General features: G+C 42.0%; 7 protein-coding genes across 9 annotated transcripts in view; 4 read left to right on the forward strand and 3 right to left on the reverse strand.

Moving 5' to 3' along the window:
* Nucleotides 1-15,788: 15,788 nt before the first annotated feature.
* Nucleotides 15,789-23,530, reverse strand: gask1b (golgi associated kinase 1B). The gene is made up of 4 exons (XM_034542734.1): nucleotides 22,572-23,530; nucleotides 21,667-21,884; nucleotides 19,649-19,875; nucleotides 15,789-17,014 (listed from the first exon to the last, which is right to left on the reverse strand). Exons 1-4 carry the CDS (start codon nucleotides 23,449-23,451, stop codon nucleotides 16,807-16,809), a joined length of 1,533 nt encoding a protein of 510 aa, XP_034398625.1. The 5' UTR covers nucleotides 23,452-23,530; the 3' UTR covers nucleotides 15,789-16,806.
* A 1,501-nt stretch (nucleotides 23,531-25,031) lies between these two features.
* Nucleotides 25,032-30,485, forward strand: tmem144b (transmembrane protein 144b). Its single transcript, XM_034542735.1, has 12 exons — nucleotides 25,032-25,205; nucleotides 25,322-25,489; nucleotides 25,616-25,738; nucleotides 26,075-26,174; nucleotides 26,897-26,974; nucleotides 27,111-27,189; nucleotides 27,410-27,489; nucleotides 27,966-28,084; nucleotides 28,431-28,550; nucleotides 29,081-29,178; nucleotides 30,159-30,212; nucleotides 30,371-30,485. The coding sequence occupies exons 1-12, from the start codon at nucleotides 25,115-25,117 to the stop codon at nucleotides 30,452-30,454; spliced, it is 1,194 nt and encodes a 397-aa protein (XP_034398626.1). The 5' UTR covers nucleotides 25,032-25,114; the 3' UTR covers nucleotides 30,455-30,485.
* Nucleotides 30,486-49,983: 19,498 nt separating this feature from the next.
* rxfp1 (relaxin family peptide receptor 1) lies at nucleotides 49,984-90,642 on the forward strand. Its single transcript, XM_034543004.1, is given in 20 exon segments — nucleotides 49,984-50,026; nucleotides 54,475-54,615; nucleotides 71,697-71,780; nucleotides 73,598-73,703; nucleotides 75,550-75,621; nucleotides 76,377-76,419; nucleotides 76,421-76,449; nucleotides 77,931-78,002; nucleotides 78,113-78,184; nucleotides 78,352-78,420; nucleotides 78,555-78,626; nucleotides 78,831-78,902; nucleotides 79,801-79,872; nucleotides 81,301-81,372; nucleotides 82,181-82,252; nucleotides 83,300-83,529; nucleotides 87,507-87,917; nucleotides 88,149-88,367; nucleotides 90,070-90,428; nucleotides 90,634-90,642. Coding segments are annotated over 20 exon segments (2,319 nt in total).
* A 5,215-nt stretch (nucleotides 90,643-95,857) lies between these two features.
* etfdh (electron transfer flavoprotein dehydrogenase) lies at nucleotides 95,858-106,776 on the forward strand. The gene is made up of 13 exons (XM_034543027.1): nucleotides 95,858-96,104; nucleotides 97,491-97,649; nucleotides 98,077-98,306; nucleotides 98,481-98,562; nucleotides 98,901-99,019; nucleotides 99,513-99,590; nucleotides 99,966-100,112; nucleotides 100,426-100,566; nucleotides 101,795-101,938; nucleotides 102,780-102,948; nucleotides 103,620-103,802; nucleotides 104,670-104,891; nucleotides 106,153-106,776. Exons 1-13 carry the CDS (start codon nucleotides 96,074-96,076, stop codon nucleotides 106,314-106,316), a joined length of 1,869 nt encoding a protein of 622 aa, XP_034398918.1. The 5' UTR covers nucleotides 95,858-96,073; the 3' UTR covers nucleotides 106,317-106,776.
* Nucleotides 106,777-106,793: 17 nt separating this feature from the next.
* On the reverse strand, nucleotides 106,794-112,549 carry ppid (peptidylprolyl isomerase D). Its single transcript, XM_034543028.1, has 10 exons — nucleotides 112,353-112,549; nucleotides 111,505-111,645; nucleotides 110,777-110,883; nucleotides 109,784-109,972; nucleotides 109,387-109,509; nucleotides 108,973-109,079; nucleotides 108,374-108,515; nucleotides 108,036-108,122; nucleotides 107,707-107,749; nucleotides 106,794-107,337 (listed from the first exon to the last, which is right to left on the reverse strand). The coding sequence occupies exons 1-10, from the start codon at nucleotides 112,435-112,437 to the stop codon at nucleotides 107,249-107,251; spliced, it is 1,113 nt and encodes a 370-aa protein (XP_034398919.1). The 5' UTR covers nucleotides 112,438-112,549; the 3' UTR covers nucleotides 106,794-107,248.
* A 3,486-nt stretch (nucleotides 112,550-116,035) lies between these two features.
* On the reverse strand, nucleotides 116,036-118,101 carry LOC117737236 (uncharacterized protein C4orf45). Its single transcript, XM_034543005.1, has 5 exons — nucleotides 118,041-118,101; nucleotides 117,053-117,282; nucleotides 116,642-116,700; nucleotides 116,398-116,422; nucleotides 116,036-116,065 (listed from the first exon to the last, which is right to left on the reverse strand). Exons 1-5 carry the CDS (start codon nucleotides 118,099-118,101, stop codon nucleotides 116,036-116,038), a joined length of 405 nt encoding a protein of 134 aa, XP_034398896.1.
* A 1,977-nt stretch (nucleotides 118,102-120,078) lies between these two features.
* rapgef2 (Rap guanine nucleotide exchange factor (GEF) 2) overlaps nucleotides 120,079-144,179 on the forward strand; it is an 86,008-nt gene continuing 61,907 nt past the window's right edge. The window contains exon 1 of one of the 3 annotated variants that reach the window (XM_034543057.1): nucleotides 120,079-120,837. In XM_034543057.1, coding sequence (XP_034398948.1) covers nucleotides 120,769-120,837 — 69 coding nt within the window. In that variant the 5' untranslated portion in view covers nucleotides 120,079-120,768. The remainder of the gene's footprint in view (nucleotides 120,838-144,179) is intronic. The other 2 variants (XM_034543055.1, XM_034543056.1) reach the window with 2 other exon arrangements.

Below are 144,179 nucleotides of genomic sequence, written 5' to 3' on the forward strand. Positions count from 1 at the left end.
AAACTCGGCCGCACTCGGCAGCGCAAGACTCGAATACGCATGCGCAGTCGACCACTGAGGCGGAATGACGAAGCAGGAAGAAAGCGCCATTGTGTCAAGTTATCTTAAGGTGAGTTTCCGCTTGATAATAAAACGCTGCCGTTCATCTATTTACCAAACGTCGTCGTCTCTTCGCCATATTCTTCATATGTTAATTATTGGTTGGAGGTTAACTTTGCGTCTTCTATTTCGAAAGCTAACGTTAACTAGCGTTTAAGCTAGCTAGCCCGTCAAGTCCACCGTGTGTAACCCCTCTAGAAGAGCTTTAGTGTAAATATAACCACAACTTGCGTTTCAGCAAACTTAGCGTGCTTATTAGCGGGTGCAATGATAATTGTCAATCTTTCAGGGCCACTCTTGAATTCAGTAAGCATGTCTTTTTTTTAAAGTCAACTTATTACATTTTACAGTGTGTACAGTGTGTAGTTATTGAAAATGTGTTCTGATATATGTTCTTAACAGAAAATGAGCCAAGGTCAATGAGTCTAAAAAATTACAACTAATACTGTACACTACTGGAGGTGTTTTTCCCCTCATAGTGACCTGGTTGTAAGCCTAAGTTACCTTACGTGAACTTTGATATATGCGTTGCATCAGGTGCATCATCCACAAGCAAAAAAGCCGACAAATTAAACGCACCATTTGCAGAAACAGTAGCAACAACTGTTACAGCGAAGGCGGTCCAAGCCCTTTGCCCTCCAGGGGTCAAACACCTGACGACGACAGTGATTTAATTCTCTAAACGCCTGAGGCCAGAACATTAGTACAGAGCCGCGTACTCACAGAATAACATTTCCAGCACCATATTTGGCTCCTACAGTAAGTTTCAGACTACTGGGCAGCGCTCTGACCCTTTCTAGACCGACCGAGCCGCACCCCCCGAGGCCGGTCTCAGTCATTTCCTCTCTGTGGGCCAGGCGGTTCCTGTTTGGGTTCCTGTTTGGATTCCTGTTTGGATTCCTGCAGGAACGGGTAACATTCGCCGTGGAAGATTTGTAGTTGTTTTTTTCGGAGCGTCCCGGTGGTGACACATTCTTTCCTTCTTCACACAGGCTGAAGAGGGCGAAGCCCCCCGTCAGAAGAGGCATACGAGTGGAAGATTTGAATGAGAAGTCAAACATCATGGAGGCAATCATATTTTCTAAACTATTCCTCTTCTCTGTAAAGCAGAAATGTGCTTCCTGGAAAAAAAAGATTATGTTTTCGTGAGAGTCTTAAAGAAGACATTTGTATTGCCGGCTCCAGGTTATTAAATCCAGATCATTACTTTTTTTATTTTTCCGTTTCTAGTAGTTAGTAGGAAGGTCTCACAATGTGGCAGGAAGTTTGGAAGGAATAAACCTTTTGATACAAGTTGTATTTATATATAAAAAACATTTAAGCTTAACATATTTATCATTATCATTTCACTGGTGTTCCACCCACTGACTTTATATAACAGCTTGCTTTAGTCCGATAATAAGCAGTACAGTCACTTTTCTAGCAGAGAAACAGCTTTTATCCAGTCTCAAAGTCAGTGATCCAGAGAATTCAGAATGTTTAACGTCTTCCTCTCGATTCATTTCTTAGAAAACAGCCCAAAAGGTGAGAAATAAAGTCTGAACTCAGTCCCTTTTCGCTCCAATATACATATTGACACAACAAAAATATATATAGTAGTGAAAAGATTTTGCTGCAATTTTTCCATTAACACCTGCTGGGTATAATTGTATATACATTTAAATTTATAATTGGTCAATCTGGAAGCAGGATGGGCCGTCCCATGCCATGGGCGGCTGGATTCAACAGGTTTGTACTGAGAGGAGAAAGTCAGCCATGATGTTTCCTGCTGTGGTCTTGATTCCCTCTGCCTCTTAGTCTTTATTTCCCGTGCCATGGTGTAGAATAATATACTGTAAACGCCTCCTCTGTGACCTCAGATCTTTCTATAGCTCATGAGCGAGGCCCGGCTGGGACAGTTTTGACCTTGCATAGACGAGCCAGGAACGGGGTGGGGTGGGGGGTTAGGTGAGGAATGTTTGGCGTCGCTCTCTTTATAGGCCCGTCTGCACCTTCAGTCCGTGACTGCACATGCTCGCGTTGTTTAAATAAGAAGAGTCTCCTGTCGGTGTGACAAAGTGGCTTCTTGCGCTGGACCCCGTTTTACCCCGTGATGGTTGTTTCGTGCCTTTCTTTCCTCCCTCGCCTCTGGCTCCTCATTTGTTAGACGGGATGCTTTCCACCAGATATGAGTTACGGATGCTTGGTCATTGGGGAAAGGCATCAGCTGAGTCTGCACGCTCCAAAATGGGACTCTATTCAAAAGCTATAAACCGAACAGCACATGTCCACAAGCTCTTTGGCACCATAGGTTTTTATTCCAACCAGTGGCTCATATGCTCTGATACCGGATGCCCATATGCCCATAATCACTCGATACATGTCCGTTGATAACCTTTATAGTTCACTGTAATTCTGAAGTGTTAATTTGTTTTTGAGATGAAGGCGTCGCCCCGTCAGTTCCAGATAGTATCACGCGCTCGTGAAATGTCGCCAAGGAGCGCAAAAGCAAAGCTTTTTTCCCCGCAAGGGACAGTATTGCATGTATTATAATGTCAACCATCATTCTTTACATGCAGTGATTACGGTTCATTGTGTTTCTTTCCTAATCAGGTTGCCACTTTCCCGTCATTGGCAGTTGAGGGCTTGAATGGTCTCGTTCAGAGTGCGCCGCACGCCCCACATGCCACACCTCTCTCGCTCTCTTCACAAGATCTCTAAATATAGAATGTGACATATTCAGCCCACAACTGTTTGATTGCCCCATATATCTCCGGGAGCAGATGTTTGAGATGCCAGTCCACGGAGATGCCTCACCCCGCCTTCCGGCTTATGCTCGCATTCCTTTAATCGCGGCTTTCGATGACTCACTTTGGGTCGAGGAGGGTCGACCTGTAAAAACTCTCGACAGAGGCCACATAGAATGTGGTCTATTACCATATGTCATCAATATGAGTTTTAATGTTTTAATTTGTGTGGTTCTAATTATGCCATTTTTCCCCAGGTTAATTTTGTGTTTTTTTTCCTCTGTCAAAAAAATTCCTTAATTGTAGGTATCTGAAGTGGTCCTGGTTGTTTAATGAATATTTATCTTTCAGCTCCTGGAAACTCACAACACTTCCATCTTTATTAACTGTGCATATTGCTGTTATTCCATATGGAATCCATTGTTTAAACCTATGGGTGCCTCGGGATTTATTGGTTTTCAATCTACCCATAGCTTTCTCTATTTCTAATTTTGTAATGGGTAAAGTCAAGAGGTCATTCTGGTCTTTTCCAATTACTGGTAGGTCCAGTGTCTCTAAAAAATATCCAATTTGTTCCTTACCGGCCGGAGGTTGGCTATACACATTTAAATAATAGTTCCTGAAAAGGTTTTCAATGTCATTGGGTTCATAGGCTATTTTGATTAGTAGCTGTATCCCTTATCTTATGGATTGTCCTGTCAGCCTGTTGTTTTTGCAGTCTTTTTGCAGTAGTTTATTTGCTTTTGGTCCAACCTCATAGTAAGTTTGTTGAAGAAATCTAGTTTTCTTTTCTATCTGTGTATTTAGTAGTTTATCTATTGTTATGTCATGAGAGGAAGTGTCATCAATGGGAGATACATCCCCTTCCAGTGGTTGCAGAAGAGACTACAACTCATCATGGCAGCTGGGTAATGAACTACAATTCCCAGTCAGCTGGGCAGGCGGAGCCAAGGCTGCTGCCCAGCTGAAAGAGAGCGGGCTGATTACCCGGAAGGGGCTGACTTGAGGGAGAAAAAAGGAGAGATAAAAGAGTGGTTTTATGTTACGTTAAAGACAATGAACCAGAAGAAAACTGACTTTTCTAACTACGGTTTTTCTGCCGGAGTTAAGTTTATCCTTTTTCTAAATACATAATTTTGAGTTAGAAACCACTGCTTGTCGTCCTGTTTTGTGCACCCACGCCTCACGAGCCGATCCCGACCTCTCAAGACATCACACTATGTTGTCTCTAATTTCTTTAATTTTTGGTAACGGTGTCGAATCACGGGTATTTTTATGTTGTTGTTCGAGTTCAAGCAATTTTTCCTTTTCCTTCTTATATATTTCTTCTTTAGCTCTCTTAATAGCTGCTGTCTTAGGAATAAGTTTCCCTCTCATAACTGCTTTAAGAGCGTCCCACAAGATCGTCGTTTTATTTATGAAAGAATAATCAATTCTAGCATAACTTTTGTGAGGTACCGAGTAGTGTGTATAGTCCCTTTTGGTGGGATGTAGCTCTCTCCAAATATTAACTATACCAAATTCTTTGAATAAGGTATTAATTGATTTTCTTATGGTTTGTTGTGTCTAGACTACTATTCATAACAATGTTAAAGTCACCTCCACACATTAGTATTCCCTCTGTTTCAAGGAAAATTATATCAAATAGAGTTTTAAAGAAGGACTTTTCACTTTTAGGTGAGGCGTACACATTTACCAGTCACTATTTCGTTTTCCAACTTTACCGAAAGAACGAGATCTTGGATACAAGCGGCCGAAATGAGCTTCCTCCGTAGGGTGGCCGGGCTCAGCCTTAGAGATAGGGTAAGGAGCTCGGACATCAGGGGGGAGCTTGGAGTCGAGTCGCTGCTCCTTCGTGTCGAAAGGAGTCAGCTGAGGTGGTTCGGGCATCTAGTCAGGATGCCTCCTGGACGCCTCCCATTAGAGGTTTTCCGGGCACGTCCAACTGGTAGGAGGCCCCGGGGAAGACCGAGGACACGCTGGAGGGATTATATCTCCCGGCTGGCCTTGGAACACCTCGGGATCCCCCAGAATATGCTGGAAAGTGTTGCGGGTGAGAGGGAAGCCTGGGTCGGCCTGCTGAACCTGCTGCCACCGCGACCCGAACCCCGGATAAGTGGGTGATAATGGATGGATGCATGGAATGTAAACCGCAGCGACGAAAAAGCTCTCTGGTCAGATGATATAGTCGACATCTGAGCATAGAAACATTTTAACATTATAAAAGCATTGTCCACTAACTTTGTTTGACAGCCAATAATCAAAGTCCACCTCCTCTTGTCCCACCTGCACTCTGTTTTGTGGTCCAACCATAAAGTAATGCTTGATTTGGAAAAACAATGGACTCAATCTGTAAAGATGTGGGCCCAACAGTCAGAAAATGTTATCTCATACATTTCAATCAGGAGAGACAAGTGAGTGATTAGTAGTTAACGTTTATTATAATGCCAGATGATGTGTCCATGGGTTACGCTGAAACATTTGGCGCTTGAACTCTCGCTGTGTTTGCCCTGAGCGGCAGCAATAAATGAATCCCCCCCGAGGAGTCCAGACACTGGTGGTGGTGGCTGAAGGTTCTGCTGGAGTTGGCTGGAGATGCGATGGGCTGCTGAATCTGAGAAGGCGGATGGAGCTGGGGAGGCGGAGGGTCGCATGGAAACAGCAGAAGTCTCTAGAAGCAGGAATACAGCACATTTAGAGGGGACAGCAGCAGCTGATAGGCTAGCTCGGAGGGCGTGACTCTGTGCTATTGGCTCGCGCCCGGCTGTTGATCAGCTGGTAGTGGCGTGACTCCTCTGATGGTGACAGCCGGTATGGAATGTGAGCTGCTGGTGAGGGGGCCATACAGGTGGGGGCTACGCGCCTGGTGTGAGGGGATGGTCTTCCTGTCTGAACTTACGCTAGAGCTTCATATGTTGTGGCCATCTGAATTATTGTAAATAAATCTATGTACAGGTTATTTTCAGAAACAGTGACAGGGAAAATATTATGGCCTTCCATGTTTATGCCAAACATGACACTGCAGGGAATCGAACTCCATCCCAGTAAACCAGGAGTACCATTACCAGTGCCTTTTGCTTTTTGCTTTTTGAGGAGGTAAAGCAAAACCTGCCAGTACATCGCTGCTTGCAGCATTAAATATTATTAGTATTTATCACATTCACACACATTCACACACACTCATACACATTCACACACATTCACACACATTCAAACACATACATACACATTCACACACATTCATACACATTCACACACATTCACACACATTCATACACATTCACACACATTCATACACATTCACACACATTCACACACATTCATACACATTCACACACATTCATACACATTCACACACATTCACACACATTCATACACATTCACACACATTCATACACATTCATACACCGCAGCACAACTACGGGGGCAATTTGGAGTCAAGTGTCTTGCCCAAGGACACATGGACATTGGCTACCAGAGCCGGGGAGTCTTCCCATGGGTGATGGGATGGGAAGAACGGGGGATGGAGGGGTTCATTCATACACCGCAGCACAACTACGGGGGCAATTTGGAGTCAAGTGTCTTGCCCAAGGACACATGGACATTGGCTACCAGAGCCGGGGAGTCTTCCCATGGGTGATTGGATGGGAAGAACGGGGGATGGAGGGGTTCATTCATACACCGCAGCACAACTACGGGGGCAATTTGGAGTCAAGTGTCTTGCCCAAGGACACATGGACATTGGCTACCAGAGCCGGGGAGTCTTCCCATGGGTGATGGGATGGGAAGAACGGGGGATGGAGGGGTTCATTCATACACCGCAGCACAACTACGGGGGCAATTTGGAGTCAAGTGTCTTGCCCAAGGACACATGGACATTGGCTACCAGAGCCGGGGAGTCTTCCCATGGGTGATGGGATGGGAGGTTTGGGTGGAGGAAGAGGCGCTACTGACTTACCTCACCTGAAGAACGTCTGTCCTCCAACATTGTTTCACCGTCACACTTTTTTTGCGTGCATTCGGCCGAAATACCTGTCACTGCGTTTTTCTCCTCCTCCTCTTGATTTTTGACGTTCACTTTCCTCCCTTTTTTTTTGTTCTCCCTCGCCTGCATCTTTTCTTTCATATTTTCAATGGGTGATGGGATGGGAAGAACGGGGGATGGAGGGGTTCATTCATACACCGCAGCACAACTACGGGGGCAATTTGGAGTCAAGTGTCTTGCCCAAGGACACATGGACATTGGCTACCAGAGCCGGGGAGTCTTCCCATGGGTGATGGGATGGGAGGTTTGGGTGGAGGAAGAGGCGCTACTGACTTACCTCACCTGAAGAACGTCTGTCCTCCAACATTGTTTCACCGTCACACTTTTTTTGCGTGCATTCGGCCGAAATACCTGTCACTGCGTTTTTCTCCTCCTCCTCTTGATTTTTGACGTTCACTTTCCTCCCTTTTTTTTGTTCTCCCTCGCCTGCATCTTTTCTTTCATATTTTCAATGGGTGATGGGATGGGAAGAACGGGGGATGGAGGGGTTCATTCATACACCGCAGCACAACTACGGGGGCAATTTGGAGTCAAGTGTCTTGCCCAAGGACACATGGACATTGGCTACCAGAGCCGGGGAGTCTTCCCATCGGTGATGGGATGGGAGGTTTGGGTGGAGGAAGAGGCGCTACTGACTTACCTCACCTGAAGAACAACTGTCCTCCAACATTGTTTCACCGTCACACTTTTTTTGCGTGCATTCGGCTGAAATACCTGTCACTGCGTTTTTCTCCTCCTCCTCTTGATTTTTGACGTTCACTTTCCTCCCTTTTTTTTTGTTCTCCCTCGCCTGCATCTTTTCTTTCATATTTTCCACCTCGGTGGTTCTGTCCTCCATTTTCCTACCAAAGACGCCTAGATTCTTTCTCTTTAGTCTGAGACAGACGTTCTCCAGGATCTTGGTTTCATCTTTAAGATGCTGGACCTCTGACTCGTGGCTCTTTTGTTTGTGAGCCAGGACCAGCTCCAACCGTTCTGTGTCGGCGAGCTGCTCCTCCAACTTCTCCTCCACTGCTCTTCTTTCTCCAAGCAAATTCTTTAGGCTAGTCTCCCAGCATTTTGCTTTCAGGACGCTCTTCTGTTCGAGAGCGTCAAACTGATCTTGCCAGGCCTGGTTGTTCTGGCTAAGCAGCTGGGTTGTTTTATGTTGTTGACAACTGATTTTCTCCTCCAGTTGGCTCAATTGCAGCTGATGCAGTGTCTCTATGTTCTTTTTTTCCAGGTCTTCACTTGCCTGTTGCTCAAGAAGAGCTTGGTTGGTCTGTTTAAGCAGCATGTTTTGGGAGTCGACTATCTCATTGAGACCTCTGATTTTTTTCTCCAGTTGGCTCAATTGCAGCTGATGCTCAACTTTCAGTGTGTTCTTTTCTTGCAGGTCTTCTCTTGCCTGACCAATGAGGCTCTCAATCACAACCTCAAGAGCCATGTCGTTCTCTTTCTTTAGATCAATAATGGTCTTGTCCTTCTGCTGGAGACGAATGTTGAGATTATTGATCTTATCTTCATAACAAAAAACAATCCATTTCTGACGTGCTATATATGCGGGAGTTCCTGGAATGTCCTGTTGATCTCGCTGACCTTGATTTTGACCTTGAGGACGGCCCTGAGGACGGCCCTGAGGACGACCCTGAGGACGACCTTGAGGACGACCTTGAGGACGGCCAGCTCCGTAGTTTTGACTATTTCCGCGATCCATTTAGCAGAGTGTAGAGTTGCAGAGATAATATATATGTATATATATATATATATATATGTTATATATGTTATATATAATGTATATGTTATATATGTTGTATATATAATGTATATGTTATATATGGTATATATGGTATATATATATTTGTTATATAGATAATTACGTATATATGTATGTTGAAAATCTCTGCGGTGCGTCTTGAAAAAGACGTTTGTGGTGTATTAATGACTTCGTCGCGCAGTAAAAAACGTTGGTTGTCTTTGAAAGGCTAGTTATCAGTAATATGTTCCTGCTCTGTAATAGATGTACGTGGACTGTAAAAACTAATGAGAAGAAAGAGAAATCCCCATTTGGCAGTTGGCTATTTATAGGTTCCCGGAATGAGTTGCCAAAATTCTGTGACATCATGCTGTGACATCACGCTGTAACAACATTCTGTGGAATCAAAGGACAACTTTAAGTGGGCGGAGCAATACATCCCCATGGAAACAACAATGACTACAAACCAAGATGGCACCCAGAAAGTTGGCAGGGCTTTCAGAACAGGCTGCTGACCAGCTGATGAGCTGATTTATCAGTGTGTGTATAAATATAATATTATATATATAATATAATATATATAAATATATATATATACATATATTATAAATATTAATATTAATATAATATAAATATTATATAATATATATATTATAAATATTAATATAATATAAATATAATATTATATATATATAATATTATATATAATATTATATATATTATATAATATAATATATATATATATATTATATTATATATTATAATATATATACATACAGTACATACATACATACATACACACATGAATACATGCATACACACATACATACATACACACATAGATACAGTACATACATACATACACACATGAATACATGCATACACACATAGATACATACATACACACATAGATACAGTACATACATACATACATAACATCCCTCATTGTAAAACAGTTTTACCTCACATCATCATACCTAAAAGGTCTCAAAACCTTTTATGTACAATAGACACAAACAAACAAGCCCTACGGGAGCTCGGCAGTCCACTGTTTCGCTTGCCATGTGTTGGCAGTCCGTGAATTACACCACCGGAGGCCTCCTCAAGCACATCTTCAAATCGTGTCGTTCTTGTAAAAGGGGATTGTATGTTTATCTATTTATTTTTTGCTGCTTTTGTACCCAAAGCTATTTTTGGTGAATGCGTGTTATAGCTCTGACTTTACAGATTCAAATTGTGTGTGGGGGAGTTCCTTTGAGATCTGCAGATAAATTATTATTTAATATTTCCCAGATTCACGTCAGCTTAATTTACCTCTTTTTAAGCCTTAAGAAGCACCTTCTTACTGAGTAGTGATACATTGGTGATGGAATTATGTAATTGATTATGTTAAATTTAGAGATGCTTAAGTCAGAAAATAAAGAATATATTAATCTCTTTCGTCCGGAAATGATTTATGGTTCCTCATATAATTTGAAACTAATAAACATTTTAGTTCAACACAAATCATGCAGTATTCAATGCATGTCTTATAGCAACTCCAAACTATACATTTATTGACAACGTTTTCTTTCTGTACCTCAAGGCTAGATTGCCAACGACTATGCTTGTGGTAATTAAATTCATTCCAATTTGTCTTTTAATGTTGTTCCACTAAAGCACATTATAAGATATCATCTATTTGTTTCCAAATTAGGCCCTATATTGTAGTAAAAAACATGTGATTACATTAAGCATGTTAATAAACAAATGTGTAGTTTATCAAGCTTACACTCAGTGGCAACCACCGGTGATGAGTAATGAAGCCAATGCCAAAGTAGCATAAACTGCATCTCATCAAATGGCTTTTTGAGGCTGGCTCCAAAAAGTAAGACCCCATAGATGTTAAAATGCCAAATTTAATAGCAGAAAATAACGTTTGTTACAACCTGGTGCAAAAAGGTTGGTTTTTTTTGGCCACTGTTCATGACGACCAATCAAGGGCACGGCCGCTTTGAGTGACAGATGGTTTCTTCGTGTCATGTCGCCAGCTGCAAGCTGCCTCAGCCCCACCAACGAGGCCACCTGACCGACCTTTGGATTAGCCAGGCTGTGTCTTCATTGACGAGAGGGCGACGGCAGTGGGTGGCTGGCTCCTCCCACTTTTAGCTTCACGACAGCTCTTCAGAAGCCAATGGGTGAAGTCCCGGGGGCCACGTCCATTGTTTTATAAAGTCCACGGTTGCCACATACTACTTGTCGCTAGACGACAAGAGTGTTTCACCTGTTGCCGACACACACATTTGTTCCAGTTCAAGGCTTCACATGCAGTGCAGAGGGACCAAACAAAGAAGTACAAATCCCACTCTACATTGAGCATTCAGTTGATGTATGCAATCGGACCAATGCGTCACATACACACATACAACTGCTTCCATCTCAGCTGCAACTGAATGGAGTAAACTGACTGTATTGAGGGATTGGTGCAGGAAAAAAGGAGCTGGGAAGCGACTCCCTTGAACGTTCCCATTACAGTTGCTAAATACAAGCAGGGGGTCGAGGGACGATGGGATGAAGGGATGTAGGGATGGGGTCGAGGGGGAAGGGATGGAGGTCGAGGGGTAAGAGGTAAGGGAAGAAGAGGGGGCAGAGGGAAGAAAGAGAGGGAAGGTCCCCGTGGCTGGTGGGAATTGGTGAGTGGAGACTCGTGGATGGGGGTATAGCTTCGGAGAGCGGAGTCCCCCGTTGTTCCTGTGAGAGGGAGAGAACAAAATGTTAGAAACAAAGGGGTTGGGGGGGAGGGAAATGGAGACAGAGCCAAGGTGGGATGAACAGGTGTGCTGGACTTAAGTACTTAAGTGCACCGGAAGTGAGCTGCGTTCGAGGCGAACTAAGTTCTGTAAAACTCCATATACCGTTGATGCTTAAAACTTTTTATTCCCCTTTTAGATTTCCAACACACTGATGTTCGAACCAGCTGCCACTGACCTCACTCTTGAGGAGTTCTGACCTCCTCCAGAACGATTAAAAGTAATTACAGGTATGAAACTTTTGAGCTGGATGGAGCTTGTATGCGATCAAACGTGCAGCTCACTGCACTCTCGCCTTTATCTGGTGCCGTCACAGTTGGGCCTGAAGCTATGTCAACCTTCAACTCTACACAGATATCTAATTCCACAGACTGCATATACTTTCAATCTGTTTAAGAATCTGTGTGTGAAGTCTATTCCCGACCACACTGCTTTCAATAAATCGTGTTTTAAAGATTATGAAGAGTGTTTGCGTTGCCTCTGGTAAGAGTGCTCCATGTGGCTGCAACAGAGAGCCTTCTACTTCAACAGCCTTCGAGCTGCAGCTGTAGTTTTAAGCACTTTTTTTTTTTTGGTGGGATAATTCAGTTTTAAGTGCAGCGTATTTACTCTTGACATGTATTTCTAAAGAATCAGCTGACCAGAAAACACAAAAGCTGCCCCAGGAGGATTACGTTTCTCAATATCCAGAATTATATACACAGAAACAGTCAAGGCTGTGTGGTTTGGACTATTGGTGAAGCAAACCAGCCACTCTGTCATGAATTGGATATGTGCTTTAAGAATAGAGTAAAAACTCTTCTGGTTATGTTGCATTTAATAAAATAAGCTTAATTTTTTTAAAAGGGATGTTTTGGAAGAGGTAATAGAGCGAGAAGAGGAGGTGTTTCTTCAACTGACGGATGATTGAAACCCGAGGGGTACGGATTTTTTAAGTCAGGACAGCTGACAGTTAAATCCCCTCAAACTTTCTCTCCTTCACAAAGAGGGGATGAGATTACAAAATGCTGGTCGTGTGCCAGGCCTGCAAAAAAACAAATGTCTTTCCATAGTCGGTATAGTCGTAAAACAAAGTAACTCCGCACATCTTCAAACGAAGAATGACGTGTCTATTTAGTGAAACAAGCAAGCTTTGACATGACTTCACGTGGCGTGTTGACATTCTTTCAATATCTCCTCTATACAGTCCTTATAGCCGCGAAGAGAACGCGCTCCAGCAGCGTCAGAGGCAACGCGACGGGACAAAAGACAGTCATTTTGGCATGTAATCTCTTTCCAGAGTGTTCTGACAGCGACCACCCAGGTGCTGTAGAAACACTCCCAGAGACACTTAGCAGCGTAATGTTCCAGATGCTTCAAAGACAACATGGTCCAACGACCCCGGAAGCTTCTAATGGAAGTGAAAGCCGCTCGAGGTGAAATGTCCTATCGGAGCAAACGTTGTCTTAACAGAGTGTTCCAATGTTGGTGTGTGTGACACATTTGAAAGGAGTAGTTTGATATTTTGGAAGATGTTTCACTTTTCTTATCTTGCTCGACACCAGGTGGGGTCTGTAGCTCGTGGGGAGAGTGGCCATCCTGAAACCACAAGGTAGCCGGTTCGATCCCCTGTTCTTCCCGTAGCATGCCGGAGACCCTTGAGCAAGAGACACTGAACCAGTTCAGACAGCAACCCCACTGCTCCTTAATTACTAAGGATGGGTCAAATATAGAGCATAATTTCCCCCCTGTGGGATTAATAAAGGAGAAGGGAGATATATCAGTCTGTCGATAGTCAGCGACATGTTAGCTTAGCTTAGCTTAGCGAAAATAGCCAGGCACAACATTTTTAGTTTTTACACGATATAGTCTGTTAATTAGTGAGTTTTAGAGGTGCCTGGTAGGTATATGTTGTTACCTTTGGACGGTGCAGAGCTGTATAGATCTTTCCCCCTGTTTGCATGGTAAAATGAGCTCAAATATTTCCAAAACAGCAGCGACCCGCTACCTGAAAGTGTCCCGAACAAGCAGAAAATATAGAAAACAAAGTCAAAGAATAATTTAATGAATGTCATAATAAATATGTTTCTCTGACCAATATAGCCAGCAGGCACATAGTTTGCTTGTTTATTTTTTGTTTTCAGAGTTCACTGAAGGTCAGTGGTGAACTCTGAAGGGCAGGGAGTGTGGAAAGTGACATCGTGGTAAAGCAGAGTGATTATCAGCGCTCAGCTGAGGTTACAAGAACAAAGAGCTCTTCTGTCTGGTGGCTGACCCGGCAGCAGCCAGCTGGGCACAGCTGAGAAGAACTGCCTCAAATTATTCTCAAAAACTCCATTTATTGACTCCCTCGGAAACGAGAAGAAGAGGTCAAAATTAGAAACTTAACTTAAGAAGAAGAAAAGCGGACCCACTGAAAAAGCAAAATGCTCATTATCCGTGTAAACAAGAGTGGAAATGTTCACAAACTAAACCTCAAGCGAAACCATTTGAAGCTTCTTGAGAACCTTTGCAACAATATTCAAATTTCCCATCTTATTTCACAGTCATTTCTCAAGCCAAAAACCTGCTTCACCAAACGTGGAAAGTACAAAGCCCACCGGATTTAAAGGTATTTTAATTTAAATATCCAGCCTGAGGACATTTGATTTGCAAACACTGCAGAACATTTTTTAGAGGAATACATTTTATTTTATTTTATTCATGATATCAGCTGTTTAAACCAGCTGGTCTCCTCTATCCAATAGCAGCGAGATGACAGGCTAATGATGTAATAATTGTTTCGTTGTGCTGTCTCTTTTTAAATAGGACTGTCTCTCTACCTTCGGTCCGTTCATGCTGCCGTTACACAGCCCTCCACCTCCATCCATCAGGACCAATCAGCACCACCTGGCCTGGACTCCACGGGGGGGGGGGATTTATCTTGCTGCTGCTCAATTAGAAATCTCCCTGTAGAGTCTGAGCGCCAAAGACTCTGTCGAGACTTCTTTATCACCCATCACCTGTTTATAATAAACAATTGTTGTTTCTTCATCTGACTTCTCTCTCCTGATTGAAATGCAGTTTCTGTGTTTGGCTAAACGGGGCTTAACCTAATGGAATCAATGCACATTGTTATTACATATCACTTCATTGGACAGAGTAGGCGTAGTACAAAGGCCAGTTACTCCACCGGTTGCTTGACAACTGCTCCCGGAGAGGAAAGAGTCCGACACACAACCTCACAGCAAATGGGGAATTGTTACGTTCGCACATCTGTTTGTTTTTTTCGTACAGATAAAACCAAAGATATATATAACGGCGTTAAAGACAAAATTATGTACATTGTCGTGCGCTGTGCATAAACACGCGCAAGCATTCACAATTTGAGCAGCAGTGGTTGTGGTAGCACATCATTTTTTTGATTTTTCTGACACCTCGTCACGAATCTCGCGGGAAGGTGGCAAATTGTGAATGAATTTCCGGGCCGAGGCGCGCGTGTTATTGCTGTGGCTTGTCTGCTCTCTTGGAGCCTCAGTTAGACGTGGGAATTCATACGCGCTTCACACTCTGCTTATTGGCTCGGGGGTTGCACCCCCACGTCAGATCCAAACTGAGAAAAAGAAGAAGAAAATACAGCTTTAAAAAAAAACAAAAAACTGTTGTCCGTTCAAACCAGGGACATTGTAAAGAAGTAAATATTTGTTTTGTACATTGTACATGCCATGTTAATTTAGTGTGTATTTTCACCACTTTGGCAAATTATGCCAATTAAGCCTTGATCAGGACATTTTCATTCGGTTACCCAGATAGTGAAAACTAACACTAACACTCCAAGTTGAGCGACTAAGTAGCTGCTTTAAATAGCTTGTTTGTCAGTTTGGAGTGCAGCACTTAACCTGCAGAACATTACACACTTTACAGTGGTCTAATTTCACTGAGTGGGACTGACTAGGCTAGGGGGACATGACGGGGGTAGGGGGGGGTCTGTCAGGAAAAGGTCAAGGTCATAATGCTTGCCCATGTGTCTTTGGTGTGTGTGTGTCTTTAAATATATTGTTGCAAAACAGTCGAATAACAAAAGTCACCTTTCGTCAGAGCGTGTTCCTGTGTGAGAATATGGAAGCCCTCTAACACCCTCCTAACACAAAGACTCAGAGGCGAAGGACCACACCGACGCACTAATGCGGGTGCAGAGGGGTTAAAATAACAGCCGAGTGAATGCCCGTTAAGGACCCGCAAATAACCCACAAAGCCCCGTCGACTCCAACTCTGTGAGTCGAGAGCACTCTGTTTACGGCATGAAAAGTGGACCCCATGCTCTGGCTCAAATGTCGGAGACAGACACAGATTATTTCTGTACGTGCTTTTGACAGATACTGCATTTTCTATGATTGTATATACTTTAACTCGTTTTTTTTTTTGCTGGTGGATTTGTCATTTAGGACAATTTAAGTGCCAAACCGACAAATTACCTGAAATCAAGTGATGTCAAAAGAATATTGTGCTCCTTTTTCCTAAAATTAAGCAGAAATATTTGGCAAATGAGTTTATTGACCTTCCGATGCTCGAAACATCGTCAACAATTAAAGAAGAAAGTTAAAAAAAGTGCATATGAAACAAAATAACACCATCTGACTTTTCATCATAAAGTTCTTCAGTTTATAAAGTAAAGTACAGACACAATGCAAAGCTGTTCCCATAATAACATCTTTGAGATAATCATGTTGGAAACTTATTGAAGACTTCTTGGGAGTTTGGTTAAAAATAAAAAGTTTTAAGACTGTACACAAGATATCTGAGTTGTGGCTTGTTCGCTATGTTGAAAGCCTTTAATAAGATCTTACTGTAATTCCTGCCACACACACATTACAGCATCACTGAGGGCACACCAAACATACGCAAAGCAAATTACACGTCATGCCAGACCTCAGGAGGAGCAAAGTTATAACGGCAGCATATTCTGTAGAAAACGACGGCCTCGAAACATTTTAAATATTTAAAAAACGTTCATTTAAAGCATCTCTGGTTACCATGACTGCATTTGAAGCTTTCTATTTCGAAAGGATAGTGAGCGATTTATAATAAGACTGTTATTAGCAATGTGATTCTTTTTTTCTTTTTTTTACGAATATTTGAAGAAGGAAAAAAAATCTATCTTATTCTCTTCTTTCAATGTTTCACAGTGAAATGAGACGGTCCGGAAGATTAGGACCACTTTTACTTGACTCCATTATGCTCGCATGCTCTTGTATCGTTGATATTAAAGAACCGACATTGTAACACGAGCTGATGTGATATTGCTTTCCCCCCCCCCCCCGAGCCACTTAGAGAAAAATGTAAGTGGATGATGCTCCAGTGCTCTTGTTAAACGACATTCAGCGAAGATCAAGTGGTTAATCTACTTCATCTGTGTCACGTTATCGAGGTCACTTGTCCGCCCCGTGACTCTCGTCACACGTTCATCGCCATGACTCTGATCCCGTGAGCGTTGATGTAGGTGAGGAGCACCGTGGCCCGCCTCTCGATGACGTCGATGAGCTTGTCGATGCCCGGCCGGCCGCCCTGGCTCTCCCAGTACGTCTGGTCCAGGAACAGCGACTGGAGGAGCTTCTCCCTCAGCCTCTTGTTCTTCAGCACCGACACCGCCTGCTCTGGGAGCCTGGAGACAACAAACGGTGAGAGTCAGGAAGAACAAGTTTAGTTAAATTGTTTTAGTTTTTAACGCAGAGCTGCTCTTTGGCTGGGAGCAGAAATATTTTTGATGATTCTCGACGGGCGAAGCTACCCTGTTATTATGGATAAAGGTGGCGTACCAACATGCAAATAACAGAAACAGACGAACATGGGAGGCAACTGAACACCAAAGGCACACGTGCAGCAAAAAACACAAGAACAAGACAAGTTAAAAGAAACTAAAAGTTAAGAGACATAACAGAGTTAATTTGATTTTTTTGGGAACCTTCATTTTATATTTAAAACCAGCATGTGGAATCAGTTCTTTGATTTTCAAAGTATTCTGCAACATATTCCAGGTTGAGGGTGCAGAGTACACAAAAGCCCTTTTCCCCATTTCCGTTCTGGTTTTTGGGACAGTGAGCATCAGGAAGTCCTGAGAACGCAAGGAGTATTGTCCCAAAACGTGTCTTCATGATGAGGACACACAGGTAGCATTATGGTATGCATAAGGTGCACTGCTATGCAGCAACTTCCCCCCCAAAAAAAGTGTTTCGGGACCGGAGTTGGCCTTCGAAGTTTCCGGAAGCAATTGTGAAACTGTGAAATAAATCACGACCCCTCCAGTGATAGCAGTTACAATCTTTAATTATTATTACTAATAAATCGCTGTGAATCCATTCCAAAGTCACGTTAGGGTTTTTTTTTTTTTTTTGAGTCATCAGATGTCTGCCAGTACTTTTGAAAATCTGAGGATAAGCATCCCAGTTGCCACGGAAATATTGAACGCAGACGTTGTTGCATTCGGTCGAAGCGAGTGACGCAATACAACGAGCGACAGAATTGTGCTTTTTCGCAAGCTTGATACGACGCCGATATGAAACATATTAATGAAACGTGTGTTTTGGTTACCTACTACACAGTGATGCATCCCAACTTCAGAATAGTACATGGCTAAGTTAACACAAATGTACTGATCACAGGCAAATTAATGTAACTGTATAGCAGCTATGAATTAACAAAACATTTACTTGGTCGTGGATTTGACAAAACATAATATGTCAGTTAGCAAAAAACTGAAAATGGTGCGGAGTCTGTAGATTTACCAAATACCCGATCACATCAGCACGAGTTGACTTCCGTATGACTACATTTGAGCGACAGGCTAAAGATTAGTAGGCATGTGACATTGTTTAAGTGCTCCATTCATACGCATTAAATATCAGCAGAGATGGAACATTTAATCATATATAATGTGACTGCTGGCCTTATGCACTTAGAAGGCTGGAAGATGGTTGTCAAAGCACTAAAGTGCAGTTGCTGCTCGAGTCAGAGATAGCTTTTTTTTTTACCTTGCCTCACATAGTTATGAATGGATTGCGTCATACCCCGCAAGAGTCTGTTCTCCCTCAGAGTAATGTTTGTATATCTAAAAAAAAAAAAAAAAAGAAGTAAAACACAAGAGAGAAAAAGAGGGGGGACTTTGAAGATGAGTGCAGAATGGAGCAATGGAGAGATTGCCAAGTGGTTGCCGAGTATGTTTAGGTCTTCAAGCTGCTCAGGATTTCCAAACAAACTGCGATAGTGCGTGTTGTACGTGTCAATTTGGAATGTGCCTGGAATACAAAGTAAAATCAGTTTTTTTTTTTTTTTTTAGCTTTGATAATAGTCAAAGGGATAAAACCATCACAGATCTACAAAGGATTCCACATGAGATCAACCAAGATCAGGTATTAGATGATCAAATATCCTGTCATCTTTCAGCTTGAAGTCATCTTTCAGCTTGAAGTCATCTGACAGCGGCTACACTTAGGCTCATGTGGCCTTTACATCCCATCTGGCAGAATAGAAGCTACAGAATTGATGTGGAGCACATGGGTCCATGTTTGGGGAGAGACACAAACCAGACTCGCCCAACAACAGTCTCCCCATCGGTCCGACCGAGTGATTTATTGATCAAAAGATGGATGAAAAGAAAGCAACATGTTCTTCTTTTGGTTTCTTGGATGTTCCGCGTAGATCGGTGGGGGATAGTTTTCACATCGGGATGAAGAGCAAGAGCACATTATTACGCCCCCCGGAGATTCAAAAAGACACATTTACTTTGTTGAGCCAGATCTAAATATTTATCTGTAAGACTATGAAGGTTTTAAATGATCAAAACGTTTAAAAATGCCATTGCCATTGTTTGTGAAAAAACTGCTTTGTGCTTGTTTTTATAGAAACTTGAATTTCAAAGTTTGTCGAACAGTCTTGGAGAGATTTTTTAACCATGTTGTAAATAAAATAATGTATTAAAAGAACACCGCAAGAGAAACATCAATCACTTATATTGCCGTGGACAGTTTTAATCATTTAATAATTAGTCTTGTGGTGGTCCTGTTCATATCTACAATATTTTGTTATAAATAGGAAAACATTGATGAATCTGACAAAAGTTCCTATTTTTGATAAAATGTGTTTGTACAAACTGTCACGAATGAGGCCACTTGTTAATGGAAATATGCATTGCTTTTCCAGTTATTGATGTTTGAAGCACAACAAACCCAATCTGAGTGAAATGTAATCTATTTCATACAGTAATGTTAACATAACGGGTGTTCTTGTGGTCCAAACTCACTCTTTGATTCCTTCCAGGAGCCTGTAGTCCAGGTTGTCCTCATTGCGGTCGAAGAAGCCCTCGTTGTTGGTGAAGACCAGGCGTCTGGGGTCGTGACCCCTGTGGACGATGTGTGTCAGTTGTATGTGGCTCTGGTCCCCACATTCAGCGTTGTGGCCGAGCTCCACGCACACATCCTCCTGCCTGGGCCTGAATCCACAGCAGCTCTGATCCAGACGGTTGTGAATCTGAAGGAGAAGGTTCACATTTCGTCAGATAGCTTGACGTTGGTGTATTTAAAATCCAATCACACTTGTGATTGATTTATGAGTTTTCACATTGGTATTCGGGGAGTTTTTCTCTTCTTTTTTTTTAAAGTGTTGGATGAAAGGCTGTTTTTGCCCACGAGCGCAAGCTTATTTTGCAATATTCACTGGGATCCATTTTACATTATCTCACAGACGGCATACAAATATTATTATTAGATCACATAACTGCAATTATCTAGCAGAGAAAAAAACTCAACGCATCAAGCAGGCTGGTTTTTTTGTAGGGCCTCTGAGACATGGGCACTGTTTAATTGATGTCGATATCTTATCAAATAGCGTGACATAACAGCACATCTATAACCTCTGCTTCCTCCACAACGACCGGCAACCCATAATCCCAACGGCGGCTTCAACGTGTCCGTCAGTCTCTGCATTCTCAACCATTTAATTGGCAGAGGTTTCAGATGATGTCTCCCAAAGACTCAGTAAAAACAAAGAAAATATATATCACTCGTGGATTTCAGATTCCACTCACAGGCACAACTTTGATTGACAAGGATCCACAGAGGATGAAATACCTCCATGCCTGTCAATCAAGCCAAAAAGTCCCTAAACATACAGCCTTTAAGCCCATAATCTTCGAATGAAATTGTAACCCCTTTATAACGATTGCCTATTGTAATGGACTTCATTGGTCTCAGCTAATTATGTTGTTTATGAGTAACCAAGTCTTGGCGGACTTTTTGTCATTTACAAGTTGACATTATCGTGTTAGAAAATAAAAGGTTTGGTCTTTTTCGACCGTTAGTTTGTCATTTTGATGTATCATTCTATAACATACTTTCAGTGTATACATATGCAGAGGTTATTGATCTTCTTTGGGAGATGAGAAGAAACTTCTGGTTGGAATGTATTTCTTGAATCCAGACGAAAACTGTAATATCACAAGTTATGAAAAGGAGGATTTGATGATTTTTGCCTCATTTATGGTAGATTAACCTCTAAGGTCTAAAGGGATTAAAAGCATCGCCAAGATGATCATAAATAGAAGTTAAGTTGTCTATTGAGGCCAACTTAAAAAAAATATATACATTAATTTGTATTTGTGTAGAAGGGTTCACAGGAGTTCTACATTGGCTTCAGTATTCAGAGATGATTGTTGTCACCTGGGCAATATTCAGGAAAAAATGTCTCGGTGTGAATAGATGAGATTGGTTATTTTATTATTCATTATCAAAAATCCAATATAATAACTTCACGGGGCACTTGTTTCTCAGACAATATAGTTTGTGTGTCCAATAAGTTGGAAATATGATTCTCTGAACTGCTTAATTTATCTTTGGTTTTTCATGAATCTATTCATAAGGAACTTGAAATAAAGAAGAAAGATACGTAATGAAAGCTGTGGCACGGTGACCTCAATGGCTGATGTATTAGTTCTAAAAGAATCCAAACTAATGGAATAAAAGTTTGTACTTTCTACTTTCCTCACTCTGTTAAATGTGTTCTTTCTTGATTATGGGATGCATTTTAAAGAAGTCTCAATGCCAAAATCTGATCAGAGCCCTTCCACCTTCCACACAGGAAACAAGACATCTGTTTGGCCAAAAGGGGATGTTTACAAAAGTTATTTATGAGGCACTTTTTGGGGAATTTGAGAAAGAGAGACTCTAATTCCACAAAAGCAAACTGAAGGACAAGAGAATTCGCAATTGTGCTTTTTTGTTTGTTCACATTCAGAGGAACGTGGTTTTAAACAGCTTCTGTTACCTGTAACAGGAAGTCAAACAGAGCCAGTTTACTCCACTCATAGTGATGGACGGTGGAGCAGCCGGAGTCCGGCTTTGGGCTGATGTTTTTATGCCAACACCTCTGTTTCAGGGAGCTCTGGTACTCCCCCCACGTTAACCTCACGCTGGACCAGCCTGCAGCACGGCCTTCTGGGTAGAGAGAAGCATCCCATGACACCACTGGACAGGGCTGGCCATCTAAAGAGGGAGGGTAAAAAAAAACATTTTTAAAAACACGGCCAAGTTTTTATCCAGGAAAAGCTCACTGAGCAATGCATACCGCACACTTCATCAGTGGTTAACATGCACACACACACATGTGCAGATCAAAGCTGAACTACCGTTTATGGTGCTAGAAACATGTTTTTAAAAAAGGTATGTCGGAGACGGAGTACCGGTGGTGTGAAGGAGAAAAGAAATGTGACCCTAAACTTCTAAATGCCTGTTTATAGCATTGTCTGCCATGGAAAAATATGTGCGTATTGTTTATTGCTAAGTCTGGCCTTGAAATATTTCTGGACTGGCTCTGATCTCGAAATAGTCCTGACTCATGTGGCCATGACAACGGTCCCACTGACACAATGTGTAGAGTGTCAGATGCTCTCTCTCTCTCTCTCTCTCTCTCACACACACCATTAGACTCCAGAACAACGAGATATTAATGGATCCATTTAATTTGTGCAGGACATCCAGTGACTTTCAGAACGGTGTGTTTGAATGACTTTGCCTTCAAAAACACGCCCAGAAAGAAACCAACGTATCCCATCAAGTTAGAAAATTAAATTTAATGTTCTTCAGATATATTCATCCCACCCCCCTACTGATCTCTCTATCTCTACTCGGCTCAGCCAATAAGAGATGTTGTCCTGGTGTCTGTGAACGTACCGTGGAGGAAGCTGAACCTTCTGCTTACTGCTGGTAATGTCCTATTGAACCCCAGCACCCTGTCCAGATGGAAAGCAAAGACCTCCGTGGTGTCCACGGGTCTGCCCACGACTCCACACTGACCCCCGCACACACGGCTCCGTTGTGTGCGTGGTAGGTCGATCGCGGGGCTTGTCTCGCCCTCGAATACCAGAAGTGACGGAGAGTCTCCGCCGGAAAACACTTCTTTGACGCGCAAAACTTTGGCATCCGCCAGAAAGCGCATGACGTTCACGTCCCGTGGGCTGAGCCACGGCGGTGCCTTCTGGCTGTATATTCGTATGGAACTTATGTGAAAGTCTGCATGTGGGTCCGTGGGGATTATGTCTAAAGATTTGTAATAAACACCCCCGGTTCCTCCTGAACTAGTCGATGCAGAGCCGCGCTTCGTTTGGCCCGCGTGCCGCTCCATAGCGCCACGTTTGTTCTGCGTAAAAGCCGAACGAGCCTCGTTCTTTTTCCTCCTCACTTTCCTCCTCGCTTTCGGTCTGATCGTACCCCGGATGTGTGCCGGTTTCAGGCGCTTCGGCTTAAGCGTTATGTAGACCACGTTGGACCGCGTCGGGACCACGAAGCCCGCTCCGGTCTGCAAATCCACAGAGTCCGGGACATCCAAGTGATACAATCCACGGGTGTGCCGGTACTTGTCGTTCTCAATGCTCCTGGCCCGCTGCTGCTGCTGCTGCTGCTGCGAGTATCCGACTTGTGAAACGGCCACCAATAAATAAACCACGCACGCGCTCGCAAGGATCAAACTCCTGTTTGAAAGAGGGCACCTCCGAAAGCTGCTGGTCCGTTTCAGGCAAGGGAAGAACAGCCGGTGAAAGCGAGACTTCCCCATTAGAACTTATGTGCTCATCATGGGGTGACTGTCCCCGGTTTGGAGCCCGACTACCAACCGGGGAGGACGGCACAACTCCAGAAACTTTATTTTGGAAGGGAGGATTTGTGGCCACTAGTGCGCGTGCTTAGGGGGATGGACGGGCTGGGAAACCACCCTCCAACCCAACGTGAGACTGACTACTCGTTTGTTCTTCCGTTATAATATAATCCTCTGTGGTGACATATGCAGACTCATAAGCACAGAGGGGCTTTTGCATAAGTTTACAATCGGCATCAAAAGTACTCAATTAAAGAGAAGTATAGCACATAAAGTTGCCATGTACACGAATATTGTGGATGTCCTCGGACTCAGCGCTTATGGGAATATTTGGAAAATCAGAGCAGTTTTGTCAAATTATTATTATTTTTTAAACAATTGCTAACATTTCTAAAAGTTATTGGTTGACGTGCATTCCTTTTTATGAAGCACATCGTATAGACTTTACGGTGATATATTGTTTGATTAAATTAAAATGCGGAGGTTAGAGGTGAAGGTCATTGTTTGAGTGGAAGTGCTTAGAACACGTTGGTCCATAATACACCCACGCGCTTTAGGCGACATCTGCCGGCCCTTAATTCTTAATTGTTCTGGATGCAGACTTTGGGACACAATAGAGGAGAAGAGAATAGACACGCAATGAGAACAGGGAAACAGTTGACAGCAGGAAACAAATATTGCATCCCGTGGAAGGGAAATGCAGGCCTAAGTACAGGATGTCCTGACCCAGAATAACACCTTGTTTAAATATAGAACTATTGTTCTATATGTCCGGATGAGTGGAGCAGTCCGGCTCAGGGTGGCAAAGTATAGTCTTCAGACCCTCAGAGGTGAAGGAAGTACGGAGACCTGGTGAAAGTTATGCATTAAACTTTTTTTAATTTTAAGTATAGCCATCATGCAGAATGACCAATTTCAGAATATTAATATTATTCAGACATAACATGTACATCGTATTGCTGGATTATACGTGATGCAATAATGTGAAGTTGGCAAATGTGGAATTAATTTAAACTAAGTCTACTTTATATAATGCGTGTGGTTTAAAGTCTCATTTTAATCTGTACTATTTATCTAAATATCATATTTTTAAATTAATCTGACACTACAAGTAACTAAGTAAGGTAATCAAATTGTACTGGATAATGCATATTTGCTACTATAAAGTAGCAGAAAATGTAAATACTATAAATAATATAATAAACTTTATATTATTTTTATATATTGTTATTGCATACAGTACTGGAGTAAATGTAATTTTGTAATTTTCCACAACTCTGAACCTTAAATGGCAACATTGAGATTATTTGATTTACTTATTTATATATTTGCGTCTAATGCTTTTTACAGCAATCCATCACATTTAATAGAACGCCCACATGAGTTCCACTGAGACCTGTAATGTATTTACACCGCGCGATGAAGCTCGCAGGACTTTATTCCCACCTGCTCCTTGTTGCCCTGAACCCAGCTGTCCCGTATTAGAGTATTTATTGAGTGGATACATAATTGGCAGCACCTGGCTGGGCGTCACTCCTCACCACTGCCGACGCACAAGGCCCTCTAGCTGTTTTTAACACTGTGCACCAGCGACGTCGTAGAAAACAAATATACTTATTTTAACATGCATGAAGCAAATTACTCCCCTCTGCTTTTATTTGTGACCACATTATTGGTCGTGAGCTGTCACAGCACTCAACCTGCTGCTCAACAAGGTATTGTAAACCACGATGTGTGTGGAGAGGAATCCTGAGGCTTGTGTGTTGTCAGAAATCGACAATACTGTCTGTGTTTGTGTGTGTTTTTTTTATCTTCTTTAAAATTCATCCAGACATGAAACATGGTGAAAATGTTGTAGCTGGCAAATTGGAAACATTGGCCTTCAACTTCAACTCGACCAATGCGACTCATTTGGCCTATGGGATTGCTGCCAATGTGCTCGCCGCGCTGTTGTATGGAAGCAACTTTGTCCCTGTAAAAAGAATAGAGACGGGCGACGGTAAACACGCTGCACTCACTTTTCTTAAAATATATTCATGTGAAGAAAAGGTTGACTTGTTTTGGTGAAATCCACAAGTTTCTTGGCCTCTTTTAATGAGACTTTTTGTCTATGTTCTGTTTCCAGGTATGTTCTTTCAGTGGGTGTACTGCGCATCGATATGGAGTGTATCTATGTTTGCAGACTTGATACTGCAGTCGCCCAAATTCTACCCATTTGCGATGTTTGGAGGTGTCCTCTGGGCTACAGGTATTTTCTCATGTACCCAAATTTTTCGAGGCTGGTCTCGGTCTGACGGCAGCCAGTGGACTTAAACATTTTTTTTTTGTTAAACTGCTTCAAGGCACGTAAAAAACACCTTCTGCTGCAGAACATCTAGAAAATCCATCTTAAACTGGTGTCGATACTGTTCCTGTGAGACATGACACTTTTCCTGTCCCAATTTCAGACTACTCTCGCCAATTTATTAGGTACACCTAGCTGAACCAGCATTCAACTGTAGCATTCAACATGCATAAAGTATGCCGGACAACCTTGTGCACTGCATGTCTTTGCCACCGCTAACCTTTTTTATCCTATCTAAAGGGAATATAGCAGCTGTTCCAATTGTTAAAGCGATTGGCCTCAGTCTCGGCAGTGTTATTTGGAGCTCTTCATGTTTGCTGATAGGCTGGGCCAGCACAAGGTGAGTCGGATAATTGTGTGGCTCCCTCAGCCAGAATGGAGAATACGTTCCCTTTCTTTTTATAGATGAAAGTTTAACTTTAAAAAAAACTGCATTCTGGGACGGCTACACTTTAATTCCATTTTTGTTTGTATTCACATTTTCTTGAACCGTCACTATAACCTGACTATAGCACATCAGACAGATTAACTGTGAGGAATCCCTTTAACGCAGCTGTCAAACAGCTCGTGGATCATGGAGCTTTTAAACTCTGATCAAACTAGGCAGTGCCTTTTTTTTGTTGTTTTGTTTTTTTCTGCAACGGGCCCTTGATGATCCTTGCTCCTTGATCATCAAGGACCCGGATAGTGTGTTAAGCTGTGTAATGAGTTGGCTTTGGGCAGCGCTTAGTTGTGGCTTGACTTTTCTTTTTTTTTTTTTTAAATGGCGGCCGAGTCACAAAAGGTCAGGCAATGTAGAAACAGAATATTGATTCCTATTTGAACAGCGCTGCCTAGTTTGGCCGTTTGATCAGAATTCATGTTCTAGTCGACTATTTGCTTTTGATTTGTCGTTTTTCCTTCATGTGCACTGCTTATAGCCACAGTTTGTGCAAATAAATATATATATATTTTTATTTTTTTTAGTTAATTGCATGGCCTGTAATGGATGTCAACCCAGGGTAATTTTTAATATGCCAATATATTGAAAAGAAACCCTGAGTATCTGACTGTCTTTCACAGGTTCGGCTGGTTTGGGAATCCTCAGGATGTTCCCAGGCCGATGTTAAATTATTGTGGAGCTGGGTTGTGTCTGCTCAGGTAAACTTCGAGAGCCCCCCTCCTTCTTGCCATCGCTATAGTTTAATAGCTGCAACGTGGAGAAATAAACCTGTAATGGCGTCTCATTTTGGATACCAGTTGACAGATATGACTTTTTTTTTTTTTTGGGTTCCAGTGGCCTGATTTTTTTCTTTGTGAAAACGGACGTGGATCTGCATCCCAGCTCTGAATCGATTCCATTGCTTCTGGACAGAGTGAGTACATTGATTTAGACGTTAGTTCACATTTCTCACCTCTTTCGTCATGGCCGACTTTATTTAAACCGATTATGAATTCGGTATTCTCTGAAGGACCATCAAATCCTGCCACTTGCTTTTTTTTTTTTCAAAGTGGTGACTTCTTTGTGCTTAGCGAGTTCTGATGGTGCCGTTGCTTTTTAATGGACAACACGTCTTCGTATTTAATTTTCTGCAGAGATCAACCTCGTGCAGCTATGGTCCAAGTTCCTCAGAGTTCTGGATGGATGTCATCCGACCAAAGACCAGGCGCTTCATGTGAGCTCAACTTATTAGCAGTCAGTGAGCTGCAAGCTACACACAAGGGAAAGTTTATGAAACATGGAGTTAATTTGATTAAAGCATATCATTTTTAATTTAATGCTTTAGGCCTTAGTTTCTACAGCTGCTTGGGTCACATGATGCGTCTCTTTTTGACGTACAGTAAGCCTTTTCATTAAGTCATGACTTCAACTCTGAAATGAATTGCTCAAACAGCAGAAATCATTAAATGAAGGCTAGACAGTGACAGACTTTAAAAAGTGCATGTGACTACAGCGTCAGAGGTGGAGGCGACGGCTCCACTTTTAAATTGTTTGCTTACTTTTGATATGAGTGTACACGTCTATCTATCCTGTCTTGCACATTTTAAATAAATCAATTTAGTATGCAACGGTGACATTTTATATTTGAACAAATCCAATAATGTCTGCGTATTCAAATCCATACATCATGTCCCTGATTCTTTTGATTAGAGGCTGCCTGCTTGCTGTTGTGTCGGGGCTGCTCTACGGGTTCTCCTTTGCACCCATCCTTTACATTAAGAGCCATTCATCATGCCCCGACAGCGTCTTCCATGGAGCCAGTGATTATGGTATGTTTTACAGTGTTCAAGCACTGGCCTTGCTTACTTTTTTTTTATTTTTTATTTTTTTTATTAAAGCTGCTATCGATTACTTGCAATGTCCTCTGAGGTTTAAGACTGTATCACACTGGTCTATAAATAACACTGGATCCTCCAGAGAACCAGTTTCCTAAGATACTCTACACTTATTGTCTGTATAGCTTGAGGATTATAAAGTGTTTTTTTTGTATAGCTTGAAGGCAAACTTTGCTTTTAAGAGGTCACTCAATAGCAAAGTGATTAGTTTGATTTTAGCTTCTATTGCAATCCTAGAGGGATGAACACAAAACTACAAATTCTTTTAATTTCTTCACAGATCTCGACTATGTTTATGCGCAGTGCTGCGGCATTTTTGTCGCAAGCACGGTGTACTTTGCCATCTATTGTGCTGTCATGAATAACAGGCCCAGGGTCTACTCCCGAGCCGTCCTACCAGGTAACCCACACTTTTGTCATTTATATTAATTCAAAAACGATACTCCTTGATACAGAGTTTCCACGTCATAAGTTGCACCTGTGCAATCTAATGCGTTTAATACTGATGACGCATGTTTAAATGTTTGTTCGACTCTTCATAAAATAGTTTTGCCATCTCACCCTGAAGGTATTGATGGCATCCAGAGCCCACATGTTCTAGTCTAGTGAGTCATACTTGCTACAAAAATGTCCCTCCTACAAGGAGCATATTGACTAAAGATGATATACAATCTGCTAGTGCAGTGATGATATCCGCTCTCTGCCAAGCTGCATGTGTGAACTCATCCGCTCAGCGTATGTTGAGATGTGTTTGTTCAATGGAAAACATGTCTGCTCCAGCCCAAAAGCTGGCATGCAGTTAATGAATGCTTACATTTAGTTACTCGCACTTTTTTTTTTCCTTCTACTTTAATATGCCTACCTGTATTGTGAACTACTTTCTTATCGTTCTCAAGCACAAGTACTCTCCTGTCTCCTCTTGCTCTTCAGGTCTGTTTTCTGGCTTGATGTGGGCATCGGCCACATACTGCTGGTTCCTGGCCAATAACTACCTGAGTGCAGTCATTTCCTTTCCTATTGTCAGCGCAGTAAGTACATAATGTCCTGAAGGCTGGACAAATAAATGCTGTACCCTTGCAACCACAATAGAATAAAAATGCATATATTCAGACTTAATTAAGTAAAAGTAGTAGAGCATCATTGCTGTGGCAATCTGCATATTATGTTTAGACTTTTCATGTTGCATTTTTTTAATATTTTTTTTATATATACCGATGGTGGTAGAGCACAAAATGTCAAGGGGACTCCAAAATAAATAAAAAGCATCAGGATATTGAGCCATTCGTTTTCAGCATAGATACCATGGAGAAAGGTGTTTGACCTAAATAAAAAGTGACCGGGTCCAATGATGAATATTTTTATTTGGAGGCAATTTTCATCAAACTGGTGCGCCAAATAGTTTGTTCCAAATAACTCCCCGAGAATCCATCGATGCACTTTCAATCAAACTCTTAAGGCAGAGAAGAGCAAACATGTATTTACGGTGGCATTAAATTCTCTCCAGTTCTAATGTAATGGATGCTCTTGCAGCGTCTCCCCTCACTACTTTAAAAGCCATCATTGCTGTTTGGATCGATCCGTTGCCTTCATGTTGCCTCGCCAACTGTCGCTCCTCACAGGACGCTGATTGGTCTGTGCGCTGTCTTACAGAACATAAAACGCATTATTTAAAGCCTGACGAGATGGATTTCATGTGACGCCACGAGAATCCAGCTGGCATGCAAGATAATATTTTAATTGTGTGTTTAATTAGACTTTAAATGGATGAACCTTTTGCTCTCGGGGCCCTGATGAGTTAAAAAACTAATGCTGTCCTGCAACTCGTATTCCCACAGTTACGTTTACATTAATGCATGTTTATGTATAGAAAAGCCCCAACGGTAGAAAACTGAAACTTGACTTTTTTAGTCATTAAACATAATGAACATGGCTGCTAACGCAGCTTTAGGCATGCCTTGTTCTAATCCCTTGCGCTCAATAACATGGTTTGATGTCTCTCCTCCTGTAGGGATACGGTCTGGTTGCAGCACTGTGGGGAACCTTGGTGTTCAGAGAGATTAAGGTAAGTGCAACACAACTGATTATGATAAATGATCCAGTTTATTGTAAATTGGCTCTAATGGATGCTGGACATTATCTGTACAGCAACAGTGCTTTGAATACACAGTAGAAGCCAAACATGAGTAGAACTGATGTGAATCTCCTGTTTTCTTTTCTCAGGGTTTAGTCAACTGCTTAATCTTCACCTTGGCCTTCTGTGTCGTGCTGGCTGGCTGCTTGCTGACCATCCTCTCAAAGCTCTAATGCAGAAGCTAGTGACTGTAATATTTCCATTGTATACATGTACACATATGGACTCTGAAAATAATGTCCTTAATTTTATAAAACTCTTTGAATCGTCGTTCAAGATTTGGGAACAGTTATTTTGATCCATAGGGGTTTGTGCACAGACGTGATATTGTAATTGTATTTCGGTCTAACACTCTGGTGGTTTTCGTGCAGCTCCTGTCCTCGCTCTTGTCTTCTCCCCGGACAGCTAAGTTTGTGTGCTCTTAATTGGTTTGGGTGTTTAATATGGGAGAACATATAGATCATGGGGCTAATTAAGTCAGGAGGGCGTGTTACTGAGGTTGTTTTACACACTGAACAAATTAAAATGCATTAGAGGCAAGATTGATGATCTCTTGCCCTCAGCCAGTGCCATCTGTCAAGTGGAGTGGCCTTGGAAAAGGCTGTATACCCTGGTGTATGTTTCGATGGCTTTTCTCCCATCAACCGTCATGACTAATTGTCATCAACGGTTTCTACTTCTAAACCGTCTAGCTGTCTCTTGGACCCCATCCCAATGAGGCTGCTTAAAGACGTGTTGCCTTTAATTAGCACCTCTCTGTTGGATATTGTTAATCTTTCTTTGCTAACAGGCCATGTACCACATTCCTTCAAAGTAGCTGTAATTAAACATCTCCTGAAGAAGCCCACTCTTGATCCAGAGGTGTTGGCTAACTACAGACCGATCTCTAACCTTCCCTTCCTCTCTAAGATCCTTGAGAAAGTAGTCGCAAATCAGTTGTGTGACTTTCTACATCAGAATAGTTTATTTGAGGAGTTTCAGTCAGGATTTAGAAAACACCACAGCACAGAGACGGCACTGGTGAAAATGACAAATGACCTCCTAATTGCATCAGATAAAGGACTCATCTCTGTACTAGCTTTGTTAGACCTTAGTGCTGCGTTCGACACCATTGATCATGACATCCTATTACAGAGATTAGATCAGTTGATTGGCATTTCAGGTACCGCACTAAGTTGGTTTAAATCCTATTAATCAGATCGATCTCCATTTGTAAACGATGAAGCCAACCAACGTTAGTCACAGAGTTCCACAAGGTTCTGTGCTTGGACCAATTTTATTTACCTTTTTTATATATGCTTCCTTTGGGCAACATTATCAGGAAACACTCCATAAACTTTCGTTGTTATGCAGATGATACTCAATGATGTGTATCAAGCCAGAAGAAACCAACCAGCTCGCTAAAATTCATGGATGACCTGCAACTTCCTGATGTTAAACTCAGACAAAACTGAAGTTATTTTACTGGCCCTGAACACCTCAGATCAATTATCTGGTGATGCGGTTTCTGTAGATGGCATTTCCCTGGCATCCAACACCACTGTAAAGGATCTTGGTGTTATCTTTGACTGGGACTTGTCCTTTAAACAAAATCTCAAGGACTGCATTTTTTCCATCTACGTAACACTTAGTAACGGGTAGATTTGTAAACTGATTACTCCAACTCCTTATCAGGCTGCTCTAATAAGTCTCTTAAGCCCCTCCAGTTGATCCAGAATGCTGCAGCTCGTGTACTCGCACAAACTGAAAAGAGATCACATTACTCCTGTATTAGCTGCTCTGCACTGGCTCTCTGTAAAATCAAGAATCACATTTAAAATGCTTCTCCTCCGCCATATCTTAAGGGGCTTGTAGTACCATATTGCCCCACTAGAGAGCTGCGCTCACTAAATACGGGGCTACTCGTGGTTCCTAGAGTCCTAAAAAGTAGGATGGGAGCCAGAGCCTTCAGTTATCAAGCTCCTCTTTTATGGAACCAGCTTCCACTTTCAGTCCGGGGGGCAGACACAGTCACCTCATTCAAGAATAGACTTAAGACAATATGGCTTTGAGGTGAAAGTTAAGCAATTAACATACTTTTCACTCATGATTCTGCACATTTCCCTGTTTGATATTGGTTCGCAGTCCTGACATAATTATCGGCACACTTTCATCCCAATTTACTCTTCGCAAATCAAATCAACAGATGCCAAACCAATCGTGTCAGAAAAAAAACGTTTCTAGAGTTTGACACGGTACTTTTTTGTCCATTTTGTTTTTGTAATTCCCAAACTTGAATAAACTGATTTTATTAGGGCTTGATTTATGATGAAAGTGGAAGGTTCACGTAATCTAGGCAACGTGTTTTGTAAAAACACTAATTGTAATGCTTATGTGTGGATTTGTATAGTGGATGAAGACTGGAACCATGTCCTCATGATTTTTATTTTATTCTTTTACATTCACGCTTCAGTGGCCGGGTTGCAGTGACAAGAGACGGACATAATACAAATGTGAGATGACACCGGTTTCCTGGATTAGACAGGTTTTCAAAGCAGGTGGTGACATTTAGCTGGAAGAACCCAAACTCCATGTTTTGGTTTGTGCTTCCAATGTTTTAGTTTTCCTCAACTTTAGATCTGTTTCTCCATGGCAGCAATATCATAAGATGTGGGCATTCTGCATGATTGATAGATTAAAAGACTAGTCTATGTTTTCTTTGCTTTTTAAACCATTGTTAAGATGTCTTGTGCGTCAAAGTCCTGTTTAGCATGACAAAGTATTTTATGCTACCTTGACATCTTCACTAGGAGTTAACTGTGGATTTGCTGGGAGGATTAGCGCCACAACACTTGAAATGAAATGGATTTAAAGCGTTCATGCCTTTTTTTTTTTTTGGATTTTGATATCCAGCATGTTTGTTTTTAGCGCCTATGTTTAACTTGGCAGACTGCGTGTTCTTAACATAAGCTAAGCTAACCAACCGCTAGCTAAAAGCAACAACCTCACAATATGATGCATGAGAGCAAGTGAAGAATTTCTGTAAATAAGTTTGAAACTATCAGATTCCAAATGATCCCATGAAGAGGTTCTTAGCAGTCTGGTGTTCAGTACAAAACCTTATTTTATTCTCAAATTTGACTGATTTGCTGTATTAGTGCATAATTGGAGAGAATATAATTGTAATTGTCTGTTAAGTTTCTCTAACTCAATTAAAGATCGGTTAATGATGGGACGGGAAACTACAGCTTGGTCATCGTGCATTATAGTCGCTTGCAATGTGCAAATTCCGCTCCACCTTTTCATGTAATTTAAACAGACCTCCGTTAAAAGTAGAGCAGTAGTATTTTTCACGCTTTGTAGCTTTAGGATGAAAGGAAAATGTGTCATAATGGCGTTAACCTCTTAACCAGGATTAACAGAGAAAATTGTTTCCTTGGTGACGTAAATGTTGGCAGAATGTTTTGTCAGCTTGTTAAGGCTTTGTACTTTCCACACAATTGGACTGTGCAGTGTATGTGTGTCTTGCGCAACAAGGACTAGATGTTTTCTAAATTAGACTCTGCACTAAAAGGTGAAATAATAAGAGTGTTTTTTTTTTTTTTTCTGAAGAAACGGATCAATCGGATGGAGGAATACAGCAGCTGTCACCACATAAATATGGAATAGTGATGGATCAGTTAAACCGTAACTTAAATGGTTAATGGGAGAATTAGGCACACTAGCTCCAGCGTGTGTTTGAACCTTTAAACCCGAACTCCCGTTTGAGTTTTTCTGATGTCACACTTCCACCTTTTGTCATTCTATCAAACGGATGCTTGGTATTGGATTAAAAGCCGTGTGCAGGTTTCACATGTGACATAAATCCATGACGGTGACGGGCACGTTTAACGCATGAGAAACTGAGCCCAGGATGGATGTCATTCAGTGAAACTTTATGGTCCTCATATCTCCATAAAAACATGTCTTCAAAGGCAGATTATATAGTTGCATCGGACCAAAGGTTGGATTTAGATGTCGTGGTTTAGAAAGATGAAAGGGATTTCATTGATATAAATTGATACTGCATTGAGTGTACCACACAGAGTCTTCTAAACCAATCATTGACCTGAAAACAAAATCAAATGACTCGTGCAATTTAAAGCTCAGGGGAATAGACGTGTAATTTCAAAGGGATTGTCATTCGCGAGGCGGCGCAACTTTTAAGTGTCACTGCTCCTTCATATCAGCGTGTTTTGACTTAAAATTCAACAGCATGAACATCTGCATGTGGTCATTGAAGGACCCCCACACACACACACCCACACACACCCTCCCTCCCTTTGATTCTATCTCCAAAGCTGTGTTATCTTAGCCGTCTCACGCACAGCCTCTTTTTATGAGGTATAAATGTTGTGCAGGGTGAATTTGTGAAACTCCTCGGGCCAATTCTACGCTACACTGTGTGAATAACACACCACCACCGTGTGGGCAAGCTTAAAAAAAGGCCATTTTCTGCTCCAATCTATTAAAACTTCCATGATTTTTTTTTTTTTACAGCCCTTTTAGTACACTCCCCAACTGTTCATTTTACCCACAGAGAGGGCAAAGCTTTGTTCTCCTCCCATTTCATGGGAAACAATAGCCCTTCTTTTCAGGTCACCACAGGACTTCAAGCGCTTGTTCAATTTGCTGCTGGGGGTGTCTCAGTGGATACAGCTACTCTGGGTTTCATTAAAATTGTGATGTTATATTTCTCTTCCCTCGTCTCGTGCTGTACTTCCTTAATTACCCTAATAACACAAGACCCTCGTTCCTCTCCTGAGCTCAGACAGAAGCTCTTAAAAGGACACACTTAAATTAGACCCCTCAGGGTAAGATATCATGTCTAAAGCTGGAGTTTGGAGTTTGTGAATCCATGCCGACGCATATTTGCAGGACTTAATGGTCATTTCCGTCAGTTTGAGTCATCGGAATGATTAAGTGCAGTGGAAGTGGCGGAAAAGCTTTCAGTGGCTTCTAATCCCTGAGTGCACCATTTGTTTAAAGTGTGCTATTAGATGTGTTTTTGCAAAAAGTGCATTGTTAGGATGGGACACAATTAAGATTAAAGACTATAATTAACTGTATCCTCGCATTAGGTGCTAGTGTAAGTGCCAACAAACAATGTGTGTTGAATTCTGCGTATTGGAGGTTAATCAAAAGTGTGCATTATTTAGGCCCGGGAAGTAAAGTGGAAGTCACACGAGCGTAACGCCCCTCCAAGGATGTGTCCTGAACATTCAGATCATTCTGAACATTGTGACTCAACTGTAGTGGAATACAATATTTTTGCATCAAAGATTGGGGTTGATGTTTTTCTTCTTTTTTGTTTTGTTATACGTCTGTGTATGTTTTTGCCTCTTTTAACTTGACGCTGAATTGCTCAGAAGTTGTAATAAAAAAGACATTCCGCCAATTACTTGTATTTTTGTAAATGTTCTATTGTTGGGATTTTTCTTTTTCTTTACTCTTATTATTCGGGTTGCTGATTTGTTGGTTTTCTTTTGCTACTTTTACCTCCGCGGGCATCATTATGTTGAACTAAAGAATTGTTCACAAAAGATCCCACCTGATTGTGCAGTTACATAAGTATCAGCCTCTGCAAATAGTCACTCGATCTCCCATTCATTCTTTCACATGCAGATGACCATCAAAGCAGTTTAATATACTTACAGTTTTCAAAGGTATAGTCCAAATTCAAAAAGTTTAGTCAAAGCTTTAAAATAAATAAACAAATAGGAAAATAAGTTTATATGTGTGTGTATGTATATATATATATATATATATATATATATATATATGTGTATATATGTGTGTGTATTTGTATACAATTGGCGGAAATTACTTGTATGAATACATGTGAGACGCTTGCACATCCTCATGTAAGAGCATACATACATATAACTGAAAACAGATAGATACCCATACATGTTTCACTTGTATGCATGTAAGCATTTCATATGTATGTGTATATGACACAGAAGTATATATGTATGCGTAATAGTATTTACAGAGTATGTATGTATGTGTAAGTGTTTGAGTAGTGAGTGTACACATGTTTCAATAGTGAATGTATGTGTGTAAGTGTCTCAGTAGTGCATGTGAGAGTGTCTCAGTAGTGCATGTGAGAGTGTCTCAGTAGTGCATGTGAGAGTGTCTCAATAGTTATGGCCTAAACGGCCCCTCGTAACTTTCTGCTGTCCTGATGTCAATGGGGAGCTCGTTCCACCAATGAGGAGCCAGCACAGCAAACTGTCGTGACTTTGTAGAGTGTTTATATCTATATATATATATATATATATATATATATATATATATATATATATATACACACACAAAATTATTGAATATGCAGAAGCACATATGCAGAACTTCTGAAAAGGTGCTCTTTCTTAGCACCCACTTATGTGTGAGATTGGTTTATTCAACCCGACACTTGAAAATGAAGGGACATGTTTTTATGCATTTTCAGACTTTTAAATATATATTCAATATGCAACATTTCACCATGAGTCCTCTTGTTAGTCCTGCTCTCCTCCACTTCAGCTGCTCCGACTCATAGCTGAACACTCATCTTGACGAGCTGTCAGCTTTAAGATTTAAGTCGAGACGAACTCGACTCAAATCTAGAAAGTCACCGCGGGAGCTTGAAAAGTAGTGGTTACATGTTTTTTTTTGTTTGTTTCTCACATCTTTCCACCGTCATTGTTGCCACGATGTCACGGTATATTAAATGTGGTTATTTAAATATAAATGATGCAATGCATTTCAGCTTTGAAGCTCATCTGGGTATAATGTCTTGTCTGTGGCTTCAAAAGCAGTGGCAGCTGGTGGAAAGGTTTTGATTCAATGCAACAACAAAAAAAAGGATCAAACACGCATTTCTACATCTAATAATATTCAGTATAATATGATATATAAATACCATCTAATGTAAATATACATATCATAAATAGATTTGATTAGATTAGATTCAACTTTATTGTCATTGCACATGTGCTAGTACAGAGCAACGAAATGCAGTTTGGCATCCAACCAGAAGTGCAACAGAGAGTATAACAATAAATACAGATTTAAAAAAAATACAATACAGATGAAATTAACATTAAATAGTGCAGAATATAAACGGAGACAAATGGAAACTATGTGCAAATATTCAGTGCATATTTACTTGAGTGCAAACAGATTGTATGAAAGTATCAGTGCATGATAGATATTATAATAACGTATAAATATCATATAATATACATCACATATATATGAACCTGGTTAGGGTTAAAGTGTGCCTGTTTTCATCCACCATTGTGTCTCTTCACCTCCATCCTGTTCTCTTTGCCCAATATGGCCGCTGAACCTATTTTAGGACACTGATTGGCTAATTTGTGTAGCACTCATTTACATCTTTAATCAGTAATTGGATAAACTGCTTCTTAGACCCGCCTCTTCTGGGCCAGAACGATTCGGCCCCAAATATTACTGGGTATATTCCATATCTCCAAAACACAAATATTGACAATTTGTATAATTTATAAATATAAGTAATATTATATAATAATTATTTTTTGGGCTCAAGGTGGGTGGGGCCGGACCCCGTGGCCTTCTATTGGCCAGCCGCCACTGTTCAAAAGGCAGAAAGCGTGAACTATTTGATTGTGAGTAGGAATCTAGAAATCCTGTATCCTGCATCTGTAACTGATTTAACTGGAACACAGTTTTTCTATTTCCCTCTCAATGTTCACCTCATTACCTCTTGTGCATCAACTTCCCCATCGACAACCACACACAAGCTATGTTTTAAGTTTGATTTGACGTGTGTGATTAACATATATATTTACATATGTACAATTAAACGTATTTTGCTGCGTTTGAACCAGTATTTCGTTCAGCAGCCTTCGGGAAAGGCGATGTGTTCGTACTTTGAAGGTTATTGGCATTTGTTGGCTAACTATAGCTTTTGTCCATCAAAAACTACTTGACAGTTGAATGCACATTTATCTTCAATGTAAGGAACAAGAGATGTTGTTGTGACCTTTTGCACACACTGGCTTTGACAGTTTCCAATTATTTCTGTGAGCTTCTATTCAGGCTGTAACAATACAATGTACTGTACATCCTATATGGTCGATGAGCTGCAGCCTTTAAAAAAAAACCAGTAGGCAGATGAAAGGCTTGATTCAGTCTGCAGAGCCCTGAAGCCTCCGGCTCGATTCCTGCACAGAGGGAATTTATTTATTTTAAGTGTATTCATATTGAATTAGTTGCATGTCCAAATCATATAATAGTTTAGGCTTCTAAATGATGTGTTCATCATAAATAAACACTGGTTAGATGCCTCCTTGAATATTGCAGTTGCCCCGAGCTGTACTCTTACTCGTGTGTCCATCTGTGTTTAGTGGTTTCGCCCTGCAGACTCTAAATGTAACTTTACGTAACTGCAATACAGGGAAGCAGACGTAAAAAAAGAATGGACCTGAGGCTCCACAACCAGATTTAGTACAATATCACCACATGTTTGAGTTTGAATATTACCACTTGCTAATAACAGCCGCATACGATTTCAACATTAATAATTGACCTATTTTAGCTTAACTATAACGAATCCGAAGATGAGGTGTAAATGTTGTCTCAATGTTTTCTCAGAGATTTAATACATGCTTCTTACCGAAGATAAAATAAACCGGTTTTATATCTTCTTTATTTGTATATCAAATGTGTCGTATTTCTCAACAGGCAACAAATAAACACACAAACACTACATGCACAGCTACATTTTAAATAATCTTGTCCCGCCATCAAATATAACGGCCTTTACTTGAGAGTGTAAGGTCCATGATGACAACTAAACCGACTGCAGGCAACCAACTTAAACTGCGCAGCTCAGTTAAGAAGATAAGATAAGATAAGATAATCCTTTATTAGCACCGCAGTGGGGAAATTTACAGGATTACAGCAGCAAAGGGGAAAAGTGCACACAAGAGACACAGTAAGATCAAAACAAGTGGTATAAACAATAGGCAGTAAACAGTAAATAAATACTCCACGGAAAATGAATATTATATACACACAGGTCAGAATAAATATGGCTATTTCCACAGTGTATTGATATTTACAAGCTACATTACACAAAAAAAGAAAAGGGCAAAGAGTGAGAGAAAGGAGAGAGAGAGAGAGAGAAAAAAAAAAAAGGGGGTTGAAACAATCCTCAAGGTTTTCTCATCTTGAGCGGACGGAGAGGGAGAGGGAGCGGATCAAGGGGCAGTTGGTAGAGAGATGGCATGGCCTGTCTATAGCTAATCACACACGTGAACATGTTAAAAGGATGTGATTTAATTCAAGTTGGAGGAAGATCTGTCCTCTTCAGCTTCCATGAATTTAACCCTCTCTGGACGTAAAATAATCCCCAACTGCTGCCTAAGCGCCTTGAAGGCTCAAAAGGAGTACGATTTGCATATTCAGTTCCACAAAAACATAATCAATAAGAGAAGGAGGCAACCAACATTATACAGATGGAGTATGAGATAGCCGGTTCCGCCCACTTTGAGCTTCACAAAAGCTCTCCAGAAACCCCCCCGGGTGACATCACAAAGGCTACGTCCACATTGTATCATCATTATTCCACTCATGCAAACATATTTAGATTTCCCTTCCCTTTTTTATTTATGCCAGAACTGAGATGTGAAGTCTTTACAGCACTGTAGGTCAAAATGATAGATTGTATTCCAGGTCCAGTTTGTGTTAGTAAGTGTGTCTCTTTACATTCGTTTCAATTCAGTTCTCCTTATCTGACAGTGAGGACGACACAAATGTCTCGTTCAGATTTTTATTTATTTTGACAGATGCAAAGTTCAACACATTTAAGCCTTTGCTGGGTGATTTTTTTTAAATGCCTTAAACAGACAAGCTTCACAGAGAGACGATAAAAGAAGGCACGACTACACCAATTTTGAAAAACACGTCTCAAAATTTCTACCCCCTGTGTAGAAATTAGGATTATATTAAAGCTTGTAGTTTGCAAAGAGACAACATTAAATCAGTCAGATTTGACTCAGAGTTTGACTCAGAGTTGACTCAGATCACAGATCTGTGGGAGATATAATCCCTCCAGCGTGTCCTGGGTCTTCCCCGGGGGTCTCCTCTCAGTTGGACGTGCCTGCAAAACCTCTAATGTCCATTAGATGCCCGAACCACCTCAGCTGACTCCTTTCGACACGAAGGAGTAGCGGCTCAACTCCAAGTTCCCTCCTGATGTCCGAGCTCCTATCTCTAAGGCTGAGCCTGGCCACCCTACGGAGGAAACTCATTTTGGCCGCTTGAACCTTTTTTTTCGGTCATGACCCAGAGTTCGCAGAGTGGCCCTTCTGAAAGACCACCTGTTGAAGGCTTTTCGGACAGCATATCTAGGGGCTGGACCAGGGCAAACCTGATTCAGCCCTAACTATAAGCGCTATTAAAGAGGAAAGTCTTAAGTCTGTTCTTGAATGAGGTGACTGTGTCTGCCTCCCGGACTGAAAGTGGAAGCTGGTTCCATAAAAGAGGAGCTTGATAACTGAAGGCTCTGGCTCCCATCCTACTTTTTAGGACTCTAGGAACCACTAGCCCCGCATTTAGTGAGCGCAGCTCTCTAGTGGGGCAATATGGTACTACAAGCTCCTTAAGATATGATGGTGCATCACCAATGGTGAGGAGACGAATTGTAAATGTGATTCTTGATTTTGGTGTTGGATGCCAGGGCAATGTCATCTACAGAAACCACATCACCAGATAATTAGATAATTGATCTCTGAGGTGTTCTGGGCCGAGTAAAATATTTTCGTTTTTTTCTGAGTTTAACATCAGGAAGTTGCAGGTCATCCAGGTTTTTATGTCTCTAAGACATGCTTGAAGTTTGGCGAGCTGGTTGGTTTATTCTGGCTTGATCGATAGATATAATTGAGTATCATCTGCATAACAATGAAAGTTTATGACGTGTTTCCTGATAATATTGCCTAAAGGAAGCATATATAAGGTAAATGCAATTGGTCCAGAACCGTGTGGAACTCTGTAACTAACGTTGGTGGTCATTGAGGCTTCATCGTTTACAAATACAAATTGAAATCGATCTGATAAATAGGATTTAAACCAACTTAGTGCGGTACCTGAAATGCCAATCGACTGATCTAATCTCTGTAATAGGATGTCATGATCAATGGTGTCGAACGCAGCACTAAGGTCTAACAAAACAAGTACAGAGATGAGTCCTTTATCTGATGCAATTAGGAGGTCATTTGTAATTTTCACCAGTGCCGTCTCTGTGCTGTGGTGTTTTCTAAATCCTGACTGAAACTCCTCAAACTATTCTGATGTAGAAAGTCACACAACTGATTTGCGACTACTTTCTCAAGAATCTTAGAGAGGAAGGGAAGGTTAGAGATCGGTCTGTAGTTAGTCAACACATTTGGATCAAGATTAAGAAGAGGTTTGATTACAGCTACTTTGAAGGAGTGTGGTACATGCCCTGTTAGCAAAGACACATTAACAATATCCAACAGAGAGGTGCCAATTAAAGGCAACACGTCTTTAAGCAGCCTCGTCGGTATGGGATCCAAGAGACAGGTAGACGATTTAGAAGTAGAAACTGTTGAACACAATTGGTCAAGGTTGATGGGAGAAAAGCCATCCAAATATACACCAGGGCATACAGACGTTTCCAAGGCCACTCCACAGACCGGCACTGGCTCCGGCCAGGAGATCATCAATCTTGCCTCTAATAGTTTCTTTTCATTGAAGAAGTTCATGAAATCATTACTACTAAGGTCCATAGGAATACACGGCTCCACAGAGCTGTGACTCTCGTCTCTGTCAGCCTGGCTGCAGTGCTAAAGAGAAACCTGGGGTTGTACTTATTTTTCTCTATTATAGATGAATAATAGGCTGCTCCGGCATTACGGAGGGCCTTCTTATATTCTTTCAGACTATCTTGTCGAGTCTAGTGTCATTCTCAGTGAGCCTGTAGCACTATCGACAAGATGATCAATCTGGGACGGACTAAAGTTCGCACAGGAGTCCTCCGTTACATTGAGACGTGGTATTGAATCAAATGCAGAAGGAATCGCTTCTTTAAATTTAGCTACAGCACTGTCAGTTAGACATCTGGTGTAGAAACCTTTGATTAGCGGTGTACACTCCCGTAGTATAAACTCTAAAGTTTATGGCGGGGGGGGGTACTCCTACACTTCCAACACGCCACCGCAAGACCCTGAAGCTTCCTTCGACGGCTGCTCTGGCTCCTGTTCCTGCTCCAGTGATTGATTCGGGCCCCGAGATTTTGATTGTTGTTTTTCATTTTCTCTAGTCTTAGTGAATTCTGGGGGGTACGTATGTATGGGGACTCGGCTGGGAGCACATCATTCACAGGACTAGCGGGGTGGCTTACAATATAGGTGACAACGTCCCTTTAAGAGCTGGTATCGTAACCATGGCAACGGGAATTGCGTTGAGGGGTTAAATGAGACGAGACGTCAGTGTCACAGGAGGAATTGTTTGTGAGAGAATAAACGGCCACAGAGGTGTGCAGCCGACAGATAGACATTGTCGACTGCTCTCCTGCGCTCCTACAAAAGTGTCTTAAATTTGCCTTTGTTAGTGGCTATTGGTTATTTTCCTCCTCCTTGTTTTTACATTATATTTCAGGATTTCATTTTTATTCTCAATTAAGTTTTGGTTGATTTTCTCTGCTATTGAGGATTTCTGTTTTTCATTTCCAGTTCATCGAATCCTGTTTTTATGTTTAATGTATTCCAATTCCATACAGGTTTCTACCTCCGTCCAGAAAATCTTGAATCGGGGGAAATAAACCATTCACAAACATCACTTGGTATATTTCCTTTTTGTGTCCAGGATGCCGAGTCTCTTTTTTTAAAAGTAGTGTGCTTCAATGAATCAATACATTATGACACCAGTCCTCCCTATCCCGTCTTATCCGCTCTGGCTATTCAGCAGCTTTTGTGAAGCGCAACTTTAGTCTCCTCGCTGACAGCCATTTCCCACGCATGCAGGCTCTCATAGTGTCATCCATCTTTTGTGGACTCCTTTTATCATCTCAGAACAAACCCTTATGGAAGCATTTTGAGATGTCTTGGGTATTCACCTCCTTTTGTAGTCTGCTGCCCAGACGGGACTAAGCTGTATTTTGTATAAATTAAACCACGAACAAACACTCATCCCCAAAACACTGTGTCGGGTCATCGATTCCAAACTTGTGCTCCTTTGTGTCTGTTCATACGTTGTATTTTCACTGTGCGTATGTCTTCGCTTTCATGCCCGCTCCTTTTTGTGTGCGTTGGTGCCACGGTTTATGGTGTCTGTTTGCTCGTTTTCTTCTCTCTTTCTTTGTTCTGGAACTGAGCTACTCTCTCTTCCAAACCAATTAGCACCAAGACGGTTGCATTGCCATGCATCTTGTATTAGCTCAAGCGAATCGTTACTATGTATGTTTGATTATCACTGCAACCCTCACGGAAACACTTCAAAGGGACTGCTTTTGGACGGATGTGCATTAGTGATGTGGCTCCTTTAGACGCTGTACTGGTAGTTCATCTTTTTATATGTGTCCAATGGCTTGTTCTCACAGAACATATATGCACAATGAAATGAAGATGAATGTACTATGGATCTTATAGGCAGAGATCACAATTGAGATTAAGTTTGCTTTTGAAGTTCTTGCAGACGACATAAAGACAAAAGGAAAATAACATAAAGATTTTTATTTTATTTAATTTGTGCTCTTTTAATTCTACCTATGAAACAGTAATGATTCATTATTTTTATGTTAACCTCTCCAATAAGGTGCTGACAGAGCATGTCATGAGATATATTGCAATGTTGGACAAGCTCCACAAACTACATTCAAAAACCTACAAGAAAATAGAATACTAATAACAGAATAATAGTAGTATAGTAATAATAGTCGATAATAGGCACACATATCGTGGTTGATCCTACACAGACATCACTCATTAGCTTTTATATACATTCAGTGCATGCAGTGGCTCTCCTCCAGCAAACTGGACTTTCAAGGGATCTGTTGCATATCTTTTGCCATTGCGTGTGGATGAAAAATGAGACAATTTATTTATCAGATGAGCTAAAGCCAGCCCTGTATATCCTTAGCTGTGTCCCAGATCCATACTACATACTAATTCTAGTGAGTACTACATACTTCTTTTCATATTATGGCTATTAGACTTTATAATAAATCTCCTCTGGCCAAATCCTCCTCAAACTGATCATCAATAAACCTTGCACCGCTGTCACTTTATACTTTGGAGACACGGCATACACTTTCATTTTTACACTTTTTTTTTCATTTATTATATTTTTTAACATTTTCATTTCCTTTATTATTTAAATGATTAAAATATCCTATTTTATTTTATCGTATTGTATATTTGTCAAAAATGTTTTGCTGCCGAATCAAGAAATTTCCCCCTGGGGATGAATAAAGTAAAATCTAATCTAATATAATGTTGTCATAGCACCAAAGTATGTACCAGAATATTTTCAGTTTCTTACAAGATCCACAAAAGAAGTCATGTCCTGATTATAGAGTACATTCTATCTTAACCTTTATGATTTTTTATAATTGGAGAGCGTCATTATATTAATATCCTCAGCAGATTTGCTGCAAAGCTACAGATGACTGCATAATGATAAGTGCACGACTGAAAAGGTTGCTGCTGACGTCCTATCAAAGAATCTCATATTCTTCCTACTTCAGTATGTCCTGCTTCTCTGCAGCATTTGCTGATATACCGCTAAACAATTCATTTTCCACCTGTGCGTATGAATTAAATTGTAAGCATCTAATTTCTTTTATAAAGTATTGAGAATCAAGGATATGTCAAGGATATCTGCTTCAACGTCACTATTTGTTTTGATGGTTTGACGCAGGATGCGTTATGATAATGCAACTAGCAGGAAATGGATAAAGAATAAGTAATTTTTTGAACGGCTAGTCCAGCTATGAAGCCTTGCCCGAGTCGAGTTGACAAGACCAACGTTATTTGTAGTTCTAAGTCACACAGGCTCCGCCCTCTGGGCAACAGGGTAAGTTACGTTTGTGACGTAATGCTTGAATCCAGCCCTTATTGTAATTGAAATGAGTATTTATTATTTAGAATTCATCCAGTTAAATTTGAAAACTGACGATAAATATTATTCAATTGAAGTTAATACAACTTCTAGGCTACTTCAATATATATATATATATATATATATATAGGACTAAATAATATCTCAAGATAAACATTATTGTGTGAGGAAATTCTCTCTAACTGGACTACCTTGAACATTTAAATGTAATTCATTGAATGTATGCAATGTAATGTGTGGCTACAATGGTCAAGGCCACACTTACTATTTCTGTGACCTCAAATTAATTGTATAAGCAAGAGAAAGGAGGAAATATGAGCTATGAAACTATTTCCCTCAAGGTCTCTGCACTGTGATCACAACAATTTAATTGGTTGTACAAGCGGACAATTTGAGCATAATGTCGCAGCTTTCATTCACACTGATTTGACCCTTTCTATTATTCAGAAGACTACTTTTTCATTTCCCCTGCTGCGTGGTAAAAGAATCAGTCATTTTGGTCAAAGTTTCAGATTCATATACAAACTATGACCGATTAGAGCTGACCCAGATTGAAGGTCTATTTCATTCAGACAAGCAAAGCTTTGGAGGACATCAAACACTGGAACCAACAGCAATAGCATTCCCCCATTACGCTGCAGCTCTATCTTAATATTCATCAAAACTTAGCAGGTGGCATTAGTGGCAGAAACTACTCTTCCTGATCAATGATTGCACACTTTTCTTATGAAGCAGATACAGAGACGTTTTCCTTTCATATTTAAGGTACAGACCTCCCTCTCTTTTCTTATTTTCTATCTGTAATTAAATCTTATACTGTATATCCCAGTTATTATTTTTCTTGGTGTTGTGTTGTTGTTGATATCTTTCCTCCAAGGCAATATACTATGTCCTTTAATCTTTGGAGGAGAGTCAAATCCAGAATTGTTTTTCAGGGATTTGTAGACTCACTCAATCACACATTTCTGGTAACCATGGTAACATATATAGTCAGCATGTGGTTGTGGACTGTCCCTTGATCAATCAGACAGTAAAAAGCAGTTTAAAGATTGAATGAAATAGTAGCAACCAACCTGTAACTATAACAACAACAAAAAAAGATAATAATCTTGGGCTCATCACAGAAGTTCAATACCGAAAAAAAAGCACTCTGCGACTATCTTGGTTGCAAGAACAAGTAGTAAATGTTCCCTTCAGTTTGGCAGAGGAAAATGTACATTGATTAATGTCGTCAATCACACTCCTCTCATCCAGATAATCCTGCACAGCCATCATCAGGCTCAAAGGATACAGGAAGATGCTGCACACCAGACTGATTGCCTGATGTCTTATCTTCAGATGATCAATGCTTGTGCTGATTAAGGACTTCCGTTGTGTAAAGTTAATAATCACGATTGTTATCCCTTCATGCAAACAGGATGATCAAACTCATGATTGGAAAACATTCGAGCAAATGGTTACATCACTGTGCGCATGTAAAAACTCACATGCTCATTCAAGGCGTTCAGTTCATGTTGCATTAATAAAGCAACGTTGCTTCCGTGGATCAGAAACAATTCACTTTGAGTGATTATTTAAATGTTATTATTGATAACAGAAGAGCAATTGTAAAACATTTTGACTATAAATTCACAAAGGAAAGTGCCTGTTCTCTTAGGATGTGTCTTCTGTGGCTGTTCAGAGTGAGTTCAGATGCAGGGGGCCCGATTCGCTTTCGTAAAATCAAGAGATCGATCCAGTTCGATTACACGCCTCTCTATTTTTTGCACGCTAATGTTTTCCATCCCTCAATTTATATTAGTCATATAGGCAAAGGGTGCTAAATGCATCCTGCAAAATAATCATCTCCAATTTACAGTAACAAGCATTTTTTTGCGGATCTGCGCTCAGATTAGTAGATATAAATAAATCTGGAGCTCTATACGTCAGTGCCAGCGAATACACTCAGAGATTACGCCCCCGAACACCCATCTTCGGTGTCAATAATGATCCGTGCTGCAGCATGCAATCGTCATTATCGGTGGTGATTTATTCATTTTTTCTTCTTTAACTGAGAAGGTTATCATTGATCAAATCATTAGAAGTGACAGCCAGCATGGAGCCCTGTCGAGGCTCATTTCAGCAGAAGACTGACATGTATTGTTTAGGATTCTTATTTATATGATATGATCCGTGGCACTGACCTACTGTGGACCTGTTGTGGTCCTAACTATCTCATAAAAAGGGAACCCCGGGGTGCTTTAACCCACTTCTAATAATGTGTTGCCACAAAAAGTTGAATATTTGATTTGTATAGATATATAACCTTTTATATAACCTTTATGGGGGAGAAACGACTGCACGGTGGCGTAGTGGATAGCACGGTCGCCTCACAGCGAGAGGGCCCGGGGGATTCCATCTCCGGTTGGTGGGGTCCTTCTGTGTGGAGTTTGCACGTTCTCCCCGATGCAACTCTAAATTGCCGTAGGTGTGAATGTGAGCATGAATGGTCATCTCTATACGAGCCCTGTGATAGACCCCCCCCCCCCCCCCCCCCCCCCCCCGCGACCCTGAATAATAAGCGGTTTGGCAATGCAATAGAATAATCTTTTGGGGCATAACTAGTGCACTGGATGTGCATGTTCAGTAAGACTGTTTCTGTATTCCAAGGAAGTCCAAGATAGATGTAATCCAACAGCAAAGCACGAGGTTTGAAATGACATTTCCAGCTGTTTTCTTTTTCAAACTTTATTTATATTCAGCACACTCGGAAAACAAACACGTGTGGTGGAGATCAAACAAGACGCATGCTACATAGTGCATGTGTATTAGAATGCAGGGAACAAATATTTTCGCTCTATATATGTCTTTGGATTATTGATCCTTTCCATAATTATTGGGTTTTAGGAAGCTGTAACAATATATAATTTGTTAGCAATACTAGCAACAGACAACTTGATCCAGTCCTGCTGTTGGCTTTTGAAAATCACTCCTTCTCCTGCAGTGTGTGTGTGTGTGTGTATATATATATATATATATATATATATATATATATATATATATATATATATATATGTGCAATGAACTGGAAAAGCAACTTCATGAAAATGCAACATGCTTGCTCGGCATAAATGTTGCATTCGCTTTGGAAAGTCTGAACTTTTCAGCTGATGTGACATCACGCCTTTAATTCAGAGCCTAAAGTATTATTCTGCTATGTTTTCAGTGTCTTTATCCATTCAATTGTGTTCAATTGGATCCCTCTCCCCGGATGGACAGATGCAATAGATGTCATGTGTACTGTATGTATGGATGGATGGATATACTGTATGTATGTATGTCTGTACTGTATGTGTATGTATGTATATACAGTATGTATGTGTGTACTGTATATACTGTATGTATGGATGGATGGATATACTGTATGTATGTGTCTGTACTGTATTTATGTACATTGTATTGATTCTTTACGATTTCTATTGCACTCATAAATCAAGGCGTGTCAATTTAAAGGAAAACCCTGACGTTAACTGATTTTCATGTGTATTTCCCTCGAAAAAAAGAATACAGTGATTCCCTGAGAGGCAGCAGTGCATCCCATTTGCTGTTTACACACAGGTCTGTGGTTCTGGACCTTGAGGTGCACGTGTGAGAGCCTAAAAAAAAAAATCCCTATACACCCTTCACCAGCTGTTTGGTGCTGGGCAGATAGTGTACTGTTTGTGTTGTTGTTGTTGTTGTTGTTGTTGTTGAGAGCACATTCCTGCTGTGTCTGGAAATTACAACTGTGAGTGAACCAAAACAGTCAAGTTACAGGCAACCAAATAAATGAGCTGAAAGACACGAAAACGCTCCATGTGATCGTTTGATACACTACTAAATAGTATTAACCTTTCCATGGTTGCACTGAAGATGTTTACTATATTAGCAGGAAATAAACGACGAGATGAGCAAATACACACTGGGAACCCCACTTGACGGGCATGGATCACGATGCTCCTATGAACGCGTCCGGGCGGAGGTCTCCGTTGTAGCATCCGCATCGGCAGGGTGGACACGCCGCACCGTGAGAGTTTACTGCCCCCACATAAGGCATCTACAACGCAGCAGTTGAGCTTCGACGTATCCACTTTAAAGACTGGACGCGAATCTCTTCTCCCAGAGAGATTCCCCCCCCCCCTCTCTCTTTTCTCTCACCCCCCACCCCTCCGCGCGCTGCACCTGTGCCGTCGCTGCGCCGCTCGCGCGTCACTCGATGCCAACCGAGTCCTTTTAGACCTTCCTCTCTGTCGGACTGCGCGCAGACCGGGTCGACCTTGAGAAGCGGTCCACGGGTTCTCCAGGGTTCTCCAAGGTTCTCCAGGGGTCTCCTCCTGCAGCCGCCGTGTCTTCTCTGCACGCGTTTATTACGCGACGGCAAACTTTTTTTCCCCCTTCTTTTTCTTGTTTCAATTTTTACGCACGGGTTCCCACATGTGGACGATCAGCTGAGGACATCGCTGCTCCAACAACAACAACAACAACAACAACAACAACAACATCAACAACAAACAATAGCAACCTTAGGATCTTCGCAAAAACTTCAGGAGGGACCATGCACGTGTATGTGGCTGTGTTACTCGCTTATGGGGTGTCGGGTGAGTTCAGCAACTTCTCTCCTTGAATTTAGAACTCAAATTCAAATTCATTTAGGTCAATCTGGTTGCTATATATATATATATATATATATATATATATATATATATATATATTGTTCTCTTATTATTATTTTAGCAAAAAAGAGATCTTTGAGTTTTTTAAATTTTGTATCTCTTCATTTTCTGTGAGATAGCGCTGTGGATATCTCGTGTCAGTTATGTTTCTGAGCAGCGCATCCATCATACTGCAACAGTTAATATGTGAGCAGTCATCAGCCTCTGTACTCTGCACATCCTCTATCAAGGTCAGAGCTCCAGCGCTCTGTGAAGCCTGGAGAACCAAAAGCATCCACACACTCAGAACGCCTCATTGAGAGCCGGTCAGGCCAACATACTGGGGTTTTTTTTTATTTCAGAGGAGCTTTTATTCCATTGTGTGGGTTTTGATCTCTTAAATCAAGTGTTTGCATTTCAGCTGCAACACTAAACTGTCCTCCACAGCAAGATATGCTATGAAGGATATAGTTTTAAATTCGGAGCGAAGAAGAACTCACAATTAAATTGAATTTGAACCTGATATGTGCTCTTTAAGTGATCGTTGCATTCTTCAATTCAGTTTTGCTTTGTGCATCGAGGTTGATGCCGCTTATGCCCTGATGACGCTGTAAGGCTCTGGTGGTCGAGACGGGCATCTGCTGCAGAACTGCTCGCATTCTAGCCAGAACCATGCACCCAAGGGTCTGTGGCAGAAGAAAGGGGCGACTGTGGGTCCTTGAGAAAGACACTTAACCCTGCATTGCTCCCTGTAGCTGTGTCTAAGGTGTACTGTAATGTAATCTAATGGGGAAAAAAGACAAAGAACAAGTCGTAACGAAGTCTGTCCTCATCAGCTTCTGTTTGGCTGACTCGACCTATCGAATCACTTCCAGACACCGAACAGCGTGGCCAGTGTCGCAAATCATTGCTTCCATCCATTTAGTGAGGAGAACCTCCTGGAGAGCAACTGGTGAGGCAACAGACACTACGTCATGTGTACAGAACTACCAGTATAGGGCGACAACATCGTACGTAGAGTGTAAACGTATATACAAACAAGTGCTCACAAAGACATCCTATCAAAATGGCTTCTTATTTCATATCGACAGTGAAATGAAGGCCAAGAAAGTTTTTGCCAACGAAAACAGTGAAGTGTATACTTCCATCTTTTTGTTTTTGTTTGTCTTTCCATTATGTTTTTAAACAAGAAATTATGAATACAGATGAGTTGATATTTTCTCTTACGCATGCATTTTGGCAGTTAGCTGGACACCCCGCTGTTGTGTGTTTGTGGGCGACTTCTTACCTAAGGATGCAAAGCATTTGATTGGATGCCTTGGTGTCACTTGTCGCCACAGAAACCGTCAGCCACATTTCCGCATGTTGTGTCAGGGCCCCTCACATGGAATCCAAGATATCCTTTTTTCATTTCTTATAGCTTTACGGTCTCGTGTCACCCTTATCTGAGGCAATATGGACAACACCTTCTGTCCCAAGGTCTGCCTCTCATTTCATATCTCAATAACGATATATATCAAGGTGTACGTTCTCTGATAATACGATAAATAAATAGTCTATATGAATTAATTCCATGGTTTCATACACTCGTGTCATTTAAATGCTTGAGAAAATAAGGTCTTCTCATTAATTTAGGAGCTTTACTGCAAAATAATCTGATTAGTATATTATGAATTATATAGTTCACTCACAATATGATTGTATTGAAAGATGATGAATCTGTATATTGATTTATCGCTTGGCCCAATCCTTAACTTGACTTTAAAAATGTGCAATATGTAGTTTTGACTTTCCAATCCACAGTTAATATTTTTGCCATAGCTGTTGGGTTTTTCCTTTGTTTCTCCCCTAATCATAAGCACTTTGTGCATTCGCAAAGTGATGCACTGGCATGAGTCATGAATCCCACACATTAGATGATGTGGGGTTCAAAAAAAAGAATTTAATTAAAGTTCCTACTCTAGGAATGGTGATTTATTTTTCCATTTGTTTTTTTAAAAAAATAGACCCCGTTTTTAAAAAATTGCTTCCCATCTGGCTGTGGAAACAGATTGTCTGTTCATTAGTAAGTAATTAGTCAGGTGGGAGCGTCACAGTTAAATATATGCACTGTAGCATCACCATTATAAATATGATGCATGTCTAAAGCCAAGCCAAGCCAATAACGGATCTCGTGTGCTGTAATTTAGCATCAAAATCCCTTATGAGAACAAATAGCCTGAGCGTATAGCGAAAGGAAAACACACAACCGGAGTCGACTTATCGTCTCACAGGTCAATTTGTTTGTTGACAAATGTTAAAAAAAGGTGTGACGCGTTGTCAAAGCACAGCAGAGAGAGAGTTTTTTTTCTTCTCCTTTAGGCGTCTCGAGAAGTTTGGCAACCGAAAAAAAAACCCACCTGTTCAGGACTCAAGATTGCTACCGAGGACCGTAAAGAGAGCAGGAAAAGAAATATTCATAACATTTCTACCACTTGCTGTGAAAAAGGAAAGGGCCAAAAACGACCATTAAGGACGCCAGCCGACTCTCCGCTCTCATCTGAAACACATTACCGGGGCACCAAATCCCTCACAGAGCGACTCAGTAACGGCTTCTCCTCCTCGGGCACCGGGGGTTCGCTGAGCGGTTGAGGCATCCATACATGTCATGGATCGCTGGATCGCTGGAAAAAGACATAATGTGTCTTCTTGCGTTTGTGTCCCACTTTGTTGTAAGACAGCGAGTCCCAGTGAGCACGAGCATTTCATTGTAAGTTAACGCACAACGACAATCATCTTTTACATTTTACAGTTCAAACGTTTTTTTTGTTTGTTTCGGTGAGCGATTTTCCCAGAATGCCTTTCAATGTTTTTTTTTAAAAAATGACCAGAGTCGTATATATATATATATATAGACCTTTTCGTGACAGGCAAACCAAAAAAATATAGAAAATTCATGAATATTTATTATAAGAAAGAGAACAAACTGTTTAGAAACAGTTTGTTGGTAAAGGGGCATTAACATTAGTTGTGAATTGGTCAAATACATTCTTTACGAGCTAATTTGGGTAATAAACACATTAACAGGTGATGAAAAGCACAGTCTTTTGATTAAAACAACAAGGAAAAAGAACAGAAAAGTTATTTTTGAATTAATGTGACCATGAACTCTTAATTTCCAACAGGACTTTACTTACATCTTCACTGGAACGAGCTGCAACACACAATGCAGCAACCAGATGTTTAAAATCAGAAACAGAGAGGACGTCTCTCAGGACCCAGCAGGATGAATAATTGTTCATGAACAGCATTCATGTTAATTAGTCTTGCAAAACATTGTCGTCACATTTAAAGTTATTTAACCAGCAAACTCAACCATGATTAGTTTATTTCCCAGAAATAATAATGTGTACCCAGAGTGAACGTGTACAACTATGATTAGAAATGTGCGGAATACATTTTTAGAAAAGTAGGGATGAGTCGTCAAGGTGTCGGTGACCTTTAGTTCCCAATTAAAAGACAAAAGGGGAGACGATGTGAGAGGTCTTAGTTGAGACATCATGACATGTTAAATCAATAATTTAGCATGAAGCCAGGCTGTTAAGTGCCTCGGCGATAATGAGGTGAATCATAAATTATAATCCCATTTTAATTGGTTCCAGTGCAGGGATACCAGAGAGCTGTATAGATTATGTCATTTTCTCTTCCAGCTTCATGGTGTAAAAGCTCGGTTTTACATTCACCATATGTGTCCGTCTGTATTGGCATTGAAGGGCCTTGTCTCATCATGCTGAAAGCCATTGAGAGGCAATCAAAATCATCCCAATGTTGGATGATTTTTTTTGCACATTTTCAAGCAAGATTTATTTTTACTCGAGTGTAGCGAAACAAAAAGGTTTCTCAATCAAGTGGGAGAGGATGGGACCTGAGTGCCGAACAAATATAATTAAATATAACAAAAGTAGGCCGGGCTACCAAACTAATTAAAACGGCTTCACATACTTCTCTAAACAATGCTCCAACAAAGCAGTTCATCAGTCTCGTTGTCATCAGGCATCGAACAGGAAACTAAGTGGGAACTCCTCAGGCTCCCCCCCCCCCCCCCCCCCCTCCCATCCTCCCCTCTGCTGATTTTGGTCTGAGGAAACCCAGGAGCAGCATGACTGGCCTGCACCGGTCACCTGATTGGCTCCCGAAGAGGAAAACAAGGGAGAGAGAGAGAGAGAGAGAAAGCGAGGCAGGAGGGAGAGAAAGCACCAAGAAGACACGTCAAACAGAGGCGTCGGTATTTAATAGAAACTGTTTCATAACCAGTAAAAAAAAGTTCCTCACAGTAACTTGAACTCATATGTTTAACAAGGGCTCTCAATGTGTCTCTTAATAAAGACTCTTGGATGTTCTGCTTTTGTTTCTAGCGCTCAACATCACAGAGGAGGAGGCGGCGGCGTGCCCCCTGGGATATTTTCCCTGTGGCAACCTGACCGTGTGCCTCCCTCAGCTCCTGCATTGCAACGGCGTCGATGACTGTGGGAATCAGGCGGACGAGGAGAACTGCGGTAATGAATATTGTTTCCACTCGAGCAAATGTTTAGGACCATGTGCTGTGTCGGCTTCCTGCCTCCCAGCAGCTTGACCCGCTCTGCGGGGCGCATACAGCCATTAGTGGACTGAAAATCCATTGTAGAAAATAAGGAGAGGCGTAAAAGTACCGATGTAATAGCAAATTACCTGGTATTAGCTATTTTCTGCCCGTAGTCCTTGAGCAGGATAATAAAAGAGTGAAGAAATTAGACATTACAGGGAGATTAGACATTAAAAGAGCAACACACCCACAATTGAAGCAGCATCTCACACACACACACACACACACACACACACAATCCACAAGATCCATTTGTAGATGTGTAGTTATTATTTCTGTTGGGAGACTTTTCCACTGATTAATCGCCATGAAAGAGAGGGATGCCAAGAGAGGTCTTGACCTTTTGACCCGCGTTACCATTATTAAACAAGTCATGTCGGCAGTTTTGGAGAGGCGGCTCACAGCTAGCAGTGGTAACAGCGCAAACAACAACAACAAAAGTGTTGACTTAGCTAATCATTTTAACCTGAGACGGAACCAGAAGGTGGACCCATTATGGGCTGTAATGAGCAAACCTTTGGGGGCACGCTCACATGCACCAACATGCACTGGCTATGTAATGAAAGAAGCTTGGTTACGTTACTTTTCTATATCTTGACTATATTAATGCTCTGAGTATCATAAAGAGGACTCTTTTTTTGCTACAAAAGGTATTTATTCCAAACAAGGCAACAAGACCCAGCAGACATAACAACATATATATAACTATTAATGTACCCCTCTTCATACTGCATGCTCGTGGATCTGTTTTTTAATGGGCTGATTTTCGCAGTGGTTATTTGCAGATCCATTAATGCCAGCACCCACAAAGCTTCCCACCCGACCCCACCTGTGCCCACAGTGGGCTCAGAGCTGCTTGCTGGCACAGGCAGTAGATACAACCTTTGCTCATCGGGGTACTGAAAGTGGTGAAAATACATAAACGATAAGATTATGGTCCATGTTTTCGATGCACGCCTTGTTCGTAACTCATTGGTTGCACTCATACCTCCGAAATCCGGTCTATTCTTTTGCACAGAGTGGATACCTTTTATTAGTTGTGGCCACAGTAACAAGGATTGCGCAGCATGAAGGTGAGTGGTTCTCAAAGCTGTTCAGTTATGTTGGTAAAGATGAATATGATATTTCTGATTTCACCTACCGCCCTTTTAATTAATTAGTTTGAGCTTATTGAGTATAGATACAGAATAAAACCAAACGCGTATTATGTAAGTACAACAGTGCAGCTGCATGACTCAAATGGACATTGTGTCAATTATAAGTTATTGTTCACAAAATATTCTACACATCCAATCCAAAGAACCCCAAATATGACTTAATAAGTATCTCGTTTTTAAGGCTTCCTCAGCTCTGCTGATCTCCAGCTCATGCGTGACTGATTTCCTGAATTCCTCTCGAGGAGGTCAGAATCATTCACGACTTCCTTTTGCTGAAACAAATGCAGCTCGTGAAACTAAATCAAAATACGATAAATGACAGCTTTGAATTCTTCTGACTTCCATCCATTTCCCCAGACTCAATGCGCACACACCTGCAGGAAGGTTTGTGATCCGACGTCAACTTTGGTGTCCAGCAAGGGAAGCATTTAACTTCCTTTTTTCTATTAACATAAACTAATTATGTGCATTGTTTGACGTGCTATGTGATTATTAGACGTGTAGCTTGGTATTGACGTTCTTACTTCCGGCAGCACACGATGCTTTAGTGGCGCACAGAGACGTAACAGAAGCTAGCGGTTTGTGTCGTCTTTTTATCATCCGTGGATGTAACTATAACCTCTGGCATGAATATATGAATATTAAACCATGTTACGCTGTTCCAAGTTAAACTCCTGATGAAAGCTTTCCCAGATAACACTGAATGTTAGCAACTCCCTTGTCGAAAGAAGAACCGTTGGATGAAATCCGGGCGCTGCAGCTCAGCCGGTATAGAGTAAACCTTTACGTTATATTATTACCTTTAAAGGTTAGTGACCTCTGACCTCCACTGTCGACTTACACATTGCAACGAAATCCTCAGGATTGGTTTCCCCCATTCACACACCTGATTTCATATTTAAGGATGACCAGTGAGAAGAGATTCTGTGGCTGAAATGTGAAAGGAATCTTCTTCTTTTTTAAACCCAAATCTGCGTTCTCTCCTCATCTTCACAGAGTGTTTTGTGGCTGAAACTTCAGTGTTTGTGATTCACTCTCAAGGCTCTCATCGGCATCCATTTTCATTCGCCTGCAGCAGTTTTAAGGAGAAATAAAAGCTTTAAAATCACACTGTGCACTAAACGGGCAACAACGTTAGCAAGTAGCTGTTGGAGCGTTTAGCAGCTTAAGAGTAGAATATTGTGTTGGCGATGAACAAAACCAATTTAAAAAGGAGAGTTAACGTCAGACTTGTATTCATTTTGGGGGACCTAACCAACATATTCCCCATATTTACTATATACATTTATTAAATGTAGTTTTTACAGCTTCCTGCGCTGCTCAATCAGCCCCCCAAAAAAGCAATTATTGCAGCCGTAAATGATCAATCTCCGTAAAAAACCCTATTTGCATAAAACTTCAAACTCTAACCTTTTTCAAAGTGATTTTATTAAAATATCCAGGAAACCGGTCATGTATCACAGTAAAAAAATATGATTGATAATCCTATTAACATGGTTATACCGTTTTAGTTTGAGAGAAAGATGAAATCGGAGGGCTGTTGCTCAACTGGCTGCAGAAAAACGGTCGACGCTGGCAAAATTTGGGAACGTGCCAGAACAAACCCTAATGAGTAAAGCGTGGAAATTAATCTAAAATTAGGCAAAACAAAACAGAAAACGTTGTTGTAGGTTGTGGTTCCTCCACCACAACCGCCCGTGTGGACTCCCGCAGACTAATTTCAAACGTATTGGTGATGCGTCTAAACGTAATCCACAACAAAATATTATAACCCTTGAGTTGTAATACACAACGATGTTTCGTTGTTTGGGAACGTAGTTAGTAGGAGGCCAGGCTGCTCCGAATCTGCAGGTCTCCTCGTTTTTTAGACATTTTAGCATCTTTCAGTTTTGATTTTAGTGGCGGCCACTTTACTCTCTTCAGCATCGTTCCCAGTAGCAGACACAAGTTTCAGAAGAAAACACCAGATGCTCTTGTATAGTTTCTATTTGTATTCTTCTATTTTAGTAAATCTACCTCCTGTTATTAATTTCCATGCTTATTTGTATTTATTTCTGTCAATATAGTAATTCTGTAATTTCCCCACTGAGGGACTAATAAAGGATTATCTTATCTTATCTTATCTTATCTTATAGATATATCCTATCTCATTTTCAGTTGTTTTACTCATGTACTTATATCTAAGCAGATGTTATGCTTCTTCATACTTTACTACAAATACGTTTAAAGCCACAATTTATTTGACAGCTACTGCTACTGGTTACTTTAAAGATCCCGATTATCCACACGCATCTGATCAATTTCTATAATAGGATGCAATGTTTTAAACTCAACTACCCGACAGTATTTAATGATGTCGACCTCATCCAGCTCAAACATATAAACCCCGATTACACAGTAATGCATAGTAAGAATAGTTCCTGGAAGAAGGTTAACAATGAGAAGTAGTGCTCCGTAAAAATGTCACGGGGTGACACAAAGAAAAGAAAACACAAAGAAAAGCTGAGTCCTCGTGCTGCTGAGTTCAGGGCCGTGTTGTCAGAGAGCCTTCAGTGTGGTAACCTTCACAAGAGGTGATCCAAGGCACATCATTTATTTACAGTGTAATACAATGCAGCACAATAACCCTGAATGTTTGTTAAGGTAAATGTTAATAGGAAGGTATTTATTAAATCCTTCACCCGTTGGTGTCGGTCATATGTGTGTGATATCTGCAATATCTATCAAACAAAATGTTCCCACAAGATGCTTGTCAAGCTTATGTAAAATGCCGGAGGATGTTTTGTGTTGGAAAATGTGTCTTTATCTGACAGCCAATCAAAATCATGTCTAAAGGCTTATCAGATCGTTGACCAATCAAATATCGGCACGCTCTACTCTGCAAATATCCTAGTTGAAGCATTTTCTGTAGGTTTTCTTTGAGCTGATTAGTGATTTGTTACTGTAAGTTTTTGGCAATCAGTTCACTGCTAACCAAGTTAGCCATAACATTAGCTGTCCAATGCTAATGTGCTGCTAATGCAGCATTTCATGGAGCTAAATGTTGTTATACTGTTTGCCCAACTGTTTTGTTTTCAGTCAAATGCATCTTTGATAAACAGCTGAAGGTACAAGCTTGAGCACATGTGAACTGAAAATGAAACATTGGTGTTGCATTTTGTTAACAACTCCAACGACGTTAGCGTTATTAATAAGCTACCGCTATGACTTGCGTCTCTGACCGGCTCCTTCTCCACACTGCAGCAATAGCAGCCGAGGCTCATGGGAATCGTAGTATTTAGAGACGTCCGCCATGCCAAAATGATGCACACTGCCATTTGAAATAATTGATGCTGAGGACACCCAACTGATCCTCTCGTTTCCCCAATCTGAAGCACGGGTAGCAGCACGAATCTCTGCCTGTCTGACCGACATCTCTCAGTGGATGTCCGCACACCACCTGAAAATTAACCCGGACAAGACTGAACTTCTCCTCCTTCCAGGAAAAGGCTCTCCCACCCACGACCTATCTATTAACTTCAACAACTCAGTGCTGGTTCCGACTCCGACTGCCAGGAACCTCGGAGTGACGCTCGACAGTCAACTCTCCCTGACTGCCAACATTACTGCAATAACACGCTCCTGTAGGTACATGCTGTACAACATCAGGAGAATACGACCCCTTCTCACTCAGAAGGCGGCACAGGTTCTGGTCCAGGCTCTGGTCATCTCACGGCTGGACTACTGCAACTCCCTCCTGGCAGGTCTACCTGCTAATGCCATTCGACCTCTACAGCTCATCCAGAATGCAGCTGCTCGACTGGTCTTCAACCGACCGAAATTTACCCACACTACTCCGCTCCTCCGCGACCTTCACTGGTTACCGGTGGCCGCCCGCATCCGCTTCAAAACATTGGTACTTGCGTACCGTGCTGCGAACAGATCGGGTCCGGTCTACATCCAGGACATGGTCAAACCGTACACCCCAGCCCGTTCACTTCGCTCGGCTTCTGCCAATCTGCTTGTAGCTCCTTCACTTCGAGCTAAATCACGACTGTTTGCTGTGCTGGCTCCTCATTGGTGGAACGAGCTCCCCATTGACATCAGGACAGCAGAAAGTCTCTACATCTTCCGGCGCAAACTAAAAACACATCTCTTTCGACTATACCTTGAATAGGTAGCACTTAAATGCCGTAGTAGCACTTAAATGTCCCTTACCGATAGCACTTCAGTAGCACTTAAATGGCACTTACGGATAGTACTTTGTAGTTTGACTTTATTGAAGAAATTGTACTTGCTTGATTCTTGTTGTTCTGAGTTTGGACTCACGGTTTAATGCACTTATTGTAAGTCGCTTTGGATAAAAGCGTCAGCTAAATGACATGTAATGTAATGTAATGTAATCATGACATGTGATCGTGTCGTAAACAAAAATGCATCGCAAATTGTTGCAAAAGTGACTAAAAACTGCTTTCCTAATACATTTTTAATGTAGCAAAGTTCAGGTGTGTGCGCCTTCGTTTACTTCATTTGCCGCGTGGCGTATTTCTCCTGTAAAAAGCTGTTTATCAACAGGAAACCATCCGTCTCGCAGAGTTTAACAGAGCGATGGTAAGCCTTTTTCGTTAAGCCTTCAACCTTTTTGTGGAGGGTACATTCTTCCTGCTGTGAATGTGTGCAAGCCTTCCAATAACCGAAATCTATTTCCAAAAGCCCTTAATTCAGAGCAGCCTACTTCAAAGACACCGAATATCAAAATTGTACACCATCAGTGCAAATGACTGTACGTGTACCTAAGTATAGTCATTTTTCTACTCTCCTCTGGCTCATCAGGAGTTCATTCAGACTGGACTTGTGCACATAATGTCCCCTGTTACGTGTGTGTGTGTGTGTGTGTGTGTGTGTGTGTGTGTGTGTGTGTGTGTGTGTGTGGGTGTGTCTGTGTCTCGTGGGCGTGGCTTCCGGCAACTGGCAATCATCTCCACACCTGCACGTCATCTCCGGCACCTGTCTCCAACCACATCATCAAGTCCTCCCTGTTAAAACACCCTGGCTTCCCTCTCTCCAGTTGCCAGATCATTGCACCATTTACAGTGGTACCTCGACTCTTGGCTTCACTAAGAGACGTACTTTGCTTGTTACTTGTGATTTCCTGCTCACCCCTGTTCCCTGTGCCCAGGAATCCCGTACTTGCACTTCCGCTCAGCCGCCGCCGCTCACGCCACCTCACCACCCCATCTACGCTCTCCCGGTTCTATACAATAAACTATTTACCTCCACCCAACCTTGCCTCCCCGTGTCTGCGCTTGGGTCCGGCACAAACCGAACCCTCACACATAACCTTATAAACCACTGTGTCCATCACACATGATTTCAGCCGTTGTGTAGGAGAAATAAACAGCATTAAACTCAAGTAAAAAACGTGTTCTGATGGTTAATGGGCATCACAAAGGACATCCTATATGCATCCGTCTTCGGCTTGCTCTTCCTATCCGCCCCGCTGACCTCCACGGACTGACAACCCATTATCTGGCTTTCTTGTCAGCATGACTTTCTCTGCACTGATGAAGGTGAGAGCCACACCTCAAGACTCTCTCATGCACTGATGGTACACATTTCTCCCCCGTTGAGTATTCTTTCTCTTTCTCTAACGATGCGTGTTGGCGAGGAGGAGAGAGGTGAAAAAACATGTTGATTGGTCTCTTTCTCTGCTTCGGGCAAGTAGACAAATGTTCATGTGTGGTGTATTGGGAGAAGTGGTGCCATAAATTAAAAAGTGCATCAGCTGCTCAGTCAATGTGATGTTATATATATGAATATTAGATTGGTTGGAGGAAATTACTTGCAGGTGTTTGCAAATTTTGTTTTATCCAACACCATGAACATTAGTGCAGAGTTGTGCTTGAATGACTAATAGCTTTCTTTCCATTATATTGCAGAAAAAAACTATTTCCCATTACTAATTTCCAAAACACCATAACTCAGTGACTCTTGTTGCTCTTTCCTGCTTGAAAAATAGAACAGAATGGAGGTTAAAGCCGATTAGACGTGGTCCTTTCATGCTCCGGTTTGTTGACTCCCATTTGGAGTTGGTTGGCTTCAGATGTGCAGTTTCAGACGAGCTGCTTAGTGATGGTACTCGGTGGCAATCTTCGTTTTGTTGGCTTTTCTGAACTGACTTTTCTCCACTTTACGCTGGTCCCAAAAGATAAGACAGCTGATTATGCAGAGTGAGACGTGAACCTTCACAAACCAGCACATTAGACATCTAACATTATGTTAAAAGGGTTATTAGCCTGGCTGTGAGCACTCCAGATATCATACCATACTTTTAGAATTACACTGGTTGAGCCCAACTCAAAAGAACATAGTGTTCCTCTTACCTATAGTGTTATATTTATCAATCTAGAATGCAGACTGATGGAGATCTCGTCTGTAGAGATTTTACCTTGGTTCAGATGTGTTGGAACTCGATGGCACTCGCGCTCGCGGTGCTCAATGCGCCTAAACAATTGGCTTGAAAAGCTCAACAGCAATGTCTCTGTCCACAAATCGTGATCAGGTCTCTCCAGATAATCCACAAACCTTGTTTATGTGCAGTTTCATGTCGTAACTATCTTCTTTCTACCGAACTGCACCCTCGCTCTGCTCTGCTGAGCTGTGGCATTAGCTAGCTAAACATCAAATATAGATACAGAAAATAATATGCTGTATTGCAGTAAGAAGCTTCATTATACCCACTCCTGAAAATGCAGCAGCTATTTCACCCTGCGTAAACATAGCATACTTTAACACATGTTCCTCCAGGTGCTCTACAGTGTCCTAATTGCTATGTTCCTGCAGGGAGCTGTTGCCATTGTTACAGGATTATTCCGCACTACGGGAAGCCATAATGGACCTTACATCACAGCAGTTTAAGTGTACATCAATGCAATGATTGGAGAAATGTGATTTGAAACATGCCAAGCTTCCAAGAAGATGCAATTATTCTGAGCCTGTCAACGGTATTTTAGTTGGAGCAATGCCTGCTTACAATGATATTCTAAGAATAATCACAATTTCAACTAGAAAGGTTGACTCAGAGTGCAGATTTCCACCAGGTGTAATTTATTTTTGAATTGATAATACAAATAATATTATGGAAGTACTTTTGTTTTCTCCTCTGAAATTACAAAACGGTAAAAAGACGTCAAGCAAGCTCAGGTAAAGGACCAGTGTGTAGAATCCCAGAGGATATAGAATATAGTATTTATAGCACATTTGTATTAAACTGCACTGAATCCCACAGAATGAGTTGGAAAGTGTTGCGGGTGACAGTGAAGCCTTGTTCACCGCGTCCCGACCCCGGATAAGTGGCTGATAATGGATGGATGGGTGGATGCACTGGAGGAATAGGTCCCCAGAATACAACATTGTGGCTCTCTATTAAATCAATACCTTGCCCAGAGGCATACGCTACTGTATATCAGATGGGGCTTCACAGTCAATTAGTGTTGTTATTAATATCAGTGTTATCCGTGTTTTTCATTGATGGGGGGGGGGGGGGGGAGACAGAATGGCTCCAGGGTGTGAGTCCTGTAGTTTCAGTAACTTGTCCAACTCCCACAAGCGAGGCTGTTTTTTTATTTTTTATTATACTCCCCTGCACAACATAACCATAACAGACTGTCAGAATAAGCTTTTCTTATTCCCTTCATGAACTGGAGCAAGAGGCAGAAACTGTCTCAGCAATATGGCCAACTTTTCCAAGAAACCCTTCAATGTGGTGAGAGCTTTATTAAAAATGAAACAGTATATATTCTATGAAATTATATGCTGGGTTTTTTTCATCACTTCTTAGAATAGCTACGACTACTTTACAGTATAAATCTGCTTACAGGACTTTTTGGGTCAATTATATTACTTTCCTGACTTTCCTGAAGTCTTGTTTCTACAGACCCTTTTTTTTTGGCTTCTACTAGTACCTTTTTTTAAAGTACTCTCGGGTATATGATGAATGGTAGCCATGAGTTTGTGCTCTTTATAATGATATATTGGTTCCTGCAAGAAATATTGCACAAGCCCCAAACCAAAGTAATGACATCCTTGAAGATAATCATGTAGGACCCACAAAAATTGCTTTTAAAAAAGGGAAAAAGTCTTTGGAAAACATGAATGAATCACACAAACGCTGACTGACAGCAACATGTACGCGCCGGCCGTATCCAGCCCTGTGGGTTTACATGACATTTAGATTTAATATTTTTCAAATGTGCTCTCGTGGTTCTGTAAAAATATTTTTTTGTAATGTCATAAACTTTTCACTAAACAATAATGTGACAGCTACGGCTGACGGTATATTGCAAACTCTCAATCTCCCTTTGGGCTCAGGATTTCAAGGGCTTTTCAACAACATTGGCTTTTTGGCAGAGTTTGCAGGACATCAAAGCCAAAAGATTCAGACATCTGAAAGATGAAATGGTGATTTTACTCAAGGACACACTGAGCAAAGAGTACTTTGCGTAGGCTCAAAGAGAGGACGACAAAGCAAGTGTGCTGTTGTCGCTCTGTCACAGAGAAGGAAGCCTTTTTGGACAATAACAAAAGAAATACAAGAGGCTGCTGCATTGTACAGCGATAACATCTTCGTAATTCTCCAGGTTTGATCGCAGCAACCAGGGTTGAAAGGAAGAGTGTGTAACATGCATTGGCAGAAATGTCACATACCATTTTTAAGCCGTTCGCAATCTACATAGAGAGCAGATCCTCCTCACAGAGTCGGGCCGCCATGTTTCTGCATTAGCCCTGAACTACCAAACACTGGCTTGGGCCAATAATGTTCTCCCATCGGCAGCCATAGATCTCCTTCAAGCTTCCGTCACACAGGAGAAGTTTCAGTTGTTTGCAATCTGCAACCTCACCACTAGATGCCTCCCAGATTCTACAAACTAGACCTTCCCTGAAAAGATTATGAATACATTGAGCCCCCATCCACTGAGATATATTGTATTATAATGGATGTAACACAACACATAACATTGATCCAGGATAGAGCCTCAACATCAATGTCAAAGTAATTCGAGATATGAAGGGAAAAGGTTTCCATTTCAGAAGAGGATACTTCCTTAAGGTAAATGCTGCTTTACGATAACATTACCGACTGCTGTGAGGGCCGTTGGTTAGTTAAAGTCTCCGTAACATGTATTTGTTTCGTTTTAAAGACACAGAGTGGCATTGCCCCCGCGTTGTAACGTCACAAAGGCTAACATCATGCCATTTTGTGTCATATCAATCCCAGTGTAAACATAAACATGAACCCAGAAATTGGATCAATTCAGGAACCTTTCTAGATTAAGCTTTAATGTGTGAAAATGGCTCAAGTGCAAAAACAATCTTTGCAAACACCCGTTTTTTATTTGTTCCCAACTAAATTCCTTTTTTGAGCTCAACCTTAATCCCGGTGGTTCAGTTGGCTGGTGTGACACCGGCCTTTACCGGTTAATCCTCCTGGACAAGATCTGATTCGTTGAAGAATGACATACAGAGTCAACTTTTTTTTCATTTCAAGCCCATTGTGCGGTGGGGATCATTTTGAACATGAACATCAAAGACTTAAGGTGGATGATGTGTTTCCTGAGAATCGATTCGCCCGACTTGTTCCGGCTTTCTTCGTTCCAGTGTAGCGTTCATAAAGCTTTTCGCCTGCGGAAATAACGATGTGCATGTAATAGAACCGAGAGCGGAGAAGCAATGGCTCTTGCGAGGTAAAGTTGGAAATGTCTTGTCTCGCAAAGGTGTACGTGCTCCCACTCGCCGTTATTCAATCGGCTGCAGAACATTGAGCAATTTCTAGAATGACCCTTTGTCCAAAATAAAAATAATTCACATGTTTGTCTCTATATCTGTTTTGACCTTAAGAAAAGCCGAACTCTTCACTTGATCATAGAAAACAGGGCAATCATGATCAGAAATGGCAGTAGCACTCCTAGTCCCCGACGTCCTACCAACTCATTATATTTACTTGGCGCCCCAGGTAGTTCATGATTAGATGTCTTGAATGAAAACGAATAAGTGCATCCAGGTGATGTCTTGTTGTGGATGCTGCAAGCAGCAATGTACGTCAGGCCTGTTTGTTTGAGATCATTCTGTATTTATGTAATCTTTTGATGTATCTGAAGTGGGCTCAATTCGTACATTCACAAAAAAAGCGTCCCAGCCAACTGAGGAGCGCGAGGCCTGGTTCAAGCCACTGCCAGATGGTGGAAAGAATTGGGGTTGTTATCGGAAAGAAATCAAATTAATTATTTGTCCATGTCTTGTCTTTTGAGTTTGACTTCAAATAGTGTGCAGGCTCCATCGCAATGTTCCCACAGTCTCTCCCCCTCCTGCTCCTTTTGTATCACTGTGGCTGTTGAACCGCAATAACGGCACAAGTTTTTCAAATTTGGCTTTCAGTGAGTCGTATTGTGCTATTTAACTTATGTCTATCATTCAAATTCATCTGCCTTTGAAGGCCAATTTCAAAGTGACTCAGTGACATTCTGGTAATTCCACATCCATGGTTAATCAAACAGTTGAATCACATTGATGGTTTCCTTGCCCTCTAATTTCACTGTTGACTGAAAAAATTTATTAATTAAAAATAATATTTCCATGCAGTTGGTGACCAATTGCAAAAAGCTAGATTTCCTCTGTGTGTGGCTCAACCATGCATGGCTTTCATAAATGTTGATTATTTCCAACAACTTTGAAGATTAACAAATGGATTGTAAGAACAACCCCCCCCCCCAAAAAAAAAATACTAAAACATTATGCTTTTTTGGGGGGATCTTTTGCTTTTTCTGATGCTGTTGAAAGTCGTCTTCACCCCTCACCTCCAACAGTGATTGTCCATTCGTAGCTTAGCAACCGTAACGAAGCAAACTTTCTTTACTTTGTATTTTCAGCCTTTCCAACAACAAAAACACATTAGCAACGGTGTGACGTTAAAAAGGAAAACATACCATTTAAACAGTATATAAGTGAAGCATCCAAACAAGGATATGTTGGAACAAAATAAGTCTGTATGGTCTGATAAACTGTTGGATTTCAAGAACACTACTTGTTGTTCTGAGTTGTATCTCACCCACTTCAATCGTGCTATATCAAAAGGCCTCCAAAACTTAAGCGTGAACATTGTTCATGACATCTGAGGTTTATCCCTCACAGACCTGTTCACTTTAGCGAAGTAATGAAGCCATCTCATGGGAGCTTTAACAGCCCAAATGAGGTGAACTATACGTGACATTAATGTGTGAAAAACACGGTAAGGATTCAATGGTCTGATTTAGTACTTGTGGACATGATCGAGAATCCTCACGGTCCCTAAATTCGAATCAATTTTACAGTGACGGAACCTGGATAACAGAGACGAAGCATAAGGCAGCTAATCTTAGATGCGCGCGACTCCTATTGGGATCGCAAGGAGAAATGTATTTTTTCAAGTTCAATGACTCACTGATCAGTCACGCAACATGCAGCTGTTGGCTCAAAGCACCTTTTCAGCGTGCGACTGCAACAACTGACAAATGACTCGTTCAAGGAACGTGAAACACATCGGTCCTTGATCCGAGGTGAGTGGAAAATTAAAAATAGGCCGTGAAAGAATCTGAGAAATGTGAGCATTTACTTTAATAACTTGTTTTTTAAGCGGAACCAGTTGTGAACACATTTAACCATCAATGTGGTTAAATGTGTTCACCCCTGTGACTCTCTCAGTCTGCTGTTTGGTGCAGGCTATCGTGTACAGCGGGTTTTTAGAGCTTTTAAAATTAATTGAGAGTGAATAAAAACCATAAACTTGTGGGTAGGACAGTTAAACAAAATGAAATCCTCTCTAGGTGCACGACCACGACGGACCCATTTTATATTTTCATATTGCTTTCACATTGTCATTTGATACAATTGCCAACATATTGATTATAGCCACTTTAAACACAAAAAAACCTCTTACTGTATTATAACGTGTGGCTCTGTGCACTATTTTTTCCCTATGTTTGTTTCAGCAAAACAAACATATAACATATACAATGTATTTTTGTATTTGTGCTGTCTGAAACTTTAAACTTGTGCTGTCTGAAACTTGGGACTACAGATCAAAAATAGCCTCTTGGCTAACTCCTCTGGCACATTTACAGAAATGTTTTTATTAATGTGCACCGTCCCTTATTAAAACTATTTGTGTGTACTTCTCTTTCTGTCTCTCGTGATACTGTTTTCATCTCTATACACAACAGTCGCTGTACTTTGTGTTGGCGCTACATTGGATTGCATCAGAAAACAAGGTGTTGTTTGGACAAAATATCAAACGCTGTTCCCATCAGAACAAGAAGCAGAATCCATTAAAAAAAGAAACATTTTAATAAAATGTTTCATGCACCACAGGGATCCATTTATCACAGCAGTTGCCATCACAGCTTTTATTAATGGAACTTTATATTCAAGATACAGACACAAACGGAGAGTCATTAATGCCAACACCAATTAATATGAAAGTTAATACTTGATGCAGGGAGCTATCGCAACATGATCAAACAAGAACTCGCATTGAAAGGGAGATCAGACATCGTCAGGAAATGGATCCAATTAACCATGACAACATTATTAAATCCTTCAAGATGGAAAAATCAGCATTTCAGGGGAGGAAAAGGGAAGGGCGGACTAACGCGTCATTGTGTCGATCAATAGCGCACTCACTTCTGAATACGTGTTCGGCTACTGGTTCCATAGATTTCATCACAAACCAGAGCACAGTGAGAAAAACTCACGCCGGCACAGGGAGAACACGTGTTTGAAACCAGTGTGTCCTATACACAAACACACACACACACACACACGTGTGTGCATGGGAAGCTTATCAATTGGTTCCAGGAGCGCTGACTTGTCATCACTTTAACCCCTTGGCATATAAATGACACACATAAAGCCAAAAATGCGTATACGCGGACATATCGTGCTATTCATACGTCTTCTCATTTACATTACATTTAATTTAGCTGCTGTGTTTATCCAAAGCGACTTACAATCATACACCGTTGACACAGCTATAGTGAGCAATTCCGGGTTAAGTGTCTTGCTCAAGGACACATCTACTAGGGCTAGCACAGCCGGGGATCGAACCGCCGATCGTCTGATTGAAAGACAGACCTTAAGGCACTGACCCACAGTAACCCCTAGGTTCTCATAAGTAGGACCATGAGTATCTGGACCACATTTCCTGGCTATCCATTTGACAATTGTTGAGAATATTTAATTAAAGACTGTCAACCTCATGGTATGGCTTCCAGAGGAAAAGTCCATTAATTCATTGGACTGTATCTTCTTGTATATCTTTGGAAAACATCATGACTATCCATCAAATAGTTTGAGATATTTGTGTTGTGTTGGCCCCAGAGACACGCCGCTGCTATATACCACAATAAACTAGAGTGCATGTTATGCTGCTAAACATGGATGATCTGTTGTTTTTCCTCCGAGATTCAAATTCCCAACCCAACGTCATTTCCACGTCCATGCTTTAAAGGTACCTTGCTGATTCATTATTTACAGCTTTATCTATATTCAACACGTGGTGTGTATCCTGAGGACCAAACAAACAAATGGCTGTGTTAAAATTGGCATACAGTGCCGACCTGCTTTGCTGAGCACTAGAATGAAGATAGCCAGTCCACCTTTAAGGCAAGTAAGGCACAGGAAACTTGGCTCTCGAGGTGTCGTAGCATTTATCCACCAACTCTAGCCCACACTTAGCCTCTGTATTTATGAATATATTAAAAATCATACATTTTGGATATCTAAATACCCCGTAATACCACCCAAGTCTACACCCCATTTAACATTTGAAATTCCTTTTTATTTTTATTTTTTTAATCGGCTTTGTACTCATTATACTTCATATTCTCCTCTTTTATTGGCTATTTGCTGCTTTATACTGCCACCGACTGCTGCCTCCCTTTTTGACTCGAGCTTGTGACATACATGTGGATCTGTGTGTGTGTTCGTAGAAGACCTACAAACCAACACGTCGAATCATTGCTCTGCGTGTAATTCAGCTTTGGGTCCTCCTGTGATAATCTGCCAATGTCATCTCTTTGTCAAATAGACATTACACTGAACATAAGCCAACGTAACACAAAGACTCCATTTGGTAAATGATTCCAGTGTGAATCAGTATCTCACTAATTTGATGTCTGTGTTGTATTTTTATCGGACCACAATGCAAATGATTAAAATCTTAACGAGCATTTTGGCTGCGAATCCAAGAACATTGACTTTGTTGAGTTATGACAGACAATTACTGCTAATAACTTTGGAAATCCCCTTGTTTTTCCTTTAGTGCCACCATAAAGTGGTGTTGGAGGGATTGCCATGAATTTGGTTCAGATATCGATGTCCCCCTAAGAATGAATTGTAATAATGTTGGTAATCTTGTTCCATCATCAGTTTAACATTTTAATGTATCTAATACTTTGCTTTATGACCAACACCTCTGCAACATTAATGGCATTTCCATCAGCCTTAACTGTACTTTGAAATAAAACAAGGCCTCTTCAGAAAAATGAACAATTAACCTGATTTCCAAACAGAAACTTCCAAAAATAAGTAAAAGTTTCAAAGATACTCCAAGACTCATTGCCATGCATTGCATGTTCAATCCACAGTTAGCCTGCGAGACAATAATGATTTGACTGATTATAGTTGCTGATTGGTAAAAACAACACGTTCCACTCCGCGTTCACAAGTGATCTTCATTTCAACCTACACTCCACTATTTAATTGAATGTGGGGACTTGTGAACTACACCACGTGGGCTCAATTGGCATGTGGATCATGTAGAGTCTCCATCTCATGTAGTGCTTTGTTTAAGGTTTGTGACTCGCAATCAATAATGAGTTTTTTATTATGATCGCTGGGGGGGTATTCACAATGAATACTGCATCTGAATGTTACATGCCAGGAATGAATGTAGGACTTAATGAAACTGTGATGATGAATGACGTCCATTCAATACGGATTTATTCATCCATTCCACAAGAGCCTTGTTCATAAAACAAAAGGCGAAGCCCTTCTTGTCACACTAGAGTCTGATTATTGGTCTTACAGCAGAGGCTTTGTGAAATGGCTGGCTCATAAAGATGAAACGACAGTTACCTGAGACACAGCGGTAGCTCAAGTTACCGTAAAGCACAAAGGTTTAAAGAAAGTTGACGGATAGTTTGGGATTCTGGACTCGGATGTGCGACGAGACTGCCAGGGCACGATAAATTTTTTTGGGGGGGGGTGCGGGGGGGGGGGGTCGGACCACCTCAAACGCTGCATCAAAGTCTCAGAAGCATTGAAGTGGGACCTGAGTCGTTTCTGTACTGTCCGGGAAGTGGCACACTTTGAGTGTGAAATAGTCATTTCTCGGCAGGGCGTTGTTCTCGTAATGTGTGTGTGTGTGGTTCTTGTACAAGGGGTGCGTTGAGGAAATTAACAGTGTCCATCAATTGCTCATTACATTCAACATTTTATTAATTTTCGTTTGTTTGTAAGGTAAACGCTGTGGTGGTGCGTGTCTTTGGTTTATTTGCGCTGCATACATATACAAAATAAGCATTCGCTTACGCACGTGCGGCCATCATAAAGAAACAGAACCTTATTCTTACCTTTTGTGTTGCTGTCGAGTGGGAAGGTCCTTCCGTGCATCACAAAGGGGAAAGAGAGGGACTGCGTACTGTCTGACAGAGTGGAACATTATGAACCACCACAAATTATACTGAATAAAAGATGTTTGGTTTGAAGGGAAAAAAATGATTGGGTTTGTAATCGCTTTCTTTGTGTGTCTTGTATTCTTTTCCAGGGGATAATAACGGGTGGCCCCATCTTTTCGACAAGTATTTTGGGATGCCCAGCCATAACACTGGGACCAAGTCCAATGTATGCTGTAAGTACTCTGTTTCTAACCTTCATATTGCCATCGCTGCTGTGTAACAGATTGTTTTCTTTTGAAGGAATGAAAGAATATCCTAGAAACCTCGGGTCCCCGTAGCCACAGGAAATTCAGGATTCAATGAATATTTAATGGGAAAGATAATAGTCATATAGCGTTCACGGCACACTAGTTAAAACCCTCCAGAATAAAGGTTCCGTAGTTAGTATAGCCATACAAATGAGTTCACACCTAAAGGTTAGTTTGATTGGCTAGTTTAAACAATGGAGACGCTAAGCTAATTCATTCTAAGATCGAGCTCAAATGTCTCAGGAAGTTCCCTCCAGAATAAAACTTATTATCCTGCCTTCAGTATAAAAGTAACATCTCAGGTTTCAATCGGCATCCATCTTAACTATCCTATCCAAACAATAAAACATTATTCATTCTCATGCAGGTTATTGTTACATTTGTCATCAACAAACAGTTAAAAACAGTGATCATCTCCTATGCTTTATAATACATTCCTCCAGAATATTCTTCATAATATCTCTAATTTATTATCATATCTTTCTTTATATATTAATTTAAAACATAAAATTTCTTATTCAAATGTGCAAGTATACATAAAATCCACTACAACTCTACAGGAACTTGTGGACAGTGTAAAAGCAGAGGATATATAGATAGATATGTGTGTGTCTGTGTGTGTGAATCTCACTCGAGTCGGGAGGCTAATCAGAATACTTCAGTTTTGTCTGAGTTTAACATCAAGAAGTTGCAGCTCATCCATGTTTTTATGTCTCTAAGACATGCTTGAAGTTTAGTAGCTGGTTGGTCTCTTCTGGCTTGATCGATAGATATAATTGAGTATCATCTGCATAATAATGAAGGTTTGTGGAGTTTTTCCTGATAATGTTGCCCAAAGGAAGCATATATAAGATAAATACAATTGATCCAAGCACAGAACCTTGTGGAACTTCGTGACTAACGTTGGTGGTCATCGAGGCTTCATCGTTTACAAATACAAATTGAGATTGATCTGATAAATAGGATTTAAACCAACTTAGTGCGGTACCTGAAATGCCAATCGACTGATCCTAGTCTCTTCTGTTGTTATTTCCAGGAACTCTCAGATTCAGTTCAGACTGCTGATATTGGAGCTTTTACGTGGTTCTGCCTTACAATAAAACTGCCAGCGTTGAGCATTAAGGCCCAGATGATAAAACTGACGTGTAAATGGAATATTCGCAAAGTAGTACTCACATCAGCAAGATACACAGATGAAGTTTAAAATAAAGAAAAATGGCATCTTCACCTGGAGTTTTATTCTGCCAATATCCTTACCAAGATATTCAGTCAATGGTAACTCTGAAAACATCCAGTTCTCTGGGAGGGCAGTTAAACACAACTTCTCTCAGATGGTTAATAATCTCCGTAAATTAAAATAGGTTTGCCTATTAAAGAGAAACATTTTTGGCTAATACTGACGTGCCCTCAAAGATAATTAGCCATTATTTCGACTGATAATCTTACCTGCTCTATTTCATCTCATCTTGCACATCCGTACTGGGATTCAATGAAAGATAATCAAAGCTGTTTTAAACCCAGGAGGAATATTCCATATGCAACATTGAGATACATGATTGTTTTATCCTACAAGTCACTCCGAGTGAATTCTGCTGTCATTGTTGCCTCTGCTGCTTTAATCTCGGGACAACGGTTGGCATTCAGCCACACCGCTCAAGTCTTGACACTTGATTGAAGTGTCCTCTAATGTCCCGTCTCTCTCTCTCTCTCTCTCTTTCTCTCTCTTCCCACCATCTGTCCAGTGCTGGGTGCCATTCCTGAGCTCTGCCAGTGCCGAGACCTGGAGCTGGACTGTGACAGTGCACAGCTTCAAGACGTCCCAGTGGTGGCCATGAATGTCACCATGATGTGAGTAGAATTTCTTTTTCTTTTTGGTATCTTAAAGCTCAATCCGTCCTCAGAAAAAAGCCTTCATCCCTGACTGGCTGCCGCCGCATGCGAGAAGCCGGACTTACTTGAAGCCAGAATTACAGATAAATCTCTGGCGATAGTGACTAATTCAATACCCCTCACTTTCAGCGGATGAGTAATAAATGCCCTTGGAAGTCTCATGAGAGCCAGCCTCAGACACTTGGTTTTCTTAGAGCCCCCTGTCAAAAGTTTATATTTCAAGATGTCCTTACTTTGGCACAATAGTACAACATATTCTTTAACAAGTAAAGAAGGACATGTAACCCTGCAGTTAATACAGAGTTTGATGGACGTACAATAGCCTGTCTCAGTCTTCTTCACGGCGCAAATTAGGCTGTTTTTATGTGGCAAAATACCTGGCCTGTCCTCATTATGTCTTACAAAGTTTCTGCCTTGTCATTGGCGCGGAATCCTGTGCTCAAGAGCCAAAAGGAAATTGATGAATTCGGGCAACTGTGTTTGTATGAATTGTGGAAATGACAATACAAATAAAACAACAATGTTGTTTAGTTATGACAGCTGTGCATCTGCTCCACAATGCACACAACAGCTTTGGCCCGCAGGCCCTAGTTTGTTATCAGAGGTATTCAGTTTTCAGTTTTATGCAAATGAGATTCTTTTAAATCAAAAAAAGTTGTGTCCCAGTTGTCTTCCTTTTAGATGGACTCATTGAGGGGGATATTTCTTCTTTGTATTGGCCCAAAAATGTGACGATTCTCTCACTCTGAGGGCTGCCTCAAGGTCTTTATTCAGGTTGCTTTCCAGTGTCATCATCTGTTGCACCTGACATTTAACACCACCTACTGAAGGCTATAGTAGTAACCCGTCTAATATCTCCATGGCTGTGACATAACTGCCTCTCGTAAAAGTCAGGGACGCTTTCCTTTAGAGATGTGTTGTTAAGTGCCAAACCTCCTATTAAATCAGTGTTTCTCACACACGGGCACAGTGCTGCTCTCATGCCGTCGGGTTAGAAAAATGGTGAAGAAATCTCTCACAGGCCAAGGCGACATCTTCAAATATCTCGCTTTGTTGGACTAATAGTCCCAAACCCAACGATATTCAGTTCTCACACTCGAGGAAAAGCATAAAATGTTTTTGTTCCTCCTCCGGGTACTTTAAGTGATGCCACAGAAATGGACCACCGTCATCCGTCAGTTGGCCGAGAAATACAATGTTAGAGGGCGGTAGGTCCGAGGAGACGGCGTTAACAGTGAGAACATCTTACATTGCCCCAGAACTGTCCTGTTCCAAGAGTTTGGCCTGTTAGATCACATGTTTTCTGATCTAGGCAGCCCCTGGGTTGTTACGGTTACACAGTTTGTGGGTTAAAAAGAACTCCAGATACACAAATGTCTGTGGACAATGTCTGTTTTTCATGATACGTCTGCTTTCAAAAATAAGACCGAAGGTCTGTGTTGTAAAAATGGGCTCCTTTTGGATTCACAACTAGGTTTATGGAAATATAATTGCAGGTGAAACAGTACACGTTGTTGGTATTTTAAATATTTTAAAACCGAGGAAAAGAAAACTCCAAGGACAGATAAAAAATAAAAAAAAGAGTACTGCTCTGTATTGGTGTCTTTTTTTGTATCTATTGAGTTGGTCATTTTAATGGTGAATAGGTCTTTTGATCCTCAGGCTCAAAATCCCCATCAATTACATGTTATTAATTGTAACCATGACAATATAAAGGGATGAGCTGACCAGCTGTTCACATGCAAAAGTGCTGAATTAAAACCTCATTGTGAATGCTGATGTTAAGCCTCTCTCTCTCCTTCAGGTCCCTACAAAGGAACCATCTCCAAAAACTGAAAGCAAACACATTCTCTAAGTACCAGAGTCTACAAAAACTGTGAGTTCTCCATGAATGATGGATCGCGTACAAACACACACCCTGTATTTTATGCATTGTAATTTATTTATTGCATGTTATCCTTTTATTGTCCTTTTATTCAGTCTTTTATCTATGTCTGAGAAGCCTCATATATAATACATGAGTAGTGTTAGCATGCATGGGCGCCGACAACATATTTGCATATTTGCCTTCTTTGATACAAAAGAGACGAGATGGCGACGACCCGGCCTTTGAGTGACAATGGCAACAAATGAGTTCCCCCGACTACAAAGGTGCTGAGTGCATAAAGCTTCTGAACTGCTGGGAACTTTGACCAAAGCATGGACTCACTCGTCGGCGACTCGCGTTGTGTACCAACCTTTTGCACAGCGCCACCGCCTGAGGCGTCGGTAGAGCGAGCCTCGACCATCCGACCGACAAACCGTTTGGCTCCCTCACACTGTCGGTATTCAGATGTGATGGATTGAAAAGAAGTTCCCAGAGATATGCGCAACTAAACATCAGAATGAATCGCAATGTGTGAAAAAAAAAAAGAATTTGCCAGGTATTACGTCGACCGTGACAGTCGGGTGTCAGATACTAATTTCTCTCTGCACGGCTGAATTTGCAATTAAGAATATTCCTTTGTGTAAACTCAATCAACGTCAAGCATTGTATTGGTGTGTCTTTTAAGTTATAAAACAAATGGTTATTTAATGTCCTTTTCTCATTGTTCAAATGATTCACACGTTGCTTTTTTTTTTTTTGTATAGATATCTCCAGCACAACAGAATTCGAGACGTGAGTCCTGACGCATTTCAGAGGGCTCTATAATCTAACTAGGCTGTAAGTTTGATCATTTGTCTGATACTAACAAAGTACGTATGGTGGCACTATTTCATGGTACTATAGGCTCTTTATAGCATTATAGACTAATTCTCTGATGTCTTTAACGACATTTTTTATGACATACTATTAACTATATTTGCATAGTTGTTTTGATCGAGTCGTTCTTTATGCTTTTTTTTCAGTTATTCAGTTTTACAGATCTGTAGACAAAATCAACTATATGATTAGTCGACAAAATGGTATTTTTTAAGGATTAATTTTTTTCTTGTTGTTTGTGGCCATGTTTTGTCCTTAAAGAAAATTATAAAGTCCGATGTAAATGAAGCAAATTGGTAGTTCAGACTGCAGTTAGACCGACACCTCTCACTATAAATTAGTTAGATATTAGTCCACCCCACTTATAAGACACTAAAACAGCAAATGGCAATGCTGCTGCATCACCACGCCAACCGCCTCCATATTTAGTATGTCTCACATCACTATTGATTTTATTAAGTGTGTGTATTTCAGGGAGAATTGTTCTCTGAAGCAGAATCCTCAGTGCTGGACAGATTCTCTGAGAGCTCCCTTTATTCTACCTGTGTAACTAGTTGGTAAATCAATTCCTTGATTTTAAGTGTGTTTTTAGTGACATGCTGTATACACTCAGTATTACAGAGATAGTGGGGAGTCTGCTCTCACCAGCAAAAGTGCAAAAAAAACAAGGCGAGTGCGTCACAACACCGACACGGCGGCTCAATCCGGAGTCCGGTTCCTCGGATTTCTTTCTGCTCAGACATTCAGTTTGGAACGGGGCTCTCGATCCGTGGAGCCGCCTCCACGATCCGCTCGTCCACCGTAGCCCCGGGTTCTCTGAAGCCGTCCAGCAGAACCTGCTGCTTGTTCCATGAAAAGCCCCCCCCCCCCCCCAACAGTACTGCAAGTCCGTCTGATCACGCTTGAATCGCGAGATAGGGAGCTTTGTGTCTGGGGCTTTTTTTACAATCCAAGTTAGTGGTAGGGCCTGCAGCCACTCGAGAGCATGTTGATATATGACTCCTCTAAAGATGTAAAGAATGGTTTACAGAGCAGGAACACACCCATATTCTACTTAAAGCCTTGGATTCTGTCTCACCTGAGGGATATGGAGCCTCCACTAATTTGGGGACAGTGAGCAGACTTGGATTGTTTGGGATATTTTCTGTATATAATCTATATATTTAATCTGTATTGTCATGTGCTTTGATATGAATGCATTGCCTGCGGTTAGCAAGTAGTCTTTATGTGAACGTGAAATGATTTGTGAACTCCAGATTAAAGGAGTGCATAGAGTTACGAGTCCAAAAACTGCTCAGAAACTACAAGTATGAACTATTAAATGCAATTACAATACTTGAAAATGACCGTATGGGACTTCCATATGCAATTAAATCAAAGGGTTGCAAGTTTTCCTATTAGTTTATCCGACATAATAACCAAACTCGTCTTTCCTCTGTTAGATATCTGAGCTATAACAAGATCGCTGTCCTCATGCCGGGGGTGTTCCAGGACCTGCACAAGCTGGAGTGGTTGTATGTTTATTCTTCACTGAAAGAAAAAGAATATAAAAAGCTGCATGCATAGTATATGAGGGTATTTTAATGGATTTTTGTTATCTTTCATATCCTGTTGTTCATTGTAGGATCCTAGAAAATAACGATATCAATCAAATATCTTCCTTGACGTTTCTCCGGACTGAATTCCTCGTTTTGCTGTGAGTTTTTCTTTTTTCCCCCTTTTTTGCTTTGACGGGATTTCTTGTCAAATCAATTCTGACATTGTGATTTTAAGAGGTTTTGATGATCGGTTTGGATTGAGTGAGTGTTGATCCTTTTGAAGAGTGCACTACACATTGTTGCGTTGCGTCTGGCTGATTGACAGGGTTATGATGAACAACTCTTTGGCAAATCTGGATGACATCTGTCGGGAAATGCCAAGATTGAACTGGCTGTAAGTAGGATGCTCAAAAGCTGACATGTCATTTGGCAGTGTGTGTGTGTGTGTGTGTGTGTGTGTGTGTGGGTGTGTGTGTGTGTGTGTGTGTTTTTTTGTATTTGTCTGATACTTCCTCTCTGTGTGTGCAGGGATTTAGAGGGAAATCTAATCGAAACCATTGGAAATGTCTCATTCTGCTCATGCAACATGCTGACAGTTCTGTAAGTACATATCTACATAATTGATTCCATAGCAAAGTGTTTGCTCAGCCTCCGTTTTCTCAAAATGTGATAAGCGTATGCTCGGAATCAATGCTGGCAGTTCATTCAATGTGAATATGTAGATCAATAAGTATGGTAAATATATATATATATATATATATATATATATATATATATATATATATATATATTCCTCTTCTCCAGTGTTTTACAGCACAACAGGATCAACCATATACACAAACAGGCTTTTTCCATCCTTCAAAAGCTTGGAGAATTGTAAGTTCATTTTTTTTTTATTGTGCCCAACAAACTGTTTCACGATTGTGACCAAAAAGGAAGCTGACGTGACGCAATGTGCATGTGAAATATTGTGAAGAGGTGCTATATGCAGAAGAGAGGGGAAAACGTGCAGAGTGGGATATTGCATATATAGTATATGCTTGGACAAGTATGTGAGCCTTAATGTGCAGTAACTTTTTGTCTAAGCAGTAACAACTTCAAACATAGCTGCAAGCAACAACTGACACCCTTTACGAAGATAAGTCTAATGATGTCACATTTGAAATGAAGGCGTCGTTGAACAAATATGTCATTTGGACCATTTGTTCCTTTTGTTCTTCCCGTTAGCTGAAAGGCCTCATGAGGGATGGAAGACACAAATGTGTTGTCCGCGTTCCAGTTAGCGGGGCTTATTGTCCAATACTTTGTTCCAGACCTACACACCTCTGCACTTCTAGGCAGATTGTAGATACATTTGTGTTCCCCAAGGATTATTTTGGTTAGACTCTGACCTTTTTGGTCAGGCCCAAAATTCATAAAGATCTACAGGTTGGATTTCGGTTAAATGTGTTAGGATTATCCATGGTCTCCAGTAGAAGAATTATCCCCGTTGTTAAAGTTGGAGTTGGTTAATCTTCTTTCTTTTTTTAACTCTCATTAATTACATCCCGACAACAAGCAATAACCCAAATGCTCTGAAATCCAATTTCTGTGATTTGCATAATAATCACAGCATTCACCGCAGGAGTGTTGTTTTCAGCGTGCCTATTATGCAATCCTCACCCCGTACATCGCAAGAGTTACAGTGGACCATCTGTCAGAAACCCAGCAATCAGTATCTGTCTGTTGTTCTTTGTTTCTTTGTGGAAATGATTATTTTTATCTCGGCGTGCAGGGATCTATCCAGCAACAGACTGGTGGCGATCCCTCCCAATCTCTTTGTCTTACTGGGGGATTTGCTCCAACTGTGAGTTCTGCTTACACAAATACACCGCGATGGACAAATCTGTACACAAGCGTTGCTATTTCATAGCTACTGTTAGGTTGTAGTGGATTTTATATATATTTGCACATGTAGATAAAAGAAGTTTATGTTTTAAATTAATACATAAAGAAAGATATGATAATTAATTTGGGATATTATGAGGAATATTCTGGAGGAATGTATTATGAAACATAAGAGAGGATCACTGTTTTATTATTCTGTTTTAATGACAAATGTAATGATTAACTGTATGATGCATGAGAATGAATGAATGTTTTATTGTTTAGACAATAGTTCAAATGGATGCCGATTGAAACCTAATGTGTTGCTTTTATTCGGAAGGCAGGATAATAGGGTTTTATTGTGAAGGGGAACTTCCTGTCCTTGACCGGAAGAGTGAGCTTTGACCTCGCCTGTTTACTAATTGGCGTAGCGAGTAGAACTGCGGCATCCTTTGAACTGACCAATGGAACTAACCTTTAGGTGTGAATTCATTTGCATGACCATACTAATAGCCGAGCATTTGTTCTGGGGACATGGTTCTACTGGTCTGGAGACTCGAGACAGCCCCGGTCTGTGGCTCCCTGGGAGCTGCACTCCGTCTGTGGAGAGTTCCTCCTTTCTGGCCCCACGATCGTGAACGCTACATGAGTATTATCTTTGCCATTAAATATTGTTAAACTTTAACTCGAATCCTGAATTTCCTGCGGCCACGGGACCCGGAGCTTTGAACACGAATCTTACACTACTTAGCTTTCTTTTGTTCGCTGCCAGGGAATGGCCACAGATTCTGCTGTATGCTTCGAGAAGATTGAAGTTCAAAGTGATTACTAAATAGTATATGAACTCCTGAATTAGTGCTGAGCACCCGGACCAACACATTGCATTTCCTTGTGGCTGCTTCACAATAAAAAGCCACCATGCAGTAGGGTGTTATGTTTGCATTAGCAGTCATTTAAGATGTTGTAAAAAGAGTGAACAGCTATAAATTATATAAAATATCGCTGAATTACATGCTACATTTTCCTGTGAATCTCTCGTTCTTAGGTATGTAATCTGAATCCAATGCAGGAATGGCGGACTCTCACACTTCTTATAACAACTACTATCTTGAGATTTCTCAACTGTTTGTTAATACATGAGAATTTCGGATGAAATGCAAAATAGTAACAGAAATTGGATTTAGATTTCATGAAAATCAGAAGGATTCTAGCTTGTAAGTCGTGGTGCTGTAGGAGTCTCAACATTGTGGTGGCTGGATCATAAGATGCCATCAGTTAAAGAGGAATAATGCAAGGAAACTATCTTCCAGATATGCATGTGCATGAAAAATGACGTTCAGAAAATGATGTCAATAATAAAGAGGATGTATTTCCATGTGAACTAATTGAGGAGTTTCTTATCTTCTAGAAATATATCCTACAATCCTATCGTGGAGCTCCAAGTTGACCACTTTGACAAGTTGCATAAACTCAAGTCATTGTAAGTATATGTTGCTACACTGTACGGGAGACTGTGGGTCACTGGTTAGCGGGTTAGCAGATCTTTCAATCAGAGGATCGGCGGTTCGATCCCTGCTCACGCCCTAGTCGATGTGTCCTTGAGACACTTAACCCCAAATTGCTCCCCGTAGCTGTGTCTACGGTGTGTGATTGCAACTCGCTTTGGATAAAAGCGTCAGCTAAATGAAATGTAATGTACGACTCCTGCAGCTAATTTTAAACTAAGGCACTGCTTAGGTGCCCTTGAACAAGGCACCGAACCCCCGACTGCTCGGGGCCCCTTGCTCTGACATTTCTCAGTCCCTCAATGAAAGCATGCGCAGAGCTCCTGTTTTCTGCAAGTTGGTGTGCTGTATTTTAGGTCTGTGTGTGTGATGTCTAAAAATAACTACAGCGTGAAATTCTTTTTTTATTAAATTTGTCTGGCAGTCTCTGCCAACAGTCTAGTGTGTGTGTGTGTGTGTGTGTGAGAATGGGTAATGGTTGGCTTGTGTTATAAAGTGCTTTAGGTGGTAGGTAAGATGATATGCAGTCTGAAAACATAAACTGGATAGGATGGAGGGAGGTTATTATTCTTTCAACCGTGTCCCATTTTGTTTGTGTCACAGCATTTGGCTGCATGATTGTTCTTTACTGTCTTGCTTCCTGAGACACGAGTGTCATAACGTGTATTAACATATGAAAGAAAATGTACTTGTGGCCGAGCAGAAATGCTTCTCTAATCAATAAGTTGTAAAATGTCTCTGTGTGTGAGCGCCACTCAATCGATATGTCATTATATTCTCCAGGAGCATTGAAGGAATAGAAATTGGAAACATACAGCGGAGGATGTTCGAACCTCTCAAATACTTGACTCATATGTAAGTACGCCACCGTCACGCTCTACCGTGTGTTCGTTCACATGTGTTTGTAGTGTTGAGTCCAGAAAGAGGCTTATCAAGATTTTCACGCTCTGACTGGGAGATGAACTCAAGCTGAGTGTAATCCATCTTCTCTGTGGGTAAAACGGCGTTCGGTACATCCACGCAGGTCCTGGAAAGGATTGCAACAGACAGAAAATAAATGCCCCTTCCCTCATATGTAATCGCGTAAGACTCCAGCCGTGAACATTATTTGCTTTTGTCTCTTGGATCTCCGCCACTGGACCGACACAATGGAGGTGATTGGAAATTAGTTTGTGGTGCTCACAGCATAAGAAAAAGAATATCTATCTTTTCGGAAGGCAACATATCTCTTGACGGAAACCGCTTTGCTGGTACTGGGGATAATCCACAGATGAAGTCGTAACCGGCACGATGTTTCTGGAAAGACCTGTTGCTGGTCAGTCTGGACCAAAGTGTTGTACAATCATTCATTGCCCCCAGAAGGTGAATCCTGATGGCCGTGGTGATCCCGAGCCACTATGAGGTTGACATTTGTATTGCCATAAAGTTTGCCACAGACGTTCATGTTCCACTCAGGATGAATTGTAATAACTTTGGCGATCCCCCTGACCTTTCGTCTAGCGGCACCATCGGGGTCAGAATGTTCCAACACTTTGGTTTGTGACTGAAGGCATTTCTCCTGGATAGCTCAAAGCAAAAGGCATATGGAGTTTTTGAGAAGAAAGAAAAAAATCAATTTCAATCCAAATAGGTTTTTGAGATTATGTAGACCTCTCAAGCCCCACAGCTATACCCTGAGTTTGAACCCAATCAAATCCCCAATCAAAACCACCCAAACAATTCTGTTGTGTTTTCTATCTAAACTTGTGAAAAGAAAACCCCTGAAAACAGAGTGCAGAGTGCACACCAGGCTGTAAGAACACAAAAAACCTTGCGTTCGAACATAAATGGACTTCCTTATCTTTTTGCTCAACTTGACGCTCTTTCTTTCTTTCTTTCTTTCTTTTTGATCCGCAATCACAGCTACTTCAAGAAATTCCAGTACTGCGGCTACGCTCCTCATGTGCGCAGCTGCAAGCCCAACACCGACGGCATCTCGTCCTTCGAGGACCTGCTGGCCAACATCGTGCTGAGGGTCTTCGTGTGGGTGGTCTCGGCCACCACCTGCTTCGGCAACATCTTCGTCATCTGCATGCGCTCGTACATCCGATCCGAGAACAAACTCCACGCCATGTGCATCATTTCTCTCTGCTGTGAGTCGCACTGCATTGGAAGGAGAGAATATCCTTTATCATCATAGAGCATGATTTACAATCTATATACGTAACACGTATTATCCAATTAAGTCATTAGGGGAAAGAGTGTAGTATTAGCAGCCAAAAACAGATCTTTTGTTATCATGATAGAATTGTCAAATTATAGACCTCTGGAATTATGGATACATCAACAAAAGTGACAAATTCTAGAAAATACTTTAATATTCTGAAGCAAATAGTCCGTAGTGGTACATTTTAATTGAGTTTCCAATGTGCTTATCCGTGCGCTTCATCGACATTGATTGTATATTACACACACTGGCACCCTCATGAATACGACTAAATGAAAAGAAAATGATACAATCTCTTTAATGTCATATTATCCATCACTGAATTTAAAGATTCACAAACTCCAAAACATTATTCGTGGCGTAACATTGACACAAAGAAACTGCTCCAGGCCTTTGAATGAATAATAGCAAGCTCTCTGGCTCACTCATCTGCCAAGATAATAATAGTTATCATAGGCTGTAAATAAGAAGTGGACATAGTCATTGTGACATCACCCATCGGTTTGTGGACCGGCGTTTGGAAGCCTTGAGTTTGTCGATTTTCACCACCGCCATGTTGTTGTTTTTCTCAACCAATGAACATCATATGTGACTGCTCTGGTAGCGACAGAGACCTGTCAATCACTGTAACCCCCGCCCTAAAGCATACTCTACATTATGTTCTATTTTACCATTGAAGAAGACTTGAAACTAGAGATTGAGACCATACTCTCAAGTTTACAATGTTTACTGACGGAATATATCAACTGATATGTCATTTTCTCAGGAGTCACCCCCTGCTGGTCAGTAGAGAGAATGCACATTTTAAAATTCCCTTCCGCGTTTGCTCCATTCGTCAGAACTGGAGGTTGCCAGTCATTTAGACTGACGGCGTATGCTCCAAGTAAATATATAGTTTTGAAATGTTTGTGGCGCACACTCAAACAAACCCAAGTTGCACAAGGACTTCACATGAATGCATTGGCTTAGGAGTATTCATGTGAAGTTTAGATATGCAGCTTTTCCTACTGCTTAGATGTGCAGTGGCATTCGGATAAGGGATGTGAGAGCCCTCCTGTTCCCCTCAAGTAAACACGGGGAGCACGGTTAGCTGTGAGTCGCCGGCTCGCCATCGACATCCTCAGACCATCCGAGAGGCCATCGCAATGCCCCCAATCTCGGATCTTTTAATGGGATGCAGTTACTCATGTGAAAATCATGCAATGGCATTTCCTTCCAGTTTTGGCATGTTTGCTCCTGCTTTACATAACGGTATGGCTCTCACCGTGTTATTATAAGTCACAGGAGGACATTTTATTCATGCATATGCTGTTGAAAAGAATATAAGGCAAACAAAATAAGCACCTCGCTGGTATGGGAATTCCCTGAATGGATCAATGCGGGTATAAAAACCAGCTAGTGTACATTGACTTTATGGTCATGACTGTATTAACTGCACCAGAGAGAGAAAGCTTTCAAGCACAAAAGATATCAAAACATAAATGTCCTAACAATATAATATATATAGCTGATATCTGCTCTCTTTCCTGCTGCAGCCACAATGACAGCCAGCAGTTGTTATTCATAATCTCATATTGGGGCTCACTTGTTTAATATGTCGACCTTTTAAAAGTATATTAATGTCGTTCAGTGTGAACTGTTTTCAGTACCGGACTAATTTCTGGTGGCTGAGATCCAGACAAAAACAGATATGAAGGTAATTAACGCGAGCAAAATGTGCAACGGTGGATTATGTCTCCCTGTGCAAGTAACGTTGCTTTTAATCTAGTTATTAAAGGAGTTTTAACAAGATGAGTCTGAGGTTGTCAACAAAGATATAGTTTGAGGCACCAAGAGTATTCCCTATTTCTCTCTGCCTCTCTTTATCTATCCGTTTCTTTTCAAACGCAGTTTCTGTACATTATTTCTCAAATATAGATTAGTTTTATTTTTCCAGCTGTCCCAATCAATTTTTACAAGGCCAATTATAAGATTTAAAAAAACATAGAGGGAGTCTTTAATGATGAAACATACAGTGTTGAAACATACTGTGTGGAGTCAAATAAAATGCTCTTTGAAGAACATTGGCATGTTTCCATATCAAAGGAACTATTATCAGGAGGGTTTGATTAATGGATGTATCATATTATTTAACATGAAGCAGAGGAGAATTCCTTGAAGGATTTAAACTGAGTTAAATTTCAGCGAAACACTTTAATTAACTTGCCACGGGCAGAGAAAGTAGAATATCAAATAGAACAACATGTGGTACTGGGATTTATTTATTTTTTGTACATAAACCTTTACTCAATGTAGGGCTTAGGGCTTGTGAAGATGTAATGCAAACAGTATATGAAGCAGGAATGTGCATATCCAGTCTTTACCTATATACATTGTATTCATTGGCATCATGTAGTTATGCACACATAAGTACTGCCTAGTCCACAATTATCCATAAATATATATATATATATGTAGGTGTAGGTCAAAAACTATTATCCAATGTGTGTTTTTACCATATTATCATGCATCAATAATTATGTTTGTATAATGTGTGGTGACCAGATATTTATTCACATAATGTTTTAATTGGACCAGCACCCCCATGCTACGAAATAGTGTGGCACAAAACCCCATAGCTAGCCAAGTTTTAATTGTTACTTTAAAAGAAGATGTTGTGACCAGGCTTGTTGTTTCCCCCCTCTCTTTCCATTGTTTATGCTAAGCTAAGCTAACCGGCTCCTGACTCCGGTTACATATTTACCGTATGACAGAATATTCTCATCCTCTCGGCAAGAAAGTGACACCGCGTACATTCACCTAAATGTCGAACTGATGCACGTTTCCATTAAGCGTGATCCAAATGCTTCACAGCATAGATTTTTCTCTTCCTGTCGTTCTCTTTGCCACATTGCAATTTATAAAAGTCGGGTATGTTTGAAATGAAGTGTCTTTGGAGGTAAATATATATTTACACAAAAACGTGTGTATTTTCCATAAATGCACATCGCATTTGTGTGAGAAGCTGCAGGTGCAATCTTTCTGTGCACGCCTGTCATTGATACATCTGACCAGAGTGTAATCAGGAATGACTGGCTATTACCATAATAATCCAACCTCTGCTGATAATATACTTTATATCGGTCGGGGTAGGATTATTGTGGTTGAGTAAGATTAACTCAAATGCCACTTATTAAACACTATGCAGCGGGGGCACTGGTTTGGAATTCTGAATGTGCAGTTTCTATACATCTATATTCTACACATTCAGCATGTACGATTATTTTTAGATCTAATGCAATGAGCTTGTTGCAACCTGTCTTTCTTCCCTGACAGCAAAGCGTGATGCTCTCTGCACTCTTTGCTGTAATTGTCCTCCCTTTATTGATCACAAAATTTTAACGGTGTGCCCTAATGTGAGCATCTGGTGGTTTGTCCTATAGATTCGTCTTACTATGCATGGATTTACTAGGTTGAGTGGCGTGTTCATATTTTGCGTTCAAATAAATGCGTCCGACATTGCGGTTTCCGAATGAACCATGCTCAAGGTGTAAGCAGCAGCCAAACAGTTTGCTTATTTAAAGAGGTACTAAACAGTTAAAACGTGTTTTATTTATTTTGGCGCGACTGTGGCTCAGTGAGATAGCGGATCGTGCCCCGATGTGCCCCGAAGCTTGTGCCATCTGTGTATGTTTGGGTACGAATGGTGAGGTCATCCGGATGGGCAGGTGGCACCTTGCATGGTAGCCCCCTGCCATCACTGTATGAACGGGTGAATGAACATGTCGTGTTAAAGCGGATGGAAATAGGCTCAGACCTCGGGGTGAGGTTGCACTTCTTCCCAGGGGGCGTGTGAACCAGACTTCTTTACCGTCAGTAAACCCTCCGAATGTGTTGCAAATTACAGCGCCCCTTCCTTTGCAGGTGCAGACGGGCTGATGGGCGTCTACCTCTTCATGATCGGCGCGTATGATTTGAAGTTCCGCGGCGAGTACAACCGGCACGCTCAGGCCTGGATGGACAGCGGTCAGTGTCAGGTCATTGGCTCCTTGGCCATGCTGTCCACGGAGGTGTCCGTCCTTCTCCTCACTTACCTCACTCTGGAGAAGTACATCTGCATCGTCTACCCTTTCCAGTACTTGACGCCTGGATGGAGACGAACTGTCACCATCCTTTTCGGGATATGGGTGTTCGGCTTCATCATTGCCCTTCTGCCGCTGGCCTGCAAGGGGCTGTTTCGCAACTTCTACGGGACAAACGGCGTTTGCTTCCCGCTGCACTCCGAGCAGCCGGAGACGCTCTGGGCTCATGTTTACTCCATCGTCATTTTCCTGGGTGGGCATTTCATTCTCGCTATAGTCCTTTTTTAAACTTTTATCGTGCGTTTGATTGACTGTTTTGTTTATTCCCTCGTTCTCTAAAGCCACTTCTCTAAATCACAGTTACTATTTAGTGAGCATATTTGTATTCATATGCATGCGGACGCATAGCTTTGTTATAAGTGTCCAAACGTGTGCTACCGCAGTTGCATGGCAGTCCAGAAACTAACCGAATATTTCTCCGCAGGTCTGAACTTGGTGGCATTCCTCATCATTGTCTTATCCTATGCAAGCATGTTCTATAACATCCAGAGAACAGGGACTCAGGCCACTAAATACAGCAACCACATCAAGAAAGAGGTGACCATCGCCAAAAGGTTCTTCTCTATCGTCATCACTGACTCCCTTTGCTGGATCCCCATTTTCATCCTCAAGATCCTGTCGCTGCTGCAGGTGGAGATTCCCGGTACAGTAGAAGTGCTATAACCTTTTAAAGGGATGCTCAACTGAAAGTGTACATGTTTAATATCAAATACAACCCCTCAGTAGGCTAGCTAATGTGGCTCTGAAAGGTTTGTAGTGTGCCGTTGAATTCAGTGGCAATTCCTGTCAGAAAAGAAGCAAAGAAATAATACAATTTCATAATTTCACAGGTTGAAAGACTACGATTGTCATCACCATCATTGCATCCCCTCACACACAAACATATTCATACTTATCACCCTCAACCATATTCTGTGGAATTGTTACTCGTGGTTTCTGTCTTCTTATGTTGTCCTTTCAATACTCAAGTAATGCTTTATTAACATTTTTTGTTTTTCCTTATTTTTCCAGCTTTCTTATAAAGGTGTTTTTTTTCCCCTAATATTTTGAAAGACACCAATCTGTAAGAGAAACATTTAATTTACGAATTGCATTTTTCAATGATTTTTTTTTACTTTATCACAGGGGACTAAAAGGCATTCATGAGTGAGTCACTCCGAGGCTAAATCCACACCACTACGTTTCTGTTTCAAAATGCCATATCTTTCATATCTTTTGCTGCGTTTACATAGGCACCCACAAGCCCAGAGGATGTGAAAAGTCATGTTATTTATATATTATACACAAGGTATCGAATTAATCCTATGTTTCCATTTGTGGTAATTTCATATGTGAGTTCTAGACATCCCTGCCATCTACCATACCAATATCTTTATTCCATGTATTATACATGTAGCAGTTCTTCATTGCTCACAGCTTTGATAAGGAGCAATGACACAATAAGGTCGACACAGGAGTATTAAATAACGTTTTAGAGCCACCTTTCAAGCTTACAGGGAGATGAGTGCTAAAAAGAGGGATTTGTGGTGGAGTGTGACCTAGAAGTATTGCATTATCTGTCACAGAGACCTCAACCTTTTTGTTACGGCCCACTTCTGATTGTTAAAGAAAATCCAGGGACAGGGAGTCCCTGGATAAATGAGAAAGAAACAGCATGACTCAAAAGGAAAAAGAAACAAACTGGGCTGTAAATCTTGTGTTGTGCCTCTTGTCAGCTGTAATGACCAAAACTAATATTCTGCTCACCCTCATCATAGCTTGTCATCATGTCTTCAGGCCAATGCTGGGCGATACGCCCCAGGTCTTCCATCCCGATTGGGGTCATTTCACATCGCGATAACGATATATATCACGATTATATGTATGTACTCTTATGTGAGTTACATACTAGATTTTTTAAAAAGACCTTTTTCTGCAAATTTATCCGATTTTCTAGTGAAATTTGAGTTTGGTGCGTGCTTGTTATTATCAATTTGGATGTCGAAATTGTGTATCACGACGTCGCTCCTAGGTGGTGCTCTAAGACCCAGGAGTGGGCCCCGGCTTAGTTGTTGAGAATAGCTAGCAGGTATTCATCGCTATAGGAAGAGCATTCAGCTACAACCTCAATGTTGTTTGCACTGAATACCCTAATGGCCTATTAGTATTGTGCGTGATCCGTTATATCCATAACCTGCTAAACTGGAGCTTCCTAATTAAAAGAGATTCTCATTTATTAAATAAATGTGTTTAATAAAAGGGTTCATGTTGAAGTGTTCTCCCAACTTATATTCATGTTAAACGTAAAGACTTTTTGAATGGTCTGTTTTGACTTCTTCCTCTCCGCGTCTTTTCTTTCTCGCCAGGCACCATCAGCTCCTGGGTGGTCATATTTATTCTGCCCATCAACAGTGCCCTTAACCCGATCCTTTACACTCTGACCACGCGGCCTTTCAAAGAGACCATTCTGCAGGTGTGGGCCAACTACAGGCAGAGGAGGCCTCTGCTCAGCGGTCACCCGCCTCATCACCCGTCGCTCACCTGGCAGGAAATGTGGCCGCCGCAGGAGAACAACCACGGCCTCGCCGCGGCGCGTTCGCCGGCCGCCACGGGCACGATAGCCAAGCTCGCCCCCGTGGGAAATACCAACAATGACATTATCACGTGCACGAATCAATTTCAGAAGGAGCATACAGTGTTGTGAGTATGTTCACAGACGCGATGCGTAACACACTCAGAAACACACAAACACACGCACAAACAATTTTTTCGCCACCTGAACAGATCAATTGTGATTCAGGTTCATTAATCTTAGCAAAAACGGTCATTGATTTGTGTCCAGATTTCTTCTTTGTGTTTTAAAAATCATTCGTATTCATTAGTATCTCCATTAGAAATCCCACTGTGTACATTTTCTTGCCTATACGCAGCATCCATAAAGGGGCAATGGATGAAGTCAGTGCAGTGTGGCACTACAGCTCCTCTAATGAAGACTAATGGCAGCTTTCCAAGAGATATATCTATCAATGCGGAGCTGCAGCCATGCCACGAGTATGGTTTGGTTTTTGTTCTGTGATCTTTCATTGCTCAGTTAAATGTTCTTCTTTCTGAAAGCTGAGTATTCTGTCCCTATTCTGAGCTGAATATTAATCTACTATTATATTAGGAAGTCCAAGTTTGGCCAACTTAATTTCCAACATTGATTTTTTTAAAGAATTGAATCCAGTAACTACAGCTCCCGTCGGCCATTTGACAGCCCCCCCTCTGTGGTTACGGCACTTCAAATACGGTGCCGTTTTATGCTCCACAATAATTGTTGAGTGTAGAAGTATAATCTTCACTTTGGAAACCGTAGTTTGGTCCTTGGATGGGAGACGCATTGCAAAATAACTCAGAAATGTTAATTTTTAGAATCAAAAATCAAAATCAGGCGAGGAAGTAAAAATTATTGGGTATTTGTATTTGATAATTCTGCTCACGATGCACATCTAAAATAACATGAAACTAAAAAAAGGACCACAACTGTTCTGTTCATTATGAAACTTTTGAAGCACGTTTACTGTAGTTCTTAATGTCTTTGAGCGAGGGTGAACATACAAGAACGAAATTGCAGAAAAAGCCTTTGAAAACATCAGAATTTAAAACTTTAAAACTGTATTTGCCTTTCTCTTTTCAAACGTGCATTGGCATCAACAGCACACATTTCACATTGATAGCTTAATATCATATTGATAAGGAGTCATGCAATTTACATGCAGCAAAGAACATTTGTACATCCAGGTGACCTTCTAAGTGTTATGCAGCGTTCACACCAAAAGCGTTGCGAATATTCCCGACACTTTTGGTGTGAACGCAGCATTAGCATTCATCCAGTCTGCTAAGGAGGGATAAAAGGACAACATTTGAATTCTGTATTTAGTCCATTTAGTGTTTTCTGTGTTGCCTCTGCCAACAAACATTATTGTATAGAAATATTGAATGTAAAAAAAGAATGTACTCCTTTTGGGGAGAGAAAAGTATCCCAGCTGGTCTGGGGTTACTCACCGCTACACCACACTACACGTTTTTTCTTTTCTTTTTTTACAATGATCTGTACGGTGAAGACATTTGTACAATGGTCATAAACTGTGCACATACTTTGTTCAATAAACTACTGATTCCTGTGGAAATGTATCCTTTCAGACATTGTATGAATGATAAGTGATGATAAGTGAAACATTATGTGTGCCATTAGTATTTGCATAATATTGAAAAGACGTGGAAGCCAGCTGGCCTTTGTAGATATACTGATAATATATGCAGGCTTATATAAAGTGTTGATGAGGAAACATGTTTTTAAAAATGTTTTAGCATTTCATTTGTTGAATTGACTTGTGTCTTACCATCATTATTTACAATGGTAGTTTTTATTTCTGTTTTTCTTGACGTGTGAACAATAAACATATTTATGTCTCTCATCTGCTTGTTGACTTAAATATTATTTGGTTTATATTGGTTATTTATCTTATCTTATCTGTGTCAATGAGCCAGAAGAGCAACGAAGGGCCTTCGTAGTATTCCTCGAAGTTTTGAAAGCGTATAATGACTTGAAGCCAATTTTTTTATTTTGCAAATTACACAAATATAAAAAAAAAATAATAATAATTTTTATTTTCAGTCATGCTAACACCGTGGCTCGGTGTCTGCCCCGTTGGTACGGGCTGTAAGATCTCAACTACTGGGCGCCATGAAATGTTAATAACTTTTTAATCATAATTTTTTTTAATTGGCCAATACTTTGATTTATGACCAAATACCCAGCGAAGCCAAGGCGGATGACCCTGTGTTCTTACGGCAGTATGCGTCAATAACTACTGAGGTAATAAATCAAGTAAGAAGTAGGTTTTTTTGTCCCTTATGTCTATAAGGGGGGAAACAACTACTTCTTACTTGATTTATTACCTCAGTAGTTATTACCTTTAACCCTTTGAAAGTGGGTTTTCAGTTTATGAAAGTCAATTCTAACCATTTCAGTCGCCTAATGTACTTGATGCTAATTAATCCAGATTAATCCTGGAGAGCTATCCCAGATTACATTATTGTATGACAGACAAATTGTCTTGACTAATCCCCAGCCATGATGATGCTAGACATGCTGCAACGTTATTCTTTGAAACCCTTAGTGTGTTGAGGTGAGACGGGCAGCCAGGCAGAGAGCTTTGTAATCACAATGGTGGACGGGAGAATTGAACGGCAATCCACCGGCGGACGAGGAAAAGTTTGCAGAACAGCCAAACGTTGGTGTTTGGTGCGCTCGCGGTGGTGGTTGGGATGGAGGCCAAACTTTCCTTTCATGGAAATTGGGGGAGAGAAGCGGAGTAGCTACAGCAGCATTCAAAGGACGCGCAGTTTGCACGCAATTAAATCCTGCAGTACCAATAATCACACCTTGCAATGAAAATTATTGTTCGTTCTCTAAAAGCAGTCGGTTGGCACGCATTAATGTTAATTCCTTAAAATGCTGAAGAAAAATTATAATTCTGCCAACTTCTATTTATTCATTCCCTGATTCCTGACATTTTTTTAGCAGTAGGCCATCAATATATTTCTACGTGCACAGCATTTTCAGTGAGTTTTAAAGTCTAATCTCAGGGATACACACTGTATGTGTGTGACTCATGCTGGGCAGTGAATGTCCTCATCGGTTCAGTGAATTTGGTAATCTGTCTAGTGTCATTAAATTGATGTGTCAAATAATACAATTTCTCGAAAGTCCATCAGGGGGTTGGTCCCAAATTGTCTTTTAAGTCTTTTAAGCCGGAACACATTTTCTTCTCACGGGGTTAGGGTTACCTTTAAATATGAAGTTGCGACCTCTGTTTGTGCATTTTCTGTCACACAAGCCTTTTTCTTCGATACGGAAGCCGCCTCGACCCAGGAGAGATCATGGAGATCGGTATGGCTTTTAACAATCTAGACTTGGCAGCACCCTGGAGAAGGAATTTCTCACAGCACTCTCCCCACGTTGTTGCAACGTTTTTGTTATTATCCCTAAAATGAGCAACAGCCCACATTTCTCTGGATCTCTATTCCTCCATGTACACAGATTTTCTACTGAGCAATATGCATCACGTTGTACCACACTGGAGTGTTATGCGGTGTGAGATTATGCTTGTATATTCATTCTCAATAGAGAAGGACTTGCTGATGGAAAGCAGAAAGCACAACCGGTAAAGAGCCACAGTCAAAATCACAATTTTTGGAAAAACAACATTCGGGACAATAAACCAATATGAGTAATAAATAAAGATTGATGATCTCAACCGGTGCCGATCTGTCCTCAAGTGGAGTGGCCTTGACCTCCTAATTGCATCAGATAAAGGACTCATCTCTGTACTGCCTCTGACACCCTGGCTGTGTCTGGAGCCGGTCCTGGCTCCTGGCTCCTGGGCCCTGCCCCCTGACTCCTTGCCTTGCTTCATGCATCTTGCCCCTGGCATGGCCCTGGCCTCCTTCCTCATTGGCCCGGCCTCCCTCTTTGTGCCTCCTGCCTCAAGGGCCTGGCCTCATGCCTCATTGGCCCTACCTCCTTCGTGATGCCTCCTGCCTCCGTGGCCCTGCCTCCTGCCATGGCTCTGCTGATGCCCCTCCTCTCCACCTCCTTCTGTTTACATTGATTGTGGAAATCTGGATCGTGGTCCATACCTACTATTCATTACTCATAATTTCTGTCGTATTCATTGAATGTATTGTAACTCTGTAATGCTGTTAATTCTGTACACATGACATATATTGCTTCTGTCCATCCTCTGTTGCTCTCCTGAAGGTTTCTTCCCTTTTTTCCCTGTGAAAGGAACTTTTTTCTGTTCTTTAGGAGTTGTTCCTGATCCGATGTGAGGTCCTGGGACAGGGATGTCTTATGTGTACAGATCGTAAAGCCCTATGAGGCAAATTTGTAATTTGTGATTTTGGGTTGTACAAAATAAACTGTATTGAATTTAATTTAACAGATAAACCGGTCATTCAGAAAGAGTTATATTACCAGTAAATAATGCTCATATTAAATATATACATAAACCCATCAGTGACGAAGATCACATGTTTGTTTTATTTTAGAATATCATTATTTATTACAGAATAACCTGAATTGAAATGAAATGAACCATAGCATCCTGTCTTATGTAATGAAAATTATTTCTAAATATTAATTTTAAATTCACATTAGTCATCCCTCAAGTTGATAAGGGGAAGGCAGGCCGGGTAAATAATTGATAAACCCCTCCCTAAGACTGTTTAGTATCGACTTACACTTTATTATTATTATCACTATTATTCCAAATATTCATATTGTCAGATGATGCTTTATTCTTGGAAATAACAATCCCACACTATTTTACCTCCTTTTTAATCTTTGTATAATACAGATGTTGCAGGGGATTCCACTGATAGTGATCAGCTGCTAACTTCCGGCAACTACTGAGAAACTCCACGACCTGAGAAAAGAAAGGAGGTGACTTTCATTACACAGCTCTTGGTTTATACCCCAGGTTTATATTTAAAATGTCCTGCCTCAAATTGTACTGCACAGAAGCCTTCTTAAATGTAGTTAATGTTACACGCAACCACTAGTAACATAGAACTAACATTATTATTTCCAGTATATAAAAGAAACGCGTTAACTACATATTAAATGGCTCTGTATGGAAGCCCATTTTCGTCAATTTGATGGAAAATATAAAGATCATGTAAGTCTTTATAATGAGATACTATCTAAAAATAATATCTCATAATTAAGATTTAGCATCTCATACTTATGACTTAGTATCTAAACTTAATATGTCATAAGTATGGTTTCACAATTAGGACTTACTATCATTAAATATGACTTAGCATCTCATAATTATGACTCACATGATCTTAATCTTTTCATCACAGGTGCAGAAATAAGCTTCCATACTTTTCGTCTGGTGAAAGTTGGGTCAATTGTTGTTTTTTTAAACTAATGAGCAAACGATTTTATTTTAATTTTATAAATAATATAGGTAGCATGAACCCTATATGTCTATATAATCTATCATCTCCCACTCCCTCCGAGCCTGACAGGCTTGATCGCTCCACGTTCCTCCACAAACTCCCGACAGACAGGGGAACATGCAAAGCTGCGTATGCGCAGTTGCCACCGGGGCGCAGCAGTAGCGCAGCTTTGTGACGCTCTCCAACGTCTGTGTTATGAGACCTATTTCGTGGGGTATCTTGGCTCCACGTTGGTTTTTCCAGCAGGGTGACACGAGCTGTCCGCGAGCTGTGACGTTGGGGACACCGACACGTCTCTTCGGCTGAATAAGAATAAAGAGAAACAACTTTCTGGCGTCCTGTGAGCGAAAAATAATAATGTTTCCAGCGAGCAGATACTCGAGTAAAGGTAAGTCGGCTCACTACCTAGCTAGCATTACCTGCTAGACTTGAACACAGCTCACCTTTAAACTTATTTTTTACCGACAGCGTAGTCGTCCTAACATATTTTCTTCTTCGTGCTCACGTCTGTTTCAAGGCTTTTCCACAGACGCCCACGTTTGTCATTAGCCAAACGGCACGGCGTGCCTAATTTATGTTAGCATCAAGCTAACATGTAGGTGAAAGTTGAACCGATATATGGGTCACTTGAACAACGTCCTTGTCCTCCTTTTACGCCATAAAACCACCGTACACGTTTTGGGAAACGCACTGGCGTTGTTAAGTTGTAATTATAGCGCAAGTTAAAGTGTTTCGCCTTCTAAGAAGGCTGTTTAGACTCAGCCTTGCACTTTGAAGTTAGCTTAGCTGTGGTATCCCATAACTCCTGTTAGCTAGCACGGTGCTACTTGTTGTGACAGCTGCTTGGCATCGTCGCCACGCTCGTGGAGCACACCTGTAAAGCTTTTTGTTGTTGAGGTGTGTTTATGCCCATTGTGCCACGTGCAAGAACTTGTTATGCTTTTAATTTAATTTGCCATTATTTCAATGTATGTCATTTGTGAACCAGATCAGACTAAACTAAACCAGTGTGCACGCAATCTAGAATAAATAGTTACATAATGGGAGTCTTTTTTTTTTTTAAACTACTTCTCAGTAGTTTCGCTTTTTTATTTACTGTTTGTGCATTTTTAGTAGTGTGTTTTCCGTCATCACATACAATAAAATGAGTAAAGCTTGTATACATTCTAATATACAAAAAATGACCAAAAAAAGTATAGGCAGAAGCATAATGCACATATATTCCTATCCTAAATTATTATGAATTAAATTAGATATAAAGAGCAAATAATTAATATGTAATTCACACTTGTAACCCTCAAACATTGTTTTATAAACAATCCTTTTGAAAACCAAAAATGAGTTGACCATTCTTACATTCATGTTAGCGTTAGCATACATGAGAGCACTGTTGAGTATGTTTAATAAAGGCTGAAGTTACTGAATTTGTATGTTGTAATGCCTCGTGTCCTTAAGATGCACTTTATTGGTTTTTAATTGTCTGTAAAAGGGAATATTGCTAACACATTTTTTTTCCCGCGTTGGCATACTGTGATATTCTGTACTATCTCAGGTTCAAACTGCACCATCTTTTCATTAAATCAATTTGAGAAGTGGAAAATGTTCCTGGATTTGAGTTGCGGCTTGTAATTCAGGGTGGGGGGGGCTGTTTTCTATCTAGATCAGTGGTTCTCAACAGCCAGACCAGTTGAGAACCACTGATCTAGATAGAAAACAGCCAAATGTCCATCAATTTCAGCTGGTCTTGACTGGGAATCTGTTCTCTCCCTCGCAGCCCACAGGTGCATCAGGGCACTGAAGACGGCGCAGGGAGAGCATGCTGCCCCTCCGCTGTACACGACACTAAACAGACGGGCGTGCTCTTCGGTGTCAACACCCCGCATCACCACACACTACACCATCCATTCCCGGGATAAAGATCCAAGATGGGAAGGTAAGACACTGCACTATATACAGTTACTTTTTTAAAATTAGAATGATTTGTTACCAATCAATACCCACACTCGAGACCGTTTTGGGCCATTTTTAAGATCTTTAGTCCATATTTTTGGTATGATAGTAACACAGAAAAGTGGAAGAAATGGTTGACAAATTAAAGAATTCAGAAAATAAACCTTGCATTGTAATATTTCTGAATTGTGTCTGACAGTATTTTGTATAATATCCAGAGAAAGTATCAGTGTGGATTTGCAGTGACGGGAAGGTTTGATTGATCTAGAGCACAAGCTAAAGTCTATTTGACCTTTTAAGGAATCAATGTGACTGAACCCAAAAAACTATGATGTGTGCTTATGGACTTTCATACTGAATGCAGAGCCTCTTTTGTTCCTCAATCCGTCTTTCTTATGGTCCTCGCCCAGGGATCGAAATGGAGAGGTTTGCCGATGAGGCAGATGTGGTGATCGTAGGTGGGGGCCCTGCCGGTCTTTCAGCAGCCATTCGTCTGAAGCAGCTAGCCAATGAACACGAGAAGGAGCTGCGAGTGTGCCTCGTGGAGAAGGCCTCTCAGATTGGAGCACACACCCTGTCAGGAGCCTGTCTGGAGCCCACTGCCCTTGACGAACTCATTCCAGATTGGAAGGAACGAGGGGTGAGTGTCTTAGTCAACAGTTCTTGGTGGCCTTGGTGTATAGATTGGTATCTACAGCAATCTTTATATCGTATGGGATGGTTACGTCAGAGCCCGTATATGTATGAACATGCATGTATTTATCCACACAAATCCCTACGAAGTTCAACATCTCACACTGTGCTCTTACCTCAGGCACCTTTGAACACACCAGTGACTGAAGATGTGTTCAGCATTTTAACGGAGAAATACAGAATCCCTGTCCCCATTTTGCCAGGTAAAAGACATTTTTATTCTATTTGTAATGGTGTAATGCTCTCTCACTTTGTATGCCGCACAGGCGCTAACAGGTTAGGTTGAGGGAGAGGGTGCGTTATTGACACCAGAGATTAGAATGACATTTGTAAATATTACATATATATTGAGATTGTGTGGAATTTAAAAACAGACAAAAAAAAGGGAGCTAAGTGCTGTGTGGAGTGAGCATGTATACCCAGATAAATAAAAGATAATTACATTCTTCAAAATAAAAAGCTTTTTGGAGACTTTGGAAACCCACCACTTGCTAGCAGTGTGTTGTGTACTTATGTTTTTTTTCTTTCTTGTTGTCTGCAGGGCTGCCTATGGGAAACCATGGTAACTACATCGTGAGGCTGGGGAACTTTGTGCGCTGGCTCGGGGAGCAGGCCGAGGAGCTGGGAGTGGAGCTGTACCCTGGTTATGCTGCAGCTGAGGTGACAATAAGCATATAATACGTTTTTTAAATTGATTGTCTTGCTCTCATAATTGACTGTAGTTGGGTAGGTTGACTATAGCAGCGTTAATTTGTCCATGAAATTGGCCTAATTTAAAAAATATATAAAACTGCGAGACCCATTTTGTAGGCTTAATACTGTTTCTTTAAAAGTGGCTTTAAAACTCAAAATAATATCTACTCCAAGCGCTTGCACCACTGGAGTTTAATGACTCATGGAAGAATGATGGATGTTGAAACCTTTTATTTCTGTCAAAAAAGGCCAGTCGTTTCTAGACGTTCATATGCACATGCATTCGTCATTTTTGACGGCGTAATCAATTAATTGGATCAGTTGTTATTGGCATGTCTATTAAGTAAAAAAAACTGATATAATCCAGTAATCGGTGCCCCTGTTTGTGCTTCTTCAATCATTTTATTAAACGTGTTTAATAAATAAAGTGTTAACCTTCTTCTGTATTATTTGTGTCAAGGTTTTGTTTCACGAAGACGGAAGTGTAAAAGGAATTGCCACCAATGATGTAGGCATCGCCAAAGATGGCTCCCCGAAGGTAATGTGCAGTGAAAACATTAATTAATAATTCTGTCCAGCTGTGGTCCGTTTGTCATCACTTCATGGCTCAATAAAAGATATATACAGATACAGGCCATTGTTTACAACAAAGAGTGGTTCAGGAATTAGTCCTAAAACCCCCAAATTAGCTTTTTTTCCCCCACTCCTGGTTCCCTCATCGTGAAGTCAGTGGGATGTTTTGTGAGATGCATTTTTAGTGCATCATTTCAGAGGGTCGGATTTTCCGTTTTTATTCAGGTTGTTTTTTTCTTTTCTGTCTGATCGCACCAAAATGTTGTTTTCCACTTTTCATAATTCATTGTTATCACATGAGCCTAACTATTACAATTACCGTTCCTCTCTTGTGCTGCAGGATGTTTTCGAGCGAGGAATGGAGCTCCACGCTAAAGTCACAATGTTTGGAGAGGGCTGCCACGGCCACTTGGCCAAGCAGCTTTACAAGCAATTCAACCTGCGGGAGAACTGTGAACCCCAGACCTACGCCATCGGCCTGAAGGAGGTAAACAACACGGACTGCTCCCATTAAGCTGCTATTGGTCACTCCGATTGTGCCCTAAATTGGATTTCGCCCTTAATCCAGTTTGACCGATCATTCCTAACGAGTACAATCCAATCGTGAGGCGATTGTTTAAAGTGGTCGCGCTATTGTTTTATGCGTTTTGTTTTTCCAAATCTAGTTAACATGAATGCAATTAGTTCAAAGTTTACCGTTTTCATAGTGAAGCTGAACATAGTCCGTGTCAGCCGGAAAGTGAATGAATCGATTTTAAGTTTACTGATCACTTTTGTCCCCTCTGTTTTCCTTCTTTTAGGTGTGGGCGATCGATGAGAAGAAGTGGAGGCCGGGCCGAGCGGAGCATTCTGTGGGCTGGCCCCTGAACAGACTCACATATGGAGGATCCTTCCTGTACCACCTGAATGAGGGAGAGCCGCTGGTGGCGTTGGGCTTTGTGGCGAGTGGCTTTTGTGTCTCCATCCTGTGCACAATATAAACAGAAGTGACGGCTGATTGTCATACAGGCAGTAAATAAACTGCAGCTCGAGCCTCTGAATACGCAGTTATTACATCACATTACATGTCATTTAGCTGACTTACAATAAGTGCATTAAACCACGAGTCCAAACTCAGAACAACAAGAATCAAGCGAGTACTATCCATAAGTGCCATTTAAGTGCCACTAAAGTGCACCAGGACCTGTGCTGCCTTCTGAGTGAGAAGAGTTCGTATTCTCCTGATGTTGTACAGCATGTACCTACAGGAGCGTGTTATTGCAGTAATGTTGGCAGTCAGGGAGAGTTGACTGTCGAGCGTCACTCCGAGGTTCCTGGCAGTCGGAGTCGGGGCCAGCACTGAGTTGTTGAAGTTAATAGATAGGTCGTGGGTGGGAGAGCCTTTTCCTGGAAGGAGGAGAAGTTCAGTCTTGTCCGGGTTAATTTTCAGTTATGCCGTTGGCGGTCTGCATTATCACCGTATGTTTGTTTTTTTGTCCCCTGCATGATAAATAACATAATTCATGGTTTCATTGTGAAATGTTTTGTGGGAATAGATTGTATGTCTTTGTGCTTGGATTTTTTTTTTTTTAAATAAATAAAATGTAATGCATATATTTTCCATATCGGTCTGCTGACAATACCCCTTAATAACAACTTGAAAAGGCATCTAATTTATGTAAATTCAGAAGCTCAACTGATTTATTATTCCTATCGCTGCCATTCTCCAACATTTTCTGTTTTCTTTCTTTGCAGATCCTCTTGATCTTTGTCATACTGGTTTCGTTTAAAGACCTTTTGTACCCGGCTATGTTTCTGATTTTCAAAGCACTTTTAACTAGGGATTGACCAAAAGGGTTTATTTAGGGCCAACACGGATTATTAGTAATCAAGGAGACCAATCATTGATATTTGGAAACAATATAAATTTGCAGAAATAATTAAAATGTCACAACTCCCAACACAAAACTTTGCTCAAATGCATCGACTATCTACCCAACGAACAAATAGTCAAATAGTTGAATATTCGAGTCCCGGCCATAATTTGTAGTGTCAATACCGAGAGCGTAAACCTTCAAATAAAATATGGAAAAACTTAATCGGATTATTTTAAGCCACAGTCGCATAATCGAACACCTTCTCCCACTTGACATTTTTGAATGACTTTTGATTGTGTTGTTCCGGCTCCAGGTTGGTCTGGACTACACCAACCCGTACCTGAGCCCCTTCAGGGAGTTCCAGCGCTGGAAGCATCACCCCTTCGTGGCCGCCACGCTGGAGGGCGGCAGCAGGATCGCGTACGGAGCCCGAGCGCTGAACGAGGGCGGATCGCAGGTATCGCAATATGTTCATTATCTACAAAGATACTCGTTTGGTATCGGGATTAATTGGATCATTCATGATTTTAAATGAATTATGACAACAGTTTATTGAAGGGGTTTTCACTACTACTGATACCTGGTTTATTTATTGTTCAGAATGCGTTTTTCATGCCTTTTTTAACGACCGTTGATTATTTTCGAATACGCAATATCGAATATGCAATATCACTTTTATCGGGCAAAGATTTTAGATAACATTACAAATATGAATAAATGAAAAGTAATGTGAATATAAGTCTCCACTTATTATAAGCCAAGTAATATGGACTGTTTCATACTGAATACAAGTTTTACTCGATATCAATTGAGGTGTCGTCGTTTTTAAAAAAGTGTGATTATTAGAATTATGGATGAGGGGGGAAAAATTAAGACTTTTACAACTACTCATGTATTTGTAAATAACATAAATATCACAGTAAGCAACTGGGAGACGAGTCCAACTGGGAGGAAACCCAGTAGCTGACCCGAAACGGCCTTGAGGGATTATATATTCCACTCCGCTTTGATATGCTGCAGACCGTTTATGAATGCACATAAACAAAGCCTCATTTAGTTCTCAGTTAATTCATTCTTTTTTTTAGAAATTGAATCTAAGAAAATGCAAACTGTTTGCCGGTAAACACAAACAATTCTAAGTTTATAAATATGCTTTCTGATTGCACATTTACTAATTGCTTTGTGGCCAATGGTATCCAGTAAAATGATGGATACAAAAATGCCTTATTTGCTGTGAGTTGAATGCAACAAAGTAAAAAGTAAATAAATGTGCGTGAACTTCTTCTCCTCTTCGCCAGTCCATCCCAAAGCTGACTTTCCCCGGAGGGCTGCTGATTGGCTGCAGCCCCGGCTTTATGAACGTGCCAAAGATCAAAGGCACCCACACGGCGATGAAGAGCGGCATGCTGGCCGCGGAGGCCGTGTTCCCCAAAGTCACCGCCGAGGGCCTGGATTCAGAGACGGCAGGTACAGAGTTTAAGACCCATAGGACGGCCATGACGGCAGCAGCTGCTTGTATTTCCTTCTAGTTCCTCCCCCGTATGAGTCCGCCTTTGTAAAGGTTAGTTAAATTCAATGATTAGATGATATTAAATGATACTTGCGACGAGGCGGGCTCATGTGTCATCCATCAAAAGGTCGGGCAATAAACTCTTTGTTTTAAAGCAACTTTAAAAATGAACCACAATGTGTATATAAAAGGGTCAATAATCATAATGAAATGATCCATTGTGGTGACTCATTACGAAATCATTATTCATTCAGGTTTTAACCTAATTTTGTCAATACTCTGTTGCACAAAGACAAAAGAGGAATGGACTTTTTTGTTTTCTTTTTTTAAATATAAAGTGTGTGTTGGGGAAAAGAGAAACTGCCAATTGTTAGATTATTAAAGGGTTAATTGTGTTTACTCCTCGTCGCATTGTGCTGCGCAGATGGCTTCTCGTTCTTTTTGTGATCGGCCTCCGAAACAAAATGTTTTACCACAAACTGTCCAAGTGGATATGGAAAGTCCACTACTTCTGTCAAATGTTACACTCTTTTTATAAATATTTAAGGCTTTGTGCTGAAAAGGAAACATGACAACAGCAGAAATGAAATTGCAATCCTCAAATTTTTCTTTTTAATCATCCTCCCAGGCCTCCATGCGCCCGAGTACGCTGAGACTTTGAAGAAGTCGTGGGTGTGGAAAGAGCTTCACGCGGTCCGAAACATCCGGCCGTCCTTCCACAATTACTTTGGCCTGTACGGCGGCATGGCCTACACCGGAGTCTTCTACTGGATCTTCAGAGGGAAAGAGCCATGGACACTCAAACACTGTGGTGAGTGTCGCCGCCCAGCTCCGTGGCCACTCCAGTATTTGTCTCCATTGATCTGTTTATTGATCTGTTTATTGATCTGTTTATTGGCGCGGCCTGACAGTCGCAGCAAAGCCGTGTTCGTTTCGTGAACCAAAACTACGTCATTGAACACGACTAGAATGCAATATTGTTGAAGACGAAACTTTAAATGGGGGAAAAAAACAAAAAAAAAACACACTTTATTTTTGTTTGTAGACTCCTATTTTTTATTTGTATGTTTCCTTCAATGGAGCAGCGTCATGCCCTGAGCTGCATGTGTCATATCGGGACTACTTCCTGTGCAATGCACTTCCTACATTTATGCTCCACCCAGTGGTGAGTGTCAGAACTGCATGTGTGTATTCACTTTGTGTTTTTAGATGAGGATCAAATAAACCAAAACTACATTATGGCTCAAACACTTGAGTTAAAGTTGATGAAGACAACGACGGGGAAGAAGGAAACAAGGGTTTGGGCTGAAATGTTCAATCTGATGGCTAAAAGAAGTCAGTTTTCATTGACTATATTAAAATATTTTAGATTTTATTTCACCTAAGATGCGACTAAAATGCCCAGACTTTTAGTCAACGAAGACTTGACTAAAATATAACAGGAGGAGATATTGACCAACAAGTAAATTTGACACAGAACTAAGACGAAAAATACTACTAAAAAAAACTCCTATAGATGAAGAGAAATGTAATTTTCTGTTATGTCATTGCAAAGAAGAGAGTTTTTCCCATTTCAATGTGGGTAGCGATGCTGCTGCACAATGCCGGCGTTATTCTAAGTATGAGGTCGTGTTAAAAATCAACATTTCGTAACCTGTCTGTGCTCGATCTGTGTCAGGCCTCGACGCAGACCAGCTGAAACCGGCCAAAGAGTGCACGCCGATCGAATACCCGAAGCCCGACGGCAAGCTCAGCTTTGACCTGCTGTCCTCTGTGGCCCTGAGTGGCACCAACCACGAGGGGGACCAGCCCGCCCACCTGACCCTCAAGAGTGACAGCGTCCCGGTCCAAAGGAACCTGGCCATATACGACGGACCTGAGCAGCGCTTCTGCCCCGCAGGTGACTAATATTAATATTGCAATATGCATTTTATTGTTGTTGTTTTATTTCTTTTAAACTCTAGGGCTAAAAAAAAAAAAAAAGATATTGTGCAGGCTGGGCAATATGGCCAAAATCTTCTCTCCAAATATCGGTCATTTCATATCTCGATAACAAATATAGCTCACTATTTAGCGTGTTTTCTGGTCTTTCAATAAATAAATAAATAGCGTATATGAAATAACCACAAAGCCTATTGTTTGCATACCTCTGTCTGTATTAAAAACTAATTTAAAAGTACTTAAATGACTGTATCATTAGTTTCAGCCCTAAATTTTAATTTATCCCTGTAATTATAAATGACCCTTAACATTGTTGTTTGTAGTAGTTGATTGAAAATTTAAATTGCGGCGTTCATTCCATACTTTTCACTGTCAATTATCTTTCCAATTAATTGATTAGTCCGTTCAGCCAAGTGCTCGTCACGATTTCCAAAAGAATCTTCACGTAGCTGCTTCTTGTCTGACCGACAGGAAATGTATAAAGTTTGGTTCTGGACGTGTGAAACTGAGAACTTCAGCAAAAGCTCTTTTTTTTTTGGACTTATTTAAAAAAAAAAAATATATATATATATATATATATATATATATATATATATATATATATATATATATATATATATATATATATATCGGCTTTATCTCAAAGCACCATTTAAGTCTCTGATAGATATTTATAATTAATTAATAAATACATTTGAAAAAAAGAAGATATATTTAATTAATTATGAATATATATCAGAGACTTAAATGGTGCTTTGAGATAAATCCGATGTCACGGTCATCTAGACTTTTCCTTTAAATATCATTATTTATTTTAAGTTTTAATGAGAGCACTCATTGCTCCGGAGAAAGACTTTTCTTTCCATCTGGCTTCTTAAAAGGCCAACATTGGTAACTTTAAGGACAGCAATTACTTGGAAAGTTGCGAGCGCCCTGCATCTTTGGGTCAGGAAGGTGAATTTCACTTTTATAATTGGTTATGGGCGGCCATGAATCCACCGTGTTCCCCTGCAAGGGTGCAGTCCCCATTATATAACTTTCCCGCTATTATGAACACAAATGTAGTGTGTGTGTGTGTGTGTGTCTTTTTGTTAGCAGCAACATTGTTCAAGCAACTGGCAAGTTGTCGGACCAGTTTATTATCGAGCTGTCAACAACCAGTGGGGGTGCATTAATGACTTGTTCCCTTCCTGCTGGTTAACAATGTAATGTTTCCCCAGGTGTGTACGAGTACGTTCCCCTAGAAACGGGAGACGGGATGAGGTTGCAGATTAACGCTCAGAACTGCGTCCACTGTAAGACCTGCGACATCAAGGACCCGAGCCAAAACATCAACTGGGTGGTGCCCGAGGGCGGCGGCGGACCGGCCTACAACGGGTTGTGAACATTGTGTTTTTTAAGAAAGAGAACTGATCGCAGCACTCGCCAGTTATGGCCATCAAGTCAGAGTACGCAACAGAGAATAATCTATATAGCGGTTTGCGAGCATCAAGAAAATCTCAAAAGCATTGATATTAAAAGTGTATTAGGTTTTTAACAGTTGGTTAGTTTAAAAATGAATGTTATGATACTGGACCGTATAATAAAGCTAGGTCAGTTTCCAAGTTTGTTGCTGTAAACAACTGCTGTAAAATCCACAATGGGCATTTAAAGTGGCTACTTGCTTTAACAGTTAATATATATATTTCCTTCCAAGACCTTTCTGTAAATGAACAAGGCGTTTTCAAACGAAGGTTTATATCAGCATTTATTCTAGGTATGTTTGGACAGCATTTCATCCACACAGTATTGTACATTAAATGATAACATCGCAGTAATGAATAAAGAACTCTTGAAAAGGATCACCCCTTTTTTTTTTCCTCTCGTTTTATTGATCTCTGTAAAAAAACATAAATAAAAACAGATGGATGCGCTATGTGGCCGGTATCAAAACCCCAACAATGAAACGATACAAGGGCTTTTTTTCCGTTGCTTTAGCTGAACCACTTCCAAAAAACCCCCGGAGCGAGGCCCCCGGCGTTGAGCGGCGGAGTCAGCCAGGCATCGGGCCGACGAGCAAAAAACAAAACAAACAATATTCATTACAGTGACGACGCGTGTCCGAATAAAGACAGATCAAAGCTTACGACAGTTATTCCCTTAAAAACGACACAGTGGGGGGGCTTGAAAACATGAAAGGACCTGCAGACTGAAAGATGCTGTTGACGCTTCCAGCCGGTTACTGGCTGTCTGGGCGCAGCTTCCCACGTGGAGACGACCACAAACATGGACAAACGGTACTAACAGGCGGTTCATTGCGTTGTTGGGCGGAGACGCTCACGCAAACATTTTGGCATAGATTTTCTTCTCCTTCTCCTTCTCCTCCTGGATTTTCAGCTGGACTCGCTTCAACTCGTTGCCGATGGCTGTCAAAGGAAAACACTTTGAATTATTATCAGGAGGTCGCCAGGTGGCTCTTATCGCGAGCAGCCAATCATTTATTTTTTTTTTTTTAGTCACGAGTCCCTCGGATCAAAGTGACCGTTTAAACAAACTTCAAACTAATAACCTTTTTAGGTCGATCAGATTATTTTTGGTAGCATGCCGCCTCATGCAGAACACAATTACTCATTTCTCCCCGCCAATAAAGTTCAATTAGAAGGAACAAAAACAGAAGCAACAGGACGTTTTCCTGCAGTCGTGGATCATTTCTCTTCATGAGCCTGCATATTAAGTTTGAATAATACACGTGAATATGCATGCGATGTTAAACGGGGGAGAGAAAATGTTCCCACCTTTGTCTTCTGGAGCGATTCCGTGAGCTTTCTTCAGATCGATCTGAAAAGGGCAGAAAACAGTTGGGTGAGTCAGGCGGATCTCAGACCCCCTAAGATACTGATTATGATTAGTGCGTCTGGATTTAAACCAATAAGCCGTTATCACCGTCTGCTTGACTACTTTATCGGTTTCTCCTACATCTGAACTAGCGAGTCCTGTGGTGCTAACAATGCTCTAAAGAATCAGATAATGCGTATATACAGACAATAATATTGTTATTGGTTGTGTTGTTTTTTTTTTTCTTCCTGTGCACAGATTGTAAAGCCCAAAAGTAATTGAATGTTACCATGGCTTTGCCGTTCTCCTTTAGGCCCTGCCAGGCCTGGGCCCTCCGGAAGAGCGCCTTCGTATTCGCTTGGTTCAGCTCTAGAGCCTGTAGACAGAAATACAGATATGAAATTACATTTTAATAGTGGGCAATTATTAATTTGTGACTTATATTATCCTTGTATTTCACATTTACTAGATAGGAACCAATAATTTATGATACACTGACTTTACCCTGCCAGAAATAAAAATGGCCACTTTTATAGATACTACATTTAAGTACGAGGTATAACGTATAGTACCAGTAGCTTATAACGAATAATTCCCCCCCCCCCACACACACACTAACAAACGTACCTCGTTGCAGCTGTCCAGAGCGTCCTGCCACAGCTGCATCTTCAGGTTACATGCTGCCGTGTTGAGGAAGCAGCTGAGGGCGGTGGGCTCCAGCTTCTGCTGCGCCTCCTCCTCCAGCAGCTCTCCACTCACCTCCAAGTACCTGCAGAGATACGACATCATGTTTTTATTATTAAAATTATTCACGCTCATTGTTGGTGATGGACTAGGAGCGGTTGGTTGCCTATTCACAAACAAGTGTTGCTCGGTTTTCGACAGCCGCGAGACGCACTTCATTAAGCATAACTAGGTACCATGAACATGGGAACTGTAGTTTCTTTTTACTCTTCCTTCTGCTACATATACCGACATACTGCAAGAGGGGAATTGTGTGATGTTAACGTAGAGCCGGTAACACAAGTTTATTCATTTTATTAATGATGCATGAGCAAATTCTCATGCATTATTATTAGCTTGTTTATCTTTGTTATTTTTGAGCAGAAGTTTCAATTAAGTTTTGTACCATATTTACTAAATGTATGTAGATTATCTGAGGATTTTATTTCCTTTGGAGGAGAGAGGACGACTGTGACAAAGCAACACACACATATATATATTACCTGAGGGCTTTGCTATATTTGTTGACTGCAGCTTTCCAGTCTTGATTCTTAAACAGAGTGTTTCCAACATTCTTCACATCCTCAGCAACAGACAGAACTTTGTCAACCTGAAAGTAAAAGGCAAGAAACAGAATCAGACCGGTTGCAAACAAAGCGTCGAGTCCGACCATCTCAACCACTGTCCTTTGGCGGTAAACATCTAAACAGAGTGATGCTCTAAATGCAGACAAGCCCTCATTTTGGTGACCCGCCCTTGAATTTGTTTAGCAGCGTTTAGTGTTACCGTGTTTCCAGCGTTTGCTACGCTCAATGCGTCCTGGATCTCGATATTGATCTTCTCATCAGCCAGTTGTCGGACTAAGGCCCACACACCTGCCCGTGTCGTTGAAGATCAGAGACCTCACCGATACTTACATCTTTAAAGTCGACGTCAGAGTCCTCGGGGAAGTCTGGGTGGGCGTCCCCTGTCCCATCGTCTGGTCCGTCGTCGCAGCTGTCCTCGTCCTTGTGCTCGCCGCAGTCTGCGATGGCGCACGGCTGCAACGGGTGGACATTATGACGCATGTTAAGACACAAAACCATCACCAATGACTGTTCGTATAGCGGTCATGTTGAGCGTCGTCGATCTAAAATGTTTACTTGGGTTATTTCGTTTTTTAAAAAGGTGCCGACATCTTTACAATTGAGGCTAGTTGTGAAAGACAAATATAATAATAATCCTTTTCCCCAAGTCTAAAAATCATGACACAACGTGTATAATTACGGGTAAATGTATTCTTTTTAGTGTATTATTTAACTGAAAAACATTTACCTTTACTGGGACGTCCTCGTTGGTGTCAATGGCCTCCAGCATTTTTATGACTCCCATCCCTTTCAACACTTGTCCGAAGACTACATGCTTGCCATCTAAGTGCGGAGTGGGGACCGTGGTGATGAAGAACTGTGAGCCATTGGTGTCTGGTCCGGCATTGGCCATGCTTAGCAGACCCATTTTGTCATGCTACATGGAAGAAGGGAAAAACATTACGACGACAGACACAATATGGCACCACTGACACACAGAAACAGGAAACTAACGTAGGGATAGGGACGTTAGATTACTTCACCTCCGTCTATATAGTTTCTATACAAACGATCACAACATTGAGTGAAAGAAGCAGAGATAATTTCATAAAGATTAAGGAATTACTTCACAGGAAAATAAGTCAATGGGACATCCTTGAGAAATATGTCCACTGCTGTCAAGAATGTCATGGTCTCCTTGAAATAGCTAAAAATAACAACAGTGCTGGAGAAGCTTGGCAAGAGTGTAGACCGTCTAAGACATGGGTCACTAATAGGCAGACCTCGGTGCGGATCCAAACTCCGATGCCGTTGTGTCCGGACATAATAATTGAGATTTATTCAATTTCAACCAGCCGCAGCTTTTTTTTTTAGCCTTGAAGGCAATCGCTCAGCGGTCCAGGAAACACACCGACCAATTACATATGGTGTAAATCATCTCGCGTGATGCTACTCGGCCAATCAAATGTGTGTATTCCGATAAGCTTCCCATTTATACAAGTCTTAAAATGGTGTTCTCCAAAAAAAAGAAATGTTATATATTCAATTGAACTTTATTTGATCTGACAGTCAGTTGTTGACAACATTCGGACATACCTCATTATATATATATATATATATATATAAATCAGAGCGCAAGTTATACATTATTGTGATGTTCTCCCCAAATGGACATTGTTAAATATGAAATTGAATAACCTTATTCTAAGATTTTGGGTGATTCTGATGTTTAGTACTTTACCTTGTAGTGGAAGTTCTCGTCCTCAAACTTCTCCCCATAGATGCTCTCACCCCCGGTGCCATTATGGTTGGAGAAGTCACCTCCTTGGATCATAAACTTCTTGATGACTGCCCAAAGAAAATGTACAGCAGAATTACATTACAGATAAACCAGACTGAATCTTCAAAAAATGTTTTCTTGCTGAAATGAAATTAGTTACTGAAGGTTTTATATATATATATATATATATATATATATACACATATACATACACACACACACACACACACACACACACACACACACACACACACACACCCACACACACACACACACACACACACACACACACACACACACACACACACACACACACACACACACACACACACACTATACTGTCTAAATGATTGATTAAAAACATTAATAATTAACTTTTAATGTTGCAATATTCAGCATTGACCTGTTGGTTAAAATGTACACTTTAGTTTTGTATTTGATCCCAGTCAGCCTTTATAACATCAGGCCATATATGCAGTTTTATTTGTTATGTATTTTGGTGAATCGACACAAATTGATATTTGCTTATTAAAAAGGGAGATCAGCAAGTAACTAGACTCCCCAAATAGCTCACTGCATTGGAAGTATTTTTAAGCCAATTCTACACACGTGTGTGTACTAAAACTTAAAAGTTGTCCTTTTAAAACTAAAATGGAACTTTTATAATGCAGATGGTGGCGGCCATTTACTTCTGTGGAATGGGCATCCTTTGAAGTGCAGCGGTTTCCCAGTCGATTTGCCAGTGCCTTTCTCTCCAGTGCAGAGAGCCCGGAAGTTTTCAGCAGTTTTGGGGGTGATGTCTGCAAACAGCTCCAAAACTATCCGGCCAGCTGTGGACAGCAAAACAAACAAACAACAACAAAAAAGAAGAAGAAAAGAAAGTCAGTGTAACTTTACTGTAGATGTTTAGTGAAATATTCCGATAACCTCAAGAACAGCATCATGGTTACATTACTGGTATATTTACTAGAGCAAAGATGAAGTGGAGCAGCCTTTAAAATAGGCCTCGTCGGGCTACAGTAAAACATGTCTTTGTGTCGTTTGTAATTCATTAGCTGCAGCCGGTTAAATCATTAATAAGCCACTCATTTTAAGCTTATACCTCCCCATTTGATTCCCTACAATTAACCGCAGTTATTATAAACGCTGTCTTATAACGGCGCGACGCATAGCTAAATTAACCAAGTCACTCTAGACAAACACAACCCCACGTGGTGTTAAATGCACTCTCACGCGCTCTGTGACCGTTTTTTCTCCCTAACAGCGAAGCTAGCTCGCGTTAAACGCCCGTTAGCTACTCGCGTCGGTATTTATTTTACAGACGGGCTTTTTTTATTTTATTTATAATGTTGGTAAAGTGTAACGTTAACTCCTCTGGCAGCTGCCCGCGTGAATTACTCACTTTGTACAAGTCACCATTACGAGCCAAAAATTGTGCTAAGCTAAAAAAAAAAAAAAAAGAGGCTAACGTCCTTTTATTTTTTTTTACATCCTGACATTACAATCAAATCATTTAAAAAAACATAAACGTCCCGACCTTTTTCTCCGCCAACGTCCACATCGAAGAAGACGCGAGGGTTCTCGGGGTTTGAAGGCTTGTCCGACGGTATTGGGTGAGACATCTTTAAGGACAGGGCGATTTCAGACACTTGTTTCGGGCTAACCTAGCTAATCCCGGCCGGCGTAACGTAACTACCGGAGCAGGTTGGAGCGAGAGTGGAGCTCAATCACTTCCGGTGGTAAACCTTTCAAAATAAAACTGCTCTGTTGGTTAGAGAATGCATTTTGGCGTCGTGAGAAGACGAGATGAATAACGTAATCACCGTTTTGTTCCACGAAACTTCCGGTCATGCAAAATATAATTCACTTAAAAAATAATTTAAAAATAATTTAAAAGTTTTTATTACAGTTTTCTATGCAATAGCGGGTTACATAATCAAGCAAATCAAGCGTTTAAAAAATAATAATAATCCAGCTAATACCTAACAAATACAATTACTTTTAAAATACATGAACATCTTGCTGCAATATGAGTGTAAATCCAGTTGATAGGTAAACTCAGAAGTTCTTGCTCTGAAGCCATTCTAAAGATGTATCATGCCGCAGGTCTGCGGGGTAACAGGATAGAAAAGCAGTTAAGAATATTAATGTTGCACATAATTAAATGTCTTTTTTTCAACACTTACTTGCTTGATGATTATCTCTTCGTCGTGCCTTGGATCCAATAGGAGAATAAAGTGGTTGGCCTTGTCCTGCATGTTCAACAGGTGACAATGGGCCCAAATGCACGTTGCTGTATTTTTAGGGGCCCAGAGACCATATGGCGGAAATCGATTTAACCCCCCTGAACTAACTGCCATCCCGCGTGGATCCACTGCTGGTTGATGATGTTCTCCACTCAGACACTCAGACTGTCTTAAAAAACGCACACAATGTTCTGTCTCGCACAAAATGTAATCACAACATGCCCTCAAGTGGGTGTCAGATTGAGACCAGCCTATTGTGTGATGGGATTGCCAGCCAATTACAGCTGAGAAATGGATATCTGTGTGGCCCTTTACAAGGAAATTGTGTTTTTCTCTTTCTTTCTTTTTTTACAGTTATCTCCAACACACATAAGTGGATGTGGTTGTTTTAGCTGTAGGGAAGGATTACCAGGTGCTACTCATACGGAATTAAAAGTCTCTATCTGCGAGCGGGGACAATGACCTCTGACACACACAACCAACTTGGTTATCGTTGTTATCATTGGAGAGAATCTTCAGATTAACGGATCAGCCATATCTGATATGTTACACTTCTTCTGGCTGATTGCGAAAACTTTGACAAAGACACAATTCAAACCCCCTTGTGGGCATAGTTTACATTTTCAGATGTGCTCATATTTTCATAGGGAATTTCAACGAGTCTAACAGAACTAAACAAGAACTTCCACAAGTATAAACACGAGTTGTTCCTTAATCATTCATGTTGGAAGGTGTGAAATATGACATGTTGAAAGTCGTCATGTTACAGAGATTAAAAGATGTTTAATCAAACTCGACTGATCTCCTGTTAGCTCTGACTGTCTCTGTGAAAACTTGGTGTCGGCTTGCGTGAGTCATCCGTCGTGTTCTTTCTGGGAGGAAACAAATAGAGGCGATGAAAGAAATTAATGAGCCATGAATTACCTACATGTGTACCTACTGGGTGTGTTGTTTTTCCATTTCTCTCATGTGCTCTCAGATATGACGTAGTCACCTTGCAACGTGTCGTTTTGGTTGTAACAATGTCTCACAAATCCAAAAGTTATTACCTGTTTGGTTTGAGAATGACTGGGAGCTAATGTGTTTCAATTGGTTTATTGAAGTGCTATTATTTAAAAGGAACTCGTTCTTTTTAGTCCCAAGGTCACATATATTTCATTCTTGTGATTCAATTAATGTTTTTTGTCTCTTTGATGTTTTTTTGTATCTCTTTGCGCTGATTTTGTGGCTCATTGTGGTTGTTTTGCATGTCTTCGTCCTGGTTTGATTGTCTTTCCAACAACAAATATTAACAGTCGATACAGCGGCTCTGGTCCAGGTGCTGGTCCGATCAGGCGGAGGCCATTCCAGCCCCCTCTGGCCTTCCCCCTTGGTAGGATAATATATGTTTTTTTAATTCCTGAAACCTTAATTCTCCTGCACTCTACATATAATGGTTGAGCGTCCGGGAATCCCTTGCAGTGTCCCTTGCATGTGTGACCCAGCTCATGGATCTGTGGCAACACAGAAGGACTTCCAAGAATGTCATCCTTTAAAAAAAAAATATATATATATTATAAGTCCTCTTTAAACATTGACTGAGTTGCTTGTTGTCCACAGTTTACCAGATGTGTGTGCCCCCTGCATACTTCCAGGGTCCCGTGGTAGAGCGAAACAGCCCGCTCCCCCATATGCTGCTGTAATGCCTGTGGCCCCTCCGGCAGAAGAGACGAGTAGCTGTGTTTAAATTGTGACTGACTGGGTGAAGCAATTCTTGAGTGTGATCTGTCGGGTTTTGCTCGTTGCATCTTGAGGAGCATGCTGTCGGCGTTGGCACGTCACGTGGGACGCCATCAAGTTCTCCTTTGCGGCACTTTTCACCTTTCATTGCTTGTCTGATTTATGAATTATTATTGGGTATGTTTAGACATCATCCTGTTCTTATATACAATACAAACATAAAAAAGTCGGATGCCTTAAGGAAAAAGTATTTTTCTCGTGAACAATTTTGATTTGCCTGCTGTGCTGTGTTGTTTGTTATTGTGTTGCATGCTATTGCATTGGCATAGAAGTGTCTGACTCCAGGACACACTCTGCAATCATCACAAATTCAAACTCACGTGTTACAGTTCCTTTGTTAAGGCGTCACCCTTTCATTGCATACAGTTCCTTCCATTCAATCATAACACCGTGGGTTAAACACAGCCCGGTGTCCTCCTAACTGGCCTCTGCATGCTTGTCCGTCTGTTCTATCGCAATATTTGAGTCTCTTTTCTTGTCGACCGAGCCTTCTTCTTTCTTGCATGCTTGTCTACGTGCGTTTTTGAGCTGTTATTAGAATGTGTCTCATTTGTCTCACAGGTTAGAGAACAGCTGGCTGACACTGACAGATGGTATCTGTGACATCATTTGCGAGTGAGTCGCTGCAAGTAAAATAAATAAATAAATCCAGCACCTCACAGTCTAGTGACCCCCCCGTGAGGCTGTAATAGCTACTAACCAGATATTAAAAAAATGACCAACTGCAATGAAAAAATGGGGGAAACATATGCACAGGTCACAAGTTAAAGGAAAGACTAACACAATGTCTTAGTAAGTTGTAGTTCATAGTTTCTTCAAGTTTCTGGGACTCAACTGGACACATGCAACAAGGGTTGTAGCTAAAGTACCCATTGAGGACATAAGACCACGCCCCCCTTCTGCATTGGCGGGCAATGTCCACATTGTATTTCCAAGTGAATATCTTCAAATTTGACTGTCTTGGGCAATATGTGGACATTTGGACCCCTGACCTCAGTCAATGTGGCTCCAAAATGTCCCCGTTAGTGTTAAGATGGGTTCTGGTGACTGTGAAGGCTCAAGCAGGTCATTTACATAATCCCAATACTCTCCAAACAGTTCAGTGCCCTCAATGGAGGCATCGTTTCCCCCACTTGTTCATATACGTAGGCTTATGCTGGAAGGCTTCACCCATCTGTGGTGGCTTTTCTAACCACTAGTGGGGCAACATTTGGTCATGTTTGGCCTGAGGGTGGTGCCAGAGGAGAGTCTAAGTTCATAAGGGTTCATACGGTGGCCTTTTGGGACATCTCAAACTCAGCTAAACTCTCAATAACCTTCGAGTGCATTACGAGTCTGAAAGTAATGTTTAATCAAGTTAAATTAAATTACAAAGGAGGGACATTTGGAATCTCATATTTACCATTACATCTTGTTTAGGGAGTGCACGCAATGCAGTCGAATGTAGATATTGTGGTATTTAAGAATAATGTGGACGAGGTAGAAGATGAACCTTCCAGAGTTATTGTTTTGGTCAGCGTTAGTGTCGGCGGTGTGTCTGTCTGGCACATTTCTTACCTGTGGCTCGAGGCGGTGTGAGTTCCTACAAGAGGGGAAGTGCTGCATTATGAATGAGGAAAGGGGGGGGGGGGGGGGGGGGGCGCAGATCATCTACAATGCAGTCACTCAACCCTGTGCAAACCTGAGACGTTCCCACGTTCCATTTGACACAGCACACACACACACACACACACACACACACGTAATAGGACTTTGAAGGATGCAACGTGTCCAACGTGAGGGTTACAAAATGCTGTCTTACTGGCCGCTCTGGAACCCGTGAGTCACTCTGTCCTCCAACGCTGTCCGCAACTCAGTCTTCTGTCAGAAAAGAAAAGGGACCGTTTTGATTGATCACTGAAATGCTTTTTATTTCATTTATTCTACGTTGACATGTGACATGATCGTAACTGTTATTGTCCTGAGAAGGAAAGAGTAAAACCCACATTTCTGGTTCAGAATGTGTGACATGTTACGACCCGACAGCATATGTGAAATCAATATCCATGATGTGTTGACCCAAATTGGATAGATTGTCCATTTATTACCAATATTATCGCATCGTATCCAGCCATTTCTCAAGGTCGTGCTCACCGTGACCCTGTGGCATGTTACCTGAAGAGTAATGCTCCTACATTTCTAATAAGACGCACACGGTGCATTCCAGCCGTACCTTCATTTGCATGTTGCTGAGCAGCGCCCCGCTGTTCAGCAGCTGGTTGTGCTGCCAGCCCCAGCCGACCTCCCCCACGTAGCCCTGCTTGGGCTTGGGAGGAGGGGCATCTGGTGCAGCCTGGCACAAGTAGCCAAGGTCACCTGTGGCCTCAGGTGATGAGACGCCCGCACCCACGTACCGGGGGGAATAATTTAATCTTGGCCTGTGGTCTCCAATTCCATCTGGGCCTTTTGTTAGAAGTAGTGGAAATGTGAGGGGGAAAAAAGGAGGTCAACTAACATGATTCAAATAAACTTGAGGAACCGATGTGTCGAGAAGTATGCTGAATGCATTCGGAACACGCATTCTTTTACGATGTTCCTTTTGAATTAAATGTATATTATTATCCTCGGAAATTAAGAGATTCAACAACATGTTTTCACACCACGCTCTTAGTTGTGTAACACAGAAAGCAGAAGCAGCAGAAAGTCTCTACACCTTCCGTCGCAAACTAAAAACACATCTTTTTTCGACTATACCTTGAATAGGGAAGGTAGAGCCGTAGTAGCACTTTAGTAGCACTTAAATGTCTCTTACTGATAGCACTTTGTAGTTTAACGTTATTGAAGAAATTGTACTTGCTTGATTCTTGTTGTTCTGAGTTTTGACTCATGGTTTAATGCACTTATTGTAAGTCGCTTTGGATAAAAGCGTCAGCTAAATGACATGTCATGTAATGTAATGTAACACATTTGCAGTGTTAGTGTACACTTCTACATACCCCAACAACATACTTTACAATTACACAGGCTCACACTATGTATGCATGTATGTAACTATGTATTTTGGCTGTGATTACAGTGCCACCGTGTGTCCAATTACAGCCATATCCTGTATTCTTGGACAGAGACCCTAATGCTGAGACACCATGTACATGTTGAACATGGGTCTTAAGCATGCCTATTGTGAAGGCGGTGGAGGTTCATGCTCTCAATGCTTCTCCTACCTGTAAAAAGCATCCGTTGTCCATGCTGTGGCCCCCCTGCAGCTGCTTCACTGTTTCGCATCATCTTTTTCTCTCAGTGACACATTTGTGTTAGTGGCAGGTTAGATACACCTACTGTATATATACCGGGGCCCCCCGGGTGATAACTCGAGCCCAGCGGTCGGCTCTGTCCATGGGGTCATGGTCGGTTGTCATGCCGCCACCGGTTGTCATGGCATCAGTGGTTGGTGTCCTGGTTACATTCTAAAAACATGCGCTGCTCTATCGGAGCACTTCCAACGCTTTTATTACTTTATTCCAGATAAATTCAATGAAACATATTCACATGAAGGCAGAAATACCAAAACAATGATGTTATCGTAGTGCTGGGGTGAAATCGTCTATTTTATTTGCATGACAATAGTGTTTTTATTGTTTTGTATATTGTACTTAATTTTTCATAGCTGTAAAAAGTGGATTTTAATTCAAAGTTGTTTCTTTATTATTATTATTATTATTATTATTGTTGTTGTCATTATCTTTATTATCGTCATATCTTTTAATTTTTTTATTTAAGACATCAAGAAATTAAGCTATAATATATGGAATTATGTTAAGAGAAAAAGAAAAAAAACTTGAAATAAAGAAAGAAAAGTGTTTTATATTTGACATATTCTTCTAAGTAGCCACCTTTGGCCTTGACGAAGGTGCTGCTCATTCTTGGCTGAGCCCTTGTTGGCTGCTTTTCCTCCACTCTGCGGTGCAACCGATCCCAAACCGCCTCCATTTGGAGTCCAGGTGGTCTGATGCAGCCCTCCATCACTCAAATAGCCCACATAGCCTGGAGGTGTGTTTCCTTTCCGGGGGCGGTGCCCTTGAGAGACAGTTTCATCATAGCACTTGACATTTTCAAGATCATCTGACCTTCATGTCTCAAATAATGATGGACCGTTGTCTCTTTTCTACTTAGGTGAAAGGTTTCTTGTCATGATTACAAATATAGGGCTATCTTATTGAATAATACCTTCGGCACAACACAACTGTTTGTCACGAAGGCAATAAGAAGCCAATACATTCTACAAATGAACTTTAGACAAGACACACGTGCGAATTGAAAAGCACTCGAGGTGACGACCTCATGAAGCTGGTAAAGATAAATGATGCCATGAGTGTGCCAAGCTGCCATCAAGACGAACAGTTGCTCCATTGAAGACATTTAATTCATAAAACTGTAACATGGGAATTGTCGCCGAAGTTTTATTTTAGCTTGTTTCATGTTACATTTGAAACACTTTTGTGTAATAAAGATTATCGTAGCCCAAAAATAACTGAATTTGGTGTGGCTTCTGAAAAAAAAGTGTGTGTGGGTTTATTCCATCTTATCCTGATAAATAATGTTTACGTTTAAGTAGTTTTTCTTTCAACACCCTGCATGTTTTGTGTCCATCTAAATGTGTATTACCCTCTCGGGTCACTAGATGGTCCCAAAGCATCATTTTGTCACATCGTACATTGTACTTCCTATTCATACTTTTTTCCTTTTTTCTTTTTTTTCCTTTTTGATAAATGGACTCGCCCATGAGCCGCCCCTTGTGACTAAACCTTTATAAAGCCAAACAACAGCTAGAAAGGAAATGGAATTATTCCCCCTTCAAAATAAGATAGCGACATTTGCAATACTGATCCCGTGCATACTGTGAGCAACAAATGACATGTAAGTCATGCAGTTCGCAGCTTGTGTATAACTAGCATCCGTCCTTGAGTTTAATCATACTTTTTTTTTGCACAAATCGTCCACATTATTTTTAAGCCTATTAAAAAAACCATGTAGTCTATGATATGTCATGTTTAAGGGGAAATTACATTTGTTTGTTGGGGGGAGGATTCAACAACGTGTACATTTATTTCCCAAAGACCCCTCCCTAAATATAACCGTGTCCTTCTTCGCCTCTTTGTAACAACGTCAAACACGCCGGAGTTGTATTTTGAAAAACCGTTCCCGGAAGTGTAACCATCACTACGGCCGACTTTACCCTGCTGTGTCAGTCACCATGGTGGCATACAACAGAGCGCAGCGGCGGCGGACCTATCCCCACTTTTAGACCCATTAAAATGTTAATATAGTGGCTTTTTTTCTCTTTGACCGGTGAGCGTACTCGGGTCTGCCTGTCACGATGGACGCCAGGTTGCTGTTGACGGGATAACCGTTAGCGTACTCTCTTTTTGTGTGTGTGTGTGTGTGTGTAATTGTTTGTCTGCTGGATCCCGTGTGTGCAATTTCTTTTTCGTCGCTAGCAGAATGCTGAAGAGACGAGGAATGGCTTTGAAGAGCGTCGGCGTGAAGAGAGCCACCTTTTTGGTTTCACACTGAGAAAAGAACAACCAACAAAATAAAAAGAGAGAGAGAGAGAGAGAGAGAGAGAGTCTGAGCCGAGCTTTTTAAAAAAACAAGTTGTCCTCTCCCCGGCGAGGGGCTGCTGTCGGCGGGCAGAAAACACAAGACGCCCCGAGGAAGCTCCGCTGCCTGGCTCCCCCGGTTTCGTGGCCTGGCTCCGGGGCACTCCCCAGCTTATCCGCCAGCGTCGGACCACGGGCGACAAGAAATAAAGCGAGGCACCAGGAGAGGAGAGGAGGAAGGGAGGAGGAGAGGGGGGGCACTTCTTTTGTTTGTATCCGTGGCGCTGGATATTTCTAAACACTCATTCGGGACGAGGAATCCAATATCCTCCAGACGGCGTCCTCCAAAACAATGGCGTCTTACGTGGATAACAGCTTTCGGCAGGCTGTGATGATGAACCCGGCTGAAAGGAAGCAACAGGTCAGGATCATTTTTATTCCTTTACACACACACACACACACACACACACCCTCCCCAAACAATGCATTTCGCATCGCTGTATTTTGCCATACACTCGCTCACGTTATGGCAAAACACTGCAACGTGCGCTACACTGTAGCGTCCTGCAGAAACAGTGTAGCGGCGCGTCCGCGTGCAACTGTTGCCATTCGGCGTGTTACGCGCGTCTGCGTCCGGCTAAGACCCCCCCCCCCCCACCCCCCCCCGATGTATTAACGGAGATTATCGGGGCTCCTTGATATAACAGGAGCCTGTAAATTACAGACGAAAAAAGTCAACAATGCCCCTTAAGAATAAATAAAAAATGCACACGTGACACTTGTGCTTATTTTGTTGTTGCAAGGCACCCTTGCATTTATAAAACAAAATGAAATGTATGTACATGCAAATGGTAGCAAGCTGTGCACGTGAGGCACAATCTGGGGGCTAATCCCAATTTAGCCAATAGCCCACAATAGTTTACCATATAGCTCCATTTGAGTTTCTGGTTTGTGCTTCTGAGTTATAGTTTTTTTTTTTGGGGGGGGGGGGATTTGGTTTCAAAAGGACAGTGACCACGGTCTAATAATGAGATACATACTGCTTTGTTATTACTTTTATTTTTTAAAGCTCGGTGCACAATAATCTCCTCGGTGTTGTCTGATCCACTCCAATAGTTCCTCTGGGAAGTGTGGGGTTTGCATGATGCCTCATGAACATGCAAACCCTGTGAGCTGTGGTTATTACTTAAAGCCGCATACAGGCACACACACACACACACACACACACACACACACACACACACACACGCGCGCGCACAAACACACACAAACACACACACAAGTTTGCATGAGCGGTTATGGAATGCATCGTTTCAATCGGACACTGCAAACGGATCGATAGGCCACCGCCACTGAAACCAGTGGGCTGCAGTTGGTGGCACTGCCCTCTCGATCTGACTCAGCAATTATGGTGTCATCATCATCATCATCATCATCATCATCATCATCGTCGTCGGCTTGTTAACTTGCATGGGCCCCGCAGGTATTTGCAGCTCTCTTGCAGGCAGTAATTTGTCCGAGTGACAGACGCCATGACGGTTCATGGAAACAAAGACGAGGATCATTTGGTCTGATTCATTGTCTTGTCCAGGAAATGAGAGGAGGAAGAACAGCCTGGCAAAATTCCCACAGTGGCGTCTTCAAACTGCCTACATCTTAAACAAAATAAATTAGCCATCCTATATGAATATGTAGTCATGTAGCAAATTGTCATATTGACTGAAAGTCCTTTTATCAAAACATTTGCCAATACATTTTCTGTCAATTCATCAAGTCACCAATCCACACATTGCTTGTATTTCTTTTTAAGCTGCGGTGGTCTCGTTTTTGTTTTATTCCACATATAACTGGGGGATTTTCTCTGAGGGATATATATTTGCTGGTCTTGATGATGTGGCCCTTTTTTTAAAAATGTTTTTTATTTTTATTAATACCGGGAAATGGCTTTTTTAGCATTGATATATATGCAAGGAAGAATGTGGTTTGGACCTGGCCGTCTATAACACCTGCGAAACCCACCTGAAAGAATTAACGTTAGCGCCTGGATGCTGTTTTGTTTTACTTGGAATGTGTGAAGCTCGAATATAGTCGGCTTTAAAAAAAAGATAAGAAGGCCTTCACAAAATATGCCTGATTCAGTCTGGTATGTGGTCCTTCAACGCTCTGGTACGAAGCCGTGCTGTGTCGGTATAGCAAAACATTTCACTTTCCTTTTTTTTGGATGAAAACTGAACGGAGAGGCCAGAACCAGGGCGATAAAATGACCGCTCGAAAAAAAATGATTCAGCCAGAAGCCAAAGTGTGACCCCGTGTGACCTGGAAGCTCTTTTATTTAAAAAAAACCAAAACAACAACTCCATTTTCAGTCTCTGTGATCTGTTCTCCTTAAAAGTATAAAAGGCAACAAGACGTAATAACCACAAAGTCCTTTTGACATTAATCTCCGCGGTATTGAGTGGTTCAATCCCCCCCCCCCCCAGCATTTCTTTTTGCAAGTGTCGAGCGATGGCGGTGGCTGACGCGGTTCATCCCATAATGGCGCTTGACAGGGCCCCTCTGTCGGGATTAGCTCACGGTTAGAGGGCTCTGTCTTCATCGCTCGAGAGCGACCACAGTGTGATGTGTCTCCTCCCCCCCTCCGTTGTCACATGGCAGGTGCAATAGCGCTTGACAGCTATAGTGTTCACACTGGTTCTGTCGGCTTCCTTTGGACTGCAAGAGGAAGTGCGCTGAATGTTTGTCAGTGAGCAAAATGAGGCAGTCTGATCTTCTCCCTCCCCCCCCCCTTTGCAACACACTGCTGCACCGCTTTGCAGTTCTGATATGCATTATGATAACACAAAATGGATATTTGATCTCTTTTCCCAAATTCATTCATGTCCAGGGAGGATTATCACATCGCTTTGAATAAAACTGTATTTTGTTTGGCTCTCAAACGCGCCGTGTGGGGAGTTACTTTACGAACACGTTTCCAGTTATGCAACGCCTTCCTCCAACTATCGGGCCAAACATTTGAGCTGGTTTTTTTTTTTTTAAACGTTAAAAAAAAAAGATCTTAATTGTGCCGTACAAGGTGATGGATTCCATCGCGTAGACTCTGAGGGTTTCACGGGGATAATTTTATGTGAATCTTAAAAGAGCTCTTCCCTCAGGGATGTCTTTTTAAATCTCTGCACAGACGACTGACGGAGACCAAACCAGGACAAGCGCATGATCACATTTGCAGCCGTGACAGCGAGTCGTCCTCGGCTAGTAACGGGTTCATATTTTGCAGATTCTCAGCAAATAAAAAAATAGCACATTAATCAAAGATATGGCAGATGATTTTGCAGGACTCCATCAGACACATTGGCGTGTACTCGTCCAGTAGAAATAACCAGAGCAAATCGAAACGTACTTACTGTGGACCATGAAGGTATTGCATGGAGCTGAAATCATCAGAGCTGCACATTTCAATTTAGCCTTCACTTCTTCATCTCATTAATTTCACCGTTTTGTTATGAAGGGCCTAAGATTCTGAAAACAAGTGAGATCTGTCGTCCTATAGGAACACAATCCTGCACACCGTTGGTCCCCCGTGGTGCACAGATACTGTTTAGTCTGCAGCGAGTCGCCGCACTCTCCTCTCGTGTGGCCAGGTGGCGAAGCCAAAGGCCACGAAGCCAAAGGCCACGAAGCCAAAGGCCACGAAGCAGCAGTCCTCCACCGGGGTGACCCTGCTTTCACGTTCACGTCGCTGGAGGGACGAGCTGCCTACTTTACATCGTTTCCTCAGTGCAGTGGCTGTACTGGAGGAAAATAAATAGCATTTTGGGATGGGGAGGGACTTGCAGAGAGTAAAATAAATCAGAATTTTCTAGGCCATTAGGCGGTCGTTACTCAAACTCCGATACAAAGTTGAATGGTCCATCTGTGATGGCAAATATTCAAAGTAACAAGTACTCCTTTTGTCTGCAAAACAACCGTGGCAACATGGAAAAGTACCAAGTACCACAAATACAAAAAAAAAGAACAGACCTAGGAAAGGTACATTTACTTGAAAATGAAGGTGAAACTGGGCTATTTACCAGTACAGGCCTGTCCTTCACATCACAGCAAGGACATCGGTCAATGCCAAGAGGTGCACATATATGACAGTTTTAATTCTGCGGTATCTTATATATTAGAAAGTAGAACACCGGCCTATCGACAATGTTCCCAATGCACATTTTGTTCACAATGTGAGCTGAATGCAAACAAATATTTGCTCGCAAGGTTGCCGTAAAATACAATCGTAGCCACACGTCACACGGCCCGACCAAATGACCGCGTGCCGCTATGAACCTGGGGAGGACAGCAGTCGTTACAGGTCGTATAATGACCGACGGGCACAATGCGGCTCTGTCTCTCAGCATCCTGTCCCTTTCTTTTTTATATAGGAAGCAGGAAGAGGGAGAGCGTCAGGATGGTTTCTTTTTCTTTTTTTTTTAAAGTGAGCCGGAAACAATGGCCCGACAACAGAAAGCCTTTCCGCTCCAAAAGCTGTTTTTATTTTTGTTGGAATCTGGGTGTTGTTTCGCGACTGCCTTCCTATTTCCGTCACGTCGTCAGAAGCACGTAACCATGCGTTTAAAAAAAACAACAACAACTTCCTTTTAGTTTACTGGATTCGTAGTAGAGTAATTTTCCCAGGCAACTCAGGTTTTTTTTTTTTTTTTTTCTTCTCGATTCTCCCCCCCCAAAAATAACCAACGTCGATAAATTTAGGCGCCGCTCGCTTTGACGGGTTTTTTTTGCTCGGGTTTTTTTTGCTCTGGTTTTTTTTGCTCGCGTTTCTGCGGCGCTAAACCCTGTAGAAGAAAAGTGATGTCACATGTTGTTCTTGTGTTAAAAGTGGAGGCTGATGTGGTCACACACACACACACACACACACACACACACACACCGCGGTCACAGTGACGTATTCGTCCCAGTTTTTAAATACAGGGGCCGATTTTTAGGAAAAAACAAATGCACCAATGTACGACAGCCACACAGAAGACCAGCGGCGGTGTTCTGATTGGCTCGTTTTGTAAATCACGCTTTTTAATTCCACATCAGCTCTTTTTAAAAAAAAAAAAAAAAAGATATTGTGATGGTAATAAAGCAAAGCGTTGCCTTCCCACAAAAGGTATTGGATATTGTATTAAAAGTATTGATTCGTCAGCGTTATGACTCTACAGGGAGCCGCCGATTTTTAAAAGGTTGAATTAAATCATACTGCAGGATAGATGGCCTTTGTGCTTGTTCTGCTGTTTGACTCTAGAGATGCATGTCGGATATCACGGAGGAACATAAGCCTGAAAAACGTTTTCATTCCAGAAAGTGTTTGTTAATGGAATACACCGGGACGTCTGTGTAGCCCGACTTTAACTCCCCTGAAATCTAATAATGAAAAGAGCAAATCCAGTTTGTGTTTTTTTTAAATGCACCTCTAAGATTGAGGAAAGTAAAGCACAGGACTCTTGATGAACACCAGCGGAGCACGAAGCCAAGCGGAGGCATTCTGCTCCAGGGCACCGGAGATCTTGAACGCCGACATCCGTGGCTGCATTGCATGCTGGTCTTTTGAGTCTGCAGAGGATTTTAGAAGCTGATGAATCTTCCAGGTAATTTGATTGTTCCTCCGCCCCCCCCCCCCTCGAATTTCTTCAAAACCCAAGTTGACGTATGCTCTGATTGCTTGTTTCATCCAAGCAACATATACAAACTTAAAGGTGTGGAGTTTAATAAGTAATATCAAGAATTTAACAAAGAATCTGAGAAACCAGAGAAATCCCCACTAAAAAATACCCAAAGAACTGTCACTGAATCGCCTTTTTACAGTTTAAGATATTTGTGATATTGTTAAAGATTAAAGATTATGTGCCTGTGGTAGAAGAACCTCGAGACGATGTGTCACATGAAATGTATAAAAAGATACCCTGCCAAATAATACACGTTCTTTTTCGACAGTGATTAAGGTGGGCGCTTCCTCCGGAGGTGCATGTAGGGTGGATGGGGGGGGGGGGGGGAGAGTGAGTATTAATTTTGCAGAGTTTGCAAAAGTATCCGTGATATCCTCCAGCAGAATCGTATCATATATTCAGCGGGAGAGGAAGTTTTAAGTAACATTTCTTTTGTTAGAGCTGGTTTCCGAGTTGCTTAATCTGCAGTCTTCTCTCTGCTCACTCCAGATTATTATTATTATTATGAGTTATTGGGGTTGAAGCGTTCTATTCCTAACTTAAGACATGCTGACAGTTCGCTTGTATCGGTGCACAGCACACAAATTAAAACTTCCATTTCACGGGTTACTGGAGTATTCGATTTGAACAACGTCTCCCCGGTCACGTGCCGTCCCCGGGACGTTGCCTTCAGGGTCCCGCTGTGTTATTTCGTTGCAACCGAATCGCACGCAATAAAATGTCAAACGGCATGTTTTCGGGTTTCCTCACAGGTCGCATTCCTCCTTTTTGTTTAAAGATATTTTTAAAGCAAAGAAAAACAACTCCCCGGAGTCCAGGCTCCAGAAATTCCAGTGGCCTTTCCCGAGCAGAAGGCAGCAGACCTCATGCTACCGAGCGACCGCAATCTTTACATAACTTGAGCCCGGGACCCACTTGGCTGCGTGGAGAATACACCATTCCTGACGTGCAGTATTTACACGACCGCTATAGAATTACTACTCGCTGCGGCTATCATTAAGGGCTTCGTTCTTAGATTTTTGGAAAATGCCAGTGTTCGGAAAAAGTGACGCATTTTGGGTACAAGTTCGGTTGTTTTTCTTTCTTAATCTGCCGTGATGCGTTTTATTGTAAAGACCCAGTCTCCTTTTTTTTTTTTTTTGAGTGTATTTGCCTTCCGGGTCCCCCACGACGCACAGGCTCATCTCGTGAATAATCTGCCCCGTTTTAATCCGCCCCTGCTTGGTGAACCGCTCAGACGTGAAGTGGATCAGATGGAGAGCTGATTAATTTGTGTGATTTTTAGAGTTCTCTAAATCCCAGTCTGCGGGTTCGCCGTTGCAGCTAATGCTTGTTTACAGTGTTTGTAACAATGGCACTTAAAGACGGTCTCCTTTGCACGAACGGAGGTCAAAATCAGGCCAGTGTTTTGCCCATAAACAAAACTCTAAGGCTATTGTTGTTGGGGATTTTTAATTATGAGATTGATGTGCGAGCTCTTGCAGCTTTTTGCATAATTCATTTTCCAATCCTTTTTTTTTTTTTTTTTTAAATAATAATTGGGAGGCAGGAGGGAGTAGTTAAAGCCTTAATGCTTGAGTTTTGCTTCGGCTGTGTAGCCGGTAAAGAGACGTCTTAATTCAATTTAATGCGCCAACCTTTTTCTTTTTTTAAACCATCGCAATTGTTATTTTTCATCGGGAGAAGGGGGGGGGGAGAAAACAAGTCACAAGTGCTAAATCTGTCTGTCCCCGTCCCTCTTAGAGCCAGCTTCATTAGCAGCATGCCTCTGGTGGTTTGCGCACCTGCTTAGTTAAGCTTAAGTTAAAAGCTTTCAAATGTATTCATCAGCCTCAGGTACCGCTAGCCCCCCCCCCCCCCCCCCCCCCCCCCCACACACACACACCGAAAGTAACCCCAAGTGGGTTTTTAATGCCTCCACGCGCGTCTCTTGTCTCCCGATCCTTTTTTAAGGATATTAATGCACTCGCAGCTATTTGCGGATCGGCAAGATGTTGTTGCTCAGGCAGGTGTTTTTCTTGTTCCACCAACGTCGTTGTCAATGCTACGTTCGGGGTAAGTGCCACGCTTGAAGCCGTTCAGATGAGAAGTAATGGCGGCCGCCTCCTTCCCCACCATTTCAATCGCGTGCCTGTATGCAAAGGAAATGCTCCGCCTTTCAGTGTAAACAAATACCCACTGCAGAGGAGAGGCGGGCGAAAGATTACAAGAGTGACTCTTACGTGCGTCTTTTAAACTAATGGCTACTTCTTTACGTTCTCTTGAGAATCCATTGAGCTGTAATTTTTTGTGTCGCAACACTGTTTTTTTTTTCTCCCTTCTTTTTATTTACAGATGTGCCTTTTTGATCCAAACCGCCGTGCCTCGTGCAGACTGGTTTATTAACAGCTGGTGGTGGTGATCGGGTGATTACTCGCCTTGTGGGCTAAAAGAGGTGGACGTCTGTCTCCGTTAATGGATGCAGTTGTCAAAAGGGAAAGCTGCTGCAGCCACGGCCCTTGAGTTCTGCAGAGTGGGATCACGTGGCATGCTGGACAAAAAAAAATTAAATAGGGGAAAATAGCCCCCAACCCCCCAGTTTATAAATCAGTGATTGTTCCACTTCCTGCACGCAGTGGAGCGGATTGGCGTACAATATATACGTCTTCCCTGGAACCTTATCTTTGTAATTGGTCCCCGGAGGGTCGGTCTAACCTGCGGCTGGTCACGTTTCCAACTCTGCCCCTCCGTCGCCCACCGGAGGGGAAAAATAAAAAAAAATGCCCGTTCATTACCCGAAGGCCTCCACGTAATCTGATTCTCACTGGAATGTTTGACAGTTTCTCCCCTGCTTCCTGCTTTTGGGACCAAGGGGGGGGGGATAATTATCTCCGCCCGCCTGCACCGAACCACCGATTGCAGTCCAGACCGCGTTGGGTGCCAGTCTGAGAGGATCAGGGGTGCTCTATCCTGCTCTTAACCCAGAGAGCTTGTGTGTGTGTGTTTTTTTAAATTCCGTCTCTTACCTACTGGGGGGAAAAAAGTTTCGGCCCAGTTGACATTTACTTCACTCCGGTGACATTGTGGTATGCTCTCACCTCGCACCGTTTCGAGCAATAACTCTTACCCTAAATGCCGCAATGTCAGTTTATAGCCCGGCGTTATATATATTAAACGTCGCTGGTTCGTCGGCGCCTCAGACCTTGACCGGGGCTAATTGACACTTGCCTCGGTCGGCCTCAAACACAGCCGTCCACTGCCAGTTGTTTTCCCATATGGCCCGATATTTCCTTCTCACTCAAACCCCGTCCCCACCCCTTCCTCCCGCTGAGAGCAAACCCTTTTCTTTTTTGTTTCATTAATCATTCTCGCCACGATTAGCATGCAGATCTCTTTTTTTTTTCCGCCCCCCTATGCGTCGTGTAGCCTCGGCGGAGGAAAAAAAAAAAAAAAGGCCACGTATTAATAAATAGGCTTACGTAATGCCACATGAGAGGCTAATGCGTGGGCAATCTTCTCATGGCAGTGTTTGCTTACTTGTGTTTTGAGTAATGCGGTTAACTGGATTATCGAGGAGGAAAGGACCTCCCGGGTCCTCTCAAATGGGCAAGAATCAATCGCGGTAACAAAGGAGCCCACGAAAATGCCAGAATCCTGACGGTCCCGCAAGTTTATTTACTGAGAAACATCAGTTTTTGCAAAAAAAAATTCGAAAAATTGTCTTTGTTGTTTTGAAAGATAAATGAATAACGGATCAATTTTAATTTGTGGAATATCGCAAGTGAGCTTGACGTCATTGATGTGATTGTTGGAACAATTATTTCAACTATTTCCATTGTGCCATGTTCTCAGGAGTATCATTTCAACTCTGCTGGACCGGCCTCCAACCACATGGAGTTGGGCAATCCGGTGTTGCCGAATGACAATAAAAGGATCCTTGAACCTGAACCCAACGTTGTTTGACTAAGTCACGTTGCACCATGTGACTCACACTGGGAGGACGGCCTCCTCATGTGATGCTTTTGTTGCACCGTCCACCTGTGTAGGGCCTGGCTGCCCCCCGCGGCTGTGTTATCACTGGCCTGTGTGAGGACTGTATTTGATTATAATTGAGGGGGGGGGGGGGGGGCATTCATGCGCGCTTCCCCTATATGCTCTGCTGCTTTGAATCCACCAGGTAAGTGTGGTGCGGACGCAACACAATGACGCCCTGTTGCAACCAGCTTTTGCTTGTCAAAAACTGTTCAAATCACACCAATTATTTAGTCGCTGCACCGGGAATAGCCGTTTAAAGCTAAATTGTACCAACTGCGGCCGCGCTCATGCCAAGCGGACTGAAACAAAGACGTGTATTATAGCCCAATAAGCCATGAGTTACAGCTTAATTTTATAGGGCAGTATGTGAAAGAGAGGTTCACAATTGCAACAAATACCTTTTTTCCGGAGAGATACAGAATATATTAATTCCACACATTAGAACATTAGGGATTTTATTCCCGATGAAGCAAAAAGAGTCCTTTTTTTCCAGCTTTGTTATGTATTTATAAGGAAATAAACCGTATTCATGCAACACAAGACTCAAAACAATAAATAGCAAATGGAAATTACAACCATTTTTTTTTGTTGGCTTTAATCTGCAGTGTCTTTCCTCTGACTAGCTTAAGCCACGCCGAGGAAAAGGAAAACCCTAAAAGATCACAATGGTGCGCCATGTTTCTTTTGTAAAACATCCTCAGGATATAGGCTGAAATCCCCCATCCCGTCTGTAGCGGAGGCCTATTTTAGTCTGCGTGAAGTGAAAGGGCCTTGGGTGGGGATCATAAGGCAACTCTGTAAACAGGAAACCTCCATTCAAGACGAGGCGAGCGTGGCACAGATGCCCGGCACATGAAAAGAAAAAAAAAGAACGACGGGTTCCCGAGTGGTGCGTCTGCATTGGAGTCTGCGGGGGCCTTCGGGGTTCGCGAATCCTCGAATCCCTTCCAACAACACACAGTAATGGAAGGTACACAATTGCACTCTGTGTTATTATCCATCACTTTCACGTCTGGGCATAGCTTTGACTATATTGAGTGGCACTCAACGGCACCGCTGTCTCCTTGTAGCTGCCGTGACCTCACCTGGCAGCTCTCCAGATACTCCGGCTCACATTAACCAAAGTGGCTTTTTTTTTTAAGGAACAACGCCGTCCTTGTCTCCTCTCGGACGGGAAGGCCGACAGGCGTGACAATTGTGCCCTTTTTGAGATAAAAAAAAAAAAAGAAAAGGTGAGGAGGCGCTCGACCCCCCCCCCTCCCCCACACCCCACCCCCCTCTGAGAGGGCAAAGATGACAATTGTCGTCTCGATACCAACAGAAAGGCGACGCAGGGAACACGCTGTTCATGCGCGGCTCGTCCCGCATACCCTTTTTTGGAAGCGCTCCAGGCACGAGACCGCTGGCTCTGCCAAGGTTGCTTTTTAAAATTGGGGGGAATTTAGTGCGCCAGAATGCCAACCAGTTAGTCTAAGTAATGTATTCATATTCAGTATCATTCGTACACATCTCGTATAGATTTAAGAGCCGCAGTCTCTCTCTCGTCTGTTAAATTCTGTTTTTTTTGTACCACGTAGCACTGCAGGTACTTATTGCAATGTGTTTTATGTAGACCATATGGGTACTCTTACCTAACATTATTGGCAACTTTGGGTCATTTTCCATTATTTGGTTAAAGTGTATTGGGCCCTTTTATGGGATGTCAAGGTGTTGGTACAAAAAAACCAGATTAACACGTCGGGTAAAGCTCCATAAGGCGTGACAATGACAATTTTTGCAAAAGGAAGAAAAAAAAAATGAAGATGATCAAAATGTCCTAGTGATAGCCAATCAAATGGATCGCTGTGAGCCGACACAACGGCATCATCCAGACATGCTCCCAAACAACCGTACGGGACATTTCACTGGCAAACAAACTCCAAGTGTCCCTCCGGGGATCAGGGAGTGTTCTCGGGGGGGCCTAAAAAGAGAAATCTGGTGTGTGTGTCTGTCTGTGTGTGTGTGTGTGTGTGAAGGCAGTTCTCGTATTGAAAGAGTTTCTCCGGGTTGTTCCCTAGCAACCGGCTGGCCAGGCGCGCAGCATTGTAATGCAGGAATTACTTCACGCAGAAGGCCCACAGGACAAGGCTGCACAGATCGGAGAGATTATTGAATTCCATAAATATTTCAAATGAGATTAATGTGCGTCCAGTCGAGGCCGTCGCAGAGAAGTATTGAACCCGCTCGGGCATCTTTCACCCGTTTGTGGAGCGCTGGGTGATTTTATTTTAGTAACTGTCCTCCAGCCTTTGGCTTCTATTTGTGTCACGTTAAGAAAGGGGGGAAAAGCTAGAACCCAACATTTTGGGATCTTTTTAGGACACCAAGCGAGCCACTTCCCCCCCCCCCCCCCCCCCCCCCCCTCTTTTTCACTCCTTGTTTCTTCTTCTCTCGTGAATTGATCTTTTACATGATGTTGCGTAACTTTTGTGATGATTGCGCTGCACCTCCTTTGAGGCCCCCTTTTTTCTTTTTTTTGTTTGGGCGAAATGGAGCGGCTTTCATTTGGCCAGACAGTTGGCTCTGTTCCCGGGGTGTACAGACCTGCTACGACGAGGTTCAATGACAGAGCTGAGGGATCTCTTTGTGTCCCCAGTATTGGTCAGAGTCCGCCGGCGAATCCACATTCAGGCTGTGTGTTTATGGCCAAAATGAGTGTGCTGGCATTTTTCTTTTAAAAATCCAAGATGATAATAATAATTCCCTTTTCTATCAATAATCAACACTTCTTATAACTCTACGTACCACAGGAGAGCACAAGTGCCTTCCTTTACAGCACGTGTGGTCTTTTGTAGCAGCATCATTGCGTCTCTTTCTAAACTGAATTTCCAATAGTGTGTGTGTGTGTGTGTGTGTGTGTGTGTGTGTGTGTGTCTGCGGTCACAGTAGTGGTTGTCGTGGTGCAGCGCTGTGGTCACAGACCGTGTCAAGAGGCTGCAGACTGGAGGTTGTTTACTCGTACGTTCTGCATCGGGAGGGAGGGGCCAAAAATAATGTTCACGATTTATTTTTATTTTTTTGTGTGTGTGTGCGCAATCGCGGCTCGCGAAAGATAAGACGTCCAGAAAAATAAACTCTCAGGGTGAACTTTTAACCTCCCCCCGGGATTTTCTCAAGGTAACATGCACCCGTTGACTCTCCTCACGGGCAGTTGAACTTAAAAACGTTTATAATCGATACCTCTCATGATAACAACGTGTCCGGTGACAAAGGGTCACTCGCAGTGAGGAACTTTCTGGGGGGGGGGGGTCATCGCCCGAATACGCAGCTCTACAGCCAGTTTTCAGCTGAGCGGGACACAACTTTACTGTTTCTTTATACACTTCACTGTTGTTGAGAACAGCGGATTTAGCAGGCAGCTGTTTTCAGAGGTGAAAGCTCAACAAATAGTTCCACTATCTGCCGAGCACCAAACGGGAGACACACACACACACACACACCGAGACTATAACATAGAGGAGGCTTATCGGCTAAAGAGCAACATTTTCCCAGAAGGAGTTGGTGGATACCAAAAAAACAGCTACAAAGAGCGTGAATATTGGCACAGAAACCTGACTCCAAATGAATAACCATTTCCTAAATGGCCCCAAATCGTTTTTTAAAAGGCTACATTTTGAGTCACTTGACAAGACCGTCTCTGAGTAGGCTCATTTTTCATCATCTCAATGTATTCTTGTGACGCTTTTGATGGCGTCGACTTGTTGCCCTGCACTCTGGGGTGTGACAAATATCATTCAGTGCTAATTAGATCCCTGTGAGATCCTGTGTCGAGTGTGGCTTGACTAACGCTACGTGGGGGTCATGTTAAAGCGGCGCCAGATGGACGCAGGAAAGTTCATCCTCACTTTTTAAGCACAACGAGGCTTGTTTTTTGTTGTCGTTTTTTACCCTCGAGGATGACGGTGCAGCGCAGTGTGTGTTTTTTGTTTTTCTGTGCGACGTCTTCACCTCGCCGCCGATGAAGAAAAATGTCACATGAGCGTCGAGCCAGAGGAGCGTGAAACTCCCCGTGGCTTTCCCACCTGAGAGGGCAGTTTTTCCTCCTGCTGGTTCGCCGACGTGGTCGTGAGCTGCAGCCCGAGTTATTCTCAGCGCATACTTGACACTGCACGGATATATTTTGACATGCCACGATGTTACTCACGCTGACTCTTTTTTAAATATATATATATATATTGTTTATTATTATTAAAAGCCGACCTCTTGAATTTGCTGCACATTTATTGCAAAAACAAACCCTGCTTAATCCGCAACACTATACCCGCTGCCGCTTGTGCAGTCCAGCATGCATCTGATTCGCATGCCTCAAGAGTTCGAGTGCATTTTTACTTCTCAAGGTTTTTTTTCTTCTTTTTTTTCTTTCTACTGGCTGGCGGCTCAAGTAGGTGCCGTTAAGCTCATTCACATGCCTCCCCGTGTCCCCGTTCCAGCCAGCCAGCCAGCCGGCCGCCGTGTCCGCCAGCTGCCCTGACCACGGTGGGAAATAAACATCAGGCTCCCGAGTGCTCTTCAAATTTTAGTTTTGCCTTGCGACTGCTGGAAGTTGCTCGGCTCCACCGGCCACTTCAATCCTAACTCGATGAATCCCAGCGAGTGAAAGTGGAGGAGGAGATGAGAAGTACAATCTTCTTCTTCTTCTTCTTCTTAAAAAAAACAACCCCCTTCCTGAACAGGTGCCGATGAAAGTGAAATTTGATTGCGCGCCACTTAATTCGTCATCTGAGGGAGAGCGGCGGAAGGAGAGTGGGGCCATGTGCTCGGCTAGCTTAACCTGTGGCGTTAACGCGCGCGGGCTTAATGCTAATCAGACCCGCTAATTAGCTTTGTGCAGTGTGTGCCAATTTCCTTCAGGTGGCACTCGGTTTAAAATATGATAAACCGGACACCTTGAAGTGTTTATCTTCATCCTGATTACAGGTTTGATGACACTAGTTCTATTCTGTCTGGATCCTGAAGGATAAACCTCAGCTTGTCGTCGTCTCTCTCCAAGGAATGAATATAGAGTTTGCTTTTGATTTAATTTTTTGAACTTGAGCCCTTTTTGCTATCACCCCGTGCTTTGTCTCGGCGAAAGGGTCGCTCAGACCTCGACTGTCGGCCCCTTGGGGACAGTCGAGAGATAGCGGCGCTCGTCACACCGCCTTGACCTTGTAGTCGCCCACAAAGCCTCCACCTGCTCTCTCACACGGGCTAATGGATAAAAATACCCGGCAGATCCCACACTCTCTTGTCAATAGAGATTCAAGGACAGCTGCTGGCCACCCTGTTAACACGGGGAATGCACAAACAAAGGCATGGGAATGTGTGCCCACAGTGGCACCCAGTGGAACATCATACCGTTACCACACCCCCACCCTGAGGTGTATGGTTTATGAATGTTGTGCACATTTGGGATAAACTGCCGTCGCTGCTGTTTTGTCTGCTCCGGGGAAGGGGGGGTGCGGTGTGGCGGTCTTCCTCCGTCCCACTTGGCACACGGATAACAGACATGCCGTGTCGTTTGTGCTGAACCAACAATATAATGCAATGTATTGCCATTAGCGGATACTGCACCGTCGGCAACACGACCTTTCCGACCTTCAACAGCGGAGCCTGACACGACTCCCGGCGGTCCGTTTACCTCGTTACGCGGCCGCGCGCCGTTTGCCTCCTCGGAGCTGTGCCCTCTTCACGAAGCCGCCGCCCACTTCGCGGCGTTATTCAGCCGTATGCCGGACATCGATGCCACTGACATTTCATTGTGTACGAAGCATCTAGGAAATGAAGGGAAGGATTGTGTTGCCTTTTTTTTTGTAATGGCAATGACATTTAGCACTTGAAGCGCTAATGAACCCCTAGAAGACCCGAGGGACGTGGACCCCTAGAAGACCCGAGAGACGTGGCCCCGAGAAGACCCGAGCGACGTGAGCCCCGAGAAGACCCGAGCGACGTAAGCCCCGAGAAGACCCGAGCGACGTGGACCCCTAGAAGACCCGAGCGACGTGAGCCCCTAGAAGACCCGAGGGACGTGAACCCCGAGAAGACCCGAGCGACGTGAGCCCCGAGAAGACCCGAGCGACGTGAGCCCCGAGAAGACCCGAGCGACGTGGACCCCTAGAAGACCCGAGCGACGTGAGCCCCGAGAAGACCCGAGCGACGTGAGCCCCTAGAAGACCCGAGGGACGTGAACCCCGAGAAGACCCGAGCGACGTGAGCCCCGAGAAGACCCGAGCGACGTGAGCCCCGAGAAGACCCGAGCGACGTGAGCCCCGAGAAGACCCGAGGGACGTGAACCCCGAGAAGACCCGAGGGACGTGAACCCCGAGAAGACCCGAGCGACGTGAGCCCCGAGAAGACCCGAGCGACGTGAGCCCCGAGAAGACCCGAGCGACGTGAGCCCCGAGAAGACCCGAGCGACGTAAGCCCCGAGAAGACCCGAGGGACGTGGACCCCTAGAAGACCCGAGCGACGTGGACCCCTAGAAGACCTGAGAGACGTGAGCCCCGAGAAGACCCGAGGGACGTGGACCCCGAGAAGACCCGAGTGACGTAAGCCCCGAGAAGACCCGAGCGACGTGGACCCCTAGAAGACCCGAGCGACGTGGACCCCTAGAAGACCCGAGGGATGTGGACCCCTAGAAGACCCGAGGGACGTGGACCCCTAGAAGACCCGAGGGACGTGGACCCCTAGAAGACCCGAGGGACGTGGACCCCTAGAAGACCCGAGGGACGTGGACCCCTAGAAGACCCGAGGGACGTGGACCCCTAGAAGACCCGAGGGACGTGGACCCCTAGAAGACCCGAGGGACGTGGACCCCTAGAAGACCCGAGGGATGTGGACCCCTAGAAGACCTGAGAGACAGTGCACTTTGATGTACCGTCATGTGAATTGTGGCTGTAACTGACAATTATATTCCCTGCAGTTTAATCTTTTGACACATATTTTAGAAAATGGCGATTGTCCCGATTTCGTCCATCATCACCCCGAAACGAGACGTCTCCTTGTCCAAATAAATTACTAATCGAGTATTCGATTTAGTCGACATTTGTAAAACCAAGTTTCTTCGAATGACTTCAAGTACATTTATTAAACCCTGAGGGGATGATTTTATATTTAAAGACCTCTAATGAAATGTACTTTGCGGCAGGCGAAGCGCGTTGCATCTTTTTGTCATCAACTTTAGGCTTGAAATTTATAATTTCGTGTCCTATTCTTTTAGCGCTAACTGCTAAAATACAATCGGCTGCGTAGATTGACTCAATTTAAATGTTAATCTGGTTTAAAGGTGTGAAAGATTATTTTCAATAGTATTTTTTTTAAACGTTTCATTGACCAAAGAATTACTTGTTTCGTCGAGAGAACAATTAGTTGATGATGAAAATAGTCGTTGGTTGCAGCACTAGTGTATTTTAGGACCGCTCGTGTGCCAGCAGGCCCCCCAGCTGCACGGTGGTAACGGGCGACCCGGACGGCACCTCTGCACTCGACCTGCTACACTGGTACCTCACAAAGGTCAGCGAGCAGCAGGGGGTGGCAGAGATGACCTCTTTTTAGTGTGTGTGTGTGTGTGTGTGTGTGTGTCAGACATTATCTCGACAGTGTCATCTGAGGAATGCAAGCCTCGCCCCCGGGGCCTGACACACAAGCCGGGGGTGGGGGTGGGGTGTGGGGGGGCGTCACGGTAACCGGATCCAGGAATACCGGGTGCACAGCCGAGCGAAGGGTGTCGTCGGCGGTAGAAAGGCAAACTTTTCTTCTTTTTTTTTGTTGAAAAAGGTCACGACGTACAGGAGGAACGTGTTCCGGTGTGCACAAAAGCGACTGAATGAGTGAGTTAATGAATACATATTGTGAAGAAATATTTTAGCAATTGGTTTTAAAACGTGAACCTTTTAAAGGTATTAGACCTCTGCGTTGGCCAACCACCGAATGAGATATAAAATCCACTCGTCCACATATTTTACAGAAATGATTGGATTTCTTTAGTCACGGTTACGTCACCCCCCCTAATGAGCTTTTATTTTCCCCGGTACAGTTCGGAGGGTGAAGGTAGGGAGTGAAAAGCTCCCAGTGACAAGTGAGCAATTGTTGTAGAACTAGGTCGTCCTCGCTCCCGAGTCGCGGGGGATTAATTTGTGCTTTTCCCAGCTATTTTCTTTTCCCTGAAAAACAGAACGACAACAAACCCCCCCGCACAAAGTGCCTTGATTAGACCGGCCCGGGGATCACGGTCGTAAGCATCTTAGACGGCGATGGTGTCATGATTCTCCCCCCCCCCCCCTTCCACTGGTGGGAAGACGCAGCGTCCTGCAAACTGGAAACCGCAGTCGTCAATACTGCCATTATAAGTCGAGTTCTGGTCCTCTCAGATTAGTTTTGGATCCTTGGGTCTGGTATGGAACTAAAATGGTGATGGAAAGTGTGTCATGCCGATGCTCTGCAGATGTATTTGACCCATGTGTATATATTTGAGTCGGTGTGCTGCTCCGCTCCCGACCGCCGCCCCCACGGACGGAAGAGGAAAAGGATCACAATTTGCCAGCGAGATGTTTTTCCTCTGTGTGAACACTCGGCCTTGAGGAGTTTCTTTTGCGGAGCCGACTGAGGTCCTTATGCCTCACAGTGGGGCGGCCATGCTGCTTCCTCTCCCTCTCACTCCCTCCGCTTGGCCTAATGAGAGTTGCGGTAGAGTTGGGAAGACAGCCAAGTGTGTAGGGAGAGAAATAATTCATGAACAGTGTTGTTCACTCCTTTTTTCTTTTTTTTTTACAGACTACAGATTGATAGGGAGGCACCCTTTTTTAGACTACTTTTTTTTCAGCCATGATAGCGGTGCCGATTCCAATACCAGCGTTTAATAAATAAGCAGTCTGTCTCCCTGTGTGGAGGTGACTGGGATCATCGGGTTTCACTGAAACATTGCTTTCTTGACTTTATAACACAACCTTAACAAAACAACACTCAGTTATAACTGTATTGGTTTGTTTTTAATAGTTAAATATTACATATTTTCAGAACATTTTTAATGCAGCAACACATTGGACAAAACTTTAAAAAGGAATCAGACTTCTGGTCTAAATAAAGATTTAATTTAATAGATCAGCCCCGTTGATACTGATACGAGATCCAGCTGTTTGAGTCCGTATCGGCCTCACATTGGTATCTGTGCTTCCCTAAACATTGATGGATAATGAAGCTAATTGTGAACGTATACCCACTCTTGGATGACAACTAGACGTGAAACAATAAGTCGATCAATCGGCCTGCATTACAATTATCCTGCAGCAATTATTGGTTTCAGTTGTTTGATCAAAGATGTCGGATATCTGCAGGATTTTGCTGCTTCTCCCTGTTGTGTTTTATCATTTGTAACCGCGATCCAAAAATAAAAAACCTCCATTAATGCTGCGACCTTTCTTTCAGGTGAAACTAGACGCGTCGTGTTTTGCCCCTCGGTTAAAATAAAGCCACAAACGTGCAATCTGCGGGGGGGGATGATATCACCGGATGAAAGGATTTCCTCGACGGTACAGTCGGGAGAAGCGCAGGGAGCTTGCATACACGGATGCAGACTGCCCCGGTGTGTGTGTGTGTGTGTGTGTGTGTGTGTGTGTGTGGGATGGTGTTTATACTGTCAAACGAAGGAGACTCGATCATTGATTTAACTCTGCTGGTTTCGACTCTGTGAGGCCAGCGCTTCACTGAAACAGCCCCTGTGTGCGTCTGGTTTTATGGGGTTATTGCCACTTAATCGGTCGTTCCTATGACATATAAAAACATAACCTCGTGATGCATCGGTCCCCTGACGCGCCGTGACACTTCAGCCTTTCTGATATATAGACTTACTGCTCTATAAAAGGCTCCGTTTCCTCCTCCTCCCCCCCCCTAGTAGTTTACGGCATTGCGACGTGTAGTTTTTTAAACGTGGCGATTGTGTTATCGAACTAGGCTCGCGGATGCGTTGTAATATTGGTATCTGATCTCCAATCAGCGTGGGTCATCCGTGATGTCCTTCACCTCCCTACACCCTCCACCCGGTGTCTTTTGAAAGGCAGCAGCCCGGCCCTTTGATGCGTCTCTACGGCGTGTGATGGATGCGTAGCGGCAGGTCGGGCTATCTGCACTCGGCCAGAGCCGGACAAATAAAAGGATTGACCATTTTTGTGTCAACAGGGGAAAGGAAATGCTTCCTATCTGGCAAACGGACCCCGTGGTGTTGGGAGATAAGGAAAGCCGAGGCACTTCTTAACCACACTTTAAGGGCACTTTAAGCTAATACTGAATTTACAGTAGCGACTGCCTTGCTGATCACCTATTAATCGTTTGAGTCATTTATCGAGCAAGAAATTGTGAATGCCATTTATTTTTTTTATCCCATTTTTCTTCTGATTTTAATGGATTAATCAAGAAAGTAATCGCCGTATCAATTGGTGATCAAAACGGTCGTTACTTGCAGCCTCGTTCATGCCGAGCTAATCCATAAGCATCAGCATCTCTGGTCCCATGCACGGTTTCTTTCAGAAATCTGTTTCCTCGTGCCACCGTTTCTCATAACAAACGTATTTGTTTACACGCAAAAAAACTCCTGTTGTACGCGTCAATGGACAACAATGCAGAACAAAAAGGTGTGTGTGTGTGTGTCCCACAAAGGTGCATGTCGAGGAAATAACTTTGACGTTTACAGAGTTTCTGTTGACGGCTTGTGAATGCCATGCGAGGAATGCCATTTGTAGTTCTGCATGAGCAGCTTTATCCGCAAGGTTTTTTTTTAAAATATGTTTTTTTATCAAGAGCAGCCCACCCCCCCCCCCCCTCCCCTCTGCTGGGGCCACCTGTGTTCCTGGAAGGATTAGTTTAGAGAAGGACGGAGGCGGGATTAGCTGGTGTTACTGGTGTAGCCAACCGTTACATTTTATTTAATTTTTTTAAATGAAGATGCTTTGTCTTTTTAGATATATTCAGCGCACACACAATGAGAACGAATTCAGACTAAATGTAGCTTCATCAGCGTGTCCTAGTTTCAGCTCCGCTCTTGATCTGATCCACGTCTGTTCTCTGGGATGCTGTTTGGTACCGCTTTGGAGGCTGCACGGGGATGATGAAAAGCTCACATCAAACGCCCTCTGCTTTTTGATCTCCCTCCTAAGAAACAAAAGCGTCACCATCGGCTGTGAGAATGATCACAGTCCAGGTACGGTCGGCGTTTGAAACGCACGAATGGAGCCACAAAAGGAACCTCTCGTTGGAACGGTGGAGGTCTTTCGCTGTGATTTGATCCTCTCCGAGGCCTCAAACCGTCACGTACCCGTCTCCGTGTGCACTTTGTGGTGATTGTGTTCTGCCCCCGTCTGGGAGCACATTCAACACATTCAAAGGAGGCCAGAAAGAGGGGGGGGGGGGGGGGGGGGGGGGGGAAGAAATCCCACCGGAAAATGACGGGGCCCAGTGCGGAGGAAAAAGACGGGGTCCTTTTGCATTCTTTCCATACAGTCAATATGAAATATTTGAGACTGAAGCCACAATTGATGGTTTTGCATATTTCTCCCTGTGAGGCTGAGTTTGAGTGGCGCTGTTTCGTCCACTGTGATGTCACTGCAGAGGGGAGGGGAGGGGGGGGGGGAAGAAAGATGCAGCAGTGCCCCCTAGTGGTGACCTTGTGCCTGGATTATTGAGTACCCCACAGTCAAAATTGATTGTGTGTTTCTTTTCATCTTCTCCACTGGATTGAAAGACAAGTAATCACAATAAATCACATAAATATATATTTATTTATTTATTATATTTGTATATATACATATATATTATTTATTTATTATGTGTGTGTATATATATATATATTTATTATATTTATATATATTTTTGTATATATTATATTTGTATATATATATTATATTTATATATATATATATATTATATTTTTATATATAATTTTTTTTTATATATATATAAACTATTTTTTATTGCATCACAGATAGATATGACACAATCTTTGTTTATTGACCATCGTAAAGGACACATTTATGGTTGATCTATCAGACGCGTTGTGTTTTTTCTTTTCCCTGCAGCCTTATTTTTAAAAGCAGGCTCTATTTCTTCACTTCTCCTCCATATTAATGAGCTGGACGGCTGTTTCAAGTGACTTAATCGATTGATTCATCAATATCAGAGTCGTTGCCAGGTAATTTATAGCAAGCAATCGATTAATAATTTCAGTAAAATGCATGCTATCAACCCAAACGGCCCTCTTCATATTCAGGTAATTGCTTGCTGACCTATAGTTTGCATCCATTTGTTAACGTTCTCTTAAATATTGCTTGTAGAATTTTGTGCTGTGGCATTTCTTCTGCAGCTCAACGTCCCAAAAAAAAATGCCCTCGAGTGACTCGAGGCTGCGGTTCCCTGCTCCCCCAGCAGGTGGCAGTGTGCGCCTGGACATTTCCCCCCAGCTGCTCCCCTTCACTGACCACGGACACTTTGAACATCAGGCTTTGGTTAGCAAGCCGAACCCAAACAAGTAGAAGAGTTTAAGTGCTGACGTCAGGGGGGGACCAAGACCCAGCCAAGTGGTTTTCATAACCCCAGTTTGGATATCACTCTGTACCGGGTGACATGTTTGTTGACTGATAATTACATGGTGCACTTTCTCTCCCCCCCTTCAAACTGCAGAGTGTTTTTCCACACTTCTAATGGGAACCTCTGAATTCAACCTTTCGAATCCTCCGTTTCCACACTGAGCAAATAGGCGTTCTGGGTGTTTTTTTCTCCGTGTAATACCTACTTGCTTCATGGTTGTGAGGACGTTGTTGTTTGTTAATCCATCACCTGCAGCTGAGTTTCATGCATCCTTTTAGTGGAGTGTGATATTTGTGAAATGGTGATATAATAATTTCTGCCACTTTTTCTCTTCTATGCTCACCGACGCAGACTTTTGTGTAAAAAAAAAAACCCTCCAAACCAGCGTTAAAAAAAAACAAAACCTAAAAGTTTCATTCAGCGCACGTGGTCAACGTTTCATTAAAAAAACGTTCAACCAGCGTACGACTGCGGCCGCCCGGAGACAAGGTGGCCATTCTGAGAGATCTTCACACAGTCTCCGTTGTCCCTCCGCTCGCCCGTCGCCACAACTACCTCCAGTTGCCACCGACAAAGGCGTCCCAGTAGCAGCAACCAGCATCGCCACACACACACACACACACACACACACACACACACACACACACACAGCCAGTGGGTACCAGTAGACAGTGGAGTAGCTGTACTGGCTGCCAGCTCTCAGAGAGAGTCACTTTGTTTCACCTCTGACTTGGACTCACGCCAAACGCTCTTAGGACTCGCTCACTGTGGGTCGCTTGATGAAGTCATTGAATGGGGGCGGAGTTTATATAGTTGTTTCAGTTGTTAGTTACTTTTTTTTAAATTTGAGGTGCTTTTATTGCTTCATTTCTAATCCGATGCTCGGACGCACAAATCAATGTCAGCGAGAGTTTTATTTTATTTTTTTTGGTGTCTTTTGTGAGTTGCCACTGCGGCCTTGTGGTCCGATCCTCGTGGTCCGATCCTCGTGGCCCGATCCTCGTGGTCCGATCCTCTTGGTCCGATCCTCTTGGTCCGATCCTCTTGGTCCGATCCTCTTGGTCCGATCCTCTTTGTCCGATCCTCTTTGTCCGATCCTCGTGGCCCGATCCTCGTGGCCCGATCCTCTTGGTCCGATCCTCGTGGTCCGATCCTCGTGGTCCGATCCTCTTGGTCCGATCCTCTTTGCCCGATCCTCGTGGTCCGATCCTCGTGGTCCGATCCTCGTGGTCCGATCTGTGATCTGTCGACGCCGCTTGGCTCGTGTGGGAGCGTTGAAGCCGGCGGTTTGATTTTGACTGAATGGCGCATAGAGTTATGCCAAAAAAAAGATCTATAGTCTGTCACCGAAAGCCCCGTCGAGGGTCGATGACGTGCAATGACATCATAGTCGCATTTCAACTCAAATGAACAGATTTGTTTGTTTTATTTTTATTTTTTAAGTCGATATTGT

This window comes from Cyclopterus lumpus, chromosome 10 (assembly GCF_009769545.1).
Source record: "Cyclopterus lumpus isolate fCycLum1 chromosome 10, fCycLum1.pri, whole genome shotgun sequence".
Classification (NCBI taxonomy): domain Eukaryota; kingdom Metazoa; phylum Chordata; class Actinopteri; order Perciformes; family Cyclopteridae; genus Cyclopterus; species Cyclopterus lumpus.

Coding starts and splice junctions, on each gene's coding strand:
- gask1b (XM_034542734.1), bottom strand. CDS start 23,451: ATGGGGAAGTCTCGCTTTCACCGGCTGTTCTTCCCTTGCCTGAAACGG. Junction 21,885..22,571: donor AAGGTTCAGCTTCCTCCACG/GTACGTTCACAG, acceptor CTCCCTCTTTAG/ATGGCCAGCCCTGTCCAGTG. Junction 19,876..21,666: donor TGTTTGACTTCCTGTTACAG/GTAACAGAAGCT, acceptor CTTCTCCTTCAG/ATTCACAACCGTCTGGATCA.
- tmem144b (XM_034542735.1), top strand. CDS start 25,115: ATGCATGAAGCAAATTACTCCCCTCTGCTTTTATTTGTGACCACATTA. Junction 25,206..25,321: donor TCAACCTGCTGCTCAACAAG/GTATTGTAAACC, acceptor AAATTCATCCAG/ACATGAAACATGGTGAAAAT. Junction 28,085..28,430: donor CCATGGAGCCAGTGATTATG/GTATGTTTTACA, acceptor ATTTCTTCACAG/ATCTCGACTATGTTTATGCG.
- etfdh (XM_034543027.1), top strand. CDS start 96,074: ATGTTTCCAGCGAGCAGATACTCGAGTAAAG. Junction 100,567..101,794: donor TGGTGGCGTTGGGCTTTGTG/GCGAGTGGCTTT, acceptor TTCCGGCTCCAG/GTTGGTCTGGACTACACCAA. Junction 103,803..104,669: donor ATGGACACTCAAACACTGTG/GTGAGTGTCGCC, acceptor GATCTGTGTCAG/GCCTCGACGCAGACCAGCTG.
- ppid (XM_034543028.1), bottom strand. CDS start 112,437: ATGTCTCACCCAATACCGTCGGACAAGCCTTCAAACCCCGAGAACCCT. Junction 110,884..111,504: donor AGGATGCCCATTCCACAGAA/GTAAATGGCCGC, acceptor TTCTTTGGGCAG/TCATCAAGAAGTTTATGATC. Junction 109,510..109,783: donor ACGAGGACGTCCCAGTAAAG/GTAAATGTTTTT, acceptor CACCCGTTGCAG/CCGTGCGCCATCGCAGACTG.
- LOC117737236 (XM_034543005.1), bottom strand. CDS start 118,101: ATGCGAAACAGTGAAGCAGCTGCAGGGGGGCCACAGCATGGACAACGG. Junction 116,423..116,641: donor CACGGGTTCCAGAGCGGCCA/GTAAGACAGCAT, acceptor CCCCTCTTGTAG/GAACTCACACCGCCTCGAGC. Junction 116,066..116,397: donor CACACCGCCTCGAGCCACAG/GTAAGAAATGTG, acceptor CACCACCCTCAG/GCCAAACATGACCAAATGTT.